Source organism: Ictalurus furcatus, chromosome 10 (genome assembly GCF_023375685.1).
Source record: "Ictalurus furcatus strain D&B chromosome 10, Billie_1.0, whole genome shotgun sequence".
Classification (NCBI taxonomy): Eukaryota; Metazoa; Chordata; class Actinopteri; order Siluriformes; family Ictaluridae; genus Ictalurus; species Ictalurus furcatus.
The window spans coordinates 21478842-21623020 of NC_071264.1; the positions used below are offsets into that span (position 1 = coordinate 21478842).

Below are 144179 nucleotides of genomic sequence, written 5' to 3' on the forward strand. Positions count from 1 at the left end.
AGATTTGATTGGTTGGATAGGTAGGCCAGAATATGAGGAGACCCACATATTACAAAAAGTGTTCTTTAGTTATTTCAAAATCAATGACTCCACCTTCAAGTGAAAGTGATAACAAGGAGGTGGTTACTGGGCATAACCAATTGCTGAGAAGGCTGACAACCATAATGTGTGCTGGAAGGTTCTGGTCCAGGATGTCACTGACAAAGACCCATAATAATTCAGATGCATGACTCCAAGAGTCTGTAAGGGTGAAAATATCCAGGGAAAATATCCATTCTGAACAGACCAATATACTGTATATAAAGTCTGAGACTACTAGTGAAAATGGTTCTAAAATGACTCTATTTTGCATTCTTTTCTAATTTCATATAACAATTTTCATTACAAATTATATTAAAATAACTTGATATATATATATATATATATATATATATATATATATATATATATATATATATATATACCATCAGGCTCCAGATCTATATGATATCTAGTCCACAAAGATTGTTAGGTTATGCATCATGTTTCCATGCAAAACACTAGTCCTTGCCTTTAATTTTTCCATAAAATCTACAGGGAAAAAATGATGGCAGCTCTTTTTTCCCATGCAGGTTTTCTGCCTCTTCTGCAGTCCTGCTGTTTTGAGGGCCGGGCTGAAATGAGAGTAGTCATGGTCGAACAAATGCACTAATGAATCCCTGATGTTACACTGGAACCAGAAGAACATTCATTGCGTGTGCTTGTGTAGGTCATGTGCCAGTAATCGGTTACACAGAACACCACAATGTTCAACACACAAGATACAAACACTGCTATTGGCACTATCTCTACATTCCAATTTGCAGGAGGCCACCTAAGTATACAGAATTTTTAAGCAAAGTTTCTGTTACGGGTTTAACACACATCTCATTCATTGGCCTTAATTTGGACGGATTTAAAGGAGCATCTAATGTGTCCTTGTGGTAAAGGATAATCCAGTAATTCTGTCCAATGGATGAGAGCGAAAATGAGTTTAAAAAACATTGCAGACATAACTCGTGCTCCAAGTGTTACGCATATAGTAATATCTTTACATTCACATTACTACTATTAAACCATAATGAAAGGTTTGGAAATGATCTTTTTATGAAAATATGAAAAAATAGTACTATGTGTGTATGTGTTATACTGGATATCTATTCACAAAACTACTAAAGGCTAGAGACTGAATCCTCTGGCATATTAGAAATGTAGTTTCTCTACAGCATTTTTTTGTTGTTGTAGAGAAAATGAAGCAACATTTATTATAGGAATTGCAGAGAAATAACTATAAAGAAAAAGCGAGAGGAGGTCAAATAGTGAAAACAGTGAAAGTTGCTCTTCTCCAATAGTTTCCTTTTCCCCACAGTCATGTCTCATTTGTCCTTGTTAGAAAGTATATTTACAAGATGGTGATAGGTGGCAGACGATGCAACACCTGCGCCAACCCAACAAAACACAGAAAGGAAGGTGAGACTGTCAGGCTGTCTGTCCTACAACTCAGCATCATTAGCATCGCCTCCAATCTCAACACCTCTAACGACATAACATGTTAGCTAACTAAGCATGTTAAGCAAGTTTGCTAAAGGCTCTCTCTAGATGTTGTACTGGTCTAGAATTCAAATTGAATATCCCAGTTTGACCAACTGCCCCAGTATTTTTTGCTAAACTAGCATGTCTGAACATACAACGTTGTGTAATTATACGTAATAGAGGTAAGAAATGTCTAAAACACATTTACAACTTTGGCTAGGAGAAGCACAATGTTAAATCCAATTTACAGATTTCTTCTGTTAGCCCAAATCTAATCAATCAGCAAGACACGCTTTGTGTCTGCCTCACCAAAATACAGTATTTACCATAAAAAAAACCAAACCCAATGTGCCCAAATATTTATATACTGACTTTAAATAATCATTTAGCTCATTTTTCAATATTAGAAGGATTTTCTATTTTACACATTCAACGTGGAACAAACATATTTGCTATTTTTTTCCCTGCACAATTCCAATACAGTTCAGACATCGGTAGAAGTGGCCTTAGAAAAGAAATAATACTGGGGAAAAAAAGATGTTCTGGCTTTACCTATTATATTACAGGATGAGCACAGTCCCAGTGTGAGCACAGGACAGTCTTTATGATTACCGCTGCATTATGTACAAATCTAGCAAATCTGTAGTATAATCTGTAATTTTGGGGGAAAATGTTTAAAATATATTTTTTGTTAACGTATTTCTGGTTATGCTTTATTATAAGGTCCACAGATAAGCAGTATATTAATACCTAACTAATGCTTTCAAAATGATGCATAAATGAATGCATGCACTAATCCTTAGTGCGTCAGAAAATAGTAAAACCTACATATTAACAGTGTCATTTAATATTCATTAAAGATGCTAATAATTAAATATTAAACATTAATACAGTTTATTGCTCAACTGGGCACTGTGTTAGGCCTATTATTTTATTATTATGTGTTCCACCCAGGTAGCAAACTGAAAGGTTGTCTTGTCCACTGGGCCAACAGACTGGTCCAAAATCCTTTAATCGAAGCCTTTATTTGTCACATATACAGTACATTACTGTACAGTGAAATTCTGTCTTCATATATCCCTGCTTGTTAGGAAGCTGGGGTCAGAGCACATACAGGAATTGTCAAATGCCATGTGGTCAACCCAGCTCAGGATCAAACCCACAACCTTAGGGTTGTAAGCAACTCTACCACTATACCAGCTAGTGTTTTTATCTATTGGGTACTGCCTTGAGAAAGATTTCAACTGTATGGTTCTATTCGGGCTCCTAAAAGTGCTTGTTGGAAGAATAAATGTCAAATAAGTTTAAAAAATCGTTAGTACTAAAAGCTTGTGTATACAGAATTGGTCCATTTTAACAAGGAATACTGCCAGTATCAGTATGGTCTCTTCTGCAATTAATGAGGTGCAAAAAAAAAAATGGATCAGTTAGCAAGTATTGGTCGATTCTCAGATGTCTGATATCAGTGTCGTATAGAGAATATAAAAATGAGGTGGGTGCAAAACAGTAACTTTTGATGCTTATGGAGAGCATTGCATACTGGTACTATACTATATCATATACTGTACTATATACTCTACACACAAGTGGTGAAATACAGTCAAGTTCCATTTGATTAAGAACATCATTGCACAAGACACAAGAGCATGAATTCTACATTCAAGAGAGACACCTAACCAAAAGTAGTAAGTCTTATAAATATCAATGTACATACCTTTATTGGTATATACATATTGCAGTGTAATATGTACAATTCAAATAAGTATACTGCTATATAGTATACTAGTATATAGTATACTAATAAGTATACTGTTCATAACACATTATTATGAGAATAAATGTAGATCAATGTAAATATCAAGAAAAAGCCCTTGATGAAAAGGACAAGTCTTTGGTGTGATTCAGCGGATTTACAAATTGGCTACTGTTCAATTGTGGAAGTTAAAATACTTCATATTATGTATAGTATGTTAGTATGTTTACTGTATATATGTGAGTAAGAATATGTATCTGTCTGCGAGTCTCATCCTGCCTTTACACTTGGCTGCACACTTCATCCTATTGGGCCATTACTCTGTGTGTGTGGATGTATGTGTGTGTGTGTGTGTGTGTGTGTGTGTGTGTGTACTTTCTGCCTTCTCCCCACTGCTCCTACTCACTCACACACCCTTTCACACTTGCTCTCTGTCTCCCTTTCTCTCTCTCTCTCTCTCTCTCTCTCTCTCTCTCACACACACACACACACACACACACAGTCTCTGGCTGATGTACTGAAACTGAGAGCTGGATGCTGCAGCAGCGAAATCCTCCGGATCGTAGCTGGTGTGCAGCATGGACTCCCTTTCTCACCACTTTCCACTCCACAGGATGTGAGAACAGGTAGGACACTCCATTCCTCTCTGCACTATGTTAACCCAACACATGAAATATAGAGCATGGATACACACACTCTATGCATTGTAATCATGCAGGTCCCAAATGAAATTTTTTACCTTGTGTTTTTTTGGTTTGTTAGAGAATTTGTTGTGAGACGTTTCATGCTTGATCCCGATTCTGTGCTGAGCTCCATTCAAACCTCCATGACTGCTCCGAAATGACACAAGTTAAGACACAGTTGTTTGGAGGCAGTGGCAAAAGTTCAAACTGTATACACTTATACAAGGGTTTCAAAACTCAATTCAAATGTATATGTCCATAAAACATGATTATTAAACATGCTGTACATGTCGCTCCTGTCAGGTTGGTACTGATGTTCTCTGGCATTATTGTGTTATTAATAATCCATCAACCTGAACTTCCTCTGGGGATTGTATATATTTTATTTACTGTAACCTAGAGCACCTAAGGGTTGATTTATTATTAATGCATTGCATTTATGACAGAATGATAAATAATGTTGCAAATATAACAATGAGTTATTGTGTACATTATTAAGTTGAGAGAATATTCAAGACTTATGGTTCTGAAACGTGAGTAGCATGCTGCTCCAGAGATCAAGTGTTAATGTATGGGTGAATAAATTTGACTAATTGATGAGATTCCATGTCTCTTTTTTTTTTAACTAGCCAAAGTTGTTGGTCTTTGTCTATGGATTGCTTAAATTGCTCAATCTTGTACATCAGAGAACACAATAATCTAAGGTGCTACAGATTTGCACTGACGAATACATTTTCAACAATTTCAGTATAAATCCGCCTGTACATGAATTAATTAATTAATTTAGTTATTTATTCAACCAGCGTAAGCACATAACATCATTCAAACACAGGACATGACAGCTCTGCAAAACAATTCAAATAGTGTGGAAACAATTCCCTTTCAAAACAAAGAGCTTAAACTCTGCTAATGAGATTAAGTTTGAGATGTTTCTGTAAGTCCTTCCATGCTACTGAATCAAAGCATCTTACTGCCTAGCCACTGTGACACTGCTGACATATGCTATCATTTACGTTGCAGTAAACATTTATAGGATGGCTCAGATGGATCAGCAACCTGTCACGTTTCAGCCTGAAAAACAAACAAACAAACAACTTGTCGGGTATGCATATATATATATATATATATATATATATATATATATATATATATATATATATATATATATTAGAAGTAATGTTTCTATTAGTTTTTTCCAGAGTTGTTTCTGAATAACTGTCTGATAAGAACAGTGTCGCAGAGTAGCAACATAAAAAAAAACTACGGCTTAGTAATGCAATTGATAAAAGCGTATACTCACCAGCTACTTTAGCAGGAACACCTGTACACCTGTTGATTCTTTAACTGCAATTATCCAATCGTCAAATCATGTGGCAGCAGTGCAGTGCATAATATCATGCAGATACAGGTCTGAGAGCTTCAGTTGATGTTCACATCAAACATCAGTATTGGGTAAAAATGTGATCTCAGTGACTTTAACCGAGGCATGGTTTTTGGTGTCAGACGGGCTGATTAGAGTATTTCAGAAGCGTCTGGGATTTTCACACATCACAGTCTGTAAAGTTTACACACGAAGGCTACAGTAACTCAAATAACCACTTTTTACAACCACGGTGAGCAGAAAAGCATCTCAAAACAGACAGGCCTTGAGGCAAATGGGCTACAACAGCAGAAGACCATGTCAGATTCAAACCTTTTTAGCCAAGAACAGGAATCTGAGGCCACAGTGGACACGGGCTCATCAAAACATATGGTCTCTTATCTTTTTTCACGTGTTTACAGCTATGAAACTGATGCACTGGACCTGCACTGCAACAAAATGACATCTTAGCAAGTGGAAACAGCTTGAATATAGTCAAATCTATCTAGTACTTCCTATTATAAAATTACAATAAACCAAATATAAGATTATTAAAGCTATTTCAAGCCATTTGAACTCATTTCAAGCTTGAAATGTTCTATTGGCAGATAATGTTGCTCCTGTTAAGCATTTATTTCTAGAAGGAAGCTAAATGATCTGCCAACAGAATAAGAAAAATAGGCCTACAAGCTTGAAATGAGGAAAAATGTCTAGAAATATGTTAAATGATCTTATATTTATTGTGATCTTATAATAATAAATACTGGATACATTGGACTATATTCAAGATATTTTCACTTGCTAAGGAGCTACATGATTTTATGCGTTGTGTTGCTGCCAGGTGTTACTATTAAAGTGGCTATATTTACTAGTTCATGTCTGATTAACATCCAAATGCAGCATTATTTTTTTATTTTTTATTTTTTTAAAAACAACAACTAGAGCTAAATATGTCATTAAACGCTATGCAAGGGCTGCACAATTAGTTGCATTTTAATAATGACCACAATATTGGGCTCCTTCAGGAATCAAAACATAATCAACTGCAATATTGGTGAGCTTAGCAAATAGTGAATATAGCTAGCTAAAGTTAGCTAATTGGATAACATTTACTGTGCTGCTTTAAATCACGTGCTCCCCCTTAACTGGTGTTTATTTAAAAAGATATAATGCAATAAATAAGTCTAATAAAATGTTTTTGTTCCTAAATTACATGAATTGTGATAATTGTGATTATGAGGTTTTTCTGTAGATACAGTGCCCTCCAATAATATTGGTACCCTTGGTAAAGAAGGCTGTGAAAAATAGTCATTGTTGTTGAAACTTTTGATGTTTTGTTTACAAAATTGACAAAAATACTCTGCTCTCAGACAATTGCAAACACAACACAGGTTTATAATGGTTTTTAATCTTTGTTAAATATAGGTGTGCAACAATTATTGGTAGCCTTCAGTCAATACTTTGTGCTACCTCCTTTTGCCAAGATAACAACTCTGAGTCTTCTCCTTTAATGCCTGATGAGGTTGGAGAATACATGGCAAGGGATCTGAGACCATTCCTCCATACAGAATCTCTCCAGATCCTTCAAATTTCGAGGTCTATGCAGGTGGACTTTCCTCTTCAGTTCACCAATCAGCTTTTCTATTGGGTTCAAGTCAGGGGACTGGGATGGCCATGGCAGGACCTTGATTTTATGGTCAGTAAACCATTTTTGTATTGATGTATGTTTTGTATGTTTTGGATCATTGTCCCGGTGGAAGATCCAACCACGGCCCATTTTAAGTTTTCTGGCAGAGGCAGTCAGGTTTTCATTCAATATCTGTTGATATTTTCAAGAGTCCATGATGCCATGTATCCTAACAAAATGTCCAGGTCCTCTGGCAGAAAAACAGCCCCAAAACATTAAAGAACCACCACCATATTTAACTGTGGGCATGAGGTACTTTTCCATATGGCTACCTCTCTGTGTGCACCAAAACCACCTCCCGATCCCATTTGAAGTTGCAGTAGTGTCTGGCAAACTGACGACGCTTGAGTTTGTTCTCGGATGAGGGTAGAGGCTTTTTTCTTGAAACCCTTCCAAACAACTTGTGGTGATGTAGGTGACTTCGGATTGTAGTTTTGGAGACTTTCTGACCCCAAGACACAACTAACTTCTGCAGTTCTCCAGCTGTGATCCTTGGAAATTTTTTGGCCTCTCGAACCATCCTCTTCACAGTGCATTGAGACAAACAAACACGCGTTCAATTCCAGGTTGATTCAGAACATTTCCAGTTGACTAGAGCTTCTTAATTATTGCCCTGATGATGGAAATTGGCATTTTCAATGCTTGGGCTATTTTCTTATTACCACTTCCCAGTGAAGCTCAACAACCACATCACAGCTATATTCCTTGGTCTTGCATATTGTTATGAATGACTAAATGAATTTGGCCTATGTGTTACCTCATATTTATACCCCTGTGAAACAGGAAGTCATGGTTGAACAATTTACTGTTTCTAGTCACCCAGGTGTACTAACACTTCAAATATCAATGGGAATATACTTCAAATATATTTTTCTCATATGAATTCATAGGGGTGCCAATAACTGTGGAACACCAATATTTAACAAAGATTTTTTTTATTAACCTCTGTTTTGTTTGCAATTGTTTGATACCCATGAGAGCAGAGTATTTTTTTTTTTTTTTTTAATAAAAGATCAAAAGGTTAAACAATAAAGACAAATGTTCACAGCCTTCTTTGCTCATATTTACCAAAGGTGCCAATATTAGTGGAAGGCACTGTAAAATAACTCTTAATTTCTTGGTATTACTATGCAGTATACAGAGCTACATTTCTTATTAAGCTACAAATCTTAAAAAGAGTCTTTAAAGAAAGTCTGTTGTATAAATTACTTTATATAAGTGATATCAGCCTCTTCAAGACCCAGACTGTCGGGACAAACTAATTTAAGTGATTTAATCCAGCATTTCCCCCATCAGTCTGACTCTGACAAGTTAATACGGTCATTTGTATTCTGGATGACGTCTCCTCTCTGACAAATGTCTTGTTTTGGCAGTTGATAGGACTGAGGTACCACCAGTGTGAGAATGAATTACACAAAAAAAAGATTTAATCGGATTTTGTTGATACAGCCAGCTTTTTATGAATAACAAAGTGTTTAATGCTTTTTAAAAGCTTGATCTTCTACATTTTTATTTATTTATTTTTTAAATAGGGAAATCTATTTTCCAATTGCTTCCGAGCAATTTAGCGAATAGAATCCAGAATCTTCTCTCCTTTCCTTTCGCATCTCTAAGTCTCTAACATTGTTCTTCCTTGCTGAGATCATGATGTCCACCTGCCTTTCAGCACTAGCACTTAAAGAGATAAATAGACAGCAGAGGAAAGCTCAACTTTGCTGTGAAACGTTAGATGAATCTTAAAAATCAGTCATTCTAGGGTTGGGGGGGGGGGGCAGAAATGGACAGAACAGAGAGAGAGAGAGAGAGAGAGAGAGAGAGAGGTAAAGGAAAGCACTGGCATTAACTGACATTAGGGAAAAATCCACCCTGATAGAGTTTATATTAATCTTTATAATTAACATGTGATCTTTAATGACATCCAAGATTTGACTACGTGCTGATCGTGGCTCTATTTATGCTGCATTCGTGGTGCCTTCTGAGTGGGGATTTGCAATTTGTAATACGTGCAATTCCATGACGTGCGAAGTGGAGAAAAAACCCCATCAAAAGCGCGTCTTTTGTTTCTTTGTCACAGCGTGTAAAGCTCATAAAAAGCTACTTTAACCACACTTTTACATTTACAGGTCAGAGTGGCTACTGGTACGGTTCTACTATAGTGAGTTTCAAACATTCATGCAATATTTTGGACTGAAATTGCAGAACAGGACAACAGCAGGTAATAGCGAGTAGTGTTAGCAACAAGTTAGCTGGCTAACGTTACTGATAAATATAATGTTGGTGATCAGCTTCTCAAAACTATCATTAGTATGGTCGGTATTATACATTTAACCAAGTAATACTGCCAATACTGCTATAAACTCATTTAAAAATAAGGGGAACTTCACAGTGGTCAAAGTGTGAGCGGCCATGTTGATTTGATATCACTCTTTAAACAGGGAAGGAATTGGTAGTTGACAAATCTACCCCAAGTTGACGAGCTGAAATTTCAAGTTGACTTCACCTTGAACGCAGTATTACCTCTTGTTTTATCTCTATCTAAAGAGGCTGATGCAGCAGCGCTTTAGTTCTTTACTCTGTCTAGCTCTCTCACCTCCTCTGCTGCCTGAGAACCAATTTCTTCTTCTTCTTCTTCTTTACATACAATTAGCAAATCTAATTGTGAGCTGCCCTACGTACTGATTTTCAATAACCACTTTGGAGCTTTCACTACTATCCTTACTCCATAAGAAACGCACATTGTGTTGATTTACAATCAGCACTGAAAGAGATAAGTGGCAACACATGCTTTTCTTGAGTCCCTCCTTCCTTGCTTGAATCCAGTCTCCGCCCTGTGTGAGCGGAGTTTGCATGTTCTCCCTGTGCTACGGGGGTTTCCTCCTGGTACTCCAGTTTCCTCCCCCAGTCCATAGACGTGCACTGCATGCTGATCGGCATTTCCAAATTGTCCGTAGTGTGTGAATTTGAGTGCGATTGTGCCCTGTAATGGGCTGGCCCCCCGTCCAATATGTCCCCTCCATTGTTCCCCGAGTTCCCTGGGATAGGTTCCAGGTTCCCCATGACCCTGTATAGTACAAGTGGTATGGAAAATGAATGGATCTGTCTTTGACTCCTTCCCCCTCATATGATAGTAGAAGTAAATTGGGTGAGCTGGACTCGGTGATGAAGAGCCAGCTAAATTTGACCTGGCCGGACAATGACACTCATTTGTTTAATTTAATTTCTCAGAGTCAAGAAAATAAAATTTGCCAGCCTTGTTTTCTGTGTCAGAGAGAGTGGATTTATTAGCAGTCAGAAGCCTTGAGTCAATCGTCTTCCATTTGAAGACACATAAGAGAATGAAAACATAGTATATATACTTTACTTATGGAAAGTTAAACAATGTAGCATTTATCACCATTAAACCACCACAACACTCAAAGTATGTACATACAAGATTCCTGGTATATGCTTGTATGGTTATCATACCATGACTTTTTCAAATCGGTCCAAATATATTCTGACTGGTTAAATGATGACTATGATGATGAAGCGCAGTATCATTACTCACTCGACTGTCAGATCACTACTTGGTGGAGAATATGACACTAAATGCAATTTAGATGAGGGCCCGGTTCGGTCTGGTCTGGCCATTAACTCTGACCTCTACCTTTGGCTACTGTTCTAAAGCTCAAATTAAATATTGCTCTGCCGATAAAAAGAATAACAGTCTGGTAATTGACTTTGGGTGCATCGTGATAAAGTGCCAAATGGATTTGTTTCCTCTCGCTGTGACAGCACCTCTCTAGAGTTCCAAGTGCCTTATCACTGAGGTATTGAAGGCTGTCCTGCTTTTCTGAAGATAGAAAGAGACAGAGAGAAAGAGAGAGAGAGAGAGAGAGAGAGAGAGAGAGAGAGAGAGAGAGAACGAGCACAGTATGCAATAAAAGCATTTATGATTTCAGTCCCTACAGCTCTGTCCCAAATCCCAGAGGAGAAAAAGGTAGCAAAGCAGCCCTGAATCACAAACACTGAATTCGAAGTGGGTAGTCTGAACTTGGAATTACATCATTTTCAAGCTCAGTGGGTTTGAGCTACAAAATGAAAAAGAAAAAAAAACATCGTCACCTCCATTAAAGCATGTCTTTTGATAGCAACAAGGTAGCCAGCTAGCATTAGTGATGCATTTACTTTCTTAAACCAAAGAAATGGTATGGTCAGTGATTTATGTGTCTATGTTGATTGAGCTAAAGTAACTACTACTATAAACTCATTTAAAGTAATGAAATTATATTTTATTTGCTTTATTGATGTTGTGAGTGGCCATGTTGACATGACATCATATGCGGAACTCTATGGTCACAGGCTAAGGCATGAAACTAACATACTAACTTCATATGTTCCTTTTTCAAATAACCAAAATGTTTAATAGAAAAAATGGTTAACCACCATGCCACAATGTCCCCCCATGTTAGATCATGTGGCATAATAATAATAACAATAATAATAATAATAATAATAATAATAATAATAATATAGCAGACGGCCTCATGCTCTACAAGCAAGTGGTTATAATAAAGTTGCAACACAAAATAGTGTTATCCTATTGTCCAAAGCTCAGGAGTGTGAATCCTAATGATGCCAAAGCTATCTGTGGCTGGGAGTCCAAGAAAGTAAAATTGTTTGTGCTTACTTGGCTGGGAGGGATGGCTCTTTCCACAGTCAATCAGAGTAACTCTAGCCAATCTAGCCTGTGAGCTCAAGTATGTGGAAGAAGGCAGATAGAGCTGTACAATGCAGCATGAGCAACAGTTAGAAAAAAAATTAAAATAAAATGCAGTAGGCTGCCTTCACATTTCTCCAGTTGTGACCCTGACCTATTTGGCACCAAACCAAAATTTTACTTGCTTTTCCTGACAGCATCCATACAGCCCAACTTTAACTACCCTTGCAACAGCATTACTGTGCATTACTATGCAATATCATTTGACGAGTGGACACCAAGCAGTTAGGAGGCGGAACAACAAGTACACAGAAACACTGCAAAATTTCAGCAGTGCTTTTATAAAACACAGTGTTCCAAGGCCATCTCTGGTGAGTTGCTTGCCCTCGCAATCACCTATGATGTCTGTACCAGGAAATGCTACAGCTCACAACCCTCTGGCCATGAGCATAGAACCGTATCTGCTGAGCTACCATCTGATGTTTAAATTAACTGCTGATTTTTAAAACACCTCAAGTGTGAGGCAACCGGTTTAAGAACCACTTAGGGAGAATTATGAGCCTGTTCTGTAGGTATAGGCTGATATAAAGAAGCCGATAAGAGACAGGAAGACCTTCTCTTATCTAAATGTCCTGCAAAAAAAAAGATGGAACAATACCAGTAAGAAGAATTCAGAATGATGAACCACAAGAATGACCAATGAAAGTACTGGAAGATTTCCTGGCAGTTTGGCCTGCTAGTTAGCGTAGATGGTCAGGTTAGATGTTACAACACAAGATGAAATAAAGTAGAGCAACCACATTGATTCAAAGTGTGAATAATGCCTTCCTCCACTTTTCTGCCCCAACAGCTAATGAGGCTAATAGTCTACTGTGATGAGTTGCAGCAGATCAGCTAGTAAAAGTCAGATATATAGGCATATATAGTATATAGTAGAAAAAAAAAGAAGTAATTAATATGCATTTGATTGAATTCTGTAGTAAGAGCATGACCACAATATCTGGTCTCCCCAGGTTTGAAGTAGCTAATAAGCTAGTAGCAAGTAGTTTACGTTCATTTATTTGTTCATTCATTCATTCATTCATCTTCAGTTAATGGTCAGAGTCACAGTGGATCTGGAGCCTATACCAGGAACACTTGGTGCAAACTGCGAATACACCTTAGATAACACACCAGTCCATCAAAAGGATGAACCATGCACACACACATTCACAAACTCATTCCATCCATCCATCCATTCATTTTCTGTACCGCTTATCCTACACAAGGTTGCGGGGAGCCTGGAGCCTATCCCAGGGGATTCAGGGCACAAGGTGGGGGATACCCTGGATGGGGTACCAACGCATCGCAGGGAACAATCGGACACATATTCACACACCACAGACAATTTAGAGATGCTAACCAGCCTGCAACAGCCTCCAATGTCTTTGGACTGTGGGAGGAAACCGGAGTACCCAGAGGAAACCCCTGAAGCATGGGAGAACATGCAAACTGCACACACACAGCGCGGAAGCGAGAATCGAACCCCCAACCCTTGAGGTGCTGACGTGGCAAATGTGCTAACCACTAAGCCTCCGTGCCCTCATTCCACCTATGGGAAATTTAGAGTTGCCAATCCCTCCACTGGCATGTTTTTGGGAGGTGGGAGGAAACTTCAGGAAACCCACAGGGGCATGGAGAGAACATGCGACACAGAAAGAGAACACAAGCTCTGGATTGAACCAGGGACCCTGGAGCTGTGAGGCGAGAATGATATCTATTGCCTCAACAAACCACCCCAGTACATAAATCTGATATTATGAAATAAATTATTTAACCCAGCCCCCCCCCCCCCCCCCCCCCCCAAAAAAAAAAAAAAAACACCAACGGCAGCATTTCATATGTTGGCAGGGTCCCACATGCTTACATCAGAGCTTGGTGGTGAGCACTACTTGTTCATCATGCATAAAACTGGACTTTCTTAATTTGTCCAGCTTGTTCATTATTAGTAAGAATAGTCAATTAGGATTGTAGGGAACGTGGACATTTCTGTCGAATGGCCGCTGTAAGTGAAATTTAGAATCAGAAGCCACGTACGAGTGTCTGTATGAGATACTGAACAACTCATCTAAACGGTCTGTGGAAATGCAGTGAAATATTTATGACGTCACAAAATTTGAGTATCAGCCTGAATCACATAACAATAAACACATCTATACAAATTCAAAAGCAAGCTATTATGAGAAACCAACTCAAAGTGGAAGCATCAATTTTATCAATTTATTTATTAAAAAGATTCACAAAACAAACAAACACAGCTCAGGATTATGGATTAAAACAAATCACTGGAAATAAGTTTAATGCTGCCCTAAATTTCAAGTCTGCATGTTCAGCACTCTTGCTCATGGTGAGAATGAGATTAAGTCCATGGATTTAGATCATAAAGAAAAGAAGGAGGAGCTGACAGAGATTCTTCAATCTTTTTCATGGCCTCTGCATTCAGGGATCCAAGAAATTTCCTATGAGTTATCCAGGACCACCGGGAGATTTCCTATTGGCCTGGGCTGTCAATTGGCATGGATGGTAAGACTAACTTTTACAATGCACAAAACAAGATTTAAGTCACTAAAAGATGTTTTTTCAAAACCCTCCAATGTGCAGAAATTTAAAAACTCCTTGTTCGGTGTTTTTACGTGGATAGGAAAAACGCATGTATTTGAAATTGCTGATGTCAGATCATGAACCAGCACATGCCTATTGCAGTGTTATGAATGTGCTGGAACTCCATTTGTCATGGCTGCAGACCATTGCTGCAGTTATATTGTTGTCTGAAATTTCTAATTTAACATGTTTGTAATTTAATTTTGCTTTGTTTCATTATTACACCCTCATGTTACTACTAGTCCAAGCTCTTGTTATTTCAAAACTGGACTACTGCAATGCATTACTCCTGGGCCTCTTAGCCAACTCCATCAATCCCCTTCAGATTATTCAGAATGCAGCAGCACACCTTGTTTTCAACCAGCCCAAAAGGACCCATGTCACACTCCTCTTCTTCTCCATCCACTGGCTTCCTGAACCACCCGCATCAAATTCAAGGGCTTGATGTTCACGTACAAGACCTTGTCTCTAACTGCACCTCCCTACCTCAAGACTCATTGAGGTTTATGTTCCCTCCTGCAACCTGCGATCAATTAACGACCATCTCATCTTCATGCCACAAATATGAGTACTTGTATTTGTCTTGTATTTTTCATTTTAGATCATTTGGCCAAACACAAACCTGTCCAGGATAAAGATTGATGAATGAGCTTTTGACCATGTTGTTTTTGCATTGGCATGTGGACAGAGATATTTTTTAAATGCTGTTCATGTGGATGAGATTCTTTTTGAAAAACAAAGGGCTCGAAACTACATTTTCCAAAATATCCATATACGTGTGAACGATCCATATTCGAAGTGTCCACTGTACACCCAGGACCTAATTAAAGCTAATGAAATAGGTACTGCTGTAGACTGTTCCCGTCTGTAGGAAAATCAAATAAAACCAGGCACGCTTCCAAACAGACCACAGGAGAGCTGGCTGCTTTAATATCATGATAGATTTGGAGTCAGATTTGGAGATGTGTTTTGGCAGACTCATCTATCTCATCAAGCTAGCATGCAAAATTGTTGAATGTTTTGGTGAAAGAACACTGTATTCCACAGCATGTGTCTTCCTGGACGTTTTCATGTTGGGTAGGCCACAAAAGATTTGTGTGCCATTAGCAAGGCACAGATTCAAACTTTCATTAAAAAGACAGTCATGACGTGGCACTCCCACGATGCAGCTGTAATGCTCATGTGACAGATCCAGTGTAATTTCCCTCTAGTGTAACCTAACCCCCAAACACAAACTGCCATACAGCTCTTCTGAATTACTTTGCGTTGCATCAATGTATTCTTGTTGTCTGGGATTTGTGAGCTGGTTGTTGGGATGTGTGTTCCTTTTTAGCTAGGACAAAGAATGGAGAAAGAGCCAGAAAGAAAGAAAGAAAAAGCAGAAAGGGAGGATTTGTGGAAGGGGTGCGAGAGATAAAGACCCCTGGAGTGAAGCGCAAATACACAAACAAATGGATCTGGATTTGAGGCGCCACTTGTAGATCTCTGAATTCCATCTGGACGTAGTGTGTGTGTGTGTGTGTGTGTGTGTGTGTGTGTGTGTGTGTGTGTGTGTGTGGATGTAAGACGTCCGACCTGAAGTGACTTAAGCCTGTCTGCTCTCTTCAGACTCCATCACTGACAGATGGGCCGTGATGAACCCCCCCCCCCCCACACACACACACACACATACACACTTGTTATAGTATCCCTTTGAGAACTTGACATAATTATTAATGCAACTAATTACAGCTTACACCTAAATCTAATTTCATTCCTTAACCTCAGTAACCAAAAGAATCTCCACTAAGATATGAAACGTGTTCTGCCTCACACACAGTCTGATATCGGTTGAATTAGAGTTGGGTTTATGGTCATTTGCCTCACACACTCATTAAGGTTTGTCTGCATTGTGAACTGGAGAACGCAAAAAGTGTGTTATTCCACCTCACATTCAAAACAACTGATCTAAACAGGAAACAGCAGAACATTGCACTTTGGTTCTTGTTGTTATGGTGGCAAAGACAGCCAACAGAACCTGACTATTAACACTCAATCATATACTTTCTTTCTTACTTTCTCTCTCACACATGCACTTTTACCCCTCTCCCTCTTTTTATCTCTCCTCTTTTTATCTTTTTCACTTTCTTAACGCAGAAAGCTTCTCACACCCACCCACACACACACACACACACACACACACACACACACACACACACACACACACACACACACACACACTCTCGCTCTCTCTTCCCCAAGTACACATACGGCAGCACACCATTATCTTTTGAGCCAGTCCTGACCGTTCCAGAACACCGTCTGATTGGCCCGTTAATCACCAGAGGCAATTATGAAAACAGCGAAGGTGTCACGCAGTAAGACAGCTTAGATGATAAGAGGAAGGAGAAACATAAATCTCCTTCAGCAGCAAAAGCAGACCTTTTGACTCTTTTCTTTACTGGTGTCAAAAGGTGGTGATTAAAACACTTTTTTAAAAAAACTTTTATGCTTCAGGTATGTGGAATGTTATCATCAATTAGAAATAATAATAAATATAAATAAATCCGGTTAAATAAATCCATCTATCCATCCATTCATCCATCCATTTTCTGTACAGTTTATCCTACACAGGTTACAGGGAGCCTGGAGTCTATCTCAGGGAATTCGGGGCACGAGGTGGGGGCCAACCCATTGCAGGGCACAATCGCACACACACTACAGACAATTTGGAATTGCCAATCATCCTACAATGCATGTCTTTGGAAACCTGTTGGAAACTGCATGTCTCGACTGGGGGAGAAAACCGGAGTACCCGGAGGAAACCCCTGAGGCATGGGGAGAACTTGCAAATGGGGCAGAGGTGGGACTCGAACCCCCCAAACCTGGAGGTGTGAGGCAAACTTGCTAAATCCATTGAATTTCATTTGCACTCATTTCAATCACGAAAATTTTGCAGTAACAGAACAAAAATGAACAGAATAGCAAGTATGCACCGAATGTCAAGAATTGTACTGAGAAATTATACTTAAGAGAAAGTACAGATAATGTGTCAAAATCTTAAAAGTGGATGTATCCTGCTAAAAATGTACTCAAGTGAAAGTAAAAAAAAAATTTAAATACTTAAGTATTTAAAAAGTAAGCCTTTTTTAACTGATGAAATTAAGTTAGTCATGTGTCTATGTGAAAATGAATTTTTATTACTTATTTAAAACTGTTAAAAGATGATTTTCATGTTAAAGCAATTGTCACCTGATAAACTGAGCCAGAGATGTTCACCTGTCTCCTCTGTTTCAGACATTCCTGCTGCTGACTAAGCATTTGGTTCCTGAAGTGTTGACTTTTGCATTATTCTGATTAGGTCTTGAAACTGAATTATTTCACATTTGCACATACTGGCTTGCACTCTTCCTGAATTAAATGCATTATGAATATAAATATTTTATTAGTAAAAAACATTTTTTTTCATCATCGTCATCATTGCCGTTATTATTATTATTATTATTATTATTATTATTATTATTGTTGTTGTTGTTTTGATATTTTTTTTTATTCTTAAAAAAATTATTATTATTTGCCATATATGCTGATGTAAATCTTTTCTGGATGATTACAATGCTTCAGCTTCAACAGAAGTAAGATGTTTAGAGAATCAGGAGACCAAGAGCCAGGGTACAGTTAAAGAGATGGGTTATTATGCACGCAGTGACACCCTGGGCACTACAGCGTTTCGTAGTCTCAATCTTAGTCTAAACATAAGTTGGATACAGTTGGCTTTTATACTCAGCTGTAATTGCAAGCAGCATAACCAAGGCTAGTTAAAGAAAACATAAGAGAAAAACACAAGACAAAAGACAAAACACCTTGACAAAAACATAATCAAGGACAGAAACCCAAAAATGTAATAAGACCATGAGTAAGCAAAAATCATATTGAACTGATCTTAAATGACTGAATCATAATCATGGAAAATAAGGAATAATATTTCACAATACATACAGTATGTCAGATTTGATTTTTGTACGGAAGAACGATTTCCTTAATCCGTTTCTAAGTATGAGTATGATGTTAGCCCGTCAAGTCCGTCTTTAAGTGAACAGGGCTCTGGGCTCAAGTTTGTTCAGAGAATAACGGTTTCCTGCTTCATGTTTTTTTGCTCAACTCTTAAATTGCTAATGGCGTCACCAAGGCTACTGTTGCCATGAGCACCTAGGTTTATGACCTTTTTCAAAAGACAAAGCTCTATATGTGTGAGGAAAATCCCCAAATATGCTGACACAAGAGTGTTCTGTTCCCTGAGGAGACTTTGAAAAGACAAGAAGTGGCACCTTATTGAAGCTGAATGATTTGTTACTAGCCCTGAGGGCCAGGTTTAAACAGTTCAGCTGTGACAGTATGCCTAGTGGAGGAGAAATAAGTGCCAATGGCAGTGTCTGTTCAAGAGGAGAAGGTTGCTAGGTTCCCCAAGGTGTAAAAAGAGAGGCAGACCCAGTAAATAAGGAAAAGTGTGCTGGTAAGTGGAGTAAAGCAGGATTGAGGATTGGGGGGAAATAAAATCAGCCATTTTATCTGAAGCTAAAGAAGTAATCTTATTTCAAACTATATTTGGCCTCATGTAGATTATTTTAATTCATGCACAAACCAATCAAAAGTTGTTGTTGGTTGTTTTTTAAGAACAATCTTAAAGCAATTTTTGTTTTTGTATGATCTTTTGACAATCTGTACTGTACATTTGTAACATTTGATTACATCAGCATTCGATTTCCCCTAATAAGAAATGGTGAGAGGAAATTTGTCTTGCTGTGCTTTGTTTATTCATATGGAAATAATTTTTAGACATCATATTAATATAAATATGAATATTTTAGACATCATATTTATATTACAAATATTATTTATAGTTTCACCAGATAATAACAAGTGGAAATACAAAGATCCTCACACAGAATATGAAGGGCATTTATATGATGATTTCTAGAAATATTTTTATATTGGTAATAATCCAGATGAAATAAAATACATTCCCAGACTTTATGACTCTAAGCTATTATATAGCTGCATTGCATTCTGGAACTAGAATTCAGCATTTGCTGTCCAGTACGTCTACGTTGGATTTATCATTAATATGACATGCAATGCTGCTGGAAAATGGTGAGTGAAGATCTCACTCTTTTACTTTTAGGAGCTAACAGGAAAACCTGATCGTTATCCTTTAAATTTGAGATTGGTGAAATTTCCTTTCCTATTAAATGCCATTGTAACAGCGCAAACCATTGTTGCGTCTTAATCAGCTCCCTAACTCCATAGGTCATGAATCAGTATATCATTTACACAAGTTCGGGCATTGGTAAGGACCCTGGCTCATTGCACACTGGGTCACTGATGACTCATTTTCTGGGTAACATGACTACATACTCGTGCTGTACTGTAAAACGTCACCACTGGCATTTTTCAACAACAGGCAGGACTGATATCTTTCTGACATTATATGTCATATACATTTGTTAGCTTAATCACATGTTTCTGTCATGGTATATCAAACAGGATTGTAGGCTAGCTAGTGGATCACTTAAAAGTCGTTAGACTCAAACAAACCATATACAGAATGTCAAATAAAGTTAAAAATCGCTCACGTACGTAATCATTTGAGAACTACAATAACAAGCTACTTAGATTTGTAGACTGAGCTGGCTGATACTTTGTCTGCCATTTTTTTCAAGCTGGAAGGCTTCAGAAAATATGATGTCATTTACAGTAAGGGAACATAAGTGAGCATCAGTGCTCCCTGGTTTTTGTAGTGCATTGTGTTTTTAGGGAGTGGGAACGTTCACTCCCTCAAAACACAATGCACCACAAAAACCAGGGAGCACTGATGCTTACTTATATTCCCTTAGTGTACTGGAAGGATTTTAAGACAGCCCTTAAAATGGTCAAATCCCAGATCAGTGCCCTGATTATGGAGCTAATTGAGACACACCCAAAGTCATCCTGTGACAGAAATAAGGCAGACCACCACAATAAAAGTACAGCGTCAACCACCACCAACCACCTGTGTCCAGAACCAACAAAGGACCAATATGGACCGAACAGTATTAAACAATATCGAAGTCAATAAAATAATTTCTGACAGCTTTCAAACATGATCGACTAAGTGTAGCGCTCTGCTCTTGCTCTCTATCAGTGAAGAAACTGTGTTCGATCGTGTGAGTTTATGCAAATTGTTCTCGCGAAGAGTTCCGCATCTCATCCAATCACAAATATATGCAAATATCTTCGCACGTGAAAGACGATGTTGCAACTGTTAGCAAGCAGCAGACAGACACACAGAAACCGAACGTCCATCGATATCAGACATGTGAGCATGGCTTGTTCAAAGAAAAGAAAAGTTGATAGCGAATATCGCATTTTCAAAGACGAGTGGACAGAAAAGTATGCATTCATTCTCCCCATGACAAGTTCAAAAACAATGTGCCTTACATGTTCCGAGTCTGTAGCGCTCGTCAAAAGTGCCAACATGAAGCGCCACTATGACACAAAACACAGTCATTTTGACCAAACTCAAAACACTGAGCTGAGAACGAGAAAAATAAATCAGATCAAAGCCCAATATGAGAAGTCCACCAAAGTTTTTGTCATTCCCTGACAGCCCAAGAACATGCAATGGAGTGCTCACTGAGGATAGCTTGGATTTGGTGAAAACATAAAAAGCTATTTACAGATGCAGAGATGGTAAAAGAATGCATGAGTGAAGTTGCTAAGACCTTGCTTGATGGTAAACAAAAAGATCAAACAGATCCCATTGTCAGACTCCACAGCAATTAGAAGAACTGAAATATTAGCTGAAGATGTGATTTCACAACTTGATGAGGCCATTCAGAATGCACCATGCATTTCTCTAGCTGTGGATGAATCAACAGATACCACTGATAATGCCAAGCTTCTGGTATTTGTGAGATCCTATGATGAAACAAAGAAGGAATTCTGTCAAAACCTGTTGGGTTTAACAACTATTGAAGCACACACACGAGAAGAGGACATTCATGAGGCCATCAAAGGGATGCTGATAAAAAGAGGGATAGATCTGAAGTCGGTGGTCTCCATCACCACAGATGGTGCTCTATCCATGATGGGAAGAAGGAGGGGACTGGTTGCACGTTTGAAAGAGGACCACATTGACCTGATATCTTACCACAGCATCATATTCCAGTCTGTTCCTTGTGTCAGTCTGTGATCAAAGTATGCTGAGGTCATGACAACAGTGATGAACCTGATAAACTTTTTGAGAGCATTGTCATCATCACTGTCAGCTTTTTTTCTCATTTGTAAGTCACTTTGGATAAAAGCGTCTGCTAAACGAATAAATGTACATGTAATGTCAGCTAAGAGGCTTTCTGACAGAGGTTAATGCCAGCTATGATGACTTACTACTACACAACAATGTCAGATGACTCAGTAAAGGCAGGGTTTTACAGCACTTTTAGGCCATTTGGGAGATCAAAGGTTTCCTATCAGAGCAAAAGAGTAATAAGTTTACAGAGTTTTTGGAAGATGTGGAGAAGATGCAAACAGCTGCATTTTTTTTTGTTGTTGTTGCAGATATTACATCGCATCTTTATAAGCTCAATGTTAAGCTGCAGGGACAATAACAGCAGTCCGGGCTTTCCAGAGGAAATAAGAGATTTTCAAGACTGATCTCCAAGGTGAACTTATCCACTTCCCAGAGACTTGTGGAGCAAACCCAGGGAGTGAAATATATCACCTACTTTCCTAATTTCATACAGAAACTGATGGACAACTTCAAGGCTCACTTTGATGATTTTGTTCTTGGAGAACAACTTCTGCTGATCATACAGAACCAGTTCTTGGTCACAAATGTCACTGAGTTTTCAGAGGAAGCTAAACAGATCATCAGATGGACAACTGTTGCATCACTACAAATGGAGTTGATTGAACTGCAGGAAAATGTGGCTTTGAAGGGACAGGTTAGTAATTGTGACCCTCCCACTTTCTGGGGAAAGATGGCGCCTGCAGCTTTACCCGTTCTAAATAAAATGGCACTACACATCCTGACCAAGTTTGGTTCCACATACTGCTGTGAGTCAGCCTTCTCCACAATGAACAGTATTAAAACCAAATACCGCACCAGGCTTAGCAGTGAACACCTGCACCACTGTCTTAGAATTGCACTCACACTATTTTTTCCAAAGTTAAAAATTTGGCAGGAGAAAAAAAGTGTCATTTTTCTTATTAGTCATTGATGCAAGGTACAGAGTGACTGGTGCGTGCATGGAACCAAGTCTTTGCAGTCAGATTTTCTCCTCTATGGGACTTTCCTTTGTTCTCCATAAAATGTGCACTTTAGTTATTATTATTATTATTATTATTATTATTATTATTATTATTATTATTTATTCAGTTAAAAGGCTGGCTCGCAGTGACATTTTGTTTTGCATACAGATTACTATGTAACCACTTTTGCTCAGATATCTTGTCACAAATGTGCCGTTTCATTTATTTTTGTAAAACGTGAAACCATTTGTTAAATACAAGCAAAGACAAGACAAATAGTAATAGCCTACTGACTACACATACAGCCTGTACAATGCACATTTTCCCAGTCAAAATAAAGAAGTTGCTTGTAGTTCATTAAAATGTATCTGAATGGTCTCATTGAATATATTTAATAATAGCCCTGAAAACATCTGATCCCAAATCATAGTATGGACAAGTATGTTTGTTACTGCACTGTACTAGAGCACCAATGAATGGCAATGTCTATCCGGACCTTTCCCACTTAGGAAATTTGTGCAACTGGACCTTCTCAAATTGTATTTGAATACCTCTGGTGTAGACAGCACAGCTGTGAGTCACTCCAGAATAAGCATTACCAAAAATTGCACTTGAATCGAGTCAGACTGATGGTTGCAAAAAGGCCATCTGTCCAATGTCTGTCTTCTTTTCCTTTCATCAGTATGAATGAATGGATCTAAAGTGATAAACGAATTCTCTATTAGCTAAGTGGAGTAGCCATATGGAATTCTAACGCGCTGAAGGCGCAGAGTTTAATAGGATGAAGTTGAGCTATGTCCTGAGAGGATAAGATTCTGGCTGCGTGGTAAAGTATAAAATATGAATACAAATTGAAACAGTGGCAATTTCAAGCACTGCTGCATGTAGAGTGGTTTCAGAAAGCAGCCAGGATTTACTGGGCCATTTTGTATTTTGCTCACGATCCCTCTGTTGACTGATCACTTGCCATTTAGGAAGAAGCACACAGGACTCCGTATTCAGAAAGAGATTCTGATGGTAAATGGATAGTGTTTATGTACTTATCATCTGTCTCAGAATTAGGTCTGTAACTTAACAAATACACACACTCTTACACATACAAGCAGCCTAATAACAGGCGTCTACAGGTTTGCAAAAGGTTTTACATCTTCATTGGTCTATTAGGGTGTTTTCACATTGGTCCATTTCAGTGCTCTGAGTAGTCTCAGATCTATGACTCAGCATTTTTGTGCATATCTGAACATGACAAATGAACTCAGACCCCTCTAAAGTGACCCACAAGTAAGCTGTATTAAGACCAGCTTCAGAGGTGGTATGAGTAAATTTGGTTTGTGGTTCATTTTGTGGTCCTCTTGATTTGTGCTTTGTGAAAACAAAGTGGTCTTCACATTTTGCTTTATAGATAAAGAACTTGAGAGTTGCTGTACACACATAGCTCCAGTTATCTGTCACCTAACAGAAAAACAACTCAAATGGCTTTCCATGGGGTCATGTGGTCCCACGACAAGGTCAGCAATGTTAGGTAGCAACATGAAAGATAAGTTAACAGAGCCACTGTGGCACTGTATGCTATACAACTTAAGGTGTTGGGCAGCAGTAATAATAGTATTGAACCACTGAGAGGACAAAAAGTTACTGTATAATACTATTAGTATATAGTATGTGTGTTATATATGTAGTGTATGCATGTGTTTTGTCTATCCCAACCACTCACATCAGCCAGTACTACAGTCAGTAACTTTATAGAATAAAGAATGAGTTGATTTTAATGGATCAGCATCAAAAATGCTTCTGTTATTTCACTTCAAATCTGTTTTGCCTGCTCTGTTTTTCAGCCAAATCCTAGCATTTCAGCCAAATGAATGTATCATGCAAAGCAATCATTTGGAATGACACTATTCAGTGTTAAATATATTCATTATTTTCTTTCTACAGAATATTGGGCTGTTTAGGTTTTTATAGGCCATTGACAAGCCATCATTTGAACTGGTCCTGATGCATTACTGACGCTTTCGGGTAACAATGAATGAATACCAGTGATCCTGGCCTTCAACTTAGGTCAACATTCTCGTTACTTGACTTCATCTTGACTTAGACATGCATATGTACAGTTGCTTGCATAAGTATTCACTCCCTTGAAGATTTCCACATTTTTTATTGTTACATCCTGGAACTGATGATATGAACCATCATAAATCTACACAAAATAACCTTCACAAAATAATATTGAATTGGGGGTGGGGGATGGGTATGGGGGATCAATAAAGTTTGCATCATACATACATCTGGCTCAGGAAATATACATTTACTATCAATTTCAACGTTGGCATATTGGCACAATATAAATGTATGCCATTATTCTTACATGAAAAAAAGGATTTCCACTACAGAACACTAACTCAGCTTCACTGTGTTTTCTTCTCTTCATTTACTACTTTCCTCGAATCTTGAAGAGCTGTAGCCTGCTGAATGCTTTCCTTTTATTGGCACCAGCGTAGACCTCAAAATTTGAAGGATTTGGAGAGATTCCGTATGGACGAATGATCTCAGATCCCTTGCCATGTATTCTCCAACCTCATCAGGCATTATAGGAGAAGACTCAGAGCTGTTATCTTGGCAAAGGGAGGTAGCACAAAGTATTGACTAAAAGGGTGCCAATAATTGTTGCACACCTATATTTAACAAAGATATTTGTTGTGATAAACCTGTGTTGTGTTTGCAATTGTTTGATATCCATGAGAGCAAAGTATTTTTGTGAATTTTTTTGAACAAAAGATCGAAAGGTTAAACAATAAAGACAATTTTTCACAGCCTTCTTTGCTCTTTTGCCCTTTCCCAAGGGTGCCAATATTAGTGGAGGGCACTGTATATGAATATAAAGTGTGGCATCTCTTACGCATATGACATGCAAATAAGGCAACAGTGTACAGGAACTTTTGTTCACACAGCTAAAGCAGGTTTCCGAACTGCATTCAGATCACCTCTTTGTTTTAATGTTATACAACAGTTTCGTGAACAAGACACAGATTCAATTGCATGCCATTCTGTGTACTAAATCTTTAATAAGCTTTAGTCATTTCAGTAAAAGCCAATGACTACATTCACCATTCACAGACTACAACAGGTTTCACTACCATAGGTTTCAAGGTTGCACAGCATCTTTTCAAATTTACTGACTGTTTATGGCTTGAGGCGTGCCACACCGACTCTGTACCCTTTAAAGTGTTGACCCTGAATTACTGTCACGACAAGAGAACTGTGCTCCTTTAGTGCTTTTTTTATTAGTATTCAGGGAGCATTCTGGGTAATATTTCCCGACTCCTGTGTTTCCCTGCCAAAAAAAAAAACCCTACATCCAGTTCCAGAACTCTGCTAGGAGCTGCTGCTGTTTGAGCCAAAGTAATCCTTTGGTACTGTTGGAGTATAAATACACCTTTCAATTTGTTATTTAAATTGGAACAATATTAAGTGGGGGTTTTTTCAACAGTAAATGTAATGTACTTGGCTAAATTTTGTGTGGAACATTGAAAATAATTGAATTCATTTTACAGTGATTTAATGTTTATAAATCTGAACTCATAAGGTGTTATTAGTGATGTCTTACATCCATCTCTATAAAGCCGGAGTTATGTCACGACACAGGATCCCCGATCATATTGCTATAAAATTTTAAGATTTGGCCTGGGTCAAAAGGGAATTCATTTTTAATAGTGAACAGAGCATTTTAAAGGCTAAATAGCATTGGGGTAATATCACAGTGCATGCAAGTATGCTAACAAGTAAAAGCACACTGATCTGCACTTGATCGTAATTAGTTCATTGTTGCTATTATAATAAAATAATCTGGGAAAATATACTAAAAGACCAGCGTATTTTTTAGTATTGCTGGCAATTTGGATACTATACACTGTGAGACAGATGTGCGTGTCATGTTAACTGTTTTCTCTTTCCTCTCTATTGCTCTCTCAGATAAACGAGCAGGATGGTAGCACTGGTCCAGCTCGATGTGGACAGACCGAAGCAGAAGCGATGGAGGAAACAACGCCAGACCCCGCGTTCGTGGATGTGGACCAGGGCTTGACTCTGGCATGCATTGCTTTCCTCTGCCTGCTGCTGGTGGCCATGATCATCCGCTGTGCCAAAGTCATCATGGACCCATACAGCGCCATCCCCACGTCCACCTGGGAGGAGCAGCATCTAGACGACTAGCATGACTTGCAGGTCTGCACACACAGACGTTCAAATTACGGATGCAATTCCTCAACCTCATGCAGATCCAGGACTTTTGTTTCTAAACACATACAGTATCTCACAAAAGTGAGTACACCCCTCACATTTTTGTAAATATTTGATTATATCTTTTAATGTGACAGCACTGAAGAAACGACACTTTGCTACAATGTAAAGTAATGAGTGTACAGCTTGTGTAACAGTGTAAATTTACTGTCCCCTCAAAATAACTCAACACACAGCCATTAATGTCTAAACCAATGGCAACAAAAGTGAGTACACCCCTAAGTGAAAATGTCCAAATTGGGCCCAAACTGTCAATATTTTGTGTGGCCACCATTATTTTCCAGCACTGCCTTAACCCTCTTGGGCATGGAGTTCACCAGAGCTTAACAGGTTGCCACTGGAGTCCTCTTCCACTCCTCCATGATGACATCACGGAGCTGGTGGATGTTAGAGACCTTGTACTCCTCCACCATCCATTTGAGGATGCCCCACAGATGCTCAATAGGGTTTAGGCCTTTAGACATGCTTGGCCAGTCCATCACCTTCACCCTCATCTTCTTTAGCAAGGCAGTGGTCATCTTGGAGGTGTGTTTGGGGTCGTTATCATGCTGGAATACTGCATACTGATCATGCTCTGCTTCAGTATGTCACAGTACATGTTGGGATTCATGGTTCCCTCAATGAATAGCCGTATGAGTGCCGCCAGTATTGCTGCAGAGGTTGAAGGGGTGGGGGGTCAGCCTGTCAGTGCTCAGACCACACGCCGCACACTGCATCAAATTGGTCTGCATGGCTGTCGTCCCAGAAGGAAGCCTCTTCTAAAGATGATGCACAAGAAAGCTGGCATACAGTTTGCTGAAGACAAGTAGACTAAGGACATGGATTATGAGACCAAGATAATCTTATTTGGTTCAGATGGTGTCAAGCGTGTTTGGCGGCAACCAGGTGAGGAGTACAAAGACAAGTGTGTCTTGCCTACAGTCAAGCATGGTGGTGGGAGTGTCATGGTCTGGGGCTGCATGAGTGCTGCCGGCACTGGGGAGCTACAGTTCATTGAGGGAACCATGAATGCCAACATGTACTGTGACATAATGAAGCAGAGCATGATCCCCTCCCTTCGGTGACTTGGCCGCAGGCCAGTATTCCAGCATGATAACAACCCCAAACGCACCTCCAAGACGACCACTGCCTTGCTAAAGAAGCTGAGGGTGAAGGTGATGGTTTAAACCCTATTGAGCATCTGTGGGGCATCCTCAAATGGAAGGTGGAGGAGCACAAGGTCTCTAACATCCACCAACTCCGTGATGTCGTCATGGAGGAGTGGAAGAGGACTCCAGTGGCAACCTGTGAAGCTCTGGTGAACTCCATGCCCAAGAGGGTTAAGGCAGTGCTGGAAAATAATGGTGGCCACACAAAATATTGACAGTTTGGGCCCAATTTGGACATTTTCACTTAGGGGTGTACTCACTTTTGTTGCCAGTGGTTTAGACATTAATGGCTGTGTGTTGAGTTATTTTGAGGAGACAGTAAATTTACACTGTTACACAAGCTGTACACTCACTACTTTACATTGTAGCAAAGTGTCGTTTCTTCAGTGTTGTCACATTAAAAGATATAATCAAATATTTACAAAAATGTGAGGGGTGTACTCACTTTTGTGAGATACTGTATATATGGTGCTTGAAGTGCATGGAACTCATGTAAGGTTATTATAGGTTATAATACAAGATTAGTAATCTAAAGTAAAGCACAAAGACTTACAGAGACTTACAAAAACACAACAGAACTAGCTTACTTTGCTTCGAGGCTTAGCTTACTGTACCTAAAAGCAAAATAGACCCAAAATACTCAAAAACTAGAAGTGCAACTCAGACTTAAGCAAAAATAAATAAATAAATAAATAATAAAAAAAATTCTTCTTAAGAATGAAAAACTCAAAGCATTTTTGTCATAAATGAAATGACAGCATCTAGTCAACATCACTCTTGGGCACCTGAATGGTGCAATTATTCTAGGTTTTACCCTATTTGTTTGTTGTTAAGCATGTTGGTTTGTTTGGAGATTGTGAGTTGTAATCCAAAGCATAATTGGTTGTTCTGTCTGAGTGGGATGTATAGAGCAACAATAGCAAATTATAGCAAAAAATTTTGTTCTCATGGTCAAGCAGGTCTGTATGAGAGGGCGGGGTTGGTCAAATTTTGTGCCGGAGCAGGGACAGTTGGAAAAACTTTCTGCAGGAGTGGCTGGGATTAATCGAGTGTCTGCAGGAGAAGGCGGGATTAGTCAAGAGCAGGGGTGTCCAATCTTATCCAGAAAGGGCTGGTGTGAGTGCAGGTTTTCATTCCACCCAAGCAGGATCCACACCTGATTCCACCTGTTTAATCAGTTGATCTTGGCTTTCAATAGACTCAAGTGTGGCTTCTGCTTGGTTGGAATGAAAACCTGAAACCATACCGGCCCTTTCCGGATAAGATTGGACACCCCTGGTCTAAAGGAACGGGCAGGAGCCGTCAAACTTTCTGTGTGAGTTGGCAGGATTAGTAAAAAGTTCTGTATGGGCGGCTGGGATTGGTTGAGAGTGTCTGCTGAAGTGCCGAATGAGTGCAAAAAGACACAGACACAGATTTTATCTGTCTTTGAGGAAGTATGTTTTAGAATGCCTTGAAATGTTTCTTCTCTTGTCTTTCAGACAAACCTGTGTCCAGGATGCAAGGTCAAGTTACATGGACTTACTCCAATACTGAAGCACACCAACTAGAGTCTCTACAAGCTTTGAAACTACCTACAACACTGGGACCGGGCAGAACAACCCAACACTGCACAGAACTGTTCCCAGAGCAACATATCAAATACACTAAGATAATAATCACTGAATGAATTTGAGAATGGTGAGTTATATTTTTGGGGGAACCTTTTAGGTTTTGTACATTTTTCTAATAATCATGATGGATGGGGTGTGTGAATGTAATATATAATAATGTATAATATAATGTTCGGTGAAATGAAGCCTGGCTTGGAGGCATGTTTACAAAGCTGCGCATAAGGACCATTCAACATTGAAATGAGTGTTATTCATATCCGTTTACAGTTAAGTGACAAAAATAAGTATGCTAGCTTGAATACAATTCAGGATGAGGATGAGGTTTGTGCCGATAATAAGTTATACAACATATCATAATAATCAACATGCACAACATCATTACTCTTCCATTTAGGAGGAGGCCGCCTGGGCAGACAGTACTTTTAGGTTGTTTGTCTGTCGCACTGGGAAAGAAGCCTTTGAAGGTAGCACCATATCTTTCTTCTTGAAGGCATTACAATTTAAAAAAAAACAACAATCAGTAGCTCTGAAGTGGCTTTTTGATTCAAATGCTACTCAATGAGAAAAAGTACTGGTAAACATTAAGTCATTTTTAATATACTGTGTTAATGTCATAAACGGTGAGAAAATTTTGAAAATGTATTATCGGCACATGCCTGTTTAGGATACTCAACTCCAGATCAAGCCATTTAGCTGAGGTTTAGTGGAATTCCCTTTATTCTTAAATGTGACTGCCTTTGGCTGCTACTTAAAGTCCACTTCCTTTGCTCCTCTGTTGTCTTGAGCCATATCAATTACCGCATTTATCTGCAGAGAATTATAACCATAACTGCATGTTATCAAGTGCCTCAGCCAAAATCACAAAGACTGTCTTGAAGCAGCACACAATCAAAAATAATCTGTAGCAGATCAAACAATAATGTCTTGACTGATTGAAACTGCAACTGTGCTATGTTTATTTAGCCTGCATCTTCTTATGCATAATAAAGTTAATGAGGATTTTAAGGCTCTTTGGTGTGTTTATGATGTGTCATGTCCACAGGGTGTGCGGTGCCTTAGATAAAGTATTTTCGCTTTAATGACAGTGTGCACTCGAGCTTCAACAGAACATCAAGCTCATGCACACATGCACAGTCATGAGGAGAATCTGATCGTTTGTCCAAATCAGTTAACATGGTCAATATCACAAATTTGCTTATAATTAAACAGGGACCTAGAAAGAGTACAGAATCTTGAATATTGAATATATTGCATGCTACTTTCTTTCTTTGAAATATTTCAAAATTCTAAAACCTTCTGTTTATTTCCCAGATTTTCAATGCAGTCTTATGCTTTTGGACATCACTGTATTTTATTGTGACAGAAAGGCCAATTAAATTAAACACAAACGCAGAAGTTTCGTTGCTTTTCGTTGGCTATGTACTTGTACTCTGCTCATAAACAATAAAGTTGAATCTAATCTAATTTGTTGATTGTATAAGTATTTACCCCCTGGGTCAATAATTTTAATGATGGATTTAAAGGTGGTCCATTGTATGCCCAAAATAACTTTAAAAAAAAACAACAAAAAAAACAAAAAAACAAACCAAACCCTGATTGATACTTTCCCAGAACCTTGTCCGAACTTGCTTTGATAGGCCCTTGGTTTTCATGACGCTGTTTGTTTAGGTATGTTCTCTAACAAATAATTATGTGACTTCTGATGGCAACTGGGTTACACCAGAACTACTGAACTAGTTTATTGGTTTCACAAGAATAGGGGTGAATACTTACCCAATAATAATTTTCCCAACTATATGGGTTATTCCACCTCCACCCCCACCCCCACTTCAATATTATGGGATATTTTGTGTAGATTCATGAAAATAAAATCCCAAATTAAGTCCATTTCATTTCCAGGTTGCAACACTACAAAATGTGGTGAAGTACAAGAGTGGTGTATTCATAGTTTTCACGTGACGTCACATTCTTCCAGGAACGCCCAACTGGAGGGCAAAACACGGCTTTTTTCTGCTGACCACCAGTTATTTTGACCAGATTTGTTTAGTCAAAATGCTCTATAGTTATTGTTCAGTCAGATGTACGACCAAACAGTAGGAATGGATTGCCTAACATTGAAAATAAAGTTTTGATTGGATTTATGTCGTTAGATATTGTGTTAACCTAACCAAAATATTACTGCCCTAAAACGCGGACTACAGTGAACTTGAAACTAACATTAGCTAATCAGCACTCATCTTTTCTCTGACAATGAAGCATTTCTTGTCCTTCACGTTCCAAACAGCAGCATTATTGATCCAGAGCCAGATTGAAAATGCAGATAACTGTCTGTACTTTTGTACACAGTGTAAGGGGATGGATTCTCCACAAGATATATGTAAACATCGCCAAAGTGGAGCTCTGGCAGGAACTTCACTGGTTTCAGTGGTTGAAATACTGCAGTGGGTTTGATCCAATACCTTTGTTTTTCTTCTTTTAAGATGCGATCAAAATATTCGTGGCTTGAAACACATTGAAAATTGACAGGCCTGTGCTGCACTTCTATGGAGTGTCCAGTGTTGGCTGCCATTGTGGAATGATGTTTTGCCCTCCATGTCTCCACGCCAGTCACATGACTGAAAACTATGACTGAAAACTATACTTACTGTATGCAAGGCACTGTACAGCTGGAGTCAAGCACTGAATGAATTTTTTTTTAGCATCATTTACATTGCTACATGACTAATGGGATGCACACAGTACCATTTAAGAAGCTGTGTTTTTCACCATCTCTGCTTGGTGCAGTTTTCACTTCGTCATTCACTTTCTCTCTGTCTTTCACCTCATTTCTCAAATCATCCCTTTGCACGCATTTAGATCTCTGTGGAGGGCGCAGACTTCAAAGGCAACTCTCTTCAACAGGATATAGCACTCGATTTCCATTTCCATCACACTCAGGAATCCTCATTCCCATGACAAAAAGAGGAAGGTTAATTTGCACAGCTCCACAGGGGCTCTGATATTTCACACTCTATCCAGGATATCTGAGCACAGGTTTAAATAAAGCTTCTGGCCAGCGGCATGATATGCGACTAAGGACGGTGTCGACGAACCTCGCTTCCTAATCTAATCAAGACTCTCACCTCATGTAGCATTTGAACCCAGAGCTCCAGTGAGAATTTACTTGCTGAAATTAACTGAGGCCTGTTTTCTGTTTCAGTCCGACAGCACCAGAAAGCAGGTAAAAGGGTCTCTAGTGAAATTAGGGGAAATATGACTAGCCTGACATTGCAGCAATTATCTATTGGCTGAAAAAGTGGGTGATTATTTGTAATTGTAGGTGGTCCTGTCACAATATGGAGTCATAAAATGAAGGAAAAAAACAGCTGGCAATTTCTGAGAAACTCCCTCTTTCTCTCTGTGAGCAGGGAACTATAAAATTCCCTTTTAAAAAAACGTATTTGAACGGCAAGATCATTTTTTGTTTTTGCTATACTCTGAAGACATTTGGGTTTGAGATCAGAATTTTAACTTTCACTTCCTGATATTTACATATTGATGTGTTAAACTATTTAAAACATGGCACCTTTGGTGTCAGACCACCCGATTTTTAGGTGAGCAAAAGTATTGGAACAGTTTTAATGTAAATAAAAAGTAAGTAACACTTAATATTTGGTTGTATATCCTTTGCTTGTAATACCTGCATCAAGCAGATGACCCACTGACATCACCACATTGTTGGTTTCTTCTCTTCTTATGCTTTTCCAGGCTTGTACTGCAGCTTCTTTCAGTTGCTGTTTGTTTTTTTGGGGTTTCTCCCTTCAGTCTCCTTTTCAGGAGGTGAAATACATGCTCAATTGTGTTATGGTCTGGTGATTGACTTGGCCAGTCTAAAACCTTCCACTTTCCCCCCCCAGATAAAGTCCTTTGATGAGTTGGCAGTGTGTTTTGGGTCATTGTCTTGCTGCTTGATGAATTTCTCTGTAAATTGGCTGACAAAATGTTTCTCTCGACATCTGAATTAATTCTGCTGCTACCGTCATGAGTTACATCACCAATAAAGATTAGTGAGTCTGTTCCAGAGCAGCCAAGCAAGCCCAAACCATGACACTACCTCCACCATGCTTGACTGATGAGCTTGTATATTTTGGATCATGAGTCGACCCTTTCTATCTCCACACTTTGGCCTTTCCATCACTTCAGTAGAGGCTAATCTTGGTTCCAGAACTCTCTTGGCTCATCTCTGTATTTCTTTGCAAATTCCAATCTGGTATTCAGATTCTTACTGTTCATGAGTGGTTTGCATCCTGTGGTATGACCTCTATATTTCTGCACTTGAAATCTTCTTCGAATGGTGGATTTTGATACTTTCACTCCTGTCCTGTAGAGGTTGTTGCTGATTTTGTTTTTTTATTCATTGCTCTTATAGTGTTTTTTCATCAGCTGCTTTTGTTTTCCTTAGCTGACCTATTGTTAATACACCAGTGCTTTCTTTCTTCTCAGAACACACCAAATTGTTGTATTGGCTATGCCCAATGCTTGTACAATGGCTCTGACAGATTTTTCCTCTTTTCTCAGCTTCAAAATGGCTTGCTTTTCTCCCATAGACAGCAACAAATGCAGTGTTCAGAGGTAAAACACAGGGCTCAAACAAAGGGTAGACATTCAGTGTTTCAAAAAACAAAAAATTCTAGGAAAAGTTTTTTTTTTTTTTTTTGCAAGTGAATGACAAGTGGCTTTAAGAAAAATAGTGAGGCAAGTCACTATTTAAAAAGTTATCAGTTTTTATCAATGGTATACCAGTGTTACCACTTTTTGTATTTGAAACAGCACACTCTCTTGTTTACAAGAATGCCAAATTTCCAGGGTGAAAGTTTACCTAGGTGATGTTGGTACAGAGTTAAATAATCAGCTATCGGAAATGCATTTCTCTTTCTTATTCAAGTGACTTGACTAAGTGGTCCTTAAAGGCTACTCACGATGTGATCCCAATGAGATCATCTTGAAAGTACAATGTACCAATTCAATTTAAACCAATTTAATTCATTATTTGCATAGCACTTTTAATAATATACACCGTCACAAAGCAGCTTTAGAGAAAAACAGATGAAGATTTCGATTTCTCATGAACAAGCCAGAAGCAATGGTGGGAAGGAAAAACTCCGATACAACAGGAGAACGAAACATTGAGAGGAACCAGACTCAAAAGGGAATCCACACCAGTCACCATGTGGGATTACATATTATTACACTACTACAACTGTATGCTTTAAATCAAATCAGTACTAAGTATATTGAAAGAATGTTCAGTATGAGCACATTCTGAATAACATAATAGTTCCCACAATAAACACCTAATATTGCCACTGCAGTGTCATAATGGAAGTTCTCCATGTCAAACCAACATGTTACAATCAGTGAAAAGCAACCTGCTCCATCCAGCAGCTGAAATCCTGCCACCTTCCTTAGATTTTTTCCCCCTACCAAATACCTACCATAAGATACCTTCCAAATGCATGGACCCTCTATCTTTTTGTCTTTCATTAAAAATCCCATTAACACTCCTATAAACCTCCTGAACTCAGACTGCCTTTTCTGAAATTGCAGTATTACTCAAGGCTTCTCCTCTGCTGATAAAATGAAGTTCTTTTTGTGGTTTATGTCATCAGGCACATGTACACATTTTAATTTTTGCCAGCTGCTGCTCTATCAATGAGTGTTAATCAAGTTAAGAGGGCATCAGTTTTTCAATCCCTGTTAAATTCATTTAGGTACCGCATCATTTTCTTGGCAGATGGTTTGTTTGGACTATAAATTGAGTTTGAGAGTCTTGCTGGAAAACATATGCCTTTTTGCCTTCATTTTTAAAATAACTGCCTCAATGATAAGATGTATGGCTTTTTATGCTTCAAGAAGTAATATTCCCAATGGGTCTAAAAATGACCAATGGGCAATTGTAGCAGAAATGTGCACCAGAGGGGGAAAAAAACATGAAGAAAGACTTGTTTAGGGCTGTAATGGAGAATCATAATTATTTCTTCAAAAACTGGTTACTCATAAAAGACTGAAATATCAGCGGTGCAATGATTCACATCAATATCAGTAAATATTTCACCATAAGTCTTCTTTTTAATAGAATTTTTTATCAAGCATATCCAATAAAATCTTGCTTTCTGAAGATAATATTTCATTTCCTGTAAGTATATGCAGCTTTATGAAGAAAGTACAGATGGATGACAGATTAAATGGGGGGGGGGGGGGGGGGCATTGTGGTGTCTTCCAGGATGACCCCACTCCAATCCACAGGGCATGAGGTCTCACTGAACACTTTGCTAAAGATGAAAATGATGTAAATCATATGCTATGGCCTTCACAGTCCCCAAATCTCAAATGCATTTAACTTGTTCTGGAGGCTTATGGTGACCCAACACATTTCTAAGACATTCTGTTGTTTGTTTCCCTTTAATTTGTCTGTAGCTCTGCTTATATTAGTAAGGATAGATTCTTTATTAACTTACATTCACAGTAAGCCCACATCAGCAATTCCTCATGTATTCTCAGAGCTGTGAAGAGCTATGGATTTCTTTCATGCCTCTTCGTATAAAACTAATGAAATATGTCATCTGTGCCACATAATTCATTAGCAGGGTTTCAGAAAGCGCACTGGCTTCAATTTTGCACTCTGTGTGCGCCACAATGCACAGCTCGAGGTTTTCAATCAATATCTCTAAACAAGGCAGTTCATTTTATTTATAGTCAAACATCACGCAAGCATTTGAATGATTGTGCCAGCATTTTTACACCAAAGTGGCATTAAAAAAATAAATAATAAATACCTTTGTAAGTCTAGAAATACGCCCTTATCCTTGAACATGGCAAACAGAAGGTAAAATCTAGTGTGAACGATTCAACATGATTACATTTTAATGCTGTTTGGCCCAAGGGAATACAATTCTGTCATTTTTGTTCATTTAAAAGTGTTTATGTTTTACTATATTGTCAACTCTAACATTATTGGCACACTTCAGTATTTAAATTTTATACACAATGACTCCACAGATTTTCTTAGATTTTCCACAGTGTCTAAAAATGATGAATGTTGTTTAACAATGCTCTCCTTGACAGAGCTTGAACAATTTTGCCAAGAGGCATGGGCAAATAATCAGGATCCAGATGTGCAAAGCTGATTTAGATATATCATAGAAGACTTGCAGCTGTAAGTGCAATCAAATGCAGTAATGGAGGTCACTGACAATGAATGAATAAATAAACCTTTCCTGTCACAATGTTCAATATTACATCGGCTTATTCAGTGACATTTCTTAGCACAGGAATTACAATTCTGCCCTTTGACCAGTCTGCACTTTTGAATTAATGTTATGTTTCCTTACCACAATAAACCAGCATAACCTTATTGGAAATGCACTGCTGAGGACAGCATGACATTTCCAGTAGACTATCAGACATATTGTATGTTGCATGAATGCATATCATTGTGCATATTCCAGTGTGCATAATGTATGTGTTGCACTATTGGTTGTAGTTCATCCTTCTCCTTGCCTTTCTCTGTTGTGCGAGTTTAAGGTTAAACCCACTGTGAGCTCTCCACATGTGTTGGCTCTCAGATAGAGAGAGAGCAATAGAGCAAGAGAGAGAGAGAGAGAGAGAGAGAGAGAGAGAGAAACCACTCTGCCCCCCATGACCTTAGATCAGCACCGCCTCAAGTTAAGTACCATCTGTTGCCCAGATTAAAGGCCGAGCCCCTACCAAGACCTCACAGTCATCAATGACATGCACAACTATACAATATAAATGTACGCAGCTTTACAAGCTATATCCTTTATTTCTTTAACTTAGACCTGAAATAATGTTAAAAAAAAGTGACAAATCAAATGCCTATTAGGCCTTCGTGTTTTCTTTTTATTCTTTTGGGAGGTTTTTTGCATTAAAACCAGAAAATGTCTCTCGTAAACATCTGAATTATTGTGCCAGCATTATGACACCATGCCTCCACAAAAGGCCTTCAGTTGAAGCTAAATGAGAGCTGTAGCCAAAAAAAAAAAGGTAAACTGTTATATTCCAGACAACACATGCTTTTCGAAAAGCTCAGTTTAAAGCCACTGGATGTTGACGCTCCAACACGTAAACAGCAGAATTCAATAACCATGACTTCAAATTCATATGGTGACATTATGTCACTCAAATATGGCTGCATGCCAAGAGAAGCAGATTTATCTAATGGTAAACACTTTTAGACTGTTTAAATACATGAGCCAAATTTCCATATTTGTCTAGAAGGTTCTTAAGTTTAGCCATTTTATTTGGTGTACTACATTTTAGGAGCTCTGCCCACTGGACAGTTTGTGGATGGCAGAGGTGGGAAGTAACAAAATACATCACTTAGTTACTGTACTTAAGTCTGGTTTTTAAGTATCTTTTGTTTTTAGTGTACCTAATAGCTTTGATTTTACATTTAAAAAGAAAAATGTCTACTTTCTCCTCGCTGCATTTCCAAACACTGCATCACTATTTCTCTTTGATTTGTAAAATCATAAGGTGACTTTTTACCATCAGACAGCTTCAAGGATTTGATCTAGATCAGAATGAGACTTTATGCCCATCAGTGACTATGTTTACATGCGCATCAATATGCCGATATTAATCAGAATTTGGCAATATTCTAATCAGTAAGGAGTCATGTAAACACTACAAACCAATTGCCCAATTCAGATTAAGGCAATATTCTGATTCTCTAAATTCTGATCACCGTCCATGGAATACGCCTGTTTTAACTGGAAATTTGTTGCATGTAAACACCTTATTGTAAAAGCCATTGAAAGGAAATATATGTGCATGCTCAGTCCACAAGGAATTGTGGGTGTGAACAGATGCTTAGCTGTAGGCTAGGTATTTAGGAATGGCAACTCAGGCAAACTTACAACAACCATGTGTACAGGAATATTCTGATGCCTGTACGCATATAAACATTGTGTATGGAATATGGCTGCAACTCGAGTAAAGACCTTTGATGTGAATGTAAATGTAGTCAGTGTAATCTGTATGTTACTATGTACACTTTGTATTTATGTAAGTTATTATCAGAGTTATTATCATGCTAGCTACCATTTGAGAGAGAAAAAATAAAGCTGTTTTAGTTGCCTTTAGCTCATTTTTATCAACGTTCCTTGGATCCATGGTGAAAGAGAGGCATTAATTTACCAATAACAATGAAAAACACATCAGTGTGTGATCTGAAGCAAACTTCTTTTCATTTTGTGAATCTTTCTTTCTTGGACTCTTACTTTAATATGTTGAAGTAAATTTAAGTGATTATATTTTTCTACTTGAACTTGAATCAAGAATTTGAAGCTGTATTTATTTATTCATTTATTTAGATGAATAATTGGACTTCAACTTGAGTAAAGAATTTGGGTACCTTTACCACTTCTGGTCATTGGAGGTTTAATTAGGAACTTTCCAAATCTGATTTTATTATTATTATTATTATTTTTTTGGAAAAAAGCAAAACACTGACTAAAGTAGCATGAGTTTAATATCTTTGGGTGAAGTACAAGCCTATTAGTATATACTAGCAAATAGCAATGCGACTGGTAAAGAGAAAAAATAAAATAAAATTTGCTTTGCTAATCTGACAACGAAGTTACTGTGAAGGCTGGCAAGTAATGTAAAATTACTTTCACAATAATGTATGCATTTATGTAACTAGTTCACTTTAGAAGCTATATACAGTATACTAGCTACTACCGTGTGTCAACGTAACAGGACGTGAATGTAAGATTAATCCTTAATCCTAAAGTAGAGAAAAGAAACTGAAAAAGTAAATCCTTTGTTGATACCTATGATTTGATTTATGCCAAAAACAATCCTTCTCCACCTTCAGGTGATCGAGTAATTTTGCCAAGTCATTTTGATTAATCAGCATTGATGACTGATTGCTGGAACTGTCGGTCATCGGCAAAAATCCACACTGATAGTTTGTCCTGGTTGCGTCCGTTGCGGGAGCAGCTGAGAAAGGCCCACTGTCATTATACGAGCGTGGCCTCTAGAGGTGAAATAAAAACATTTTATTTAACATCACTGACAAATTTTGCTGTGCTATTTGAAGTGTTTTTTAAATATTCATTTTGGACGTCTCTATTTTTATTTGTTATCAGAAGTTTTACTTTTTCCATTCAGTTTGCATGTATATCTTTTATTTACTTTAATATATATTAATAGTTAATATATATATATATATATATATATATATATATATATATATATATATATATATATATATATATATTCATATTTACATATTTATTTCATTTAAAACAGTATAGTGCATTTTCCTGGTACAGTCAGTACTGTTTATTTTTGTAGTGACGTTCAGCAGTATTTGATTCTGAGTGTTATGTTGTCAGTCAATATCAATTTTAAAAACTATCGGTTGATTAATCGGTTATCGACAAGTACTCCCCAACTTAGTTATTGGTATCAGTAAAATCCACTAGTAGTCGACCTCTAATTGGTAACACTGTTAAAAAAATAAAAATAAAAAAATTAATTAAAAAAAGAATACAAAAAAAGGACGATGGAATAAAATGATGCATAGCCAAGGTGTCAAACTATGGGGATCTACAATGATATGTATGTCTAACATGCTCATACTATCCAGCACCACTCTCTTTAATTCCTTTTTAAGGAAAGATTTCTAACCTGAATGCCCTGTGGGCATTAAGAGCAGAAAGTGAATCACAGTAATTGATTGTTGTAATGAGAGGAATGAGATTATAGTGTGTTTAAATGCAGCTCAGCACTGAGATGAAACAGCGATTGCTAGATCATTACGAGTCATTAAACCACAGCAGGTGAATTTAGAATGCAGACAGGGTAATTAATCAAATGACACAGCTTTTTTACGCTGTGCGGGCTGATGGATTAAACACACGCAAGCGGAGTTAACAGACATCAGTAACTTTAATTACCAATTTGTGGGTAACAAACAGCAATAAACATAACACTGCCTTTGATAATTCGACTTCATGTTGAGAAATAAGTAGTGCCTTGGCAAAATTGAATCTTTAAAGAACGTATGCACCAGAGGCTATTTTGAAAAGCTTAGGAGTTTCACTTGATAAAACTTTTTCTAAAGGCAGAAAAGGTATGACCAGTTAGGACAAGGTGGAAGTTGGAATGTTTATTCAGTTGCTGATTGTATTCAGTCATGTGATACTGCCATGCTTAAAAAAAAAAAAAAAAAAAAAAAAAAATCCAGCTTACTCCAGGTTCATACTGTATGATTTTGGCCATGATTTGGTCATGTGACAAGTTTTGAGAATCCTAAAAGATTTGTATAATCCTAGACCAAAATCTGTAGTCTTTAATTGCTAGCTTGACGTGTTCCCCGACAGCCGATTAATGGCCATTGCGATCAGATTTTTCCTTCAATTAAATTCTGCCAGTGTCAAAAGATTTGAGGCACAGTCCTATAGTGCGGCTTCTCCTACTGCATGAGTCTAGAGTAACAGACTCTAGCGGTGCTCTCAGATATGATCCCACAAAAACAACAACAAAAAAAAACAAAACAAAACAAAAAAAAAACACTTTACCTTTTAGTTTCTACTTCAACCTGCTGAAATGTACACACTGTTTTTGCTCTCAGCAAATACAACTATCGTTAGCTCCTGCAGAATGGTATTTAGCTACAGAGCCAGCTGGCATGTACTGTTTTTTCCCCTTTACAGTTCAATATTTGAATGTTTAGATAGCTGGCTTGTTCTGCATTCCTATCTTCCATAGCTAACTCCTTGACCTTTTATTTTAGTCACTAATTAACTACTTACAGGACTGATTAAAGCAAAAGTCCACCCTGAAATACATTAACTATGTCTATATAAAATGTGCTTAGGGATTCTAGTGCTAATTTGTTGGTAGCAAGTGACTGTCAACAACATGACTTTGGTAGTGGTGTTAACACTCAACCTGACTCAAACCTGAATTCATTTTGACACTGGTTCATGGATATGAACCTTCCTGAATTTGCCTTCCTGTAATCAACAAAAATACAGGGTGTCCCAAAAGTCTCCATACACAGGGAAAGTATGTATACATTTTTCATACTTAGCTTATATATATATATATATATATATATATATATATATATATATATATATATATATATATATATATATACTTCAAGGCTATCCATCTCCCTTTCACGCTCCCTTTCTCATATATAAATACATATAGTCTTTAATAATGCCTTTGACAAAAGAACATATTGAAATTATTCTCATGACTGAATCTGGAAGCTGGATGGACTTTAACGGGAAACATGGCAAGCACGACACTGTTTCCAACCTTATTAACAAATTCAAAAAGACTGGAAGTGTTGTGGACCAACCGAGAAGTGGACCTCCACCAAGGCACAACAAACGTGGTGCTGGCAAATATAGTCCTCTATGTATGGAGATATTTGGGACACCCTGTATAATTAACATGCATCATTTTAAAAAGCTATACATCAAACATTCATATCCTATAATGCTTACATTTTTGGATTATAAAAAAAAAAGCCAGTGGGATGATTCAGGACACGTATTATTAAACAAAACCTCAATATCTTAAAAGTCTTAACCCAATCTCCATTCAATTTCCCTGGCTGTCACAAATAATCAATCATAATCATTTCTGCCCAGAGAAAAGCACTGGCTAAGTGAAACTCCAATGAGCTAATAAAAACAGTTCGCCGTGTACTCCATTAGCTGTCACTGAAAAGGTCATGAATGATTAAACATGACTGATAAGGCATTATTTGGTGCGTGAAGAATCCAGCTGGTTTTGGGAGGGATGGATAGATGGAGGGTGAAGAATGGGGAACATCACTTCTGTAAGGCAGGAATGATCTTCCCCTGGCATGATCCGAAACCAACACGGTATCCCTGACCCTCACAGTAACCTGGAGAAAAGAAAAAGTTGGGAAGAAGAAAACAGAAAAATAGAGTGTTAGCTGGAAAAAAAATTGGTCATTAGTGCCTTCATGGCATTGTCATGCTGGAACAGGTTTAGGCCCCTTAATGCTACAGCATACAAAGACATTCTAGACAATCTTTGCTTCCAAATTCGTGGGAACAGTTTAGGTAAGGTCCACATATGGGTGTGATGGTCAGGTGTCCACATACTTTTGGCCACACAGTATAGGTTACACATTCCTATTATGATGTCGCTATGGACTCACACACACTCTTCAGTCCCACCTGTGAGGGTGACTTCGTCTCCATCCTTAAGGAACGTCCTAGTCTCTCCTCCAGCCAGCTCAATGATCTTTGACCCTCTCCATGAAAGCTCCAACAGTGAGCCAAAACTTTCCGGATCCTAGAAACACAACAAGTCCTGTCAAGTGGGTCATATTCAGAGTTAAGCAGGTGTGTAGCGTATCTCACCGAGTGCCCGGTCTGAAAAATGGATTAATGTTACTACACAGATGCATCCAAAACACATGAATTCCCCAGCATTACCTTAATGTGCCGTGAGTATTATTGCAAATACAAGCCCCGGATCTAAACGTTCCACATACACAATTTGATACACAATTTTCTTCTTTACCGCTAGTTGAATTATTTACAACATACTACAAAGTGTCCAAATATTACACCACATACTCTAATATGCCGTGTTAGCTAGCTAGGCTTCATGTTACTAAACAAAAGAGGCAGATTATTCTGTTGGAAGCATGGTAGTACTGTGTATGGTTTTGGATGCAGCCTTTCACAGTACTTGTTTAACTCCTCAGTCTTTTAATGATGTCCTCTTGTTACTCGTTTCCAGAATCTTCTATCGAACAGGAAACAACGGAATGGCACATTTCATTTTTATGAAGAATATCTAATACACACACACACACACACACACACACTGACCGGTCCACTGATGGTCCCTGATGCTAGCAGGTCTCCTGGTCTGCTGTTACAGCCATTCACTGTGTGATGTGCTAACTGCTGTTTCATGGTCCAGTACATGTACTGAGGGGATAAACAATACATAGTGACATTAAACATATGCAGATGCTATAGCATTTTATTTTAACACAATGTTTTTTTCAAACAATAAAATGCAATGATTATCACAACGAAAAAGAATGGCACTTTTTCAGTCTGTTCTCTCTTACTGTCTCTCTTACTTTTACGACTTACTGAGAATTTACTTATATTAAATAATTACTCGAGGAGTAATTATTTCTTCTGAATAACCTTCGGTTCTTTAGTTTTTCTTTTTTTTCCTGATTAACCTTCTGAATAACGTGTCTTCCTTTAGGCAGGTTTGTAGCGTTCTCATACTCATTAATGCTGTGCAAAGTTGACAGCAAATCTATAATATCATATGAATGCCCTTGTTAAATTTTTTTAAAAAAATAGCACAGATAAAAGCATGGGTAGATTCACTGAACACTCATATATCCTCTTAAACATCTCTCAGTCTGACGCGCAATGCATCAGCAACGAGGACGTGATGTTCAATAAGGACCTAACCTTTCTATTTTTAGTCAATATTGATGTGTTTTTTTTGTTGTTTTATTTTGCTGTTGTGTTTTTTTTTGTTTGTTTGTTCATGCGTTTTGAACATACATGCCACCACAGATGTTGAACAGTTGACTTTGAAACAGCAGAAATGAAATTTTGAGGCCCAGATTGTGAATCGCACAGAATAACAAATCAACTGTATTTGTTGTTTACATGTGTACAACCTAATATTTATAAAACAGTGAAAATATTGTAAAAAATCTCTATCCTTCAAGACACACCTCAATATTGTCATACTGTATATGAAGAATACTTTTGAAACAGCCAGTAATTAAACATCATGCCATTTGAAGCTGCATTACAATGTACGGCATGGTTTAGTATCGTGCGAACAGTTTGATTTAGCATAGAGCAGTAGGTCAACAGGGTATTTCTCGCCTACTGTTTTACGAATACTGAGAATTTGGACATACTACTCCTTTGGCATACTACTTGTTGCCTACTGTAAAGTAGGGCTATTCGAACGCAGCCCATGCCACGATTACTGGACCTGACACAGACGCCATGCCTCCTTCTCTATAACTGACAGACACAGAGGCCACACCTCCTTCACCAGGGCTGACAGACACAGAGAAGTAAGCAGGATGAGGCAGGAAAAGAGAAATAAAGACAATGATACAAGTTCTCATTAGTAATACACTAGTACACTAAAAAAGCTGTGCATTTGACACCAAGATCTATTCACTCACCAACATATCCAAACTTTTGCCAGACACATGCTAGTATATTGAATATTCATATCCTTGGATATAATAGTATTTACAGTGCATTTTCCAACAGGAAAAGAAAAAAAAACAAGGGCTGTAAGTAAACTACATTTTGCTTGGTAGCCCTTTGACTAGACAACATCTCTGGTGGCAGTCACACCATTTTATTTAGCTAAATAACAGAAGCTAATGGACACGGAACCTAATTTCACTCTATCCTCGGCTCCATTAAATGAAGTCTTTTACAGAGAATGAGATGGCTCTCACCACGGAAAACAGATAACAACAAACTCAGCTAACAGCACACACTTCAAGGTCAGACTGAGCTGCAATGCACACACTGTTATTTCAGCAAAAAGGCTAGAGTAATAAAAAGGATGATGCACATGGCCTTCACAAAATTACAGATACCGCTTTTTCACCCAACAAACTTTTTAAGATCCCGCCCATATAGTTTGAAAGCTAAGCCATTCCGTAATCACATGTGGGAGATTGATCAGGTAGAACAACCATAGTGGATATTACAAGCTGTACTTCTGGCTTTGAGGACATATTTTACCATCCAAAGTCCAATCCAAAGTCCAAACACAGCACTGATATCTTCACAAACGACAAAAGAGACTTATAAATGAGGCCCAATGTTCTTAATCAGACAAAACCGAACATTACACAGACATTTGAGTTTAACTTCATTATCAAGTGAAGGAAAGTTTAAAAGTGTTACATAAACTTATTCTCTGAACACTGGGAAAACTTGATTACTAAAACCAAAAAAATTTTCAACAATGTTTTACTGACCTAAAATGATTTGTTGGGAACTTTTTGGTGCCAGAATGGAAATAGGTCTGGTTCTGATGAGATTATAATTGTGTGCTTGGACCGTGTTGCGTGCTGGGACATACGGGTGCATGCACTGTACAGTGTCTGAATGTTTTTCCTTTTTTCTTCCTTTAAGGTTACATTATTGCCAAAGCAAACAGCACAGGCATGTTGAAGGTAAATAATAGGTTAATATTGTATAACCTATTATAGGTCCCTCTGAAACTATTGGAACGGCAAGGCCAATTCATTTGTTTGTGCTATAAACAAAAGACATTTGGGGTTGAGATCAAATGATAGATATGAAACAAGACTTTAGGATTTCAGCTCTATTTACCAGTATTTACATATGCAGAATATGATGGAAAAGCAAAGAATTTGTAGGACCTGGAGGATTTTGCTGAAGAACAGTGGACAGTTTAACTGCTCAGGACAAACAAGGGACTCATGAACAACTCTCACAAAACAAAAAAACAGTCATGGATCATCCAGGTAACAACACAGTATTAAGAATCAAGGGTATGTAACTTTTGAACGGAGTAATTTTTATAAATTCGGCTATGATCTTGTCTTGTGGACTATTTGTACACATCTGCTATGTGAAATAGTTTATTCAGGACAGTACTAAATAAACAACAACATGGGATTTTTATGATCCCTCTTATTTTGTTAACAGTATTAAGATTTAGCAGATTCTGCAAGGGGTATGCAAACTTTTGGGCACAACTGTACGTCTAGATGTGTTAAACCACATAAAACATAGAACCTTTTGTATCAGAACTCCCAATTTTTATGTGAACAAAAGTATAGGTACAGATAAGTCTTGAAGTAAATTAAAGTAAATAACACTTAATATTTGGTTGCATATCCCTTGCTTGCAATAACTGCATAAAGCCTGTGACACACTGACATCACCAAACTGTTGGCTTCTGCTTTTGTGATGCTTTTTCAGGCTTTTACCACAACCTCTTTCAGCTGTTGTTTGTTTAGGGATGTTTCTCCCTTCAGGAGGTGAAATGCATGCTCAATTGGGTGACTGACATGTCCTTTGTTGACTTGGCAATGTGTTTTGATAAAGTTCCTCCCGATTAATTTGGATGCATTTCTCTGTAAACTGTCAGATACAAATGTTCCTGTAGACTTCTGAATTAATTCTGCTGCTACCATCATGAGATACATCATCATTAGAGATTAGTGAGCCTGTTCCAGAAGCAGCCATTCAAGCCCAAGCCATGACACTACCTCCACCATGTTTCACAGATGAGCTTGTATGTTTTGGATCATGAGCAGATCCTTTTTCCTCCACACTTTGGCCTTTCCAGCACTTTGGAAGAGGTTAATCTTGGTTTCTGAACTTTGGTGGTTCATCTCTGTATTTATTTGTGAATTCCAATCTGGCTTTTCCATACTTACTGCTGATGAGTGGTTTGCATCTTGTAGTATGGACTCTATATTTCTGCTCTTCGAATGGTGAATTGTTGGTGAGGTCACTGACTGTTGTTTTGGGGTTTTTCTTCACAACTCTCACAATGTTTCTGTCATCATCTGTTGTTTTCCTTGGCTGACCCATTTGGTGTTTGTTGTTCAGTACACCAGTGGTTTCTTTCTTTTTCAAGACATTCTAAATTGTTTTATTGGCTATGCCCAATGTCAATGTACAATTCCTCTGATTGATTTTCTCTCTTTTCTGAGCTTCAAAATGGCTTGATTTTCTCCCATAGACAGCTCCCTGTTCTTCATGTTGGCTTACCCATTTTATCAAATGCAGTCTTCAGAAGTGAAACTGAATGCTACAACCAAGAGTAGATGTTTAGAGCTATTTATTATTTAAACAACCAATCTAACAGGACAAACCTGGGCAACAAGGACCACCTGTCAGTCACATGTTCCAATATTTCTGGTTGCCTACAAATTGGGTGGTCTGATACAAAATGTGCAATGTTCTATGTCGTTTAACAAATCTACATATAAATACCAGGAAATAAAAGCTGAAATTCTAAACTCTCTTCTCATGTTCATCTTTTGATCTGAAACCCAAATGTCTTCAATCTACAGCAAAAACAAATGAATTGGCCTTGCCGTTGCAATAGTTTCAAAGGGAACTGTATATAATATAAATATACAGAAATTGATCATAAATGGCCAATAGAAAAAGATAAAGAATAACAGATGAAAAGGGGGAATAACCTGCTAACAAATAATTTGTAAAACTTGCCTTATTGGTGGTCTGTAAAACATTGCAGGATGCTACAAATTTGGATGTTTGTAGAATTATTTCATGTTTCTTCCCCAATATATATGGAGGTTTATCAGTGTCAGTGAATTACTAAAATTCAGGCATGACAGAGTATATTATCTGGTAGAATGTATTTCTAATTGAAGTGTATTTGAGGCAGTGTGTTAGGAAGTGAGGCCCAAATTTCCACCACTCACAGCTCACTCTTGCACGCTCGCTCTCTCGCGCTCTCTCTCTCTCTCTCTCTGGTAGAGAGAAGAGTGATTGTGCAGTGGTGAGAGTATGTAGTTGGACAATAGGCATTTCCACAAAATTAAACCTTTTCTGTCCTTTTTTGCTCTTATTATTTGGTTTGTTCACGATTTAATACAGTGCATAGTGCTGAAATTGATTTTTAGTCAGTTTAAATTGCAGGAAGACTTCAGACAAACAAGAAATTAAATCACATGCACTGTCTTTATAAAAGCCTTTATACAGCAGAACACCCTGACAAGGCCACAACAGACCAAGATCTACCATGCCTATCAGGACTGAACTGGAGCGTTTTGTATCCTTTAATGAACTCACTACCCCAGCTCAAGAGCAGTCTCTTGGTAAATCTCCAGGAGTGAAAGGACTGAAAGCAGAGTTTTACAAAGGTCTCTGGCCCTTAATCAGACCTGACCTATACTTTGTCTTTTTTCAGCTTAACTGCAGGAAGGCAGTGGTGACTCTGGGGCGATCTGGCATGTTTTAGAAACTGGCACTCAGTTTCAGTTTTAACAAACTGCTTGAAAATGGTCTTGGCAAATGTTATCGATTGCTGATCAGTTCTACTGCATTCCAGACTGCTCCATTTTAATTTTATTTTTTTGTAGGATTTTGTGTAGTTAGGAAATTGCTTTCATTTCATATGCGATTGCACAAGATCTTAATTTAGCATTTGTTCAAGAAAAAGCATTTGAGACAGTTGATATACCAATATATCATTAAAATTAAATTATTTTTCCTTGGCCCAAAAGTTTGTCTTGTACATAAAACCAACATTTCCACTCAGTGCTCAACCTTGCTACATCACGGTGGTCAATTCTCAGCCTGTAAAGTCTGGTAAATCACCTAGGCACAATAACTTCTCTGGCCTCTCTGGCTAACTTTTGAGCCCCTAAGCTCTCAGTGCAAAAAGTCCAAGGGTCCAAATGTCTGAGAACCACATTCATTCAGTTTTAGAATTGTGAAATTTTTAAAACAAAGTAAATAAAATGTTCAATATCTTGAATATTTAATATTCAAGATTCTGCACTATTTCTAGGTACCTAGTTAAATAGAAGTAAATTTGTGATAACGACCCTGTTAATTGCATTAGACAAAAGGTCAGATTTTCTGACGCCTAAACGCTTCTATTGAAGCAAGTGATCAGACAACATTCTGATGGATTTGATCTTAAATGGATCGTAAGGTTTTGCACAAACTCATGGAGTCCATGCCAGCTCGAGTGCACACGGTCATTAAAGCATAAAAGGGGATGTACCAAATATTAAGAAACTCTGAAATTCATGTAACTATTTCAAAGATTCTACTTTTCACTCAAGTTATTGTCAGTAATATAATTTATAATGAAAACTGTTGTATAAAATGAGAAAAGAATGGAAAATAGAAGCATTTTCACTAGTGCTCTCAGACTTTTGGACCCCACTGTCTGTGCAGTGGGGACTGTATAACCCTAGCTGTGCAAAGCATGGGTAAAAACTGTGCATTGTGGAGCTCTGAATGGGACACGTGACACCAGATGGAGGACTCATTTCACCATCTCTCCTGGTTTATCAACCACTTGGAGGCTAATGTACAAAAAACACCTAGAGAGAGAGACAGAAGCTCAAAAGTGGTGTGTGATGCAAATCAGGGTCTTACCTTAAAGTTAGACTTGCAGATGGTGGTTGCCTCTTTCATGCCTTCACCTGATGGTAAAACAGTTCAGTAAAAGTTAGTTACTGAACATTAAAACATTATGGTACCTGACCACCTTTATTTATCTTAAATGGTTTATTGTACTGAATGACCTTGTATTGCCCACCTTTAATGGACGCAAAGAGGTTGATGTTGAATGTGTATGGGTCCTGGTGGCGAAGGTATGGTAGTGGCTCTGGGTCCTAAAACAAGAGTATGTTTCAGAGTGAGATACAGCGCATTCATACCAAATCACAAATGATTTAGAAAAAAAATAGTATGATGCAAGGAAACTTCTCAACACTTTTGAGAGTTACAGCATCAGGTACGTTTCAATACAAGGCCATGTTTTTGAAAAGCAAACATATTGGCTTGTTCAAATGTAAACATAATGGGTCAGCTCTACAACTGAGAACTGTATTTCATAATTTGCTATATTGAATAGCCAAGAATGTTTTTATTAAAATCTAGATACAATGGGGGAAATAAGTATTGAATGAGTCAAGATTTTTTCTCAGTAAATATATTTCCAGTGAGACTATTCACGTGAAATTTTCACCAGAAATCAGTATTAAATCAAGAAATTCACAAATATAAAGAAATCCAAACATTAAAGTCCATAAATGAAGTTGTGTGTAATAAAGAGGAATGACACAGGAAAAAAAGTATTGAACACGTTAACTGAAATTTATTTAATACTTAGTGGAGATTGTAATGACAGCTTCAAGATGCTTCCTGTATGAAGAAATTAATCGGCCGCAGTATTCAGGTGTGATTTTGGCCCATTCTTCTAAATATATTGTCTTTAAAACTTGTTCAGTTGGATTCAAGTCAGGTGACTGACTGGGATATTCTAACGCCTTGATTTTTTTTATCTGAAACCAATTGAGAGTTTCCTTTGCTGTATGCTTTAGATCGTTGTCCTGCTGGAAGCTCCACCCACGTCTCATCATCATCCTGGTGGATGGCAGCAGATTCTTCTCAAGAATCTTTCGCTAAAGGGCTCCATTCATCGTTCCTTAAATTATATGAAGTCTGCCAGTACCATGTGATGAAAAACAGCCCTACACCATGATGCTTCCACCTCCACACTTCACTGTTGGTATAGTGTTTTAAGGGTGATGTGCAGTGCCATTTCTTCTCCAAACATGGTGTGTAGTATGACAGCCAAAAAGTTAAATTTTGCTCTCGTCTGACCAGACCACACTCTCCCAGTATTTCATAGGCTTGTCCAAATGAGTTGTAGCAAACTTTAAACGAGCTTTTACATGCCTTTTCTTTAGTAATGGAGTCTTGTAGGGTGAGCGTGAGCAGTGGAGTGCATTGTCTATTGTTTTCTCTGTGACGATGGTACCTACTGCCTCCAAGTGTTTCTGGAGCTCTTTCCGAGTGGTCCTTGGCTCTTGGGCTACTCTTCTCTCTATTCTTCTGACTCCCTGGTCAGAAATCTTAGGAGGAGCTCCTGTGTGTGGCCGGTTGATGAAATAAATTTCAGTTAGCGTGTTCAATCCTTTTTTTTTTTTTTTTTTAACACCTGTGTCATTCCTCTTTATTACACAGAACTTCATTTATGGACTTTAATGTTTGGATTTCTTTATATGTGTGGCTTTCTTGAGTTAATAACAAGGACTTGTTTCCCAATAGCACTTCAACTCAATCCCACTTACCTGCACTGTGTTAGGCTCCACAAAAGGCATCAGAGCCTCCATGGGAACGACCCAGGGTGAGATGGTGGTCCCAAAATTTTTCCCAAGAAACGGACCTAACGGCACATACTCCCATGCCTGGATATCCCTTGCTGTGGAGAGGGAGAGGGGGGGAGAGAGAGAAAAAGTGAGTGTGTCAGTCTATATGTGATCCACTAGGAGGAAATTAAGGAGTCAATTATACATGCAAGGACAAAAAAGCAAATAAAACGGAAGGCACTAAGGCGGCAAGGAAAAAAGTAAGCATGAAATGGAGGGGTGAAAAAAGGGAGAGAGATGGACACATGAATGGACAAAATCATGGATGGAAGGAAATGGAAAATGAACTAGACGAAAGAAGAAAGGAGCAGGAAAAGAATGCTGGGCGATTAACATGGACAGAACACACTAAAAGGAATGACAGTTTACAATGAAAGAAAGTTCAGAAGAAATTAAGTAAGGAAGCATGGAGCCTGTGAGAGGGAGGGGTGAGCAGATGGATAGATGGAAGGAATGAAATACAGGTGGAAAATAAATAAGACAAGGGGGAAGAGTGAAGTAGAGACGGATGGCTGATTGGAAGGGTTAAAGCAGCAAGAAAGGAAGGGAAGAATGAATGTAAGAATGGGAATGAGTGTGGGTGGGCAAGAGACAGATGGATAGAAAGAATTAAGCAAGAAGAAAGAGGGAGGGACAGAGAAAGGGAGATAGGGATGGATGGATAAATGATTGGCAGAATGAAGAAAGGAAGGAAACATACAGAAAAGCAACAATAGAGGGCTGGCTGAAGAGTGGAAGCATGGAAAGTGGATGGGAGAGAAGGATAGGGAGACAGAAGGAAGGAAGGGATACAGAGAGATGAATGGACACCAGGAAACAAAGAAGGAAGGACATAAGGAGGGAACAAGTCAAAAATGGAGAGAGGCAGAGATGGATGAATAAACAGAAGAAAGCAACAAGATAAGGAAATAGAAAGTGAACAAAGTGAAGGAAGTACAATCCTGAATTACATTTATGAATAAAAAGATGTACTTCTCAGCTTTGCTAACTTTATAATGTAAATCCTTGCTATTCCAGCACAATTTGCCAATGTTAACAATTCTTTATTTATTAAACAACAAGGAGTCATACTTTTAATTCATTTATAGTTACATTTAATGTTGTGCTGTGTTCATGAAACAAGTTCGTTCCTATTATCCCTTATGATATCAAAGTTATTAAGAGTCGCACAAGTTATGCCATCCATTTTCCACTCATCCCAAGGCAGGGTACATCCTGGACAGAGTGTCAACCCATCACAGGGTGCAATCGCATACACATTCACACACCCATTCACACACTACAGACAATTTGGAAATGCCATTCAGCCTACAACACATGTCTTTTGGACTGGGGGAGGAAACCGGTGAACCCGGAGGAATCCCTGAAGCACAGGGAGAACATGCAAACTCCGCAAACACAAGGTGGAGGCGGGATTAGAACTCCCAACCCTGGAGGTGTGAGGCAAACGTGCTAAACATCCCCCCGCCCCAGCCATTTAAATTAATAAGACAAAAAAAATAAGCTTGTCATGTCACTGAGAAACTGCAAAGCCCTTCATCCTGAAGACTTTCTCGTGTGGGAAAACTTCAAGGAACTGAGTCTTGTAGTCATTAAACACTGGATGTCCTGTAACACTTAAAAAAGGACAAAGAAGAAGTTGGTCCGGATGAAATTCCTAGAAAACTCTTAGGCCACTAGTATGTAATGTTGGCCTAGAATTACATTAATTGAATCAGTTGTGTTAAAGCAGGAAATATGCTACAATGTGCAGTGCACAGAGACTAATGGAGCACGAGTGTAAGTAATCTCCTAAATGGAATTCAAATTAAAAAAAAAACCCAAAGTTTCCACACATCTATATGAACTAACATTGTGTGAATGTTTGAACTCAACATTATTCAATCCGCTATGGACAGAAGCCAAGCAATCAGGAATGTGATGCTCCACAGAGCCTGGTGTAGGTCTCATAAAAAAAGTAATAAGGTTTGCAGCATGCTGTGGAAGGGGCTATTGTCGACTCAGGGGCTAGCAGTGTGACAGAATAATAAAGGAAATTGATAGCAGTGTTTACTCTAGATGGCCATTTTGCCATGACCGGGAAACACAGATAAATCAAGTCCACATCAGTGCCACCTCAGACGGACTCTCTAAACTTTTATAAGAGAAGGAAGTCGTGTCTATATTTCAGACGCCATCATGAGGCGACATTCAGTTTCCCCTTCTGTGTGGTTCACTTGAAGATAAGCAGATTGATGAAGGCACAAAAATACTACTCTGGCATGAACAAACATACATTACATTTACTTCAACTACACAGTGTATACACTCACTAGCCACTTTAATAGGAACACTTGTACACCACATCAGGTTCCACTCCTGCTTTTCTGCTCAGCACCGTTGTAAAGAGTGGTTATTTGAGTTACCGTAGCTTTCCTGTCAGTCTGACCATTCTCCTCTGACCTCTCTAGTATACAAGGTGTATACTGCCTTGTAGCTACACTTATTAGTCATTTAACCAGGTAAAGTTACAATGTAGGTTACTGTGTATTGTATGTGTAATGACAATGACACTGTAATGGACAGTGTAATGTACAATGACACTGTGTAATGACTGATTGTTGCCCACCTGTTACTAATCCAGTGTTACAATTCAGTGGAAAGGGATTTCATGACCACGTGTGACCAGATTTTACTTGGATGATTTGGTGGGCACCTACAGGGTTGGAGGACCGAATAACCTGGCCATGCCTTCATGGTAAGGAAGAAGAGGAAAACGCTACTCACCGCTCCAGTCGTTCATCAGCACCATACCGAAGATATGTTCATGTGCTTTCTCTATGGGAATCGGTTCTCCAAGCCTGTTCCCAGGACCCACAAAGAAAGCCTACAAAACACACACACATACATACAGTGCACAATGACTTAAATACAGTGTGATGTCAGAATGTCCTCATATCTTAAAACACTGAAGACAAGTCTGTTGTTAAACTGTATATTATCTCCCTCTTATACCATTTTTAAATATGATTGGTCTGAAGGTGTTGATTCATTTATTGAACAAAAAGGCTCCGATTCTAGTCCTGGCTGCACGTCAAATCACAGGTATTTTAATGTAGTCGTTCTAACATGTTATGGTTTCTATAGTAACGACTCATTTATGGGGACTTCACGCATGATGAATCCTTATAATGTAAGCCTTACAATAAACAGATTTTTATTTAACAATGAAACATGTATACTGATTGCTCTGGTGAAGCTTCTGTAAGGATACATTTATTTAATATTTATGAAAGAAGGCTTCAGTCAGTATTAGCTTTTTGATTTAAAGTTGGTCCTTTACGGTTTACGCTGCAGGGAATTTCATCAAGAAGGAAGGCTTTGCTCTCGGTAGATTCACAGTTCTTTGACGAGCTACATTTTCAATCTTATTAGCTTTAAGAACTTTAAGACAGAGAAAAGATAGGCTGGTAAGGAATGACTGTTAATAGCTGTTATAATAAAAGTGATAATTTGCTTTGCGGACGTTCCATAAAATTAAATGTGACTGTAAATGAAGGAAAAGTATGACGCTCTTTAATAAATAAAACTATTTAATCATTAGCAACGTGTTGAGCTATAAAACATGGGGCATGGGGTTATTGGAAAATAATCAACTACAGGGCAGATTATTCTCCTATAACGAATGTCCATTCATATTTCTTAAACAGCTTGCCTAGCATTACAAAAGGTGGAGGGTTGTCAATTCGGTTTCATTTTGCTAGAAATTACTTGTATCTAAATTCCTATTCCCCATCTCTGAATTGGCTACATCACTCTCTCGTCTCCACTAATAGCTGGTGTGTGGTAGGCATTCTAGCACACTATGGCTGCCGTCGCATCATCCATGTGGATGCTACACACTAATGGTGGTTGAGGACATTTTCCCCCTATACTATGTAAAGCACTTTGAGTGCCTAGATAAGCAATATATAAATATGACTATAACTATTCCTTTCATTAAAAGGAAGCGTTTCATATTCAAGTACATAATTGTAATGATGTTATTTACCATAAACAATTAATTTGATAGTAGGAAGCCTTTTTAGCTTCCATTAAAATTACAAATAAGCAAAAAATAATGGATTGCTGTTGCATTAAAAAAGCATTGATGCTTAGTCTTTTTAATTATTAAAGTTGTAAGGGCAAAAATTATTTTTACACTACATTAGCTGTCCTAGTGTAAGAGCATCCTTGTGACAGCCAAGAATTAGTATCAGACAAGTAATTTTCACTAAATACCCAAGTCAAACTCTAAAATAGCACTCTCACCATTTCCAGCTCAATGTCCAGCTGCTTTGATGGCCCAAACACAGGAGGCTTGACTGACAAACAGACAAGAACCATAGAAAGCAAGAGGAAAAATGACAACATTTTTGTCATTTACGTTAGCTTGAGTGAGTAGACAGTAGATCTCCTGTATATTAACCTTCATCACTGAAACACGGTGCTCCTTTCAATCATCCTGATGTGTCAGGACTCCTCTAATGGTCAGCACAATGAACCACATAAAGTTGATCAATGGCAAGCATTATAGTGTGTAATGAGTAGAATACCCCCAGAAATCTCCTCAGTGTAAGTGATCTGGGTGAATAGCCTTTTGATTTTTGTGATGAGTCAGTGTCTCAGGGCTGCAGAGTGACAATACTGTGATAACTGCAATGAAAGCCTATTGATGCGGCTGCTTGCTCGAACACGCTGCGTTGGAGAAGCTAAAATCAGATAGACGAGCCATAACCTTTTATCATTACTATAGTCACCTGCACCTCGTTTTATCCAGATGCTGTTTAAGAGCCACTCTAACAAGTGACTGGACATCAACTAACCAAAATAACTGGCAAACACATGCAAATGCTGTTTATGCACCTTTTTACACAGTATATGTGAGCCATTTTTGGTATAAAAAAAAAAAAATATATATTGTTGTAGGATAAAGAAAGAAAAAATAGGTAGTCACAATACTACTTCATTTGTGTTCAACTTGTTAACCAAGCTAAACTCTGCTGAGCTTTGCTCTGCCCACTTAAAAAAAAATGATAAAGAAATAGGTTTTGTTTTTGTAGGTTTACCCTAAAGTTTATAGTTTATTCAGCCTATACTACTATTTCCCTGAGTGTGACATGTTATTACATGAAAATAGAATTACTGCATGGGTTCTTTTGCTAAAATGTAATCTAGACAAGACAATGGTTTGTGATGGTTATTAATAGAATTAATTTAGGAACCTGAAAAACACCCCTAATATTTCCAAGTGAATGAGTGTGTGTTAATCCTATACGACCTGGATGAAACTGCGTTATTGCAATTATGTATATTGTGATACACACTGTGATTCTCTTTATGTTCATGAAAAAAGATCTGCAAGGTTGTTTGGACTATTTTCAGGAGACTGAGATGTTTCTGTACATCTCAATCACCTGAAAGGTTTTGTTAAAATGGCACAGCGAAACCAGTGAAATCACTCGGGTCTGTGGAGAAGACTACAACCTTTCTGCAATTTTATAGCATTACCAAATTCTATTAATATCATGAGCAAAATACTAAAAGATATACAGGGCAGCACATAGTGTGTGTGTGCGTGTGAGTGCGAGTGATTACCTGGGTCTGGCCTCATCTGGCCTTGAGGTCTTCTGATTGGAGTTCCTGAGATGACCACAGATGAAGCGCGGCCGTGATAGCCAACCGGAAGCCTCAGCCTTAAAAGCAGAAACAGAATCAATCCATCCATCCATCACATCCTGCTATTTTAAGCCACATATTTATCATCCATCCATTTGTCCTTCTATCTTCCACTCTCAGTACTTCAAACAAGAGGGCCATGCACTCCAATAACCTTTCTCCCTCCAGCATCTTTCTCTTAAAGTTAGTAAACAGTAAATATTGTGCCTGTCTTACAGAGCCTAGGTTTTGCCTGAGGCTGTAGGGGTTTGTTAGATTTTGTAAGAACACAATCAACAGTGAAAGAAAGACTGCAACGTGACTTGACTTCCAGAGATTTTTAGAAGACAAAATGGATTACGGGTGCCATCAGTGATTGCAGATCCGCAGCAGTTTATTTGCCACAGCAGGTTATTCCTACCGCTTCACAGCTATCTAACTTAATATAGAATACGAATAGGAGAATAAATGTCAATTAGGCACTGCTTGTACCAAATGTGCAAATAAAAATTTGAGATAGAAACAGCTCCCAAACAATGTTTTTCATACAGAGCCCCAAAAGTTGTGAAAAAAGTAAATATTTTGACTTATTTCATTGTTTAAACTTAATAAAGGTAATGCTAATTCTTATTCTTATTCTGCATGCTCTTATTCAGATAGCAAGTAAGCAAGTCTTTGCTTCAGTGGAATTCAGTTGATACTGTAACATGTGGTGATGAGAGGCAGGACGTAAGTGTGTAAGATCAGTGTGCTATTAATTAAGAGCAATCCATAAATCATCATCAAAGTCCATAGCAGGAGTCAAACACATGCAGACAACAACAAACGAGAGTAATCCATGATCAGAGACGCAAAGACGAGTACGGATCAAAACCAGGAAGTAACTAGGAAACAGGGGAAGCAGAAACCACCAGAAACAAAGGCTTAGAAATGCACATATACGACGACAAGTCTTTATAATGAAACAGACACTGGAGAGTATAAATAGACAAATTATTCCCAAAGTAAACAGGGAATTGCTGGACACAATCATGACACAATAGGGAGATAAACCAATGGCAGGACAGGGGCGGAGACAAGGACAGAATGAAAGCAAAGAACACATAGCAAAATGAAAAAGTACATTGACAGGGGCTGAAAACAAAGCATAAACTGCTGTGCTCAGGAGCATGCCACATGCAGAGAGGGGGAATTTGTGATCATTACATTTACTGCTTATGATTAGTAATTCACACAATGTGTTCAGGTATGGTCATGGTTTTAATTCCTAACACTTAAAATGGAACGATGGGAAGAAAAAATCGCTGCACACTGTGTTGATAGATGTGGGGTGTTAAATGTTAAAGCAAAAAAAAAAAAAGAAAAAAAAAAGAGATAATCCATCACAATAATGAGAATATAAATTAAAATAAAATGTTAACTAGAAATTATGAGAAGTCAAAATAATAAACAAAGTAACATAATATCTTGCTATTTCAAGATAATAACTCGAAATGACATGATATCTTAAAATAATGGGTTAGTAAGTTAAAATAACAAGTTATTAAGAAAAAAAATAATAATTCACTCACTTGATATACCAAGATTTTAAATAGAAATAATGACAGAATAAAAAAAAGTGTCTGAAAAAAAAGAGAAAAAGATCTAGCAGTTAAAATTTAGACACTGACAATTTTTAAATCCAGGTTAAAAACATAATTTTTAAAAAAATATTTAGATACTGCCTTGTGCATATATTTGAAATTATTTCTATGATTCATATATTTAATATTTTTACTGCTTAACTTGATTGCTTTCTCATATTTATTATCCTTAATACATTTTCCTTATTTTAATTTGACATTTTACACTTTTAGTCCCGTCAGTGAGTGTGTGTGTGTGTGTGTGTGTGTGTGTGTGTGTGTGTGTGAGAGAGAGATGGACCACATTACAGCAGTTGAAAACCTAAAATGTCTCTGATCCCATCTAGAGGCTGGCTGCAGTAGCACTATCAATTCCATCCGTAGCAACATAAGTGAAGGGAGCACAAAGCAATGTGCATCCACTTAATTCTCCAGCAGTTTGAGATTTATTCACCAAACTGGACAGTTGAAGACTGGAAAAAGTGATTTTTTTCCCCCTCCTACTCTTCAACTGTCCAGTTTGGGTGAGTCTGTGCCCATGATAGCCTCAGATTTCTGTTATTGGCTGACAGGAGTGGAAGCTGATGTGGTCTTTTGCTGTTGTTGCCCATCCACCTCAAGGTTCGATGTTTAGCTCATGTAATCTCTAGAGACTATTGGATTAAGATCCAGTGACTGGGAAGGCCACAGAAGAACAGTGAACTCATGGTCATGTTCATGAAACCAGTTTGAGACGACTTTTGCTTTGTGACTTGGTGCTGGAATTAGCCATTAGGAGATGGTAAATTGTGGCCATGAAGGGATGCACATAGTCAGCAACAATACTCAAATAGGCTGTGGAATTCAAATTTTGATTGATTGGTATTAACACGCACTAAATTTGCCAAAAAAACATTCCCAACACCATTACACCACCTCCACCAGCCTGGACTGTTGATAAAAGGCAGGTTGTGTCGATGGATTCATGCTGTTTGAGTCAAATTCTGACCCTACCATCTGTGTGCCTCAGCAGAACTGCCACTCACTGCATATTTTTTGCTCTTTTTTTGCACTATTCTGAGTAAACTCTAAAGACTGTTGTGTGTGAAAATACCAGGAGATCAGCAGCTTCTGAAATACTCAAACCAGCCCATCTGGTACCAACAACCATGCCATGGTTAAAGGCACAGAGATCACACTTTTTCCCCATTCTAATGTTTGATGCGAACATTAACTGAGGCTCTTCAATGTGTACCTGCATGATTTTATGCACATGATTGGTTGATTAGACACCTGTATAAATGAGCAGGTGTACAGATGTTCCTCTTAAAGTATATCATATTATATTTAAAAATCCTCCTATCTGAGGAGCAGCATGTATCAGAAAAGATTAAATGGATTGGCAATACTGTATTGAGTGCATCAAAGTGCAGGATTTCAAATTAAAGAACATATTTGATGGCATAGCTGAAAGAAAAGCTCATCAAATAAGAAAGTAATTTATAATCGGCTTTGCTGTTATTTGGTCATGGCTGCTGTAGTAGTATTTGCATATAGAGCAGTGATTGTTAAAGAACATATTGCAGTGAGTACAAATCCCTTTGTTTGCATCTATTTTAATGGCTTAGTAGCCAGTGTTGCTTGCTTGGTAGTCATGCTTGTTTCACATTGCTATCATAGTGCTGGATGTTATGCAGGTATAGATAGTACTACTGGATGTAACAGGGCCACCAGGATACTAACTGTTTACAAAGTATTAAGGATTTGGGAGTATACATGTACAAATACGTTACAGGTAATGTGAGTAGGTCCCAGATGTAATGCTGCAGTTCAGTCACTGAATGCATTAAACCATCTTTTGGTTTCATAATGGAACAAATGAGAAATAGTGAATCCAGACTCTACACCTCATCAACGTATTCTTTTGCTTATTGAGGGTCCCCCCCCCACCCCCATTTGCTGTCTTTCCTGTTTTTAAAGGCCAAAATAAATAAATAAACATATCAAGTTGAGCAGAGCATGCCTCTAAAGTTTGCTGGTGGTTCCCAGCATGTTACACACCAGTTTGGCATCAGTGCGTTGTCTTTGCCCCGGAACATGATCCCAACATTAGTGGCATGGTCTCTGGATGAGTAGAAGTCAGTGTAATCGCCTGAGGAAAGAAAAAGAAATGAACAAAATAGGAGGAAAAGACTGCTGACTTAACTACTCAACTTTAAACAAAATACATCACATAATTGACTTGGTTTACACAGATGGATAAAGATGAGCTGTCAAAATGTCAGTCTGGTGTCATAAAATTGACCAGTCAATAAGATTAGGAAACATCACATCCAGAAACTAAAGGCTGCAAGTAGGGTACAGCGCCCTCGTGTGGTGAACAGATGGATGGGACGTTTAAGAGGATATTTACATTTATACATCATATACCCGCCAGTCTTGTATTTAACATTTGAATATCAATGTTTTATTATTCTTACTGATATTATCAGAATATTGCACTCAGTGTTGGGTAAGTTACTTAAAAAAGTCATTAATTACTAAATGCCAATTACATTGTCGACACTGTATTTAAATTACTGACGAATTAACCTGTCTGAAAAGGAATTACATTACTCATGACTTCTTAAACTGTGCATCAACCTTGACCACATGTACAATAGAAATTAAACTCTTCTTTTAATTCTTTAAAATCTGAGTCAAACATGGAATAGTTTATCCTGTTAAGTAGAGCTTTATTAAACCATTTTTAATACAAAAATGCAAACAAATCATATAACCTGGCTTAACAATAAGAGTTAAGAGCTTAACAATAAGAGATACTACTTTGGAGAGAGGCCGATAGTGCTTTTTTCCCCCCTAAGGGCATAACTTACATTTATATTTATTCATTTAGCAGACGTGTTTATCCAAAGCAACTTATAAAATGAGGAAATACAAGCAAAGCGATATATCAAGCAGAGAACAATACAAGTAGTGCTACTGTACAAAATCTTTTGAGTTCTAGAAATTCAAAGTGTGCAGAGTAGAGGTGTACGTGCCAGAGTAAGTTTTTTTTATTTATTTTTTTTAAATGATAATTTGGGGTTGGCATTTTAGCGGTTGGTTATGTGTTCACGGAAGAGGTGGGTCTTTAGCTGTTTTTTGAAGATAGTGACAGATTCTGCGGTCCGGATTGAGGTTGGAAGTTCATTCCACCACTGAGGAACAATTAGTGTGAAACGTACATTTTACCATGATGTTCTTGTCTACATGTGTCAAAAAATGAAGTAATGGGAATATTTCCATTTAGCAAAACAGCCACTCATTTCTGCTGACATCCTTGAGCGACTCCACAGCCACCCGGAGCGAACTCACGTGCATGCACGCTAGCCTACAGCTAATGAATTTAAAGGGGCCGAGTTAGATTAATTTCATCTTTCGGTTTTAAATTCAATATACATTTATACAGAATTGTTGAAAGTCCATAAAGTATGTAAGTACATCATAAATAACTGTAATTAAATTACTTAAAAATGAAGAGTAATCTCTTCTTTTTTTTTTTTTTTTCCAGAGGAACAGTAATTTAATTGCAGTAATGTGTTACTTAGGAACATGTGACACCCAACACTGACAGCATAATGTTGTGGTGAATTTACCATCAGCTGCAAAAGAAAGTAAGTTGGTGGGTTCTGTTGTTGTTGTATTTTTCCCCCAGTTAAGAGATTTCTGAATTCCTTTTTTTCTGAAATTTCCTTCTGGCCAATTAAAGGTAGGCAGGACTATATTTAGACGTGACATCAAGGCTACAAATCAGATTAAGCTCCCCATTTACCCCAACCACCGAAACTAAAGTGGCTTCTCGCCTGCTCATTTAGACTCCGTGTCTGACAGTTATTGGGAATTAAGTAACATCATCGATGACCTTTAGGTGTTTTATATGGTTACAAAAAAGGAAAGACTTCTTTCCTGCTCTCTTAGCCTCCTTGTGCTTGAGAGGGAGCAAAACTTCATATAGTTACAAATCCTTCCATTATCCATCCATCCATCCATTTTCTGTACTGCTTATACTATCAAGGGTCACGGGGAGCCTGTAGCCTGTCCAAGGGAACTCAGGGCACGAGGCAGGGGACACCCTGGATGGGGAGCCATCCCATAACAGGGTACAATCGCACACACATTCACACACTACGGCCAATTTGGAAATGCCAACCAGCCTACAACACGTGTCTTTGGACTGGGGGAGGAAACCAGAGTACCCAGAGAAAACCCCCAAAGCATGGGGAGAACATGCAAACTCCATGCACACAGAGTGAAGGCAGGAATCGAACCCCCAACCCTGGAGGTGTGAGGCAAACATGCTTATCACTAAGCCACCATTCCCCCTGCTTTCCATTATATAGACATTTACTTTATGCTACAACTTTGTGTGGGAACAAAATGAAGGAGATTAAGATAAGCACAATCTATACCTAGCACTGAATAAAGGGTAGGCAAGCTGTATTTTTATATAATTAACACACTTTATAATAATAATTACAGTGCTGTCAGTATAGTACTGTATATTGTAATTACAGTATGGGCAGTATTGTCTGAGGCACAGAGAAAGAGAAAAAGGGCACAGAGAAAGAGGAAAAGGGCATAATATACGGTTTACGAGGGCAGAGGAGGCACAGAGATTTTGCTTAGCACTCACCGATCTCAGCTGGGAGATGCATCACTGCAGCGCTCTGATCAACAAAAGCTCTGGAGAGGAGAAACACAGAATTAAATGAAGAATTTAGAATTAAGATCTATGGTCATTTACATAAAAGCAGGTTAACACTAATACACTGCTGTGAAAAAAGTATTTGCCCCTTTAGTTACTGGACTAGACGCAACCAGGCCTGATTACTGCAAACCCTGTTCAATCACATCAACACTTAAATAGAACTTTTTCAACAGCATGAAGTTGGTTAAAAGTTCTTCAGAAATGATGAAGAAGAAGGTGATTGAAATACATCAGTCTGGGAAGGGTTACACAACTAGTTCAAAGGCTCCATGACTCCAAAGAACCACAGTGAGAACCATTTTTCCATTTGGAGATAACTCTGCACAGTAGTGAACCTTCCCAGAAGTGACCGACCTTCCAAAATTCCTCCAAGAGGACAGCAACTACACATCCAGGAAGTTACAAAAGAGCCAAGGACAACATCAAAGGAACTACAGGCCTCTCTTGCATCAATAAAGGCCACTGTTCATGACTCCACTATCAGAAAGACACTGGGCAAAAATGGCATCCATGGAAGAGTGGCGAGGTGAAAACCACTGCTCACCCAGAAGAACATTAAGGCTTGTCTGAATTTTGCCAAAACACACCTTGATGACCCTCAAACCTTTTGGGAGAATGTTCTGTGGATTGATGAGTCGAAAGTGGAACTGTTCAGAAGACAGGGATCCTGTTACATCTGGTGTAAACCAAACACAGAATTCCACAAAAAGTACACCATACCTACGGTCAAGCATGGTGGTGGAAGTGTGATGGTGTGAGGATGCTTTGCTAGCTCAGGACCTGGGTAACTTGCAGTAATTGAGGGAAACAATAATACTGCTCTCTACCAGAAAATCCTAAAGGAGAATGTCCGGTCTTCAGTCCGTAAGTTGAAACTCAAGCACAACTGGATTATGCAGCAAGAAAATGATCCTAAGCATAAGAGTAAATCCTAGTCCTAGAAGTAAGTGAAAGACTGATCTCCAGTTATTGGAAGTGTTATTGGAAGACAAAACAAACAAACAAACAAACAAAAAAAAACACAACAACAACAACAACAACAAAAATAACATTTCACTGAGGTTAAGGTTAGATTTAGGTGTAGGCATAGGATTAATATTTAGGCACATGGAAGGTCCTCACAAGGATAGTAAGACAAAAATGTGTGTTTACCTGCCCCTGAGCTCGTGATTGTCCCTCAGTGTCGGCTCGTCCGCGCGCAGCAGTGTCTGTAGGAGCGCGCGAGTCTCTCTCCACGCGCTCGAACCCAGAGCCATGAACGCGTTCAGAGTAGGCTAACACACACACACACACACACACACACAGGCTTTAATACACTCTGACACTACAACACGCATGCACGGTCAAAACTGTGCAGTAAAACCGACCTGATCAAACACGTGCCGGTGCTGGGAGACTTCCGGCCCGGTCAAGAGGTGTTTAATGGCACTCAGGTCCACGATCTGATCCCCGATGGCCACTCCGATCCTCCGCCGAGCCTCAACATCAAACATTCATCATCAGTTAATACTGTTTAAATGTACAAAATGCAAACAAACAAAAAATATTGCATTTCTTACTTACATTGGCCGGAGTGGAGAAAACTCCATAGGGAAGGTTGTGGAAAGAGAAGTCAGAGTTTTCATCTACTTTTATAAAAGACATTTCAGATTTGCAGTTCAGCTCGCGAGCACTTTTCAAAGTAAGCAGCAGTGTGAATAAAGCTTTCCAGATGTTGCCAGCAGCCATATGAGGTCCATCCTCCTCAAACAAAGTTGCCAGGTCGGATTTTAACAATTTTTCAGACCAACCCCAGTTGAAAACCCGTACACAATTCAGCTTCAAGCATGAAATAAACCTAGAATAAACAAATATCTATACACACCAGACCACATATTTTCCCATCTTAGTGTGCATAACAATAATTGACATGTATAAAATTTACTAAACTGGCAACCCAGAGCGCAATGAAGGTGCCGAGCCAATCACAGACTCCCTCGTGCATCCTCCCTACTCCAGCTGCGCTCATTGATTGGCTGAAACCAAACGACTCCCGACGTCCTACACTTGTGCACTCCATAGGGTATGAAAGAATGGCTTCTGCACTCTTGTGTAACGCAGCATGTACACACACTAGTGAGCAGTTTGGGATTCAGCCTCTAATTTAAAACAGATTGCAAATGACTCAGCACAAATGAGCCCCAAACTTTTTTTTTTTGGCTTTATTCAGATCAAAGCTGAAGAAAGTAAAAATAAAATAAACACGCATCATCATCATCATCATCATCATCTGTGGTCACATTACACTAATTTTGAATAAAAAATGAATTAGTTATAGTCTTTAAGGGAAAACAATCAGTCACTAATAAAGCAAATAAAGATTAACATCTCCAGCTCCATAATAACAAAAATCACACACTCACACCCAATAGGCTGCTATTTTATCTATCATATAGGTCAGACTGTACCCAATCTGTTACTACGCACATGCATACAGCCTCCCTCTACCTCGTCCAGCAGAGGAAACACACCACCACAGGACCACAACTGATCAGATCTGTGTTCGTATATGCGAGTTATGATAAGAGTGTATCAGGTGCAGCAACGTCATTCAATATTCCTGCTGGATTGAGAACAGACAACCAACCAACAGTGAAAGTGTGGTCATGATGATGGGTATAAAACTGTTAATACACAGAAGATTAGCTTCAGTCTCTCTGTAAGCTGGACTGACAAGGCCAGTGTACACAGCATTCAAAACCCCCGACAACGGAGCTGATCTGATACAGTCATACCAGTATGACTTTAAAATGCTACCACACCAGGGTCTGTATTGTGCTCAGAATGATCCACCATCAATCGTATCTGATCAATTGTGGTCCTGAGATGCTCCTTTACCATCAACGAACCGATAAATTGTGCATGACAGATGTGCTACAGTCTCGAACTGTACATCTGCAAAAGCAACTCAGTATACATATACACATGCTTACACACTCACGCCACTTTCTATATTATTGATTATAAACTCTTAGTCATTGAACAAAATTTAGAGGGCAAAGCCAGCTGATATAACGTCCGTCACATGCTTTAAGCCGTTAACGTGAAACTAAAGCTGCCACTCGTGTTTATACTCTTTATTTAAAGAAAAATATCCTTGCTTGTTTAACATGCAATCTTTGTTTAAAGACTTGAGAAAAGACCCGCCCCTCAAGTAGTCTCACCATAGCCCTGTTAGTCATGGAAATTAAAATATAATACAATTGTATAAATCTATAGATTTCTGTAACATTTTTCACACAAAACAATAGATAATGATAAATTCAAAAGGGAAAACATATTTGCTTAAAAAAAAAAAAAAAAAACACCCCCAAAAAAACATACTCCTGCATGGTGTGCATGATTCATGGTCTGTGCTGGTATTGTTCAGAGGTCCACTGTGCAATGTGGGATGGAGGGGAAAATGGGGGGAAATGGTGGGAGGGGGAAAAAGACTAGGGATTGTCCATGAGCCCTGGCTCAGATCTTTGCAATTTTTTCACCGACGATGACCGGGTTTTCTCTCCTGATTTTCTCAGCGGCGTCAGCTTTATAGTCAAAGGTGCAATTATGGACGTCGGAGTATCGGTGAACACCACAGAACACGTTTCCACAGCGGCAGTCGAAACCTGCAATATACAGAGACAGAGGAATGAGTAGATGCTTTGAGTAAGAGACTTGTGAGACTGAATACAACCAGAGTATATATATATTTGAGTGTTAAGGCCCTCGCTGAAGGACCCAACAGTGGCTCTCTGGCAACCATGGGATTTACCAGTCCCTCCAGGATTAGTCGATTTTGCGATCTCAGAAATTAACGCAAAATCAAGGAAATTACACAATACTCATAGGAGCTTGCAATTTTTAAAAAATGACCGCATATGTGGGCCAAGACGCATCATGTGATGTCAGCACAACGCGTACTGTGTGTCGAACATGAGTACAGCTAAAAGGTTTCATTTACCAACAAATGCGATACCACTGCAAAACAATTTTGTGGAATTGCAGTCTCGCCAATTCAAGTAATTTTCAGTTTTTGAAAAAAGTAGCAGCAAAATCTATCATTTTTGCCCGCAACAACCACAAAAAACCGCCGCAAAATCCTGTACAGCCTGATTTATCATTCATTGCCATTCTAAGGGTTGTGATTATGAAATTTGGAACCGTTTAACACTAATGCTATACTATTAAGCAACAGTGCACAAATAAGAGCGTGGTTGTACTGAATATTGACATGGCTGTGATTTGGCCGTAGGTGCCGATATTCAGTATAACAGCATGATTGCGAGCACAACATTGCTTTTATACGACCGTTTTATAAATAAGAAATTAATATCGAGACATTTCGGACACAATACGGCCAAAAAATTTGTTTGTTTTTGCTCTGCAAAATCGGAGACAGATCCCGAAGAATCCATACTCACTCAAAACCCACCGGCTAGCTAGCTAGTTAGCTCACAATGATTTGTACATACCCGTTAAAGGTGCGGCTAGAGAAATTGGTGTCCCTCTTCCTTTTCATCCTCATCTGACGAGTGTTCATATTTTAAGAATTTTTAAATCACGAAAAATGTTTTTCATTTGCCGCTGATGAAGTCGCTAACACTACTATGGTAATGGAGTCAATGGGACTGTTACTAGAAGTGGAAAACAGGCAAGCGGTGCGATACAAACGGTGAAATGTCCCAGTGCGGATATACTAAATATAAGCCCTCTTGGAAAGCCGCTCGTCCAATCGAATTAGTGGCCCTTAACTAACTGTTGTGTAAGTCTGTTTTATACAACAGCAATTCTGATCAGTCAGAGATGTTCATCAATTTTCTATTACAGCTCTGACAGTAGTTCTGCCTGCAAGACAAAGCACAGGTTTATATTATATTAATGTACACGTTTGAATATTGTGGTGTTTCTATAACAACAATTAACACAGGGAATTGTATGTCAGATGCTCCACATAAAGACGTGTTCAAGTTGTCTGTCTAGAGATGTTTATTTGGCATTCATGGAAGGAGTCTCAAGTGTCAGAGCTTTGTAACACTCAGGGGAAAAGTTTATGTTTTCGAACGCAAAAAGACTTCAGGAGCATGGACTTTGGTTCAATAGAGAGAACAATTAGAGACGCTGGTGAAGGAACGACTGTGAGAAATGACTATAGGTATGTATATAGTTATGTACACATTGGTGAACTGCTGTGAAACAAAAGGGGGAAAAAACACTTCGGGACATGGTATTATTGGAAAATAATCAACGTGAGGGTCATAACTGTAATGTACCTTCAACCAATAATTGATTATTTTCCTATACCAGCACACCCAATCATGTTTTTTTCCTTATGGCAATAATTAAAATAGAAGCTGTTGTATTGTTTGTGTTATTTTTGTTTAACATGCATGTTGGTCTTAGAAAAATCCAAGAAAAGATGAGATCACAGTTCTAGGTTTTTCCTCCATTTTTATGAGACAAACAGTGTAAATGAACACGCAAAGCAGAATGCAGCAAATGTTGTGAGGAGAGAACTCGGGGGCATGGGGGTTCAGGGGTGGGGTGGGGGGTTTCAGGGAGATTGTAGGTAACTGTGCAGTGGCGTACACAGTATATGAATTCTAAATTTTGATTTAGAAACAAGGAGCACTTTGTCACTCCAGTTTATCACTTCAACAAGTTGCTACGTGTAAATGTCTCGTACCCGTCAGGCCCACTTTCTTGCGGCAGGTGAAACAGCGGTTCTTTTTGGGTTTGGATTTGTCTGGCTCGGGGGTGGCTGGCTGTGTGGATGCGTCTGATCCTGAGGGTGAGGACAAGAATAAAAGAGTCAGTATTGAGTGAGAGACATTTTATCTACATACACTTTATCTTCCTGGTTAACGAATAGGGCAACTGATACAAAATAGCATATAGAAAAATGTGACACAGGAGGAGAATGAGGTCAGACATTAAACAGAGATGTGTTAAAATTAAATTTAGCACGTCAATTGTTAAAGTGATAAAGAGCAATTTTCTTCACAATCTGATTAACTGATAAATAACAAGGACTTTAATACTGAGCCAAACAGTTCAGATTTTTAATCCATTACTGTGCAGCCCTGGAATATCACAGCCGTCATAACTAATATTAATAAGAGATAGAAAGCTGACCCTCTACTTGAGCGTCTGAGAAACTGAATATCTTCAATAATGAGGCTAAACCTATTCAGTGTTAACATCAACTCTTCAAAACTGTGCTCATATTTCAGGGAGGGTGAGTCATGGCAAAGTGAAATGTAGAGTTGATATAAGCTTATTTCTAATTCTGATTGTGAAGTCCTAATGTTCAATCGATACTGAATTTACCACAGAAGCTCCAGTTAATGGTAAGAAACTTATTTAAAGTGCACCTATTAAGGTTTTGAAACCTGCCTAATTTTGTTTTAAAGGTCTCATTCAATAGATTTTCATGCATTCAAGATTAAAAAAAAAAAAACACACACTTTAATGTGCTCATAATTTAAATTGCAGCATTACCTTTTCCCCCCCAGTGTCACAAACGGCTCGTTAAATGATCCGTTTTAAAGGATTCATTCTAAACTCCTCCTTTCAGAGAGCATACTCTGCTGTGATTGGTCAGATGTCCCAGTCTGTTGTAATTGGTCTACCGCGGTCAACGTGTTTCCAAAAGGAAATGCCCACTACCATAACTAGTTTCAGCGCCATCTGTTTGCAAGCAGCCGATGAAGACCAGAGGCAGGGCTTTTTGTTACAAACCTACGTAGGTTAGTACAGGAAATAAGTCTGGAATTACTAATGACTCGTTTCAGCATCTGTTCCTTCTTTTGGGAGTCAATAACTCCTTTTGTCGTGCACTTCGATTTTTGAAACTTTGCAGACGTTTTTACATTCACAAACAGCTGTATAACACACCACATGAAAGGTAATATCTGAAAAAACCATAATACGTGCACCTTAAAAATTCGTAGTAAGACCCCTCTTATACTGGGATTGACAGAAAAAGTAGTGTCCGAGTGTGTGACACTGGATTTCAGCAATACAGCGATGGCAGAATCTATTCGGTCACAATCACCTCCTAACTTTTGGCTGATATATACTGATTGGAATTGTTGCAGGCCTACTGTGACTAGGTCCAATAATTCTAGGAAACTTTATCAGAAAGGTAAAATGGGGATTCTGAGGCTTGCCAGTGGACTTTGTGCATGTGTTGATCTGACCTCAACACAAACAAAGGCAAACAAACAGAAGAGAAGATTGCTAGTGAGAGAGATTGCAGGAAACACAGTGAGGCATTTTATGGCTATTGGTGGAATCGTTTCCTTTCTGTGTGTGTGTGTGTGTGTGTGTGTGCGCGTGTACAACAACCTGTATGATTAAGAGAGTGTCATGAACTGCTGTAAACACTGTTCCATTCTTGGAACAAGTTATGTCAGTACAAAGTAAATGAAAAGAGAAAGGGAGGTATACCTGTTACGTCTTGTGTTTTCGGCTCTGCTTGGACTGAAGCTCCCGAAACTTCCTCCTCGTGTGGGACTCCTGTGGGAGTAACTGTGGAGGACGACGCAGACAGAGATTCGTCTAAACTGCTCAGGCTGGATGACACAGCAGGCACTGACACTACAGAAAGGCAAAATATATATATATCAGACGACATACAGTGTTAACACTTTGGAGTTAGCTAGTTAGATGATCTGTTCATCTTACATTTCTGGGACCTAAAGCTGGAAGATGATAAGTTTTGGTGTGGCACTAATTAAAATCTACTGACCAAGTATGGCTGGTAAAACAGGGGGGGCTAGATGGGCTAAGCACCACCTCTCCTTTAAGGAAACAACTACAGAAAAAAAAGGTTCATTGTTTGGCACCCACTTCATTTTACCTGCTGTTAGGAAATGGCTTAAATTGGGTTATTATTTATTTTTTTAAGAACCAAGAATAGCACCACCAACTATTGAAAGTGAAAATATGTACTCATGGGACAATGAAAGTACACCCTGCTTCAATTCTAGGTTTTTATTTATCAGGGTTTAACAAAAATTGTGGTCCTCACCAACTTCTATAAACAAACAAATAATCTCAGGTGACAACCAAAAAAACAGCAGATTTCACCATGTAGTCTTTATATTTATTTAGTTTTAACGCCATTTCAGCAACCAGGCTATTCACATGGCAAACAAAAGGTACATCAATAAATATTTACAATATTAAATAAGACACTTAGAATTCATACAAGATAAAAAAAACTGCCAAATCTGTTCAGATGGTACTTTAAAAAAAAAATCTATTAAACAGGTCTCTGAATAAAAGCATTGTCTCGTAGTTCCAAAAGATTTACAGTTCAGTAAAATGTGACTTGATGGTCATAGGGGTTTGGCAAGGTAAACATATGGGAGGATCTTCACCAGTCAGTGTTAGTCTTGAATGGCCCAGTCGGCATCTAGTAAACACTATTTGGTCATGTCTAGATTTAAAACTTGAGAGTAATTTCTTTGGATCCTGGGGTTTTTCAACCATGGAGTCATTTTCCCCAAAAAAGTAAACCAATATACAGAAAACAAGTGGGGAAAAAGATAAGTACACCCTTTCTACTGCCATCAATAAGAGAGTAATTAGCAGCTAGGTGTTACTAATGAAATGCACACGATTAGTTAATTATCAGGAAGTGTGACTACCTCTATAAAGGCAGTTTGGTGTTCTGGAGCACTCAGGTGTGTGTCTATATCATGCCAAGAAGAAAGAACATCCACGACCTCAGAGAAGTAACTGCTGCTGCTCATCAATCTGGGAAGGGTTATAAGGCCATCTCCAAAAAAGTTGAAATTCCCCATTCTACAGCGAGAAGGATTGTTTACAAATGGAGAGGCTTCAAGACGGTTGCCAATCTTCCCAGGAGTGGGCGTCCCAGCAAATTCAGTCCAAGGTCAGACCGTTTAATGCATAGAGATATAAAGAAAAACCCAAGAGCTACATCATGTGACCTATATAAGCACAATAAAACTGCAGTACAGAACTTTTTTTGGTTACAAAAATGAACAAAAATATAATATTACAACACTGATATTACTGTGAGGTTGTGAGAAGACAGTGTCAATGCATTGGGGAAAATAGAAACCATAATTAAAAAAAAAAAATTAAGTCACTTCTCAGATTTTCCTAACAAGTAACCATAAAACAAGCCCAAAAAACCGCAACCCATGACCTGTGATTTTTTTCAACTTCAGAAAAAAAGAAGCGGAGTATATGATAAGTATACTTCAAACCACCAGAGCACTGGCAAAGCACAACCCACATTTAAAAAAACAAAAACAAAAAACCATCTCAACAAGTAACGTGTACTTTTATGTTTCAAACAGAGATGGCGATAGAGAGGCAAAAGTTCAGTACTGCAGCTTTAAATGTTTATGTTCATGACAGCACAATCAGAAAAAGACTGAATAAATATGGCTTTTAAGGAAGGCTGTCTAAGAAAAAGCCCTGTCTCTCCTAAAAGAATATGGCAGCATTACCAAGTTTTGCAAAACTGAATCTGAACAAACCACGAAAGTTCTGGAACAGTATCCTTTGGACAGATAAGACCAGTGGGTGGAGATGTTTGTTCATCATGCACCGTGTCATGTTTCGCAAAACCAAACACAGCATATCACCACAAACGCCTCATCCCAACTGACAAGTACGTTGTTGGAGGGATGATGATGTGGGGTTGTTTTGCAGCCACAGGGCCTGGGAAACCTGCAGTCATTGAGCCAAAGATGAACTCCACTTTATACCAGAATATTCTTAACACAAATGTGAGGCCATCTGTCCAGCAGCTTAAGCTGCGGCAAAATTACAACAGGACAACCAAGCACACCAGCAAATCGACATCTGAATGGCTATACATAAATAAATAAATAAATACATACATACATACATACATACATACATACATAAATAAGGGGGCTGGAATAGCCAAGTCAAAGTCCAGATTTCAACCCCATTGAGATGCTGTGCTGGGATCTTAGGTGAGCTGTGCATAAACGACTGCCTTCAAACATCAATGAACTGAAGCAATGTTGTAAAGAAGAGTGGGACAAAATTTCTCCAAAGCTATGGAAGAGACTCTTAAACTCCTACAGAAAAAGTTATTATCGCTAAAGAAGATTTTGTATATTACTGAATTATAGGGTGTACTTACTTTTTCCCCCACCTGGTTTCTGAACATTGGTTTACTTTTTGGATTAAAAAAAAAAAAAGTCTACATACTGAAATCATACTGTAGCATATTGAAGGCATGTTGTGTTTTTTGTGGTGTGGCAGCACCACACGGGTTTCACCTGTCTCAGTGACCCTGCCGTTGGTGTTTTTCCTCTGCAGGAAGTCTTTGTAGCAGATGGAGCACATGCCATTGGTGCGTGGGTTTCCATAGAAACCACAGCCAGTGGAGCACAGCAGGGGCACCTGGGTCTGATTTGTCTCCTGAGCCATTGTCTCTCCTGAAGGACCAAAAATAGTCAGAACATTAGTCTAGTTGGTCTCGAAGTTGTTGTAAGATAAGCAACAGAATTCCACGAACTAAAACGTAATAAATTATAAATTAATAACAATACAGACTCTATTTACCAGATGTGGAAATCAAATGAAACAACTATTAAAGTCTGTTACATCAGATACTATTATTCTTTCTTTTTAATAATAATAATAAAGCAGATGCTGGAGCTTAAGTTATACTATAATTTATTGATCAGGTTATATTACTATTGATTGATCTCTCTTTAAGTAACTTAAAGTAGATCCCAACAGTCCAGAGTTTTTCTCTAGCACTGAATTCAGTATTGGCCAAGTATCATCAATAAATAAATAAAAAAAAGTGTTGTCAAACATACCCACCCACTCTGTGTCTGAAAACATCGGTCAAGACAAGAATGATAAATTAAAAGTAAAGCTAGCTCACGTTTCATTTGTGTCTGTGCTAGCTACAACTGCCAGTAAAACGTTACCTCTGGAAAAGTGACAAGATGCTGCGGATAAGGAGAAGAGTATTAAAAAGCAACTGTGGCACATTTAATGAAAAACGTGACCTTAAACTGAATTTTCTTTTACTTTGATCATTTCAAAATGCAAACAAAATTAATCTTGCATTACTAGTGTAAAAAAAAAAGGAAGTTGGCCTTAAACACAAGTGACAAATCTAAGCATGACTTGTACTGGAGGGCGAGGCGAGGCTTGCCAAACTGTCAAAATGCACCTTACTGCATGCTAGTCATTTCCAGAAAAAAAGCATATATATTAAAGCAACCCTCAAGCTCATTTACCAAATGGCCAAGGATGCCTCTAATGGAGCTGGAGAGATCCACAGGAGGGGCTGTTCACAGTACAACCAAAGCCCAACATTCCACAGATTTGGGCTTTATGGAAGATTATACAGCAGTTAGCTCCAGCTGTGATTTGGCCATAGGCACAAGGCTACAGGCTTTGATTATGTACAACAACACTCTTGCTCGAGTGATACTGCTAAAATGGTAAAGCATCTGAAAGCCCATGCTGGAAACTTAATGAACATGTGGAAAAACTTTCTGTCCTCGATACAAAGCTCTATATTTCACAGAAACCCAACAGTGCTCAACAGCATTACACCAGTGAAGCATGGTGGTGGTAGAATCACGATAAGCATTACCCATGGCTTTTTTGTCACTCCACACTGTGTTGGATCCAGAACCTTCCCCAGGAGCACTAGTAGCAAGGCAGTTACACACCATGCATGGGCTATAACACAGAATGTGCACAAAAACTCGATCCAGACAACAACCTGAGCTCAGGATTAAAGGAGCTAAGGGACCCTTGAGCTGTAAGATTACTGCCATAATCAAACATAACGAGAGAAAACAAATGTGCTAGCCAGACGCAAATAATATTTTTTCCATGAAATGTGAGAACATCACTGCTCACTGATAAAAGGTTGATAAATAACAAGATTGATTAATGCAAAGAATTTATTCTGATAACATTTTTGGTCACATCACCCAGTTCTCTTGTAGAGAGATAGATTAGTACAGGATAGCACAACCTAGATTGTGTATTTTAGTCATTTAAATGTATTAATTTGCTATAATTATTGCTTTATAAAACAGAAAAAGTAGCTTGCGTTTATGTTCAGCATTTATAAATAGCAATTATGTGTAAGACAATTAATCATCAGCCAAAATTTCACCATCATGATAGTGAGAGACATATCACAAGTATATTAACACAAGTATATTACCCACACACACAAGTATATTAATAATGAACAGTATTGTTCTAGTGATTCTAAATACAGTCAGGATTTTCCACAACATTCTTCTCAAACATGTCAAAATGGACTGAATCTAAAATTAAGGAATGAAGGGAAAGCCTTCCCTGTGTTATTATCTGCTATAGCATATATATGCACGGTCCTTTGAGATAAATTAGGATCCAAAGGCTATATCAGAGCAAAATCATTAACACAAGGCAGAACCTATAGCCCAAAACTTTTGTTAATGATAAAACACTGCAATTTGTAATAGAGATAATCGGGCAGGCTGCTTAGAGAGCTATTTTCACTCAGACATGTTCAGCATGGTCTGGGAATTAAAGCTACACTGGAAAGGGCAAACACTTTCACCACTGGAAACTACGGAAGCCCTAAGCGGCCATGCATTATTCATTTTTTTCTTTCTTGCTTTCTCGACTGCATTTTTCGGTGTACTCGACATCCATTGAAGTCAGTGGGGTTTTTGAATGGGAGAAATGTCTGTGGTTAACACAAGCTGAAGATATGTTCACATTTTATACTACGACATAAAATACATCAGTAATACCTCACTCAGGATTTTTAAAAAGCTTTTATGTGTCTTGAAAAAGCCGGTCGCTAACAAGTGTCTAAATGGGACTACAGAGGTAGACAGGGACGTTAAATGTCATCACGCGGAACAGGAAAACTCATCTACTATAGCCTCGTTGTGTTTATACTCGCGCTCTTGCAAACTATTCCAACTCAAACTTTCCGACTTGTAGATTTATCAATTTATAGTATTTTCCAATTGTATTGTTTTTTTTTTAAAATAAGAGTGAAAGAGTTATCGGAAGCGTAGCGGTGGTGACATTGAAGTCATGCAACCGTGGTGTAGTTCATTTATAGCCTAATATTAGCTTTTTTACTTTTGGCGATTTGTATTTAGGCTTCAAAATTCATAAAAATTGTGTTCATTTGTGAAGATTATCTTGATGAACGAAACATGTAAGAATCAAAGTTTTGTCGGTCACAGAGTTTATTTTCTGCAATAATCCAAAAGTCAATGGAAAAAATCCTATTGGCTTTTTGTCGAGGGAACCAGGGTGATGCTAACTTCTGGGGTGGCCAACAAAAGTACGTCGTCCCTGCAGGATTGACGACTTCCACATTAGTGTCCAACACTTGAGAAGTTGACACCCCTCTCTCTTAATGTATCCATCTCTACAGTGGGGAATTATTACATTTATGATGGTGAAGATGCCAACGTGCATGTAACACCAGTCCCATTCACAAAGCATGAGATTTTCTCTGGATAAAATTACGTTGCGAAAAAACAACTTCTTGTTGTGTCGAGATCATGAAAAAACAACTTATGTTGAGAGCACTAGAAAATTAAGTCGTAATCACATTAAAAAGAGACAACAACAAAGAAAAAAAAATAATAACGCATGGCCGTTTAGGGCTTCCGTAGAAAACAGCAAGCAAATTGTGTGTTTTTATCTCCATGTTGAAAGCATGAGTTCAAAAGACTCTTCACAAGACACTTCACTTGATTGTTGGAAGCGTTTCAGCAGTAGGACTACAACTACAACAAAGATGCAAAGATTTTGCCCATCGTTTATAAGTATGGTTCTTGCGAATCTCTTCTCTTATGGTATGTTTACATGACAACGATGTACTAAAAACGGAAAAGTTTTTCCTTTGAGTCTTTGAAAAGTTTCACGTACAAACGACAACGTTATCAAATGATCCCCGTTCACACGTTCGTTCTGCTGAAACGATTAAAATAAACGCTGTATTATACATGCCAGGCCAGTAGTTGGCGATGTCACTTTGTAAAGAAACACTACGCGCCTGCAGACATAAACATTCACATCAACGTGTCCACCATATTGATCCGGGCAAGAGTGCCCTATTAACAAATACAAGTAATCGCGTGAACTGCAGTTTTTCTGGATAAAAAGCACAATAACGTTTACATTTATCAAATGATTTCAATGGTTTATGATCTACGTGGAGTAGAAAAGAGTTATGTCTCCAGTTACTTAGATTCTCAATAGTTAGACTTAAATTATTCCTTGTCATAAAGTATTGTGAAAAGTCACGCTTGTCAAGCATAGATGTGGCTTATTTTTCTTAGTTAATAAAAGCTGAGACGTCCCTAACGTAATATAATTTAATGTACATGAAATGTGCATAAAGATTTTTTCATTATGGAAATGAATTTTTCTGTCTTCAACCCCATCTTTTAGCTTTTCTTGTGCTCCAGGTCAGAATTCTGTTAACAAAGCTCATTCATTTTAAATACTGAAAAAAATTGAAATAGTGCAAATAGTGAGACACTGACAGTCAGTCTGCTTTCTATATTTTATTAGCAATAAAAGGACACAGATATACTCCAAAACAGACAATTACAAAGATAATTATAAGGTTTTGAATACCCTTCATCAGCGTAAATGTGGGTTAATAATAAAGTTTGCGTTTTCAGGCCCCAATACGCTGCAACAAAAGTTTTCTGTTTTTAGTTGAAAACATTGTCGCGTAAACGGCTCCTCAGTTAACACATCAACTCCAAAGCACAAAGGCATGTGTTTAGATCTCATTCACACTCTGGTTAATGTGCTAATGTACCCTAGTTTACAAACACAGACAGGGCTGCTTGTAAAGTAGGAAAGTTATGGCTACAGCACAAAGACACGTGTTCCAGATACAGATACACTCTGGTTATATGGTGATGTATTAACACTATAAATGATCTCACATCAGAACTGGACTGCTGGTATAAACAGGTTAACACATTAGCAAACAACTTCTAGTCTCAACAAAATTTTGTTTGGAACAGAAGGGGTTAGGGTTAGAAGTGTTACACACAGAAAACTTAACATTTCCAATACATAAGCTAGGAATTTCACACAAAGTATTGGGTTTAATACAGATGAGCTGTAGAATGTGAGAGCTGACTAACAAAAATGATTAAAGTCATTTTTACAAACAAGAAATATACTCACATCTACATACCTTGGGGGTTAAAGACAGCATATAGCTCATCCGTATAACCTCAACTTGAAAGTAAGTCTTATCAGTGCAGTTTGGTCAATGTTGAAGCCAAACTACAGCCTTAACACAAGCTACACTGATGGCTAATGGACCTGTATCGCTATTGATCAAAAACACAATCACAAAAAATGATTAAAAAAAAAAATCTTTGAGATACCCAGCAAGCTTCAAAGCCCTTTATACAATCACCAGACTGGCCCAATGCATCATTACTGTTTGGAGGTCATTTACAAATTCTCACATGGTCAGTCCTGTGACTGGCTTAGGAAAGACCCATGTCTTGGCACACACACACAAGCAAGCACGCACGCACGCACACACACACACACACACACACACACACACACACACACACACACACACACACACACACACACACACTGGATGGGAATGAAGTGTTTAAGAAGGATTAAAGACCAACACAACAAGCTCTTGGACCCCAGGTTCAGTAACGGATGACCAGGTGCATGAAAATAACTGTAACTCACATGCAAAAGTACTAGGGAAACAAAATAAAGGCTTAGGAAAACTGGTATTTGTTAGATTACTGTTTTAGATGGACTGAGTGTTAGATGGGTGGACGGGTGGCTCAGTGGGTGGTCGGATGCACAGATGGAATTCCGGATGCTCAGATGGATTGATGAATAAATGGATGGTCAAATGAATAGTTGGATGTTCAGATGGAGGGAAGGATGGCTGGTCTGGTGGGTGGATGGATGGCCAGATGGATGGATAGATGGTCAGGTGGATGGATGAACTGTCAGATATGGATAGAAGGATTGTTGGATGGATGGATAGGTCAGATTAATAGATGGGTGCTTGGATGGATGGAGTGAATAGATAGCTGGACTTCAGCTGGTCAGTTGGAGGGATGGATAGATGATCAGTTGGGAGGATGATCGGATGGATGGTTAGATGATCAGTAGGATGGATAGATTATCAGTTGGGAGGATGATCGGATGGATGGTTAGATGATCAATAGGATGGATAGATGATCAGTTGGGAGGATGATCGGATGGATGGTTAGGTGGTTAGGTGATCAGTAGGATGGGTGGATGATCAGATGGCTGATTATTATTTGATTACTTGCACATCTGTAACTATTCTAAATCCTAAGTATTGTATGTTCTCTGCAAGTTCCAATGTTTTGATAGTGTTGGACAATCCCAACCCTGTGGTCCCATGTCCTACACATTTTACTGGTTTCCTTACCTAATTCAGCTGACCAGACCATTGCACCGGGTGTGTTTAGTGCGGGAAAAACAGTGTTCTAATAGACATAGGTGATTTGCACTAAATAAGACCCTATGCAACGTGAACCATGACTGACAGCTGATTATATTAGTTTAAACTCTAGGATAACTAATTTCATTAACTTTTTTACTACCACTATTTTTTTCTTTCTATAAAATATTGATTTTTTTTTTGGCGTTTTCTACAATAGTTCTGCACCAAACAAGAAAGTAACAGCAAATTTAATTTCCTGATGTAGCCACGTATTACTCCTACTCCATATTACAGAAACATCAATGCAAAGTAAATACCTTTCCATTGGTAATTAAGATTCATTTATCTAACTTAAAATTGCAAAAACGTCTCCGTGCAAACACTTCAAATCATCCCCTTCTCTTCTGTAAGACCTAAAATTACACAATAACAACAACAACAACAACAACGATAATAATAATAAAATAAATAGGAAATACAAATCAAAGTCTCATTCTTGAGTCATTTCGCATACATTTATGTCCAAATGTGGACATATTCCAGAACAATTAAGGTTAAATGAGAAAAGTATCAAATACATTGGAGGAGTTTGAACGCAGATTATACTGGAGAATGTTTCTTTCTCTTTCTCTCGTTTGCTAGATTAAACGATACCGTTTTAAAAAGTTTGTCATTGTTTACAACCCTATCCTGATGAGTTAGAAAAGCATACATGGAGTAGTAAGCTGTCGAAATGCATACGAAAGCATACGAAAATGACTGTAAATATAAAAACAACGAGCTAGCAAGCTAACTGTTAGTTCAATAACTCGTTGTTTTCCTGTTGACTGCAAGCAGGCAGCTCGTCTCTAGTTGATTTCGCCGTCAAATCATCACCAATTGGAGGACTTTAAACCGAGACAAGAAGCTTTTTTTTCGGTTTTTTCGCCCCCGAGATAACTTGGTTAGCTTAGCATAGCACGGCTAGTCTGCTGTTAACTCTAAGGAAAAGGAAAAACTTACCTTCCCCTGACTTCACAGCTCTGTTACTCGAAATTACACGACAACTTTCTTCTCCAGCGTCAACAGGCACGAAATAATAACTTGACGCCAGAAAATAACAGGACCCAAATTAAATAAATTTAGTAAAAGTCGAAGCTCGTCCTTCAGCTCTTCACCCCCACACCCAGAAACAGCCTGTTTGTTATTTTCGTCACTCTCCATCCCCCCCATGTGACGTCACCCTTCCCCATCCACTGTCATCTGTACAGTGACGTAATACTCGCCATGACTCTCAGTGATGTTTATTAACGACTTTCTTCTGTTTAATTAATCGCCTTTGCATTATTAATGTGACGTTTCTGCAACAAGATCTCACACTAATAATTGCAAATTAACAAAACTATATTGTTAGTAACATTCTTATTTTATTGTTTTAAATTAATCACAAGCAACAACAAGAAAACTGATAAATGTCCCAACGCTCCAGTGTTTAAAGTCCTAACAGTCCGTTAATAGTTTTCGATATACTCAAACAGCGGAAATTATTTCGACTAAACCACGCCCACTGACTCCTAATTGGCGGAGCGCGAACAGGAAACGCCCACTCCCGGATGTATTGCTTTCATTCATTACCCCATAAGACATTAAAATCACTTTTGTAAAGAGTTTAAAGTGTCTACACCAACCAGCGACAAAATGACTCATGAAAAAAACAAACAAAAAAACAAACAAACAATAAATTGTAAATAATATAACCAAACCAGTTTCACAATGAAGTGAAATGCGCTCTGGACTATATATTTACTTCAGTTAAGATTCGTTTTATGGGCATGAAAGTTTATGTAATTTCCGGTCGTATTTACATATCTGGGCACCAAAACGCTTTATTATTATTATTATTATTATTATTTTAAACACCAAAAAACTAATTCCTGACAGAATTTAGATACCAACATCTCATCCAGACATTTTTGTCATGCTATATACGGCCATAATGATTGTTTTTTTTTATGCCAGAAATTTACAAAAACTCGTTAAAAAAATTGACTTTTTTATCGATTTTAAGTATACTATATCTGATCGGCGCCTAAACACCGGAAGTGTTTTTGTTCAGCTGCGCACGCCGGTAAATGTAGTCCTTATAAGTTCGTCTCGGCTCATGCAGTTTGACAAGTCTGTACTCGCTAGTGTGTCGGTACGAGAAAGTGCACTTCAGTTAATGATTAACGACATAGCATTTTAAACCTTGACACTCTTTCTAATCTGTTACTGAAGCCATAACAGTGTATTCAAATCGACGGGTGTGTTACACGAGACAGTTGAGCGCTATGGCGGCCCTGCGAGCAGCCAAACAGGCGCTCAGGAAAGAGATAAAGAAGCGCGTGGCTGCTTTGAGTGACGAGGAGAAACTTCGCCAGTCCCAGGTCGTTTCACAGAAGGTAAATACAGCTGTGGACTAGTTTGGGGTTCAGAGTGTTTACACCGCTGGGTTTACACGATGTGCTGAAGCCTATCTGCTCTAGTACACTCTATAATAAGGGCAATGTTTACATAGAAACACACACACACACACACACACACTACTGACACAAAAGCTCCATAGAGTGGCTGTAACTATACTTTGAATAGCTTACATACTATATCCATGTATACATGTTGATAATTATAGATCAGTGACCCTTTAAATGTGTAAAGCATTGAAGCTAGAGATGTACCGATACTAAATTTCTCAGCCGATACCGATAACCGATTATTCAGAGTGATATTGGCCGATACCGATAGTTCTGCCTTTTATATCTTCTTTTAAATTAATAATAATTAATTCCACAATTCTGAAAGAAATGAAAATAAAAACTTTTATTCTCTCCATTTCAGCAACTTGTTTCACAGTAACTGGTCTCATAAACAGAAAACACATTACTCTAATTAACATTAACACATGAACTACATTCTGAAGATTTAAGTAAGATTTCTTAACTTGGTGAATGTTATTACTTCATATTAACATTGACTGAATTGTAAAAAAAAAAAAAAAACCCTCCTGTTAGGCTCACATTCACTCTCCACAAACAAAAGCATTTCTACTTCATCACCGACATCAAACTGGTAATATATAATATCAACTTTTTTTATATATTAACATTAACTGGATATGAAATACAATACACAAAAAAATTATGTGCTACATATACTTATGAAACTCCTCTTCATTTAAATCAACTCTCTCTTGAAGGCTTATGTTCCCTCACGCAATCTGCTATCGATTAGCGACCGATGCGTAGTAGTTCCCTCTCAGCGTGGCTCCAGGTCCCTTTCCAGAACCTTCAAACTAACTGTTCCTCAGTGGTGGAATGAACTTCCAACCTCAATCCGGACCGCAGAATCTCTCACCATCTTCAAAAAACAGCTAAAGACCCACCTCTTCCGTGAACACCGTACTAACCCATATAAAATAAAAAATAAAAAATTGCACTTGCACCTCTACTCTGTGCACTTTGCTTCTTCTGGAACTCAATTAACGGATCTTGTATGGTAGCACTACTTGTATTGTTCTCTGCTTGATATATCGCTTTGCTTGTATTTTCTCAATTGTAAGTCGCTTTGGATAAAAGCGTCTGCTAAATGAATAAATGGAATGGAATGTAAATCTTTCATCAGTGTACTGGCCCTTTAATTCAGCGTGAGCAGTGTGGCAAAAAAAAAAAAAATTAGACTTGATGCCGAAATTGCTTCACTGCTGCAGCGTCCGGTGTAAAATTTTATCAGTGCAGAGATTACAAACTGCAGTTTTGTCGTTATTCCACACAAGAGACATAATCTTTACACACAGCACGAAATCAATGTGTTTACATAAGATACATAAGAGTTAATGTTTCACCGTGATGCAGTTCATTCCAGACTTTATGACTGCAACTCTACACGGCCGCATGCCAACTCAGGCCTTCAGCTTCTTTGACATGTCCTTCTCGGAGTTTTAAGTTTGCTTGTAATGTGAGACCTTACACTGTAGATTCAGTGTTTGGCCTTGCTTAGTGATTGAATGAGCTCCTCTTTCCAGGTCACATGGTCCTGCATTCTCATTAATCAGGCAAAGGTCTAAAGATCTTCAGACTCTTTGTTTTGAAAAGGGACAGTGATGGGGGAGCATTGTGGAATCATTTTAGAGACCAGGCTGATGTGCACTTTTGAAGTGTTTCTACTCATCTGTGTTAGGGTTGTCTTACAGTAAAAAAGGCTTCCCTTTTAACTAGCCTTTAAACCCACACCAGCTTTTTAATCTCTCCAATATTCACAAAATGGTTGCTGTTTTGGAAGGCTTTTAATGTGCAGTTGTTGTTGTATCGTTAACATCAACATTGTGGCTTTACTGAAAGCGTGCTAGAACAAAAAGGTGTAAAAAAAAAAAAAAATTGTCACAGTACCATGATGGTAGTTTTCTGTAAATAATACCTTGATACAACAATGTGAGCATTTTGGCTCGTGTGTGATGGTAACATGAAACACAGGAAAAGAAACGTGATGAAAACTCACTCATGCTGTGTTCATTTTTAGCCGTCCTTGATGTAAGAGTTTGATCATAGATAAGACAATTTATTGCAGCTATTACCAACACAGTGAACAGGGTTTAAGTGATCTTTTAATAAGCACTTTGACCAGTTTTTGCTGCAAGCTATTTTCTAAACATTTAATGAACTGCAGACAAAAAAGTAAGTTACACCAAGAGTACTGTGCAGAAGTCTTAGGCACATGCAAAGAAATGCTGTAGAGCAAAGATGCCTTCAAAAATAGTGAAATGAAATGTTTCTCCTTATTAAAAATACTATAAAGAACATTAAACAGTAATAAATGAAACAAAGGCATTATTTGGTGTGATGACCCTTTTGTTTAAAAAAAAAAAAAAAAAAAAAAAAAAGTCTCAGGTAGAATTAGTGCAGTTTTATAAGGAAATAAGCTGTAAGTTTTATTGAGCATCTTGTAGAACCAGACACGGTTCTTCTGGAGACTTTGACTGTCGCACTTGTTGCAATTTTGCAACAAAACTCAGCAGCCTTCATTATGTTTTTTTGTCTGAAAAGTGGTTTCTTACCATTTAATATGCTGCTTTCTTTACGGACATAGAAGCATTTTTCTGTAACTTTTAATTTTGTGCTGGAAAACTAATGTTTGAAAATCAAAAATGTTTTTGTACTGACTTGATGATAATGTAGAAGTCATAAAATAAATCTCTGTGTAACAAAGTTTGTACTAAAAAAAAATAGGGTGCCCAAGACTTTTGCACAGTACTGTATGTCTTCAGTCAATAACACTTCAGTGAACTGCCCTGGCATTTATTGTATGGGCAAATGCAAAGGTCTCTGCTTGCATTCTGAATTTGGCCTCTTTAGCTGCCATGTAGACAAATCTAGACAAGCATTTGTCTCTAGTGTTTCAGGTCATGAATCCTTACAGATCTGCCAAGTACTTTTTGCTGCATCTTCAGCTTTTTTCCTATGTGGAAAGAAGTAGGAGTACCACATCTCCTTCACCAGGATTGACTGGCACAAAGGAGATGCACATCTCCTTCACTGGGACTGACAGGTGCAGAAGCCTTATGTTCTTTTTTAGGACTGACAGGCAGACAAGCCACATCTCCTTTACTAGGATTGAAAGGTGAAGAGGCCACACCTCTTTCTCTAGGACCGACGGAAAGGCCATGTATGCTCTGAAAGTTAAAATGTTGCTGATTAGAAGAGGGATGAAATGAGGAACTAATTGTATAAAGAATAAAATGACGATGATTCAGCACTGTTTCTAAAACTAGCACACCCTTTTCTGCATTTCTGCAGCTGTTCAAACATCACAACTACAGAAGCAGCCATCGTGTCGCTGTGTTTCTGAGCATGCACGATGAAGTTCGCACCGAGGCCATCCTTCAGCACATGTTCAGCAGCGGCAAGGTCTGTTTCATCCCCAGGTACCAGAGCGACAGCAACCACATGGACATGCTACAGCTGAACAGCATGGAGGACTTGAACTTGCTGCCCATCACCAGCTGGAATATCCGGCAGCCCGCTGACAATGACACGCAGAGAGAGGAAGCTCTCGCTACAGGTAGTTTCCCATAAAGTGCATCACATCGGGTGTGAACCTTTTTTTTTTTAAATTATTTTTTTAAGCCCATTTCATTTTTAGCAAATTGTTTATTATTTAATTATAGTTACTCTGGTGGACCTATGTTAAAAAGTATCAAGTTTAATTCAAGTAAATCAAGTTTACTTTCAAGAGAAGGACATTTTAAAGCATACACTAGTTCCTTATTCGTTTGTGAATCGGAAAGGAATTTTATTATGCCTTTTCATTTGATTAGGAAACGAGATTGAATAAAACATTATATGCTAAATGACTGTTCAACAATTGTGAACTCCGCAGCCATGGTGGTGGAGCTCCTACTGGACTTTTGAGGATAAAATTATCCTATCCTATATGCCCATTTCAAATGTATTTAAAAGCTTTAGATTCTCTAGTATCAGTGTAATGGAAGCCCAAATAACGAATATCTGAATATTCCCCCCATTTTCCCTATGTACTGGCCTAGACCACCAGATGGTGCCGTCTTGTTATTTTCCATTCAAGCCAACTTCAAAAAAATGGTGTGGTGCAGACCTGATTATGTAACACTGTTTAAAATGTTGCAAGGATAAGAAGTAGTAGTAATAATCATAATAATCCAGCTGAAAGTGATTTTCAGTATGTGCATAAATCGAAATGACAAAACAGGATTCTTAATAACTTCATACCCTTTGTTAAATGGTCACAGCCCCTACAGTCTCTAGGTGCTGCACTCTGACATTTCAAGTTGTTTAATGTGAGAACGCTCAACTTGAAGATAACCCTTGTTTCAACTCAAAAGTAGTCAAGGAAATGGATTACTTTAAGTTGAAATTTCTAAAAACATGACAAATGGAATTAAAGAGAAGAAATAAGTTCATATACAGTGCTGTGAAAAAAGTATTTGTCCCCATCCTGATTTCTTCTGTTTGTGTGAATATCTCTTACTAAATAGTTTCAGAAATTGAAACAAAATCTAAGATAAAACAAAGTCAACCTGAGTAAACACAAAATACAGTTTTTAAATGATAATGTTATTTATTAAGGCAAAAAAAGTTATCGAATGTCAACTGGGCCTGTGTGAAAATTTATTTTCCCCCATAGTTACTAATTCCCCAAATCTATGAAACTGCATTCATAATGGGGTTCAGCTGGACTAGACACAACCAGGCCTGATTATTGCAAAACCTGTTCAATCAAATCTATACTTAAATAGAACTTTTTCAACAGCATGAAGTTGGTTAAAAGATTTTATCCAGTAAAACTAAAGTTGAAAGAAATTCCAGAAATGATTAAGAAGGTGATTGAAATACATCAGGGGAACGGTTACAAAGCTATTTCAAAAGCTCTGGGATGCCAAAGAACCATAGTGAGAGCCATTATCTCCAAATGGAAAAACTGCACAGTAGTGAACCTTCCCAGAAGTGTCTGACCTTCCAAAATTCCTCCAAGAGCACAGCAACTGCACATCCAGGAAGTTACAAAAAAGCCAAGGGACAACACCAAAGGAACTACAGGCCTCTCTTACATCAACAAAGGTCACTGTTCATGACTCCACTATCAGAAAGACACTGGGCAAAAATGGCATTCATGGAAGTGTGGCGAGGTGAAAACCACTGCTCACCCAGAAGAACATTAAGGCTCGTCTGAATTTTGCCGAAATACATACTGATGATCCTCAAAACTTTTGGGAGAATGTTCTGTGGATTGATGAGTTGAAAGTGGAACTGTTTGGAAGACAGGGGTCCTGTTACATCTGGCATAAACCAAACACAGAATTCCACAAAAAGAGCATCATGCCTACAGTCAAGCATGGTGGTGGTCGTGTGATGATGTGGGCATGCTTTGCTAGTTCAGGGACTGGGTAACTTGCAATAATTGAGGGAAACATGAATTCTGCTCTCTAGCAGAAAATCCTAAAGGAGATCCTAAAGTCTTCAGTCCGTCAGTTGAAACTCAAACGCAACTGGATTATGCAGCAATATAATGATCCAAAGCATAAGAGTAAACCCTAGTCCTAGAAGTAAGTGATAGACTGATCTCCAGCTAATGGAAGCATCTGGTTGAAGTTATTGCTGCTAAAGGTGGCACAACCAGATTTTCTATTTAAGGGGGCAATTAGTTTTTCACATTGGTGATAGGTGTTGGATAACTTCTTTTTTGCTTCAGTAAAAAAAGAATAATAAAAACTGTATTGTGTGTTTACTCATGTTGCTTTTGTTTTATGTTTTATTTTAAGATCTAAAACTATTCAGCATGAGGAGATATGCACAAAAACAGAAGAAATCAGGATGGGGCAAATACTTTTTCACAGCACTGTAACTTAAATGGGTTATCATGTTTTACAGTGTAGCAGCTGTTCCTTTTTTCGGTTCTCACTTGGTGCTTGCAGATCCTCCCATCTCTCTGTGTTATTTTGTGCTATCGGAGCCCCTTCAATCTTTCTCAGTGATTGCAACCCTGTCTCTTGGAGCTTGCAGCCTTGCCCATCTCGGAAGGATTTCAGACATCCTCTCACTCACTCTCTGAAGGACCGCAGATGTGTTCTCTCTCTCTCTCTGAAGGATCGCAGGCGTACTTTCTCGTCCTTTCTTTGAAGGATCACAGATGCGCTGTCTTGCTCAACAATGTGATTAAACACATGTTTAAAAGCACCCTTCTCAAAAACAGTGCACACCAGCCTTAAAGTGAAGTTCCACCTGATGGGTGCTATTTATGGAATTTTTTGCATATTCATATTTTTCCAGCACATTGAGACACACTAAAATTACAAGTGTGGTCATAACAATGTAAGAATAGAGCCTGTGGAACTTTTTCCTTTCTCATACACACTCCTTCCAGCTTTGCCCCCCCCCATCTCAAGTTGTTATTCTCGTGTCAATCATTCCAATCACGTCCCCATTCATTCCAGCCCCCTCCCTCTTTCACCAAACCCCTCCCTCATATGTCCCAGGTTACCATCCCTCTTCACTCATCCCAATATTCTCCTCCTATTCATTTAACCTCATCCTCGTAGAAGGATGCCCGTCCGTCTTGACTCTTCTCTGTCCTGACACAGCCCATCCCTTTTCATTCATCCAAGTCCTCTCCCCATTCATCCTAATCCCCTCCCTCATTCATTCCTCCCCTCCTTCACACATCCCTTCCTGTTTCACTCATCCCAACCCTACCCCTGTTTATCCAAACTCCCTCCCCCATTCACCCCAACCTTTCCCCATGTACATCCAAATCACTCACTACGTGCAGCACTGGCTCTCTACTTCCTACATTACGAGCTACTCACTCTTGCAGGTCTCACTACATATGAACTGGCATACAGTATTCATGTTGTTTACACCCTGATTCTGCTACATAATCTCTAGGTTACAGACTCATGATCCAATACAGGAACTAGTTCTGCCATCCCACATGCCACCAAGAGTAGGAAGCTAGCACTTGATTTTCATCAATTAATCACCTACCATGTTAAACCTTGATTTTAGACCCACACTTAAAGGAGTTAGCTACAGCTGAAATTTACATCCTTGCTAATCACTTATTCCTATTTAATTAACTGCTACACAGTTTCCAGTGAAAGTAGGGGGAGATCATCATCCTTCTTGCTGAATTTCAGTCCCCCGATAAAGTTTCCTCCTGTTCTATTCAATGGAGTTTTTGCTTGCCTGTATCACCCCAGGTTTACTCACCAGTTCTTAAGGCACCATCATCTCTTGGACCTTCTTGGAACAACTGCATAACAAATGCACTAAAAAAAAGAAAAGTTTTCTTCCTCCAGTAGCCAAGGTCACTCACCATCTCATCACCTCATCAGCCCCTTTCACTAGAGACTACAATCATGTGAAAAAATAAGTAACCCCTATGGGATTTAAAAAAAAAAAAAAAATTTATTTAATTTTTTAACATATTTGGACAAGCAAACATTTTAATCCTTCTTGAAACAGTGTCTATTAATAAAGTTGATTCATTCTATCAAATGAATGGTGGTGAGAAAGAGACACTCGGTTCGTTTACATGGACAACAATAATCCAATATTAACCCGATTAAGACAATACTCTGTCGCATTTTGCGACAGGACAAATACACACATGGCAGTGCTCAACCATTTGCCGTCAAACAAGAGAACTTGACTGCGTCCAAAATCGAGTACTTGCCTACTATATAGTAGGAGAAATACATGTATCTCAGCTACTTTATAATATGTAAGTACGCGGTTTTGGACGCAGCCCACGGCTTCAAGAAGTCGTCTATTTGCATGTATAGCATGACAAATAATTAACTGCACTTGAAGCTTTCGTAAAATAAAAAAATGAAACACTTAAAACTCTATACGGTACCATAACGAAGACCAACTGTATGTCGATACGTGAAATTCTGGAGGGAACGTCGGACGGCGTGGCGTGGGGACGTAATGACGTGTGCTGTTAATTGATCTATGTTCTATAACATGTAAAACCTGAACATGAAAAGAATATTCTAAAAGCGACTCATGTAAACACCTTAATCACAATATTGTCTTATTCAAAATAAGCTCAATAATTAGATTACTGCTGTCCATGTAAACGTGGTCAGTTAAGAATTAAAGGACCAACACAGTGACCCATGAGCTAGTTTTATTCTACCATACTCCACAGGATGTAAGGAAAGTGAGTGTAACTGTGAAGAAATTTGTTAAGAGCGTGCATCTGTGGTGTTCACATTGAACTCGTTGAGTGTGACATTCACACTGAGCTTGACATGTCTGTCTGCTTCAATGCCACTAAAGCTGTTTTCTTTTTAATACTCCTGTTAAAGAGCAGACCTTGACTAGTTGGTGAAAGTAAAAGGTTGGGTGTGTTTGTGTGGGTTTGCCTAAGTGCGTGTATGAGAGTGAATGTGTATTTGCTTGTTTTTCTTTTTATGTGTTATTTTTATATGTAATCGCATATTCTAAGGGATACACCGATGCAGCAATCCTACATTCTCATTTTCAATATTTGAACTTGGCCTGTACCAAATATCACTGGCACACAGTAGCTGAGCCTGCTGACTGATTCCAGTGGTATTTGGGTCATATTTGTTAATGTGGTGTTAGTCAAATTTTCTCAAAGACTTTCTTCATACTTGTGTATAAAAGTGATCCAAGAGACAGTTCATAGAAGCATACTTTTTCATTTTGTTAAATTGGCCTGTGTGGCTAGCTTTGTAGCAAGCTGTGAACGAGGAAAGCTGTTATACACACACACGCACGCGTACACACACACCAAACACTCTGAAAATAAAGAACTCTAATTACCTTTTCAGGGCTGTAATCCAATGACAAGACTCTCTTCTGTACTAAAACAAATCACAAGACAGGACTCTCAGCAGGGTGCTTATATGACTCATCACATACAAACATCTGCTCTGCACGTGGAAGAGTTTCAACAAAACTTTTTTTTTTTCCTAGTTAAAACATTTCCTAGTTTCAGCACATATTCTGTGCACGTCAGTCCAATCAGAGGAGACATGGCCTATGTGCTTATCGCTTTAATTAATGGAAGGATTGCTTATGTGCCTATCCATTCACCAGCGGAAGCATTGACTTTGTGCCTACTAAAGGAGGTGTGACTTTTATGCTCGTCAGTCCAACCAAAGGAGACATGCCCACTGAAAGTTGGTTATCAGTCCAATGAAAGTTGGTGTGACCTACAGTATGTGTCTCTTAGTCCAACCAAAGGAGGCATGACATACTTGATGAAGAGTCCAAATAAAGGTGGTGTGACCTATTTGCCTAATTAGTCCAACCAAAGGAGGCGTGGCTTATGTGCTTTCAGTCCAACCAAAGGTGTTGTGACCTATATACTTATCAGTCTACCAAAGGAGCTGTCTTTCTTTCATATATCTAGTCTGAAAAGTGTCCAGTGATCTCATTGAAAGGATTTTATATAATCATTGTGGGGAAAAAAAACTGATGAAGTGGTAAGCAGAGAAATGCCTACTCAACCTCTGTAAAAAGTATTCATTTTTATTGTGAATATTGGAACCAAAGCTTTAATAATGTACCAACAATTTGAAGAATAGTTCAGTAGTCTGACAGTTTGTGGAGAAATGCTGCATACTCGGTTGTCTCTTGTGGCAACACTTACGGGAGATGCTGTGCCGTGGGACTTAGTAAATTAAAGAGGTGAAAATTCAGAGCCTTATTTAAAAATAGCATAAACAGAAGAGAGGTGGCACAGTGTCACTGTGGGATAGCTTCACAGCTGCAGGGTTCATGTTTCTGGTTCCGGGTTCTGTAACCTGAGCTCAGGTTACACAATATGAGTTTCACATGTCCTGCCACCTCCCAAAAACATGCAGCTAGTTAGATTGGCTACTCTAAATTGTCTAAATGAGTATATGAATGTGGGGGCCCTGTGTTGTATGCTGGTTTCTTCTTCTTATGCCCAGTGTTTCTGGAATAGACTCCAGTTCCACCCTTAACCAGGATAATGCAGTTACTATGAATTGATGAATGGGAAAGACGTATAACTGAACATTCTGTTGGAAGTGTTCACTAACAATGAAATGTACACAATTTCCTACCAAGATACACTATATGGCCAAAAATTTGTGGACACCTTACCATCACACCCATGTTTTTTTTTTTTTTTTCATCCCATTCCAGATTTAGTCCCCACTTGCTGTTGTAATAACATCCACATGTCTGTGAAGGTCTTCTTCTAGATTTTGGAGTGTGGCTGTGGGGACATGTGCCCATCCATTTTTGTAGATCAGGCACTGATGTTGTGCTAGAAGGCCTCGGCATGTCTACGTGTCCAGTTCCTCCCAAAGGTGTTCAGTGGGGTTGAGCTCAGGGCTCTGTGCAGACCACTCGATTTCTTCCACTCCAGTCTTGGCATATCGTGTCTTCGTGGACCTCTCTTTATGCACAGAGGCATTGTCATGCTGAAAAAGGTTTGGTCCTCTTAGTTTCAGTGAATGGAAATTGTAATGCTACAGCATACAAACACATTCTATTCAATTCTGTGCTTCTGACTTTGTGGCAGCAGTTTGGGGATGAACCACATACGGGTGTTATGGTCAGCTGAGCACAAACCTTTGACCATGTAGTGTATATTGTTTGGTGGTGCTGTTTATTTCTTTACTTTATTGTTGTCTGACATTGTCTTCAAAAGTTTCATCACACACTCACCTCAGGACATTGTTTGCTGCTGTCGCATTCAAATGAAGTATAGAGGAAAATAAAGTTGGAGTGACGCAAACACTGTGAAACACTCCCTTTTATCTTTTGGTATATTTCATTACAAGTACATGCAGAAAGTTTTGTACAGATATTTCTTAAAACATGTTTCCTGTATTTTCCCCACTGATTAGGTTGTTGTTAAGAGCTCAATTAATACTGAAACAGTGATCTTTGTAGACCAAGTTATTATAGCGTGTAACATCTCTATACAGTGGAAGCAAGAAGTCTCTCTCTCACACACAGAGGGCTGGTGAGATGTTTTTAAAAAGTGAATGCATCCAATCAGGAATTGATGATTATGATATCTGCGTCATCTCCAGGCTATAAAACTTGCCTTTTTTTTTTTTTTTTTTTTAAAAGCTCTTAACCACATTAGAAAATGCTGCAGAATATCCAGGATGCATCAGATTTAATACCCATGGCGAGCAGCGCTGCATGACACCAGTGCTTCGTTTCTCATACTGCGCAGTACAGCATAGAGATTCAGTTAGCAGTGAAAGCGCTCACCTGTCCTACTGCGTCTACGATTTTGCCCACTGATCCTGGATCAGCAATCTGCTGTGAGCCTCTTCAAGTGGCTTCTGGCTGCCTTCCGTTCTTCTTCATCACCTTACAAAAGCAAGCAGGAAAACCGCCTCCATAGAAAGAGGAGTTGATGTTCGGGGAGGATGGATTAGATTTTTGATTGAAGCAGACTTAAAGAAAATCTGCATAGATATTTTGTGAGACTAAATAGTTCTGGGGAGATGCTTTTGCTAAGATGAAGAAAGATAGGATTGAGAATGCTCTAAATGCAGTGGTTTTGTTAACTGAACAGTTCTGCAGAAATTATAAAAAATGTAGCGTTCCCATACCCTAAATATAATCAGTCAGCCACCACATGTTAAGTATCTGGTGTGTTTGCTTCTTTTCTTTTGCATTTAAGCCTTGAGTGTAATATAACTAACAAGCAATAGAAGACTTTCACCATAAATCTTATTTATAAATACATTCCCAAATCTTCATATACTTATTTTAATCATTATGGTAAGTAATTTCGTAATTTGTAAATAAACAGTTTTCTAAATTAGCAGAGTTAGTCCAGATTAAAAAAATAATGTCCAACTTTCTGCAATGTAACCTTTTGAAACTTAAATGAGCTCATGCTAAAATGTGGTAAAAACAGAGTCCTTCTGTATCCTTAACCACAACAGCAAGTCTGTGTGACATTTAAGATCTAGATGCAGTGTGAGGCAAATATTTACAGAAAATATTTTTTAAGAGACAGACCTCAATTGCTAGTTAGTGCCTGTGCAAAACAAAATGAGCAGCAGCATGTCAGGGGTCATCAGTTACCCTATGATCACACTAGTAAGTGACAAAGGCATAGGAGACCATTATGTTTCTATGTACATGTGCAACACCGAGCCGCAATTTCACTGACAATGCAAGGAACAGCACATCAAATGACCTTTTGAATTGAGATTTTTTTTGCAAGTAAGATACGATGCGGTAAAGCACCAAATCCACACCACTGGCTTTAATACTGTATATCCTCAGACCAATCCTACCATGCATGTGGTTTGAGTTTCTTCAGTTGCCCACTCACAATTACCAGTAGTTAGTTCACATTTACTGTTTGATGTGCAAAAATGGGGGGAGGGAAAAAAGGCTTCACCTTCCTGTCATATACGACCTTTCATTAAATGAAGCAATGTAAGGAAGTAGTAGAGATTGTTGCTGAGGATCTCTACTACTTCCTGAGTGTACATGAGTATGTAGCTAGTACAGGTAACTTTCTTTGCTACAAACTAGTATGAGGCCGATCATATAATGTGACTCAAACAACCAATTTTCAAACTGATTGGTGCTTCATTTTATTTATATTTAACTAGTTAGCCTTGGAAGCCACATACATAGTTCAAGTAAAGATAGTCCAAATGAAAGTGAGACCAAGTCATGATTGAGACCATCAAATCATTGAGGCTTAAGTATTGAGACCAGAAAACCGTCAAATCCATTTGAGGCAAAGTCTTTGTTTCAATTAGTTGGCTTCATTCATGCATTGTGCCAAAGATTGTGCTGTTTTCTAGAAGAAGGAAGGACTTTTTTTGTCAAACTTTGTTCACGTGAAAAAAAAGGATAATACAAATATTATTTTTACAAATTCTCAGTCGAGATCGAGACCATATTTAACGAAAAAATGCCCAAGGCAATAAGTCAGAGAAACATCTCAAGACCAGACTCAATCCAAGAGCGGAAATAGGTCCTACAGCCCTAACTACAACCTCGCATCATTTTGTAGACAGTACAGGCCCATAAGTGACGACCGTAGCTATTACTACATGCCCACAAGAGACAAACTACAAGTGACACAAAGACACTTGGTTGTGTAGAGTTATATTTGGATTAAAACATTGTGTGAATTTAAGTTGGTTAGTGACCAAGCTATTCATTTAGACTGTGAACATAATGGCAAATACTAGTGAACAGGGTTTCATTGTAAATCCCTTTTTACTATCTCTGATTTCTCCCATTTCTCCAATAGCCCATATTAAACTCAGAATATTTGATCGCTTGCCTTCTAAGTAATTTCTTTGCTCAGTCTATGTTTAGGAAGGAACTTTCTGCAGTCCCCTGATAGTATATACTTATTCATGTTGTTTGGGGGAAAATGTATACGTATTGCTTCCGCCACCACTGTTTTATACGTTATAAATGAATGTTACAGAGGGGAGTATTATTAAACTGAAGGGCCAGTGATGGTGTCTGCTGATCATTATTGCACTGCTTTTATGATGTTCTTGTGTTTATCAATGTTTAATGAGGTTGTATTGCTTTGAAAACTTGACTCGTATTTATATATCAATCTCCAGTTCAATGATGACTGATGAATTAGTCTGACTGCAAGGCGAATTATGTTGCCTAGCATTTTTCATTGTCAGGGTATGGGAACATTTAGTGACTCTATGCCATGTGAGTACAAATGAATGCCTGTAGTCATGGGCTCATATGTATGCACAATATATGCATTTCAGAAAACACAGATGTTTTACAGTTACATTTACTGTATATAGCGCTTTTCTAGACACTCAAAGTGCTTTACATTGTATGGGAGGAAATCTCCTCAACCACCACTACATTTACATTTATTCATTTAGCAGACGCTTTTATCCAAAGCGACTTACAAATGAGAAAATACAAGCAAAGCGATATATCAAGCAGAGAACAATACAAGTAGTGCTACCATACAAGATTCGTTAGTTGAGAGTAAACCTTCAGGAGAGTGTTGACGTAGGGCGGTGCTGTTCCAGACAAGGTCTGGTAGGTGAGCATCAAGGCCTTGAATTTGATGCGGGCGGCTACAGGAAGCCAGTGGAGGGAGATGAAGAGGGGTTTGACATGGGTTCTCTTGGGCTGGTTGAAGATGAGGTGTGCTGCTGCATTCTGAATCATTTGGAGGGGTTTGATGGAGCTGGCCGGGAGGCCTGAGAGTAGTGAGTTGCAGTAGTCCAGTTTTGAGATAACAAGACCCTGAACTAATATCTGTGTAGCCTGTTCGGTGAGGTAGGTCTACCACTAGTGTGTAGCATCCACCTGGATGATGTGATGGCAGCCATAGTGTGCCAGAATTCCCACCACACACCAGCTATTAGTGGAGAGGAGAGCGTGATGTAGCCAATTGAGAGATGGGGATTATTAGGGGGCCATGATAGAGAAGGGCCAATGGGGGAATTTCGATTTTTAATGACCACAGAGAGTCAGGACCTCGTTTTAATGTCTCATCCGAAAGACGGTGCTGTTTTTACAATATAGTGTCCCCGTCATAGACCACAGGGTGAGCACCGTTTGCTGACCTCCCTAATACGACAGCCAGCAGCAACCTTAGTTTTCCCCAGTTGGTCTCCCATCCAGCTACGGGCCAGGCTCAACCCTGTTTAGCTTCAGTGGGAGCTGCAGGGAGACATGGCTCTGGTGCAGATATTAAACTGTCATTATATTGCCAGACATTAAATTGCCTAACTTTTTATCATTTATTTTGTTAGCACAACATTTAAAATATTATTTCAGAATACATTGCTTAAACAGAAACAATACGCACTGCACCACGGCATGCAATCCACCCCCCCATCTTTATTGAATTACCAGTGAACAAAACGGTGAGATTGTCTTCTCTGAGAAGGACACAGAGCAGTGCTCCTGTAAATGATTCCAAAACAAGGAGCTTTAGATGACATCTGTCCTCATACATCTTCCTTATGTTCCCTTTTAGAATACCCTTCATTTTGGGAGCACAAATGTTTCCCAAAAATGCTACTACATAGGAATGAAGGATATAGAATTTGTGTTTATTTACAAAGTTTAATTTAAACTCAGCATAATATGTATTAATAAGGTGTTGGGCCACCACAAGCCACCAGAACAGCTTCTATACACCTTGGCATAGATTAAAAAAAATCTCTGGAACTGTACTAGTGGGATGAACACCATTCTTCCAAAGTATATTCTATCAGTCGATGTTTATTGATGGTGCTGGAGAGAGCTATCTTAAGCCTTTGGTCCAGAATCTCCCATAGGTATTCAATTTGGTTGAGATCTGGTGATTGTGAAGGCTATAGCATATGATTTTTATATAATTTTCAACCTCATCAAACCATTCATTGAACCCTTGTGCCCTGTGGATGAGGACATTATCTGAGGGTGCACTATCATCAGAATAGAAATGTTTCATTGTAGGATAAGGGTGATCAATCAGAAGAACATTGTATTGATGTGTAGTAACTTCCATCTAATAGGATCAGTAGATTAAAACCATTGCAGTAACCATTCCTCCCTCAGCATACAGAACTGTTTTTTTTGTTTGTTTGTTTGTTTTTTTGGTTTTTTTGCTTTTTACTTTAGTTTGTCACTCATTTGTATATGTCTGTATGAACATATCGCAAAACAGTGTTGGTCAATATCGGGCTCACACCTATCATACATTACCAAAAAGCAAATGGTTAGCAATGTGAATTTTTCTGCTTGTAAAGGCTGGTTTTAAAGCTCTCCTTCATATTTGCTTGCTTATTGTATGCCAGTATCATAGGAATCCACGAGGTGCCTCCCTGACTTTTAGATTTAGATTTTTTCGAATATTTTGTGCAGTTATAGTCATCCATTACACAGTAGTAATAAACTGTCCTCTAAACACTGCCTGTACAGCTTGAAATGCAATTAGACACGAAATGTAATGACTTGATCCATTATGAGCAGATTATTACAAAACAGGTTTGTTATACATCCCCAAAATGTGATGACGTGCTCCTGAACAGGCTGATGTACAGAATGCATCACATTATAATCAAGTTATTATATAATGGTGTGGTCACAAAGGGCCAAAATGTAATAACTTGCATTACTGGCAGATTTATAAGTTTGGTATAACAGCCTAAAGTATAATAATTATATTATGGGCAGGTTATTACATAATGTGTTTCTAATAGAGGCCCAAATGTAATAAAGCCCATAGTATCATAACTTCTTATGACTTTCACCAAGCTTACTGGTGTACTTCTCCTAATATTGTGCTCATGATGTGCAAACATTGGCAGACTCCGAACAGAACAGAACTCCTTGGTTGCATGGGAGGGAATCTGTCTGAAATGTTACCCAATCAGACTGAAAGCAAACAGTGAAAATTAAAGTGCTATTTAAAATGAAATTAGATTTCTCAAGTGGAATAGAAATTTAAATATTGTATGAACGACTACTGGCAAGCCAGTTGATGAGTTTTAAATGAGAGTTGTTATATTATGTGTAAATTATTGTTCTTCATATTTCATACTAGAAAACTGATCAATGGCTTTATAACATTTATTGTCCAGGTTTTTTTTTTTTTTTGTCTGTTTTAGTATGTTTTTAGACATTTTCTCTTGACATTTGGAATTATGCTACAATAATAAGTAGTGTCCTTTTATTTCATTCATCTTTCAGCTTTTTAGATGCTTATGATAGCATGTTTATTTCATTGACTAGACCATACATGAAGCCATTTACTTACCAGTAATATAATAAAGCTACATTTTACTGCTACAGAAAATTAATGCTAAAGCTTTTTCCCCTCTCTCCAACTCTCATATAGGTGGCTTAGACCTGATCCTGATGCCTGGACTGGGCTTTGATAAAAATGGCAATCGTTTAGGGCGAGGTAAAGGCTTCTACGACTTGTACCTTCAACGCTGTATGAGACATTCTAAAGGCAAACCCTACACCATTGCACTAGCTTTTAAAGAGCAGCTGTGTGAGCAGATTCCTGTCGACGACACCGACATACTTATTGATGAAGTTCTCTATGAGGATGTTTGAGCAGGGGGAAAAAAGATCCATCTCAAAATTCATCAATCCATCCATTTTTCTATACCACTTATCCTACATTGGAGCATATCCCAGGGAACTTGGGGCACAACCCAGGGAGCAGGGTGCCAACCCATCACAGGGGACAATCGCACACGCATTCACAAACCCATTGACTCACTACAGACAATTTGAAAATGCCAATCAGCCTACAACGCATGTCTTTGGACTGGGGGAGGAAACTGGAGTACCTGGAGGAAACCCCCGAAGCACAGGGAGAACTTGCAAGCTCCTGGCACGCAGGGCGGAGGCAGATTTCGAACCCCCAACCCCTGGAGGTGTGAGGCAGATGTGCTAATGTCAAAATCAAAAGAGTTTACTCAATATGATTCACAGAAAGTTATAAAGTTCTAAAAATAAGTGGGTGAAGAAATTCCAGCTTTTTCCACCACTTAAGTCAAATGAAAGTGAAACTCCTCTTGATTAAGATGGAATTATTAACTGATGAAATGTTTTATATGTTGTGAAGTGTAAAAATCTACCTCTCAATCTGAATCTCAATAAAATAAACAATCCCTTGCATAAAAGCTACATTTAAATCTGACAGTATATTCTGATTTAGTGCTGTTTCAATGTTTCACTGATACTGATCAACTGTAGAGGGACAGAGAGACGGGAGTAGATAAACACACACTGCAAAAAGAAACTAATTTGCTAACATTTTTAAATTCCAGTATTCCATTTGGTTGGAATGAAAACCTGCACCCACACCGGCTCTTTCCAGATAAGATTGCCCACCCTTGATATAGTGGGAGATTTGATAATACACAAATCACGTAACCATAAGCAAATGCCGTATATGGTGGTGTCTCTTAGTTTGGCGTGGGTTTGTTTGAGCGTGGCAAAATCTATTCAGGCAAATTCTTCAATTTCACTTCGGGCTCTGCTGCTGCGATGGATCTTGTTGGGAAACCAAATGTTACATTGGCGATCTGGGAACATTTTTGATTCGTGCCTAACGAGAGAGAAATGTGCGACTGTGTCCATGTCCTCATTCCACCACTTCTCCTTCTCCCCAGGTCAATCACAATACCGTATCCCACGCCGGCCTCAAGCTGTTTCTCATTGCAACAACACGACACAGCAAGGCTTTATTGAGTTTTTCCACTGACAGAAGTGCTAATATAAAGCCTCATTTATTTTTTTTATATTTAGGTTTTTATTTAATTTAAGCCTATAAAATGATATTATAGTGTATGACATTACATTATATTATAGTATATTATATAGTGATATAAATTTTACCTCCAATTTGTTTGATTTCATGTTAATTTATTCGATCACAAAATCCTGGAGGGAATGTCTTGTCAGGTAATTGGCAGTTATTCCATATTGTTGGTGTCTCCTTGATACCCTGTCGATCCTTTCTTCTTAACCTTATATTCATTCATTAGCAGCGTTATGTCCCATTGGCCCACGGCATCACTTTAGAATGTTTATAAATATGGTATGTCGTCCCCCCCGTTGGAGTTGACCAAATGTCCCCTCAAGGAATAGCTGACAGTGGTGACCTTGGGGGGACATTTTTCTGATCTCCACAAAGAAAACTGTTTTTTTATTTATATATTTTTTAACGTCTTTATTTATAAGAAACTAAAAGAGCCCACAGGTTTCCATTTGGTTTCTGCAGTTATGGTTCAGGGTTAGATTTAAGTGTAGACACAGCATTAATTAGCTGTGTTAATAATTATGTCAGTAGAAGGTCCTCTCAACAAGTTATTAAACAAACGTGTGTGTGTGTGTGTGTGTGTGTGTGTGTGTGTGTGTGTACAGGTGGGGGTAGAAATAACAAGTAGTGGAGGAATATGGGAAATATGGTGACATTAACTTTATGGTTCACATTTACAAAGATTACACTTTACTATACTCCAGGGGAAATGTAACTCTGAATATCATTGTAGTAATCCAAATATGAAATGTGCTTGTTAGAGACAGTGAGTTAAGCACATAAAGTAGGGAAATTATTTTAGCATTGGTCCTAACAAAACATATGGGTTAAAGGAAGATTATTCTTGCTTTGTGTTTAAACAGTCCTGTTCGGAGTATCAGATAATTCTTTGTTTAAATGGACTAGAGAACAACACATTTTATGTCTCTTTTTAATCAGATGTTGTGTTCTAGTGACAGACAGGCTGTGACTTGCCAAACAAATGACAGCTTTGACAAAACGAGAGCCACAAGAGCTGAGTGTATGATTAGTGGGGTGTCACCAGAGCTGCTGTAAAAACCAAGCCAATGGCTTTGTCCCAAATATCACTAAGCCCTCCACCACTACATCGCTCCCTCGCTGCTTAAGGCTGATTTATACTTTTGTGTTGAAGCACATTTGCATGTCTGCGTTTCACAGTACTACAGTATCTCTGTTGTGTAAAGAATAACATTTTCCCTTATTCCATACAGCACTTTGTATTTTCCACAAGCTAGGTATGTGCTTGTGCTTCCCAACCCCTTTTTGAAAGCTTTGAAAATATTATACATATCATCACACAACAGAAACTAGTGAAAAACACGTTCTACAATGAGTTTAGCCCGAGTCACTCTGCTTGGTTCTTAGGCTGGTGTATTTTTAATAAATTGTCTCCTTTATGATAAAACTCGTGTATCAGAGCTTCATAAATCTAGCAGTGTTTGTGCCCATGTCAAACTGAACCTGCCCAGAAGAGGAAAAGGACATAAGTGTATTTTGCCCCAGTGCACAGAGAGGAGGATGCTGCAAAATTTCTCCAAGCATCAGGTTTAGAGATAAGGGGTGTACTCTGCGACTGTTCCATTTAACAGAATATTGGAGTTTATAATGGGTCCGGTTCTCAGGGTGAGGCAAATTCATACCTCAACATCAGCTGCCTCTGTAAAAAGCTCTGATACGTGCAACACGATTAAGTGAAAATCGCTGCGCTGCGTAAGTGATCAATCTGTTAGGCATGTGAATGGGCTGTGTGTCACCATGCCCCGAATGACTCAAAATAAGCCACAAAGGAAGTAAAGTTACAATGATGGACTCCATCGTGCTGTGTAAGAGCGCTTTTCTTCAAAACATAAAGTACCATCGTAATGGCGTAAACATGCTCAGGCTCATAACATTAGGTGCAATGTGAGTGCAGACCAGTGAGGTGGGAGGACAATCATGCTTCGTCACGGTACGAGCCAACTGGGCCTACTGTGAGTAAATGGTAAATGGTCTGCACTTATATAGTGCTTTTTTCCAAAGTACTTTACACTATGTCTCATTCACCCATTCACACACACACTCACACCAATGGTAGCAGAGCTGCCATGCAAGGTGCTCACTTGCCATCGGGAGCAACTTGGGGTTCAGTGTCTTGCACAAGGACACTTCGGCATGTGGCGTCACGTGGGCCGGGAATCAAACCGCCACCCCTATGATTAGTGGACAACCCGCTCTACCACCTGAGCCACAGCTGCCCAGTACGCACTAGCAGAAGATGGTAGCATTTTGGGGTTCACCAAGTCTCCAAATCTATAATTTGTCAACACCTCCATGCCACCAAACTATTTAGAAGGCATGCCAGAAGAAAGTCTTTACTTTTATCTAACCACAAACTTAAGCACCTGAGGTTCGCTAGATAATACTGGAACTTTGCCTAGAACAAGATTTTATGGTCAGAAGAAACAACAATAAAGCATTACAGAATAGAAGCTAATCCCCACTGTTAAGCATGGAGCTGTGATGTTTTCCCCTTTAAAGGCCTTAGGAACCTTCCATGAAACCCCAGGAGTTTACATAAACTATACTATACTACATATAATATTGTATTGTTTATTGCAAATAGGTGTCACAAAAGTGAATCGGGTTTAAGGTAGCAGTAGAAGGGGCTACTGAGAACAGTGGGCCAGTGGTACAGTTGTACTTTTTCAACTACAAATTTAATGTACTGTACTGTAATGTACTGTTCAGCCCCCGAGCAGCAGTCTTGCGAGGAGCAAGACGTGTACTCTAAGTTTCTCTAATTTATGTTGCACTTTTAAGTTTTTCATTTGACTCGTGAAGGAAAATCTCCCTGCCTCTACCAAGAAGCTACAACTAGGTCATGGTTGTATCTTCCAGCAGTACATGAATCCAAATCCAAACAAAACTGGTACAGTGACCACAGACTCAGGCTTTTCATGTAGTCATCTCCTGGCCTAACCTAAAATAGAAAACCTGTGGGGTGTGCTGAAGAGGATGTAGGATCCTGGAGGATATGGAGAGATTTTGCTTGTATTTTCTCATTTGTAAGTTGGATAAAAGCGTCTGCTCAATGAATAAATGTAAATGTAATTATGTATTGAGGAGATTTTCTGATTCTTTGCTCTCTTTAATCATTACAAGAGAATACTCTGTGCTGATATGTTGGTAAAGGGAGGTTGCACAACGTGAACAACGTGACGTGATTTTTGTTCTTAACTTCTTACAATAATTTAACTTCAATTAAAGGTTATATAGGATAAAGTGGTTACTGAAGATGAATGAATAAAGGTTAGATTTCTCCCATATTAGCCACAGACAAAACATTTTTACCCATCTTTACCAATGGTACAAATAATTCTAGAGCTGACTGTATTCAGATAAGGAAATAAAGGATGAGAGGGTGATTTAAACACTGTGCTAAATGAAGGGAGAGGGTTGGTTCTGCTTATAATTGCACTCTGAGCCATGTTTCCAGTGGCGCCAGACGAGCAATTAAAATAAGACTGTACAGGGAAAATAGGACAAAAGACTGGACAGGCACACTGCCAGATAGGAGCTTCAGACCTCAGTTTTCAGGCCTTGTGTTTAATTTTGTCTTTTGAAAGGAATGAGGAAGAAATTGCTGCATTGCCTCTCTCTCCCTGCTTTCACTGTTCTTGTTCTTGACTGGGATGCTTAATGCTGCATTGTGATTGCGCTTTGTAACATGTTATTATTATCTGCATTTATTGAGCATTGACTGCTTTTCTTAAGAGTCTGATTTTTATCACCAGGTTTGTGGATTGTGTTTTGGAACCCAGCAGTTGGGGCGTGACCAGTAAAAATGAGCAAGAGAGAAGTGTTGCTCAGACACATAGCAATGAAATATAATACCGTCATAGTTTACAGACTGTGAGATATATTTTTAAGTCTTATACAAAGTAACCAATTTTAGTGTATTCACAGTAGGAGTGCTAGTCCAACAATTATAGTGATCTGCTGGCCCATGTGGTAAACTATCACTACTATTAGTTGGCACTAGAAAAATCTTATAGTTATTCTGGTGGAAATTAATACTATTGTAGATTGGTCATTGGACAACAAATGCTAATTATTATTTCAGCTTAGAAAAAATACAGTGAAACACAAATGGGACTAGGTTTCTTTACAGTGCAGCATACATATTTTGTACAATAAAAATGCCTGCTATATTACATGTAGCTTCATTTTATATGGTGCATTATATTGATTTTTTTCTTTTTTTTATGTGGACATACTTTACTGTAAGGAGTGGATTAGTTTTACATTGTGTTGGTGAGGTAATGTAATTATTACTGGTGTATCTCTAGGATTTTAGTTCTGTATGAATGTCATGTCGCTAGTTTTTACAGACAATGTGGTCCTTTGTCTAAGAAATATGCTTTTTTGTGTTTTACCTAATACAAAAAAGGAGCTGAAATAAATTATACACAGAAATACACAGTTTTTGGCATTTTAATAGGAACACCTGTATTCGTGCCCATTCACGCATGTATCCACCAATCATTTGGCAGTAGTGCAATGCATACATTTATGCAGATACTGCTTAAAAACTTCAGTTATTCTTCATATCAGACATAAAAATGAGTTCAAATCCTAAACTGCTCAGTTGTAAAAATGAGATAAATGTCAGTCACTCTGGGTAAAGGCGTCGGCCAAATACCATAACTGTAATGTATATGACTGGTCCATACGTAGATGTTATGGGCATATAGCCTACTAATGAGCTAAGGGTAACTTGCACAGCCACAAGCCCTACAACAAGCGGTCACAGTATAATAAAGGTCAAAATAATAAGTTTACATTAAAAACATGAGGTGAGGATTACACTTTTAACGTTCGGTGTGACGACTGTCTCTGTGATTTAAACAGATGTTGCAAATCCCATGTAAATAAATCCTAATTATTACAGATGTCCTCCTCCGGCAATGCCACTTAACAGACATACTCTATACCCGGAAATCTTGTCTTATCTAAATAGTCCTTTACACTCCAGAAAACACAAAAATGAGGAAAAATGGAGACGGTGCATTTTTGCATCATACTTGTTAAAATGTAGACTATTTTTAGGCCTGTTATTTAAAAAAAAAAAAAAAAAGAGTAAACAAATCATTAAGACTCAAATTAAGTTTCCTCCCACACGATGTTGATACAGCACAGCAGACAGTTTCCTCCACTCGGCCCTCCGCTGATCATTTCAGCTGCTTTTTTGCTTCATCAGAAACCGGTAGGAACCAAGAAATGATTAATTAGGAAAAAACGCTTGGGGTGCCAACTCCCAGCACGGGCGCTCATTATAAGGCATTAATAAGGAGAGGCGCTGCCGCATGCTGGATGTGACAGGTGGAGCCAGATGACGCAGGCTTTGCATGAGCAACCATAAGGCGAGTTCTCTCCTATAATAACACCCTTATTTATCACTTCCCCAAGCCTTTATTGAGAATTAGGCTGGTATTTTTCTCCCAGAGGTCCTCGAGACATGCTTTCTAGTAATTGTCTCAGTTTAGATTACCCATGGAGTCAACATGGTCAGACTTCATTTTTACTGCTATTTGTGAGTTAATTGTTGGCTACATTATTGGCTGCACCTTGTAATCGCATGACCTTGGTGTTATGCTCACGTCCTGCACTCTTGCCTGCCAAAATGAACTTCTGAGAAGTGATTTTTCCAATATGAAGAGATGGCAGATGCCATTCAGCACTTGTGTTTGTGTAGAAGAGGAAAGCTCTCGGGTGCTTTGCTTACATTTTTAACAGCAGAGAAAAGTAATCTGACATTTCTGAATGCCAAAAATTGGCGCCACCAATGAACATGTATGAACAGGTGTCAGAAATAAATGTATAACAAAAATCAAGGCATTGTATATAGGAAGGCAATACAGCCGAGTTTGAAGTGAAGTTTGGAGCACATATCAGTTTTCGACTCTGGCAGTTGCAAGAAGGTCTTATGATAATCTTGTCCACAGGATAAATGGTCATTTTTACTCTATGTGTTAGCAGCTGTACAGCAAAAATAACGTGAAGCTGCATTTGCTTCAGAAAAAAAAATCAACCCTTGAAGGGAGTAAGGGAACTTGGTCCATTAATTGTTTTGGGTTTTTTTCTTCCCCTCTACATTCCCCTGCAGGACTAAATCCTGATCCATCACACTAAAGAAAGACGCAAACTGATAGTGTGACTGGATAGAACCATGAGTAATAGTGTAATAACTGGAGTTTAAAGTGGCATCGTGCTTGTAAAGGTGACTAATGAAGGATTCAGGACAGTGCTCTGCACGGCATTGTGGACCACGCTGGCAATGGCCTCTTACTTGACATAACCATTTGTTTTGTCGCTTGTAAACAGGCTCCCTTATTCCACTGACGATGAGAAGTAAAATAAAGCACCGACCCAGCTTTCAAATGGCATTGTGCTTTGCCATCCATCTACCTCAGGCCAAAGGACATCACCATGCTGTATATTTTGAAACACATCAACCATGTCCTTGTTAATGACTCTGTATGCCACCAGGTTGCGATTAAGCACAGGTTCTGGATTGAATCATAGACAGGGGTATAGACCTTTTACAATGGGGTGGCAATCTAGGGCAGGGCAAAAATACTAATCCACATCCATAGAAAATGACAATGTGGCTACACCTATCTGTGTATGGCTTGAGTAAGATTACCTTTGGACATAAAATGCACACATTTGTTTGCCATTTAGCAAGCTACAAAAAAACCATAGCTAACATAACATTAGGCTATATTTTATGAAGTATGCTAGCATTAAGAATTCAATATCTTTAGGAAAAAATAGCTAATAACAAGCTGAAGAGATCCATTGTTATTGTTTGTTGTCATCAGCGAGGCCAGGGAATAGGTTGCTCATTTGTTAGATAGCTAAACCTGCTTGTTTCTGCATGACATTACACTTGTTGACAATCTTCACCATTAGACAATGATGAAATAAACTTTTAAACTATTCAGAGTTCTTGAGTGTAGTGAGTGTTATGTTACTACTCCAACTAGCCTACCACAACAATTTACCAAGTTGTTCATCCATCCATCCAACCATCCATCAATTTTCTGTACCACTTATCCTACGCAGGATCACGTGGAGCCTGGAGCCTATCCCTTCGAATCGATGCACAATCCATCACATTGCACAATTTCACACACATTCACACACCCATTCATACACTATGGACATTTTAGAGCTGTCAATCAGCCTACAACGGATGTCTTTGGACTGTGGGAGGAAACCAGAGTACCTGGAGGAAACCTCAGAAGCAGAGGGAGAAAATGCAAAGTCTGCACACACAGGGCAGAGGTGAGAATCGAACCCCCAACCCTGGAAATGTGAGATAAACATGCTAAGCACTAAGCCACCATGCTCCCCAGCAGTTTCTCATTTTCTCATAATGTTATATTGTTAACTACATTTACTACTACAACTACTGCTACTAATAACAATAATGCTTCATACTAGGGTTGTACTGGCCACTCCTTAGTTCCCATGCTCATAGATCTTTTTTTTTTTTTGAGCAGACATTAATCTACAAACGTTCCATTTACAGCTCAGTTCCAATTAGCATTACAGCTATCATATCCTTTTACATGAATCTGGGCTCTTGTGCAGTCACTTTGAGGATTACAGGCGATTGTTGAGCTAGGATTTGAAAACATTGCAGGCATGAAGCTAACAAGCTAAAGCCACATAGAAAAAGGAACCATTGCACTGTGCCACTGTGGATGCCCAGAAGGTAAGAGTTCAGTGCCAGGTGATGAGAGAAGCCCAGCGTGGGTTTTGTGGCACTTAGCATGGGGCTTTCATGGGCTGACTTCACACTGGCATGTAGCAGATTCCCCCCTGCCAACAGAGCAAAATGGTGGTCCAGCTTTTCCACCAGAACAGACCCACACAAAGAGACACAGGATGCAGCCTGCAGATGGTGTATTGTCAAAACTGAAGTGGAAAAAAAAGATGAAATTCTGAGATTGCAAAGTGAACACTTGCAGAGCCTAGTTATGTACAGTTATCTAAAATTACAGGAGTTTTCATTTTGGTTTTCTTGTCTGTTTTTTTATTTTCCATCCTAGGATTGCCACTGCAGTGAAACATGTCATCTTGTTCACTTTTTCCTCACCGTTTGTTCACAATATACAAAATTAGCACACATTCTAAGTGCATAGTTTGAAAACAACAAGTGTAGTCTAGCAAGAAATTCTCAAAATGGTGTAAAACCACCGAGAACCAAAGTTGCAGGAAGTTTGTACAAGGCTTCTGGTATGGACTAGATAGATGTTTATTCAAGGCTAATGCACTAATGCTAGCTTTATGTAATTTTTAATAGTTTAGATGGTTGGTTTTTAGCTATATTTTAATTGCAATGGATTCAACCTGGTCCGTTAGCATGCCATTGGCCACGGTGGCGACATATTAATTCAAAAAAGCAAGTCTAGCTGACTTTACTGTACTGTGCCACGTGTTTCTTCCATTTTGGATGCCATATTCACTTCTCATTTGCGTAAAGTTTACAAACCTCATCTTTTTTCATTCTTCTCACCTGGTCTTGCTCCACCAATCATCTGTGCAGGATTTGCACCTGTTTCCATTGAAGAGAAGAAAAATACATTGCAACAATATAATGTGAAGTGAAAATCAAGATAGTGCCTTTGTGTCCTAAATGTCAAGATATTGCCCCTCTGGCCATTATCATAATTGTTCATTCAATATTAGCAAAGAACAAATAGGTCACGATCTTTCATAACATACTTCTACAATGGACAAATACGAGTGTATTATTCCTAGTCATTAGCTGCCCTTAATTAGCGATCCAGCTTAGACAAGATTGCCAAGACTTTGTAAAATACAGGCTCGTAAGACTATTTTTAATCACAAAATGCTGCTTGCTGGGAAGAGATAACACACACACACACACACACACACACACACACACACACACATCAGTATATATACGTCACAGGATAAATCTGTATTTCTTTACTGTCTCCCAGAATGATGTGAGAGAGAAAGCGCAAGTATAGAAGGCCTATGACAGATGCAGGCAGTTCCCTTGGGATTGGAGTGTAAATCACAACAAGTACAGGAGGGGAGGAGTGTAAACTGAGTGGGTTTAGTGCGCGAGACAGCAAGAGCATGGTGGGTCTCAGAGGGGCAGAGTGAGAGAAACAATGCACTCTTCAGCTAATCTAACAACTAAACCCCTGGGGCTGGAGTAGAGGAGTGCGTAGAATTATGAGCTGGTGTCCTCAACTGCACAAAGATTAGACTTGTACGGAACTCAATTTTTAAAGCATGTGCCATGTTTGGAATGGGCTTTGATCGAATGTGATGTGAAATTATGCAAAAACATATTCACAGTACAAGTCTATAAGGTCTGGTTATAGTAGGTTTCCTGGGTTTATTATGCACCTGTATCTCTCTCTCTCCCTCTTTCTTGCTCTCTCTCGCTCTCTCTCTCTCTCTCTCTCTCTCTCACACACACACACACACTCTGCCTCTGAGAACAGACTGCTGAATGTCAAATAGAGTGCTGTCATTCTTCTCTTCTGCTTGTTCTTATGCAACTTCAAGTGGGTTTATTGTCATTTCAACCATATACAGCTGGTACAGTACACAGTGAAATGAAACAACGTTCCTTCATGACCATGGTGCTACATAAACAATGTAGAGCTACTCAAGACTACACAGAACTAAAAAAGACTACAATTACATACACTCCATGAAGTGCACATGTGTAAATGTTGAACAGTACAAGACAGAACAACAATGACTAAACAGGTCAATAGGGACAGTATAGGACAGTGCAGTACCGACCAGTGCCACAATCTTGGATTAACTTACAGACTCCAGGGGCCTGTACTATGAAGATAGTTGAACAAACTCAGGGTTACGGGATTAGTTTCGAGTTCAAAAAACCAAAGCAATCCAATCAGGCTTTATTGGTACCATGACGCTGGTTGTCAACATACTCTGTCAAATCAGGCTTTGATCCTTAAGCTATGATTAGTTCACGAGCGCGTGCACATAAACGCGTGACGTCAGCACCGAACAGCCAATAGCGTTCAACGTGGGAAAAAAGCAGGTGTGCATACTTCCAGTTGAAAAGTAAGAAATTAGTTTGTGGAAATATGAGGAATTTACACCTACACTAACCACAAAAAGCAACACTGTTGCGGCTGCCAAAGCTCAGGAACATTACTGATAGTGAAAATGCGTAAGTTTACTTTCACTCACAATGAGAATAAGTGGATTAAAAACTTATAACCCCAACATCTTCCATGTAATTTCATTGAATATACATGTAAATTGTTTTAATGAAATGTTTCTCTGCAAAGTGCTCTTCTTACAGTTTGCGCTGGGGAGTTGAATTAGTTACGACACTTTTCTCACAGCTGATTGGTCCAAGTTGGGTTTGAGTTCTCTTACCCAGAACATAATCTGCAGGTTAGCCGTGGAGCGTAAGTTACTATGGTGATAAACAACGGTAAAAGCTGAACCACTTTCATAGTACCTAAAACCCAGGGTTGGCACAAACTAAACTGAAGCTTACCTGGCTAGCCACCTAAACTAGCTTCATGGTACAGGCCCCAGAAGAACACAATTTTATCTTATCTTGTATCTTGCTGATCTCCTGAAGCAGTATAGCCTTTTGATATTGGCAGTGCTAAAATTTCTGGTACGCTTGGTAATGATGAGTAAAAACGGCTATGAAATATGTGACAGGAATGAAAAACAACAACAAAAACAAATTGAAAATATGAGTCAAATCTAATATTTCAAAATATATGTTTTTCAAAGGAAAAAAAAAAGTCAGATATTTGTGAATAAATATGTTAAAATCACAGTATTGTCAGTTAGAGCTTTATAATTCCACAGCCTTGTCATACTGAATATATACTGAAACAAGCTTAAAGGAGAGAAGTTATATTCTTCTCTTTAATGCTCTACATGTAAGAGCCATCTTGTATTCACCACAGATGTTTTTTTTTTTTGTTTTTTTTTACCTTAAAAAGCTTTCGAGATTCAGACAAGGTCAGATCACTGTTTTCCTGGGTGTAGGAGTACACACCTGGGGTGCATGTCATTTCCGAACAGCATGTCTCATTAGCACCTACACTCCAACCCTTTCCGCCTGAAACCCTCCCCCTTTCTCTTTCTCACTCTTTTTGTCTTTGCCTGAATGAGTACATTACACAAAATGAGCACAAAATATTGTCTTACACTCTCCCAGAAATTGAGCATCATTTAAATTCAACGTATTTTTTTCATAACCATATACACAGTCTTTGTAATTACTGAACTAGAGAACAAACATACACACACACACTCACACGTACACATGCACACACACACTCACACATACACACACACACTCACACATACACACCTTTATATTCATTCCTTCAGCAAAAAAAAACCCAACAAAAAACATCAGAGCTGGTGGATAATTGGGATGGGGGAATAGAGAGTGGATCTTCCCCACTTTTGATTAAGTAAAAGGCATGTAAACCACAGCATGGCATTATTGTGATAATAACAATGATGTAATATGGTTTCACAATGCTTCATAGAGAAATTATTTAATTTAATTTAATTATTTCATTTGCTGTGTATATGCATTTAACCATTCAAGCAAAATATACTACTTTTATACTACTAGTTTAAAGGCTTTACTGCACAATTTATTTTTGACAGAAAGCCAGCATATAAAAGCTCCCCACTGCAGCACATTCAACCTCTTTCCCATTCTCATTTTGCCGAGAGTTGAATTCAATGATCCTAAAAATATACTGCTTTCTTTCTAGCCAATAACGCTATTTTTGTTACTATTAAATCTGCTTTATGAAATGAGTGTGTCAATGCCAAAGGATGTTCACATAAGTGTGGAACACCACACTTTAGTTTTGGATAAATAGAGAAGTTACCATTAACATTAACAAACTGATAATGTCAGATAAAACCAGGGAAAAAATCTGTTCCCTTAAACAGTCCCTCCAGGATTTTGTGATCAAAGAAATGAACATAAAATCAGGCAAACTCTGCAATATTCGGAGGAGTTTGCAATTTTTCAAAATTGCAGCAGATTTTCCGCAGATTTAGGCCAAAACATGTCATGTGACATCCTCACAACACACATTCAGCCAAAGTCCTCTTCGATTCATGTGCATCGAACATGAATACAGCAAAAAAATTTAACTTACCAACAAACATCACTGTGAAAATACAAGTAGCTTGTAGGCACAAAAATGTCGCTTGTTGCAAAAAGAAAAAAAAAGCCGCAGCAAAATCAAGCATTTTTGGCCGCAACGATCACAAAAAACCTCTGTGAAATCCTGTATGGACTGCTTAACTTCCATGGGTTTAGCTGTACAGGACTGGTTCATGTAGGGGAAGGTTTGCCTTCCAAGAATGATCAAAAGAAAACTAGCCAACAGCATTTTAAATACATTTAAATTTTTTAATGCCAGCCAGATCATAGTGTGCATTCAATTTGTAACGCTAGCCAGATCATAGCGTGTTATACTGAATACCTCACGATTGCCTAGTATAACTGTATAACTGTATAGCTGTAATGGTCAGGACTCAGAAGAATGTTCAGGATCCAGGTGCATGAGGTTTATTAACAATTTCAGAATGCAATCAAACTTAACGTCAAAACACAGTCAAGGGTTGAAACAGAAATCTTTATCCAACACAGCAAGGCCAAAACAATAATCCAAAACACTCGCAAAGGTCAAGCAATAAGAAAAATAACAATGGTGAAATATTGTTGGCAAGACCATGCACACAATGAATGTTTGGGAACCAAGTGTATGTGTGTGTGTGTATATGTATATATATATATATATATATATATATATATATATATATATGCTAGATTAGGAAGCTAACAGGAAGTTGTGAGTATTCAGGGGAGGGGGACCTCTGCTGGGTTGGAGGTGTAATCCCCTGGTTGTGTGTTACAATAAACTAGTAAATATGAAATCATTCATATTTGCCCTATCATCCAGAGATCACAAGTTTGAATCCCAATGATGCTACAGCCATCTGTGTCTGGGAGTCCATTCCAAGAGAGCAAAAACTGGCTGTGGTCTCACGGAGGGAGAGGTGGCATTCTCTCTCCCCCCATCAATCACAGCGACACTAGCCAATCATGGGAGTCAATCTGTGAGCTCATGCATGCAGAAGGGGTGGATAGCGCTGTCCTCTGAGTGTGCTAAAACTGAAATCTTATTTTGGCATCTTTTTTTTTCTTTGAAAGAGAGGTAAGCCCTCATCGCCCATTTATATGTGCCTGCCCAATGAATTCTGTCTTCAATTGACTTTCGTCATTCTGGGAATGCTTACAAACCCACAACACAAAAATTGTCAATAAACAAGTGAGTTATGTACTTTTATAGCCTCTCACTCAAGGGTTTCTGTGTCATTTTGACTGAAGTCCCATCAGACTGTGCTGAAAGTCTGTTCCATGGGCTGTGAAGGGCAGGGGCGTGGAAAGATGATGACAGAGTTGTTATAAAATGGTGGATGGCTTTGTGTGTGTGTGCTTTCATGTCCCCACAAGAAACACAAGAAATACGTAACTTTCTTGGGACATTTAGATGATCCGTAAGTAAAACTGCCTTTTTTTCTTTCTTTTTTTTCTTCAAAAACTGCAACATATAAAAATTTTTTTAAAAGAACTAAAAGTTAAGGTTAAGGTTAGTGTTAGATTTAGGAGTAGTGTAGCATTAATTAGCTGCATTAATAATTATATTAAAGGATAGTAAGATATATGTATGTGCGTATGTGTATGTATACCTGGTGGAGATCATCTTGACTGCCTCATTCATGTTTGTTTATTTTCCACTGTGTGTGTTTGTCTAGTCCAGCACATATTGCACCTGGTCGTCTCAGACTGAACGTGTCTAGACACTGCATCCTACGAGTGCCTGCCCCTGAATGTAATCATCTATTTTTTCTTTGGCTAAAGCTATTAGATCAGTAACATGAGCAGCTTGTTAGAGGGGAATGGATGGTGCACAGGTAACACATTCCAAACACAAAAACAGTCCACTTTAAATCAAATTCATATTGTGTTTGTTTTGATCTGCTGTTTCAATCTTGTGACATGATCTCATATAGAATAAAATTGGTAATCCACATGGCATTGTAATATTTTATGCTAAAATAGCACTGGTAGTTTACAAATACACTTGCCATCCAGAAATATTGGATTGTGTTACGGTTTCACATACACTATAAAAAAAAGAAAAGTTGACTTAACTTAAAATTTCAAGGCAACTTGCTACCCAACTTTTTTGAGTTTACTCAACTCAAGGTTAAAAATTGAGAAGTTGAGTAAACTCAAAAAAGCTATGCAGCAAGTTGCCTTGAAATTTTAAGTTAAGTCAACTTTTCTATTCTTTTTTACAGCGTACTACACTAAATATATAAAAATCAAAATATAAGTGTTCTAGTGACTGCAGTGCTGAGGAAGATATATTCCATTTCATCCATTTTTTTGTGAATGTGTACCTCAAAAGAAAGTAATGCACACTGCATGGCATTACTTCCTCTATGAATATAAGCTCTCACAGCAACCATTACAGACACACACAATACATGGCAAACCAGTTTTAAATGCAACCCAGTTTTGAATGCAACCCCCCCCCCCCAAACACACACACACACACACACACACACCATTTCACCCCCGGTTTGGTCGCCTTCCAATTCCCACCCACCATCTAGCTCTTTCCTATCATAAGATAGCTACCAACCAAAATGTGTGAAAGGTAACACTTACTTCCTCCAGCCAACCACATCTTTTTGAACTGCTGTTTATGCAGCATCACAGGGCAAGGAAGCACTAACTGACATCTCCATACATGAGCTCACAGACTCTCTTGGTTGGCTAGTGTTGCTGTGATTCACAGAGAAAAGAGAGTATGCCACCCCTCCCACCCAGAGAACATGGTCAATTTTACTCTCTTGGCTTGTCGATACTGTGACATTGAATGGAACTCACGACCTTTCGATGACAGGGAGATGATGCTTTTCTGTTGCACCACTCCACTCAGGAGCTAACCATGTCTTTTAAACAGGCTGTATAGCACAGCTATAGAAAGACAACAAAGCCTCTTTACATACTACCTTAGTATAATGTGAGTAGAGCGGTTGTATTACTGATACCATGTGCTGGCCATTTATACATTTAACTACATACACTGCACTGTGAAATGGAAAAGTGGGGCAAAACAGCAACCAGTGATGATGCCGCATTAAAAAAAAATATTTCCAACCAAATTATAACTTGCATAAATTGGTCTATGGTTTATTTTTAGTAACCTATTTGTTTTTTATTACTTTCAATGTGCAGAAAAATTGGGGAGGCACTAAAGATGACCAATCAGATGCCTCTAACTCCGTGTCTTGCTCAATGTGACTTGAAGAGACATGCAGAGTCTCTTCATTTAATTAGTTCCTATCATCAACATCATGATCCATCACTAAGGTCAGGTCAACAGGACCGGCAAAAGTCAACCGTTAAAAGAATTAATTCATTAATTCATCCATCCAGCCATTCATCAGTTTTCAGTAACCGCATTATGCTGATCAGGGTCACAGTGGATCCAGACCCTATCCCTGGAACACTGGGTAGGAGGCAGGGACTTAGTCTGGATGGGACAACAGTCCATCGCAGCCCATCACTTACGCTTGTTTACACCTAGGGGCAATCTACATGAAGTCTAACTTCATATAGACAGGAACCCGAGCTCAGGATCAAATCTAGGACCTTGGAACTGTGAGTCAATAATGCAACTCACGCTGCCACTGTGCATCCATTAAAACGTGCAAACAATAAATATTAGCTTGTGTTACTAGACATCAAAATCCTAACTACTAAGACAAATATATAATGTCATAATGATTCAGAGTGTCACGTATCAGGAAGCTCTGGACTCCACTTCCCATCAGCCACTGCACTGCACTACATGTCACATGACCACCTGCACCTGATTCACGTTTTGGTTAATGAGCACTCATGTGTATATATAGCCATTGTCTGCACTGATTCACGGTCTTTCGTTGTCTAAGACTCATGTTGTTTATGTCTCGGTGTTTGTTTCTTGCCACAGTGTGTTTCTAAGTTGTCATAGTGTATTCGTTTCTTAGTACGTTTCCTTCAATAAATGTCATTATCTGCACCTGCTTCTGGCTCAACCTCGAATTGTGACACAGAGGTTGTTACGTGGAGTACACACAAGGCATTATTATGCTATTTTAATAAGTATTATGATTATTATATTCTATCCAATTATTTTAGGGTCACAATTTATTTTGTCAAAACTCGTTTTATTGAGGCAACACACTGAATCACTAGGCTTGTAAATGCAAGTTCTTTAAAAAAAAAAATGAGATAATTGCCTGGTAATAGAGAACAGTGAGATAACAGCTGTTAAAGAATTTGACACAGTTATTGTGGAATAAACCATACATAACAAATGTCAGATAGCTAATATTAACATTGTAACTACGTATTTGACCTGACCTAAAGTACACACTGTACATGACACATCTCCAGACCACACTACTTGTGACTCAGTTTCTTTCAGGCAGAAATACAGCAACAACATGCACTGTTTTATCTGAGAAAGGACACTATAATTACAACACAATTCACTTAGAAACGTGACACGAAACAGTAGCACACTGATCAAACACTGTATTTATGCTCACGCTCATGTTTCCCCATATTATTGTATTGAGTATTATTACTTGGCTCTTGTTGTATAATATAATTTTAAATAAAGTCATGACTCATTAAAAGTGGGAGTGTATGATCTGAATTTAATTTACATGTTCACAAGTGAAGAACTAGACACAGAAAGAAACAGAAAGAACCGCAGAATGAATGGGATTGTGTTTTGATGGGCAGGAGTTCCAATGGGTTAAAATGTCAAATGTGTAGTCTGTACTGCTAAGAAAAGCGACTTGTTATCGTTATTACAAGTCATGAATTTAATATGAATAATACTAAGCATCTCTCCGTAAGTAGTTTGTATGTAGTACTGTATCTAGACGGGGCATTTGTTCCAATTTGTAACATCCCTTGAACACTAGAGACTGAACAATCTCACCTAAATTCTTTTCAGTTTGGCTCATGTTTACTTTCTGCAAGTCAGAATGATCAGGCTGCTCTGAGTGCAGGTATTCAGCAACACTCAAGGGAGGGCTGATTATCTAATGCTCTCTTTGAGTGATAACTCATCACTCAAGATTGTCTTTCTCTTCACATAGTCCTTGTGAAAAATCTAATCCTCGCCCTTCAAATGTACTTATCCCATTTTGACACTGCATGAAATAGACAAATGCTCAGTGGGGCACGCTATTGCTCCAATGCCTGACGAATTTAATTAAACGCGTACATCTTGCCCTTCGGTGGAGAATTTTAAATTAGACTTGGCAGAGAGGCTCATTTAGGAGGGTACAGAAGCGTTGTGAGTGCACAGGGCTGAAAGCCATTGCTGGGGTGAGTATAACTTCATTCCGGCAAGCTATCAGTCACCATCACAAGACATTTGCCATTTCATCAGCTCTAGGTAAGACATCGATTGACAGGTGGGGCATAGAAACCTTGATTCAAATGGTTTCAAATATTCTCTGCCTCCTCGTGTCAACATGTCACAGGTATGTCGAAGTAGTTATTTTTGGGACATCAAATATTTCAATCATTGAGATCTATAGATCCATTACAGTTATTGAATTGGCTTTTATATGTGATACTTGCAAGTGAGACCTTCCAAGGACAAGTATGATGAATAATATTAGAACTTTCCAGACTGACTCACATTTCCAGTTTACACTGCTGGCACCAATTAAATGCTGGTCTAGAGAAATAAATTGTTTTATCATTCCGCCTCTCCCTCGGTCTGTCCTCCTCTCATTTTTGTGGTCTGTTTGGTGCTTGCTGAACTGGGAAGACCCCTCGTGATAACTTCATCTAAAAATATCAATGACGTTTTCTGGTGGAGTGTGCAGTTTGATGACCAATTACCTTACAGCATCCGTTTTTCTTTCCCTCATATTCTCTGCAAAGGACATTTTTTGTCTTTGATGGTATTGAACTGTGTCCCTATATATATATATATATATATATATATATATATATATATATATATATATATATATATATATATTAGGGATGTCACGATACCAAAAATCTAGTAGTTGGTACCGATACCACCAAAAGTACACAATACTTGATACCAAAGTCGATACCACGGTGTGGTATAAAAATAAAATAAAAAAATTTAATTAAAAACTCTCCTGGAGTACATCCTCCTCTGGCTGATACTGGAAAAGAGAGAGAGAGAGAGAGAGAGAGAGAGAGAGAGATAGAGGGAAGGGGGGTATTTTAGTTATCAAACACTGTCTGACAATGAGTGGAGGTGCACTCCTAAACACGTGCGTACGCACACACACACACAGACGCACACGCGCACACATCTATGCACACACCTTATACTCTGAATGCATGCATTAGTTTAAATTCACTGATATGGTGGCAGGACAGAAAGATTTATTAAAAGCATGAACATTTGAATAATTGGCACCCTGTCCAGGGTTTACCACGCCTTGTGCCCGATGCTCCCTGGGATAGGCTCCAGGTTTCCCCTTGACCCTGAAGGAAGGATAAGCGGTATAGAAGATGGCTGGATGGATGGAACATTTGAATAATTATTAGTGACATTAGGCTACATTTTGCTGACCAGACACGGGCTGAATGGCGATGCATGGTGGCCCATTAGGAGGTAGTTTATAACACTGCAATGTGTTAGCATCGTTAATAAATAACAGGCTAACATTACATGGAGCATAACGTTATCTGGTTTCATGGCAACAATCCCAGCTGCCTCAAACATCCATAATATAGGACCTGTCTTTCAGGTGCTTCACCAAATTCCAGGTGTTTCCTCGCTTTGTTTGAAATGAACGATAGCAACGGTTGCACACCGGAAACCAATACTAGGTTTCCTCTCTTTTCCTCTCAACGAGTCGGGGCGGAGCTACACTTGTTAAATTAAGCTAATCTTCTGTAGTTTTTCCCGTGTGCTTGTAGGCGTTCTTCTTCTTCTTCACCACTTGTGGACCGACTAAAACACTTGCGCGTATTTGCTGCCCCCATCAGGTCCGGAAGAATTGCAACCTCGATACCTCCATTAGATTCGGTTCCAACAATAGTGCAGAAAAACAAGTACCGTCACGTTTTAAGAATGTTGGTACCGACTTGGTACCAAAGTACCGGTTCTCGTGACATCCCTAATATATATATATATATATATATATATATATATATATATATATATATACACACACACACACACACACACACACATATATATATATATATATATATATATATATGTGTGTATATATACATATATATATATATATATGTATATATACATATATATATATATATATATATATATACATATATATATATATATGTATATATATATATATATATATATATATATATATATATATATATATATATATGCACTTTATATTGATATCTAAACCACTAACCTATGTATTTTACAACAAAATAGTGTTGTATTATTTTACAGGATTGGACTGTAAATGATTGAGCAATTATAGCACTGGTTTATAGTAAAATACCAGAAAATGCAATGCATATTGGGATATCTAACATTAAAGGTGGGAGTGAGAATAGTAAAAAAAATTATTGTGTCAGCATCTTCAAATTAGCGGATCCTTTTGTTCATTTTAGCTTTAGACTATTTTAACTGAATGCAAACCCCCTTTGATGTAAGTTTATATGCTAGTAAAAACTTCGGTTTCAGTGGAGCACTGCAATTTGTCTGCTAGTGCATGTTTAATTCAACAATAGAGTGAGTGAATCAGTACAAGCTAGCTGAGGGAAGCGGTAACTCAGTGGTTAAGCCTTTGACCTACAGATCATGAGCTCAAATCCCAGTGCTGGCAAGCTGCCATGGATGGGTCCTTGGACAAGACACATAACCCTCAAATGTTCAGTCGTATCCTGCCTCAATTGTAAGTCTGTTTTGATAAAAGTATCAACCCAGTGAGCAAATGTACTGGATTATACATATTCCATTTTATACTGTAATTACATTTACAAATATTTACTGTAATTGGCAGTAAATTACTGGAAAATCATCTAGAAAATGTACAATATATTATTGTAAACATACAGTGACATAATGTAAGTAGTACAGTAATTAATTACAAATACATGACATTACTTTGTTATATGGTTTATAAATATTTATTGTAAATTTACTGTACTGTACAATTGGAGTACTTTACTGCTGCCAGTAAATTATTGTAAGCGCTATAAGTGCTATATCAATTAGCCCAGTTAGGAGCATAATCACCCATTTTAAGCACATCATGAGCTTAAAAACATTATAATGGCAGAAAATAATACGGTGTCCTCACACCATCACCTCTAAAACCACTTTTGTAATTGCAAGAATAAAAAGAGTTATTATGAGATCAGTATACACAGTTCAGCTCATTTCATAATATGGGTTGTGGTGCATTCTTCCTCCACTGTATGCATACATTTCATAGCTGTGAATACACACATTTAGAAGGTCAATGTTGTGTCCAAAATTGCACAATGCACTCACTGTAAATAGTAATCAAACCAAAGGTATAGTTAGGTATACTTATATGCTGCCCAAGTATTCTTTACTTGCAATTATTCAGCATTACATAAGTGTTATGAGGATTAACTTTATAACTTTATTGTTATAGGTACTGAGTACCACACATAAGAGTAAACTTCTCAACAAAAGTTTTTCTTGTAGCTACGATCAGCCGGCTGGCTCTTACTGTGACTGCCTGGTCAAGCAGCACTGCCTGTGCATCGCTGGCCTGCTGTGGTGTAACTGTGCTCATTCTACTGTATCATAAGCAGCATATAACCTACTGAATGAAATAATTACCTAATGTGAGCTAGCTAGATTCAATATAAACTCTGGTTGAAGGGAAAAGAGTTGCTTAGCTGTAATCTCACAGAGACTAGACCACTAGATGGTGGATGTAATCAACATGGCCTATGGATGGGCTGGATGCCTGGCCACTACCATGACATGCTAAGCACTTATCTAGGGTTCTTAGAACCCCAGTAACATATGGTGAGTCCAATTTTCTTTATTTCTAGAATGAACTGTTTTGTTTCCAAAAAGCCTTCTTCCAAATGTTAGCTAGTGATGAGAAGCATTTGCATCAAGTGATGTGGTGTGATCTGATCTGGAAGGTCTATGCCTCTTGTGCTGCTTTGACACCATGAAGCTGTGACAACAGATGGTTTAATTATCATCGCTGCAAACTTCTTGCTTTCAAAATGTTCATTATCATTAGAGACAAACCACTGGTATTAGACTAACGATTCTATTTTCATTGAAAATGTGGATTTATTAAAATTAAGAGCAAATCAATTGTCACATTATTAACATACTGTACGTATATTGATGGTTACTGTTAAATAAGGTGTTGTTTTTTTTATACTGTGAAGGTTTGAATGTATGAAGTTCAGTGTGATGTCACTAAATACAAAGTCACCTGTTATTTGTTTCAGCTTTTTACTGTAATAAAGTCTGTAAAAAATGAATTGTGAAATTGCTTACACTGAGAAGGATACTTTCTATACTTCTGTCAAATTGGGCCAAAATGAGGAACTTCTAAATGGCATTTTGTCTTCTGAAGGGGACAGACTGTCTCAGAATTGTGCAAATGCTGTCTATCTGGTTAGCTGTCCTCTGATTGGAATGCAGGGCAAGACGTTCATGCCCTGTTCGCTGTATATATTGTATGCTTTATTCATTACATAGTTTTGGGACATAAGCGCACTGCAGCATGACTCAGTTCATCAAGTTCACTGTTGTGCAGCAGTAATGATAAAGTAGTACCCAACAGGCAAACAACGTCTGTTGACAGCAGCATTTTAATATGCTGTGAATGTTGACATATCATAGACCAGCAAGGAAATACTCATCTCAAAAAGAAAGACAGAGATGAACAATCACTGTTTTGATTACCTTGCAACACTGCATAGGATGTCATTTATTATTTACTCATTACACCACAGTGCTTTTGAATTCTTTAATCCAAAGGTGTTGATTAATGCTCAATAACAGCTTTCCTTTGACAGAAGTTTGGGCTGCAATTCATAAGATTTCTTTCATAAGGTTGATATTTTTGTGCTCATTCTAATACATCCTCACTATGGTAATTACTCATTCACTCATTCACAGGGATGCTCCACATATTGTAAATTTAATAATAAATTGATCAAGAAAACATGTCATTTAACAAGTAAAAAGATATAATCATTGATATGGTGAAACTTTCTGTTAGCAGACATTTATATAGCATTTAATGAAGGAGTCTCAGGTTGTAATATGACAAGCTGCAAGGTGAGGGAACAGCTTTTTATAGCGGGTATAATGTAAGTGATAACGGGAACTAACTTGTCTTGTGGAAGTTCAACAACATTAAATGTAACTATAAACAGTAAAAGTGTTTACTGTAAAAGTGTCACTTAATTTGCAGTGGTATATGGGGAACAATACACTCTGGGACACATTGCTGTAAGAAAATAATCAACAACAGTAACTTTGCTTCACTGTGCACCAAGCCATCACAGATTATTTTCCAATAACAGCATGCCCGGTTTTTTATTCTTTACATTCTGTAAATTCCAAAATCTTGGTAAAATGATTAGCACTTTTGATTATTCTTTGCTTAAACTTTGCAAGTTTAGCTTTCACCTCGAGCCACCTCAGCATTCCAAGTCCTGACACCAAGGTCAGGTTGTAACTACACTGCAATAAATTACAGAAAGCTACAAATTTGGCAAATTTTTAGTTTTTAGTGTTTGTTGGGTGTCTGACTCCCAACATAAAGTGATAGAGAGGCCAAAAATGAAATTTTTATTTATTTATTTATTTATTTTCAAACCACATGATGAGTGATCAACCAAATCATCTCAACACACTCGCAACAAGCTGTATTAAGTTCCTGAATATCTCAACATGCTTGCGTATGTGGTCTGGACACAGTACATAAGGACATCACAGTCCTAAAAGTAGCAGCAGTCATATTCAACCCAGAATCCCTTTCTTCATCAGCATACATATTCATCAGCATCAAATTCAGGTAGGTTTATCCCAAAGGCAAAACTATACAGTAGTTTAAGTACTATTTGTGTATTACATTTTTATTCGACTATTTTATGAAATTGTAAGTATTTTTTTTCTTTTTGCTTGGATGCATATTTGTAGCAGATGGGTGTAAAGTGTACTGGGAGTCTGCAGTGGGATGGTGGTAATTGGGGGATGAGCTATGGATGATTGGCATGGCACATCTGAGTATAGTTCTCTCCATATATATTAGTATGATCTCTTTCTTTCTGTCATTCCCTGAGCAGTGAGCTAAGCATGTGTGTAAGTGGCCATGTGCAGAGTGAAGCCAAAAGTAACAAACAATCTGAAAAGCTGCCAAATTATTTGTATGGAAAAGTTTTATATTATTGATTAGCTACGATAACACAGTCACAAGCCTAAGGAAAAGTTCATCTGTGATCTTACCTTGGGTATCTTGTGTGTGAGTGGTGTATATACTACTAACATTATTAGAGTATTGCTGAGCCAAATAGTGCTTTTTTAAGATGAGTGTGTGATTGCTCAAGCACAAAGTTAACTAGTTCATAATTTTTTTCCAGTGCCAAAATAAAGAAGCAAACTTCATGGTAGATCGACTATATTTGGGGTAAAGAATAGGACTAAAGTTATTTTTGGCAAAACTATTATGTCTTGTGTATATATCAAAGTTTCTACTAAGAAATTTTCATCCGGGAATGGTAAAGGTTATCGGACAACCTGCAAAAATTCCATTCATCTCATTCCGTTGTTTATTTTGCATTGTGATGTTTTGGACTAAGCATAGTAGGCCTATATGCGATTGTGGTGGCAGGGGCATAGTCGAGCATCAACTGTTAGCCTGGGTTTACTTGCATGTGTATGTTTTCAGTGCCTCCCGTAATGAGAGAGAGAGAGAAAGGTTCCCTCCACTATATTGGCACCCTTGGTAAATATATAATATTGGCACCCTTGGTAAATATATAATATTGGCACCCTTGGTAAATATGAGCAAATAAAGCTGTGAAAATTTGTCTTTATTGTTTAACCTTTTGATCTTTTGTTAAAAAAAAAATTCACAAAAATACTCTGCTCTCATGGATATCAAACAATTGCAAACAAAACACAGGTTTATCAAAAATATTTTTGTTATATAGGTGTGCAACAATTATTGGCACCCCTATGAGTTCATATGAGAAAAATGTTTTTGAAGTATATTCCCACTGATATTTTTTTAGTACACCTGGGTGACTAGGAACAGGAAATTGTTCAACCATGACTTCCTGTTTCACAGGGGTATAAATATGAGGTAACACATCCGCCAAATTCCCTTAGTCATTCATAATAATGGGTAAGACCAAGGACTATAGCCACTATAGCAACATGGAGAGCCTGTGAGATCTGCACTTCTGAAGTCTGATAGCAACATGCATTATACATTATGCGGTTACATGACCACAATATAAGAGTTAAAAAGAGCTTTTCAGTAGCTTTCAAACAACACCAAAATTAGTGGAAATCGGTCATTTTAGCTGACTTTGGAGCTCTGTTTTTTCCACCGAACTCATTACGTTTCAGTTGAGCTCAGTTGTCAAATTGAATCAAAATCATGAAGCCAGTATTATGAAACGAAACCAAAAAAAATCACCAGAGTTTATCGTTACACCCCTACTTATTATATATGCACTCTCTGCTGAAAGGTGTCTCCACCCAGCTCCTGTCTATCACTATCAAGTGTCTCAAGCAACTGTCAGCCACTGTGACACCAATGACACCACCACTTTTTGTGAGATAAAGTGTGTGTCTGTGTGTGTGGGACAGAGATATGTAATACATAAAAAACAGCGAAGAGAAGCTTCAGATAAAAGTATCATATGACAGCCATTTTTGTTCTTTCTGCCCATCACATAGCAAAGATAAAGTGAGGATGAAAATTTAACAGATAAATTAGGAGAGAGCCTGCTTACATTAATCACAGTTCTAAAGTAATGTGCTGCCTATAAACAACTGTAACCATAGTAACATACAGTTACAGTTGCCTACAGTTGCAATCTCTCTCTCACTCTCTCTCTCTCTAATAACTATTATAATTAATTCATTTTGCACTACTTTATCTCTATGTATGATTTAGAGCAGGCAGAATTCTAGATCTAAAGATCTAATTACCCATATATATATATATATATATATATATATATATATATATATATATATATATATATATATACAATTAAAAATTGAAATGTTTGCCCTGCAAACATCAATGACAGCTTTAACTTGATAATCCATGGCTAGTTGTGCATTACACATTATTAATGCACTCCATGGGGGTTCTGCATGGCATTTTTTTTTTGCCTCCATGTCATGCATGAAAATTTTCATACCACAGTGCCGTTGAATTCTCGATTCTGATTGGCTGACAGACGTTCTGAGAGGTGCAATTATTTTTCAGTAAATGCACAGCTAAAGTAGTTCCAGTTAGGTCTTGACCGCATTACAGTTCCATACCACTTTGACAAGTTAGATGAAATAATGGAAAAGTTAGCCTTCTGTCCACCACAGCACACACATTTAACAACAAACAAAATGACAGAAAATTTAGATTTTACAAAATAAGCAAGGAATAATTGACAACAGGCTGTTGAATTATTAGAAAAATAATGTGCACCCAAGGGGGTAATGCGGCCATGAGGCAAAGGGGGGGGGGGGGAGCAAGAAAGCATGTGTGATTGAAGTAATGAGACAGAAAAGCCAGTGAACAAGTATCAATATTTATTTATTTGTTGTATTTTCTGCAGTAATAAAAAAGTAAAAACTGAACAACTAGGCCTATCGATATTTATTTATTTATTTGTTCTATTTTTCCATTATCAGCATGAAATGGAAAAAAAACTGATCTCTCTCTCTCTCTCTCACTCTCTCTTTTCTCTCTCACTTTATTTTATTTTATTTTTATCAATGAGTATTTGATGTTGTTGTGACAAATGTTTTTATTTTGTACATAATAAAGTTTTTGCTAAACCTCTCTCTCTCTCTCTCTCTCTCTCTCTCTCTTTCTCTCTCCAATATCTGCATATCAATGGCTCAAGCCTCCATTACTACCTCTGAGTCAAGATGCGTAATAAATTAGTTCCACACACAAGAGCGTTTTAAGGACAAAAACAGAACAAATGTCTTGAAATAAAACATCTGAACAATGTCCTGAGGTGTGGTAACTGTACTATAAGCGGAATAATTTACTCCGATCTGTTAAATTATTAGAAAATTCCACCACCTCGGGTTGTGCATTATTTCTAATAATTCAACCGTTGACAATTATTACTTACTTAGTAATGCACACCTAGCCATGGATTAACCCTTACTTATTCCATTTAAGCTGTATTCAAAGAATGCACAATAATCGCTGCTAACTAGCTGGCTAACATATTCTGACAGGAAGTCTGAAAATCCTAATCATAAAAACTACTTTTGAAGGTGGAGTACCTACTAAAAAACCAGAGGTCTAATGTAATGCCACTATTTGTACTTATTTGTTTATTGCTCCAAATATTCATATCTGAATTCTGATTTAAACTGAAAGTGGGCATGGTCTAGACCAGTGGTGTGGGAAAAGAACAGGTGCTCGGAACCTTTATTCACAAATTACGACAGTAGAAACACACTGTGGTACATTCTGCTGAGCTTTCAATCTTCAACCTAGTGTAACTGAGTAAGCAAGATAACCAAGTTTCAAAACAACACAGTCTTTCCCAAACGTTTGTTTGTAGTTGACAATAGCATATCTAATAATATTCTATCATATTTACTTTAGTGTTGGGGTTTGTTACATTCCAGTATGCAATCTGTCAGAATCTACTGGGACTCAGGGCTGCTGCAAGTCAAACTGAGGTCCTTTTAGCTGCATTTCATTATAATGACTGTATGGGTTTTTTTTTTAATTATATATTTTAAATTTTTAATTATATATTTTTTGAAGACCCAGCAGAGATATGCACAGCATGTAGTGCACAGCATATATTTTGTGTGAGCTATATGGAGTGGCAGCTCTATAAATAAATCAGAAATATCTTTGCTTGTTAATAAATAACCTCGTTAATAAATAAACAAACTTTTAAATAAATAATTGTAACAAACTTCCCATGCAAAGATTGAGAAACACTTTTTGGAATAGTCTTTTTGTGTGTTTTCTGAGAAGTAGTTGGGGTGAGAATTTTGCTGAAATCTGGCAACCCTACCAGCAAGTTTCCTACTCACCGCCTCTGTATGAGGGTAAAAAACTTGTGCAACTTTATTTGTTTCTGTCATATCACAGCAAACCAGTGACTACATTTCCCATCCTGCACTGCGGCCTAAAAACATGGCAGCCATGGACTGCAATTCCCAGAACACTCATTCATTCTAATCACGCACACCTGCAACAAATTCACAGCACTCACAACCACAGTATAAAGAGACTGTTTGAACACAATGACTTTGCGAAGTATTGAGTGTTATCACCATACGAAGCGTTTGTACCCTTTTCCTCATTTTGTTTCATGTTCATTGATCTTGCTTCTTGTATCTTGTTCTCGATTCTTGCCTTGCCTAGTTTATGCCTGTTTGCCAATTGCCTGACCGCTTGCCTGTTTCTTGACCTTGCAATTGTCTCATATTTTGGATTTGTCTGCCTATCTCTCTCTAAATAAACTCTTATCTGCATTTGCATCCATCCTAACCTCCATTACGTGGAAAACGTGACAGTTTCATCCTGTAGGATCCCAGTTCCCAATGCACACACCTAGTCTCAAAGTGAAGCGTTCTGGAATTTTTTCTAAAAATAAAACAAAACAAAAACAAATGCCCAAATAAGCAAATTAATAGTGCACATCCTATTTGGTTTTATATCCATTTAGAACACATTATCTGTTTTTGTGTTCAATTACAAGGTTGTGTCTTTGTGTCAAAGTTGTTCTTTGATTGATTTTTGGTCGTCTCAAAAAATGCAGTCACGAAAAATCCAATCATACACTGCCTTAGTGTACTTGGAAGAGTTGAGTTTTGTCCATTGTGACCTAGCAGAAGCCCTGAATTGACAATCCATTCATTCTGTGATGGCTGGGAAAGAGATGTCAATTGCAGTACCAAGTTTATATTCGAGCTGAACTCAGCATGAATACACTGAATCTCAGAAGCCTCACTGTGGGGGTGCTCTGATTCCAGTTTTTTGGGGCAATCAGAGAAAAGTGACATTGTCATTCAGTCATTCAGCACTACCGTGGTGCTTAGAGAACAGAGAAAGAGCATAATAACGTCTCTTGAACTCAGACCTCCCAGTACCCTCCTTATACATTTTTGAGTATGTGTGTGAGGCAGAAATAGAGTCCAGAAACACAATTTAATGAAATATAGTTAAAAAAAAATAAAATAAATAAATAAAAAGGTGTCCATTATCAACACTTGTAATGTTCAGTGAATTTCCTGCTATGAGAAAGTCTTCAGGAAAGAGGGGTTTTTTTCCAAGAGGGAGAGAAAAAGTGAGAGTGAGAAAACAACTGTCTATAGCTGCTATAATTTTAAGTGTAACAGGAACTAACTTGTCTAACAGACATTCCCCAACATTAAATGTAACTATAAACAATTATAAAGCATGACGTGTCACTTTTTTTGGTTAAAAATGAAGAAAAAAATTCACTGAGCAAGTACAAAAAAAACCCAGCCTTCAAAACTCCTTACCTTACACCGATTTGCAAAGTAAAGCTTATAATAATGATTTATATTTATATTTGAGCGGACGGGTTGGATTTCACTTGAAATGTCAGTTTGACATCATTTGCCTTTACATGATTACGTCACATCTGTAAACAGAAAGATGGTGACTACATCGCGTGTGTGCGTGCTGAGGATGGTGGAGTGTTTGTAGCTTGTTCTTACAGCAGTTGCTTAGAATTTAAACTTGTCATCTAGATGGCTGCTTTAATCTGGATAGTTCTAAATGCGATCAACGTTGACATCTGGGGAATCAGCTGTTGTCAAGACCAGCAAACCTCAAACTGTAGCGAGCTTGCAGTTAAAATGGGAAAGCCTGTGTTAAAATGAGAATAAATATCAGCCTGACTTTTGAGAGATGGCGACAACTCCAAGACCTGAAAGGATTGAAGACTGGTGCAGAGATGGTGTTTTGCTGAATAGGTAAGACATTTCAGTGGCTCAATAGATAGCTAGCTAATATTAGCGCACTTGTTCATATGATTCAGCTAGATATCGATTTTCCTATGTTGTTTTTTTTTGTTTGTTTTGCATTGGGCAGTGTGGTAAATTGCACTTATTTTCTGCTAGCTATGAGAGAGAGCAATTCACCTCTACTCCCAGAAAACCGTATTCACTACCACCACCGTTGTCAAGTATTGGAGCTAATATTATACAATCCATACGAATGTCTCAAACCATCAGATTCATCCGCGCAGAGCAGTGCCAAAGCACAACCTACGTAAAAAAAGAAAAAGAAAAAATCTGCAAGTAACTTGCAATTTTATGTTTCAAACAGAGATGGCATTAGAGAGGCAAAAGTTCAGTACTGCAGCTTTAATAAATTAAAAATGATAATTGTTGAAAAATTGCTGTGGTATAAGGTGAATAAAACTCTTTGGAATTTGCTGTTATAGGAAAATAATCAGCTTTGGGGTGATAATGCATCATACCGACTGTGAGTTATTTTCCTTTAACAGCACAAACTGTCGTGTTTTATTCTTTACTAATGAAGTCCTGAATGATGAAATGAGGTGCCAGCGATGCCTTAAGGATTTCGGACAGTCAAGAACCACTTTAATTTTAATTTGGGGACAGTGGTACAGTCTAAACACTAATATCATCACTAGCTAAGTTACATACATATATAGCTAATTGCTACTGCACCAAGTATAATTTGAGATTAAATATTAATTAAATATAGCCTATTCCGCAACTGTAAAAAACAAAAAAAACAAAAAAAAACAACAAAACAAACAAAAAAAAACGGCAATGAACTCATGCATTCATGTATATACAATGCATTAATATTTCCCATTTCACAAATATATGGATGTACTGAATGAGACCAAACAAGACTTCTATTGCCTTTCTGACTTCATTCTAACACATGACTAGCAGCATCAGTGGGGGCAAATTCAAACCAAAGCCCCTAAGGAGTTCAAAGAACAGTACTTTCGCGGTACTTTAAAGCTTTTGGGAAAATCGAAATGGTTACAAGTCATCTGTGAACAGACATGCTACAATTTCATTGCATTTAATGGCCTATCCATATCAAAGCATGATGTGCAGGTGCAAAATTGGTGCTGTTCCACCCACAACTAGGGTGTACGTTTATGTGTATATATTAGGGCTGGCCCAAATAAAACTTGAGTATTTGTGTGTAACATTGGTACTCATGTTTCTATTTACTGTTCAGAAATGTTGTCTTTACCTTCTTACTTTCTATATATGTGCACCACATAGACAATGAAATAATGGTTCCTTCACCCTATTTCTTGCACTATATTTTCAAATGGCAAGCCATTTGGGATTGACCAACGCAGATAACTTCCAGGAAAGCTGTAATGTCACCTTAATCCTGTGCTACTTTATAACAACTACTGATCAAAGAACGTCAGAAATGAGTCTGTCAATATATATCCCTGAAACATAGTTATTATAATGTCTCAAAGGTATATTGCTTGGGCATGGTGGTGGATGCATAAGGTTAACACCTACAATGCTTATTTTTTATTTTTTACTTTATTTGACATTGTTGCAAAGCTACTGAAATGGGTAGAACTCTTACATCGTAAGCTTTTTTTTTTTTTTTAAAAAGTATAACGTTTGTACACAGTTATAAACAGGATATTGTTGATATACATGTCTTTTTTAACCAAGGCTTATATTTTTAACCTAGAACACAGTATTTTGGCTAGTATATTTGTCTAGATGCAAAGTAATGTTATTAGCATTCTGTTTGTGTGATAAAAATTGTTTGTGTTATTTCATATGCAAATGACCATAACACCAAATGGGCTACAGACAGTAAATGTACACTTGCGGTATATAGTGCACTTTGACTATATGGCCAAAAAGTTGCGAACACATCACCATCACATCAATATGTGCTTTTTGAATATCCCATTCCAGATATTGTGCCCCCTTTGCTGTATTACTAATCTTCACTCTTCTGTGAAGGCTTTCCACTAGATTTTGGAGTGTGGCTATGGGGATTTTTCCAAACCCTCTCTTCATGGATCTCACTTTGTGCACAGGGGCATTGTCATGCCAGAACATGTTTGGGCCCTTAGTTCCAGTGAAGGTAAATTGTAATGCTACTGCATAGAAATACATTCTATACAATTGTATGCCTCAAACTTTGTGGCAACAGTTTGGGTAAGGCCCATATTTGGTTGTGATGGTCAGGTGTCCACAAACGTTTGGCAGTGTAGTGTATATGATAGGTTAATCTGCTAATATGGCCAATGTGTGTATTTCCAAGGCACAAGTAACTAATAAGCGTGCTCTATATACTCTATATGTACTCTATCCTCTATATAAGAAAAATTATATTAAAGGATCTATGATATATAAAGTACTATTAGGTTACATGCAACACTTAGGTAAAAACATATCCCACCATAATCAAGGTATTTAGAGGTATGTATGGTCACTACCACTATTTCTTGACATTTTGTAGAAAATTGATACTAATAACAGTGATGGTGGCACAGTGAGAAGTGTGGTATAGTGTTACCAGCTCACAACTCGAGAGAGCTTGGGTTACTATCCGTGTGGAGTTTCACATGCTCTCTCATGTGTGTTTCCTATGGTTTCCTCGAAAAACATGCCAGTAGGTGAATTGGATACTCTAAATTACCCCTAAATGTTCTGTATGGTGACCTAAGATAACCTGGAGTCCCCTCCAGGATGTCTTCCCACCTCGTTCACAGTGATCTCTTGATTGATTCTGCATCCATAGCCACCATGAATCAGGATAAAATGGTTACTGAAGATGAATGAAAAACAATGCTAACAATATCACACACTGCAAGTGCCAACTGGTATAAGATATACTACATACTACACATCGATCTGTTGCTCATTAGTACCATTCATTGGAATTCAAGACTGAGTTCACACCACTCACGGTAGTGAGTTAGATGAGTTGTAAATCATAATTGCAGTCAGCAGGTATGATTTCCTATAGTGCTTCTCATTACATCATGAATCAACCTATTGCTGAAAGTACTCGTTCAGAATATAAATCACCTGTTTGGGGAAAAATGCCGATACTAGTTTATCTCTTAGATAAACAGGAGCCATGAACCTGCGACTTGAGAGTGCTGTCTAAAAACGACTGTGTATTGGAAAAGCTTTGTCCAGTCTTATAAATCTCATTGAGACAAGAGAAGAAAAATGGAGATGTGCAAGAGGCATAGAAAGTAGGTGTAGGAACAAGACAGAAGGAAAGATAGATGAAGAAAACAGTGAAAGGTACAAATGAGGGGGGAAAGGGACCACTCTGTTTAATCCATCTACTGCCACTAGGATGAACCGTTTACAGGCCAATGTGATGGATAAGAAGTGGTGCATCCATCTCTTTTATCCATCTCACACAATTCCATTCAGGTTCCCACAAAGTCCCTGAAGGAAAAGGAGAAGCCATTTTGAAACCAAGATGTCAGTTTTCAAACTTGAATGTTGACATGTTTGTATTTTACACTATTACATTATCAGCTTATTCCATATCTATCCATATAATGCTAACCTCATTATAATGTTAATCAAACATGGCGTAGTAGAGATATAACCCAAGATCTCATTAGTACATCAGATTCACACATTGCACTGAAATATTTCCCTAACCCTCTGAGAGGGAGACAAAATTTCTATCTAGGCCACCACACTGAATAATTTAGGGCATCTTTTTCCTTAAACTCTCTGGAAGGCTATTTATTCAAACTCCATACTTGATGGGAAAATATTCCTTGTATCTTCTTCATGCCTTTTTTTCCTTGATAGAAATCATGTTACTTGATTAGATACTATGTGTGCTAGTATCCAAATGCAGATACACCATTAGCATGGCAACATGTAAACCAGATCTCACCGCATTTGACTTCAAAAAATATTTGGTACAATTTAGCCAAACTTTTTTCTGAGCCCTGCTTGTGGTACTGTATATGCTCCACATAACCAAGCAAGATCTGAGCACCAAAGTCAACACAGAGAAGACGCTAAAATGTGGAGCTGTCATTTGATTAGCACCACAACAGTTGGCCTTCTAGTCCATTATTTGTATTTGATTAAAATTTGAAACACAGTCACTTAAGCAGCTGATGTTTTTTTGGGGGGCAAATGTGATTTTATTAGTTAATTGAGTCTGAATCAGTGCACTACAGACAAGAAAAGGAGGACAAGATGCACAATGCTGCCTTCTAGCCTTATCTGTTTACATTTCTATTCCAGACTAGACAAGCTCGGTTTAATGAGCCATCTCCGGTCTCACTATATTATTGCAGCTGCTTGTAGATCATTATCACCTTCTAACATAATGTTCAATTACTCTGCCTACTGACATGCTTAGAAAATAAACAATTAAATAAAGTAAATGTTTTGACACATTGTGGTTTTGGTTGTGACTTTAAGAAGAAAAATAAGCAATACAAAAAGAAATTTGATATCTACATGTACACAAATACACAAAGTTTTTACTAGTTGACCAGTAAATTAAAAATAAGTAGTTGACTAGTAATTTTTTCCATAGTTAAAGCAAAAAGTGTTTCAGGGTATCACTATTTTTAGGTAGTTTTATTTGGGCAGCAAAGAACACGTCAACCCACACTTCAATGAACAGCTATACATAGGCTACAAATTAAAATTCCAACTTCAGTACTTTTTAGACTACAGTGTTAACGATGAAAGTAAATAAATTGGTGCAAAAATGTGCAAAATATGAATTTTTCCTTATTTCTCTTGAAAGAACTGGTGTAACTCAGGCAGGTTTTTGGGCCTCCTCGCTCAGATATGCTTTTCAGTTCAGTGCACATACTTTCTATGGGATTAAGGCTTTGTGATAGCCACTCCAGTACTTTCACTTTGTTGTATTTGTTACAACATTGGAGGTATGCTTAGGATCATTGTACTACTGGAAGACCCTGTTGTGACCAAGGTCTAACTTTCTAGCTGATGTCTTCAGGGTTTGCTTCAGTATTTCTAGATAACCCACCTTCCTCATGATTCTATCTATTTTCTGAAGTGGACCAGTTCCTTTTACATCAAAACACCCCAACACCATGATGCTGCCACATAAAGTCTTCTGAATTAAAGCCTCACCTGTTTTCCTCCACATATATACACACACACACACACACACACACACACACACACACACACACACATATATATATATATATATATATATATATGTGTGTGTGTGTGTGTGTGTGTGTGTGTGTATATATATATATATATATATATATATATATATATAATATATATATATATATATATATATTATATATATATATATATATATATATATATATATATATATATATATATATATATATATATATATATATATATATATATATATATATATATGGTATCAACAGGTATGAGAACACTGCACATATACTTCATAATGAATGTGTGAACTAAGAGTCTTTAAGTAGTGTGGCTGTGATTGTATAATTGAGATCAGGTGTAGTGCAATCAGAACGAGGGTGAACATGAATATGAGACAATTTGTGATGGTTGGTTGTTGTAGTCCTCGGTGGCCATGCTTGTAGGCCGCTCTGTCATCTGGGAGTTGTAATTGTCATATATCAAGGAGGTAACTCTGGACTTCAGTTCCCATCAGCCACTGTACTACATGTCACATGAGCACCTGCACCTGAATCACGTTTCTGGTGATGAGCACATCTATATATAGCCATTGTTTGCACTGCTTCTCTGTCTTTTGTTTGTCTTAGACTACAGTGTTTCTTGTTTCTTGCCACAGTATTTTGCCAAATTGTCTTAGTTTGTTTGTTTGTTTGTTTGTTTGTTTGTTTGTTTGAATAAAATGTTGTAAATCTGCGATTGCTTCCGCCTCAACCTTGAAACGTGACAGTAATTTGATGCTGATTCTGCCTTTAACATGAGAAGATTAAGCTAAGCACATTTGACATAACCAATTTTTTTTTACCAAGGGTTACAAAAATCCTGAAGCCAACTGTACAATATTTGCCTGGTGAAAAATCACCAAGTAAAATCCCTTAATCTTCAAGATTATTTTCAGATTGCAGGAAACCTCTTCAAGTCTCTGAAAGCCTCAATGCCCTAAAATGGCTCAAGAAAATGACAAATACATTTGAGGAAGTACAGCTGTATTAGTACAGCTGTATTAGAAGCAATATATATATATATATATATATATATATATATATATATATATATATATACAGTTGTACCCAAAAGTTTGCATACCCCTTGTAGAATCTGCAACTGTTAACAAAATAAGAGCGATCATAAAAATCCCATGATGTGTTTTATTTAATTGTGTCCTGAATAAGCTATTTCACATAACAGATGTTAACATATAGTCCACAAGACAAGATCATAGCTGAATTTATAAAATTTACCCATTCAAAAGTTTACATATGCTTGATTCTTAATACTGTGTGTCTTTACCTGGATGATCCATGACGGTTTTTTGTTTTGTTTTGTGATAGTCGTTCATGAATCCTTTGTTTGTCCTGAGCAGTTAAACTGCCCACTGATCTTCAGGAAAATCCTCCAGATCCTGCACATTATTTGGTTTTCTGGCATGTTCTGCATATTTGACCACTTTCCAACACTGGCTATATGATGTTGAGATCCATCTTTTCACAGTGAGAAGAACTGTGAGACTCGTACACAACTGTTACATAAGGTGCAAACATTCAATGATGCTCAAGAAGGTAACACGATACATTAATAGCCAGGGGGATGTAAACTTTTGAACAGGATGATCAGTGTAAATTGTTATTAGTTTGTTTAAAGATCTTTTTTTTTATTATTTAGTACTGTTTTTCAGATGCTAAATAAGATATTTACATGTCACCCAGAAGATAAAATACTAAGAATTTACACCGATCATCCTGTTCAAAAGTTTACATCCCCCTGGCCCTTAATGTATTCTGTTGCCTTATTGAGAATCAGTGAATGTATATATAAATATTGGCTCTCCTCATGTTCGTCATGTTCCATAGATTTGAATGATATTTGGTTTTACTGCACAACTCAGAGCTGTTGATGATATGAAGCCTCTTCTCACTGCTAGAAGGAAAAAGGAGCAGGAGCTTTGATGTGATCATATATTTGAATCCTTACAGGCAATCAAGTCCAAGTTTCACTTTCCTCTCTTTCATCTGTCATGATTTTTGACCCACTTTCTCCAAAGACATGTGCTCTAGGATATGTCTTGCAGAATTGTTGACATACTTGTGAAACAGAAAAACACACAAAAGCTTATTTAGGATTAACAAATTCACAATGTTATTCTCTAGCTTGCATTAATTAATGGGATTTATTCAAAATAATAAGCTACCACATCTGCGTTTATGTTTAAGCCCATTATTCAAGACTGTGTAGGTTGTAATGACTGCATTATTTATGCTTCTCATTGCATCATCATCATCATCATCACTCACTCACTCATTCACTCATTTAAGCACATGGCTGCTGGATTTTTGTATTTCATTACCCCACACCATTTGACCAATGCTTGAAAGAAAAGATCATACTTCTTATCAACCACTTTTGAGCACAGCATTGTACATGAGGGAGCCGTACACTTGTCCCAGAGAAGTCAATCGTCAATAAGCCTGGATAATTGAGGGTGTCGTTTGTTTTTGCCATGACCACAGTTCATATGAATGAGCTTTCATAAGACTTTTTAAGGTGTTGTGGAATGTGTAATTTGCTACAAGTGTATTGTGCTAAAGGGAGCACTTCACATTTCACAGATATATGAAACATAGTTGATGGCAAATTTGAGAGAGAAACATAAAATACAATAACTATAGCATTTTCAGGCTCAGTATTATGTTCTGACAGGCTGTGGTTACAAGTTTCAACTAACTGAATTAAACTGGATTCTGTACAGTTCTAAAATAGTAGTTGCTGAAAGAGCAATTATTCAGCACCTGTCAGTCATTACTGTTTCTTTTAAACAACTCTTTTAGTATTTTTTGCTTATCTGTGTGTGTATTCAACTCTGTTTGTTCTGGACAAGAAATATATGTGTGGGAGTTCTAAATCAAGGACATCCACACTCAGCAGAATACTCACATCACTCTCCCTGATCTACTCTATTTTTCTCTCTAAACAGCATACTGTGCATAAGCAGACTGATGACTAACTACTGAGCTGTATTGATCTATTGTGAATGCAAAACAAAGGAAGATCTGAAGATCCAGCCGTGTCTCCAGACTCTCCTTTTGCCAGACTTCTCACAGAAGTTTCACTGAGAACCGAAAGCATATGAAACAGCAGACGCTCAAACAGATTCAAGCAAGCCTTGGGACTTCTAATCCATCATTTAATTAACTCTGCCCTACTTTGTTCAGAATTAGGCCCTGTTCCAATATTCCACTTACATACCTCCAATACTTTATCAGCTCAAATGAAGTTTAGAGGGTTGAGTCAACACCAGTGGGTAATTACAGAGCAGAATATACCCAGAAGGTATTGCGATCTGATGCATATTTTATGTGGCATTAACAAAACACTGTTTATAAATCAAATAAAAACAATAAAGTACCAAATTTAAAAAGGTAAGCAAGGGACAGGTGGTATAAATTGGCTAGCAGTGATAATCTCTCCTGTCTTAAAAAAAGCAAACAAATAAATCTCACCTACTTCCTCATCCTTTCTGGCATTTCTTTCAATTTTGGCATAGTGTGTTACTGAGTAAGACTTTTTAACCAACTTCAACTTGCTGTTAAAAAAGTTCTATTTAAGTGGATTTGATTGAACAGGGTTTGCAGTAGTCAGGCCTGGTTGCGTCTAGTCCAGCTGAACCCCATTATGAATGCAGTTTCATAGATTTGGAGAATTAGTAACTACGGGGGCAAATACATTTTCACACAGGCCCAATTTTGTGTTTAAATAGGTTGCCTATGTCTTATCTTAAATTTTGTTTTAATTTCAGAAACAATTTAGTATGAGATTTTCACAAAAACAGAGGAAGTCAAGCTGGGGTAGTTAAATTAACAAAGACCAAACCGGTTTTATCAAGGGTTGCCTTGTATCCAACAACATGCCTCGACTCCTCCATGTACTTGACTTCGCAGATTCTTACTTGTGCTGTTTCCTCACTCGACACAGAAAAAGCCTTTCATAGACTAAACTGGACTTCTATACGGGCATTTTTACAGTGTTTTGGCTTTGGCGATAATTTTATTTCAGTGGTCAAGACACTTTATCACTCACCCGTGGCATTAGTCTTGACAGGCAATATCATCTCCCCCTCATTCCCTTTGCAGCGGGGAATGAAACAATGAGTTGCTTCCCTAACCCTAACCACTCTCTCCTTTATTGTTTAGTTTATCCCTTAATCCACTGGCATAATTGATTAGGAAATCTAAAGCAGCACCAATTAAGATAAATGGCCATAGCCATATTATTTCACTGTATGCTGAGGACATTATTTTATATTTAGATCACTTTGATACCTCAGTACCCCATATAATTGAGGAAATCGGTCACTTAGTAGTCTGGTGGGCTACAAGATAAACTAGACAAAATCAGCTCTAATGCCAATTAATAATGTGGAAATCAGCTCTCCTATTCTCTCGTTTATCCATATTGAGGATTCTTTCACTTATTTGGGCATTACTATCTATTACTATTACTATTCAAAGATGGAATAATCTTAAGGTATCACTCCAAGGCAGAATTACTTCAGTTAAAATGAATTTGTTACCTTGACTCAAGTTTTTATTCTTTATGTTGCCACTTTCCCCTCCTCCAGATTATTATAAAGATAGTAAATCCATGATTTCCGGTTTTATCTGGAATGGCAGACACCCCAGAATCAAACTAGCCAGGTTGTACCAACCTATAATTTCAGAGGGTTGGCTGTGCCAAATTTTTAATTATACTACTGACCATTCCAAGTCAGGGTTCTCTGTACTTGGGTCGATCCTCATTCTAAATCTTCATGGAGAGTAATTGAATCTGACAAGGTTAAACCACATAGACTTCAAGATATCATATTTGCTGGCACAAAAAATTAGGATGGTACCACTTGAAGTACCATGGAAATGGGACCTCAATTCCACATGGACATTCTCACTGTGGTTGCTGGGACTACGTTGCTAATCAGTGGACTAGTTCAACAAACAGACTTCATGTACAAACCATAATGAACCTTCTTTTACTTTAACACTATCCGTTGTTACCCAGATGAGGATGGGTTCCCTTCAGAGTCTGGTTCCTCTTAAGGTTTTTTCCTCATATCATCTTAGAGAGTTTTTCCTTGCCACCGTCGTCACCGGCTTGCTCAATTGGGATAACTCCACACACTTAAAATATTCTGTCTCACTAATTTACAACACACATAATGATCGCATTTCAATCTGATGTCCAAGAGCAATGTCTCATTCACTTCAAAGTTATTCATAGAGCATATATAACTCCTTATAAGAGATTTAGAATGAAACTACAACTGACACATTATTGTCATATCTGTAATACCACATCATCAGGTACCCGTCTCTATATGTTCCGGGAGTGTCCAATTATCTCTGATCTATGGACTCATGTAAAATCTTCTTTGCTTCTGTATCCCTAATCCAGGTCTGTGTCTCCTTAATGATGATTCTGATCTTTGTATAAACTTAATACAGAAGAAAATGTAGTTTGCTGGTTTTACATCTGCAAATAAAATAATAATTCAAAACTGGTTTACGCCACATTTGTACAAAAGATACTGTATAAATAACATTCTTAACACAGTAAAATGTGAATGCACAACTTAGCAAGGCTAAAGCTGCTACTGTTGATGCCTTGAAATCCTTATTGTTCCATTTACTGGACTGTATACAGAAAATGCATGAGATTATTATTATTATTATTTTTTTTTTTTTGGAGATTTGACTTTGGATCTTATATCTCAGTTGCGTCCCTTTCCCCTATATGCTCTTGATGGGTGTTTCGTATATATTTGCAATATATGTTTTTTGTGTTTCCGATGTTTGAAAACAATAAAAACCTTGGTCGCAAAAAATAAATCAAATATTTTTTAACAGCAATGTATTTCTGTAAAGCTGCTCTATGTCCATTGTCAAATAAAACCTGAATTGAATTGAATTATTTGCTATTAACAAATGAAAGTGGATTATTCTAATTTTTTATTATTATTTTGAACCAAAAAAAAAATACACAGAATGGTATTTAGTAGAGTCTGGGATTAAAAGTAGATAAACTAAGCACATGTTATTCAATCGAAGTACACAAAATTTGACAGAACTACAAGTTTTATTTTAGAATATTTTTTCTTTTGGAGTGAAAAAGCTTTTCTATTTACCATATTTGGTATTTGGAGGGAACACAACATAAAACCAGTAGAGCATTACAGACTTTACACACTTTTAAACATTTCTAATAATTTAAAATGGGGTTTGCAGCTATTACATCTAAATATGACAGCTAGTGAGCAAGACAGATAAATAGCATGTCAGCTAGTTAGCTGGATAAGACTTAATTTAATTGGTACTTTCATATATTACATAATTTATTAGATAACAAAGTTATTTATCTTTTACTTACTGACTAAGGAGCATCATAAAAATCATTTAGCAATTGTTAATTATATGACACATCATATCCTGGAGCTAGAGATAGCATTGAGATGACACTATCTGATCAGATGGAAAAAAACACACCATAACCAAACTGGATTTGGAGAAGACCTTTTTGAAACTGGAGATGATTACAAATAAGACCTTATTATTATTGTTTTTTAGGATTGATTTTTATTATATGTATACTTCATACGATTTAGTATATTTGCAATGTGTATACACACAATGTGTATATAGTATACTTGCAAAGTGATGTTTGTGTGAAAAAGGGTTTGTGTGTCATGTTTTTAACTTAAACACAGAAACATTCAATATGTTGAATATTCTGGAACAAGCATACATTGTATAGCAACTTATCAAACTTTCACTTGAATGCTCTGTATGTCACATTCTTCACAAACAAATTTAGCCACACCCACTTCTACCACTACGTTATTGATATGTAATAAACAATTGTACTTTTTTTAACATATTGAACATAATCTACTCCGCGTGTCAAATTTGTCCTTTTCACAGACTATGGAACACAAGATTAACCAGACTCCTGAAACTTCTCCACTTCCTTGCAAACACAATGTTGATTTTTAAAATGATCCTTCTTTTAAAAAATCATTTTACAGTTTGTAAAGAAAAAAATGGATTGGATGGATATCAACTGATACTCAAGATTTCAGTATCATTATCATTACCAGAAAAGAAAAAGTGGTGCACACACTTTAATAATGAAAAACAAAAGTGACCATGGCTTTCCTCTGACAAATCAATGGTAGATTTCCTATTTACCTTGTTTCCTTTCCCGATTTGATCTTCTTTATCCAAGCTGGGCTTCTGTTTGTTTTCTACCCACTGTATCTGGGTGCCAAAAGGTCAGTTGGCATCAAATGGAAAGCTGCTCTGTACCAAGCAACAAATTTAAATCATTCTTACAACAGTCCATCATTCCAAGATTGACTCCGAGGCTATTAGATTTAAATTGTTATTTCAGAGCTGTGCTGAACACATTATTTATTGAATACTTTTAATGAAGCATGTGCCAAGACTTTAGGAATGAGTCTGGTAAAGCGATATAAATGGCTCATTAGGAATTTGCACTAACCTCTTTGCTTTGAAATCACTGTCTTGCCCACTTGATTTATTGTCAGTACATTTGTGCTAATTTGTATATTAGTGAAGGTTAATGGCCATTTTAAAAGCTTTTTTGATCACAACCACTTAGACTGCAATATTTAATGTGTACTTGCTGTACATGTGCTTAACTCATTTAAAATGTCCTGCAAAAAAATGATCCGAACATCGAAAAAAATGTCACAAGTAAATGAGGATAAATGTGCGCCATAAGCAAAACCCATATAAATCACACTTCAAGAACGTTATTAACCCAGAGAGTGACAAACCATTTTTTTGAGCCAGGTGACATTTTGCTGTCCCCATCCTCTACAAAAATAACTCCTTAACGTTCGGTGGATGAGTGCTTTAATCCATTTGGACACCGGGCCCAATAGGGAGCACAGCTGCAAATAAGATATAATTTCACTCTAAATGAATGCAGCCCTTTCGGGTGGCATCTGAACCGGGGATAGGCTCAGCTATTAAAGCTCAGGGAGCACTAAATTTATCCAGATAAATTACAGTGGCAGTAATTTCAATTCAGAAGGATCCAAATTAAAGTGGAAAGCAGATGAGACAGTTTAGGCTTGAGACTGAATGTAGTTATTAATAGGAGTTCACAAACTATAGTGTACACTATGAATTTTGATATGTTTCTTTGGCAAGTAATTGTACCATAGGTTTGAATAATGATAAAATAAACTAGATAATTTTGAATGCATGACTTCCTGGAGCCCTATGGAAAAATGTTTACAATTTCCTGCTTACTCAAAATGTAGTCAACAATCTTGGCGTCTGATGTATGCTTCTTATTTGCACTTGAGCTAATGGATTACTTTGAGGGTGACAGGTAATGTGTGGTCTGCACCACACAAAATCTTCTGCCTCTAAAATATCTGCCTCAAACTACTTCCAGTTTTTCAGTATTTATACAGAGTTGCTGATTTCTCTAGGAGCGCCCCAG

General features: G+C 37.9%; 4 protein-coding genes across 6 annotated transcripts; 2 read left to right on the forward strand and 2 right to left on the reverse strand.

Annotated features, from left to right (window-relative positions):
• Positions 1–26281: 26281 nt before the first annotated feature.
• On the forward strand, positions 26282–28396 carry LOC128614176 (cortexin domain-containing 1 protein). The gene has a single exon (XM_053635507.1). The coding sequence runs from the start codon at positions 26671–26673 to the stop codon at positions 26848–26850; it is 180 nt and encodes a 59-aa protein (XP_053491482.1). The 5' UTR covers positions 26282–26670; the 3' UTR covers positions 26851–28396.
• Positions 28397–41880: 13484 nt separating this feature from the next.
• Positions 41881–66978, reverse strand: fah (fumarylacetoacetate hydrolase (fumarylacetoacetase)). Its single transcript, XM_053634378.1, has 14 exons — positions 65280–66978; positions 65084–65194; positions 64869–64990; positions 63642–63691; positions 61028–61118; positions 57306–57403; positions 55980–56032; positions 54456–54555; positions 51612–51742; positions 50072–50147; positions 49909–49955; positions 43600–43701; positions 42937–43054; positions 41881–42638 (listed from the first exon to the last, which is right to left on the reverse strand). The coding sequence occupies exons 1-14, from the start codon at positions 65442–65444 to the stop codon at positions 42562–42564; spliced, it is 1341 nt and encodes a 446-aa protein (XP_053490353.1). The 5' UTR covers positions 65445–66978; the 3' UTR covers positions 41881–42561.
• Positions 66979–67043: 65 nt separating this feature from the next.
• Positions 67044–82154, reverse strand: zfand6 (zinc finger, AN1-type domain 6). 3 transcript variants are annotated; one of them, XR_008386889.1, is made up of 6 exons: positions 81238–82154; positions 74033–74191; positions 71187–71336; positions 69421–69525; positions 68210–68582; positions 67238–67363 (listed from the first exon to the last, which is right to left on the reverse strand). XR_008386889.1 is itself a non-coding variant. In XM_053634379.1 (5 exons), exons 2-5 carry the CDS (start codon positions 74181–74183, stop codon positions 67215–67217), a joined length of 555 nt encoding a protein of 184 aa, XP_053490354.1. In that variant the 5' UTR covers positions 74184–74191; positions 81238–81984; the 3' UTR covers positions 67044–67214. The 3 variants fall into 3 exon arrangements, 2 of the variants coding, with proteins under 2 accessions (XP_053490354.1, XP_053490355.1); XM_053634379.1 differs by lacking the exon at positions 68210–68582 and having other exon boundaries at positions 67044–67363; positions 81238–81984; XM_053634380.1 differs by lacking the exon at positions 68210–68582 and having other exon boundaries at positions 67044–67363; positions 69421–69519; positions 81238–81979.
• A 200-nt stretch (positions 82155–82354) lies between these two features.
• mthfs (5,10-methenyltetrahydrofolate synthetase (5-formyltetrahydrofolate cyclo-ligase)) lies at positions 82355–100408 on the forward strand. Its single transcript, XM_053635145.1, has 3 exons — positions 82355–82655; positions 86043–86307; positions 99610–100408. The coding sequence occupies exons 1-3, from the start codon at positions 82545–82547 to the stop codon at positions 99831–99833; spliced, it is 600 nt and encodes a 199-aa protein (XP_053491120.1). The 5' UTR covers positions 82355–82544; the 3' UTR covers positions 99834–100408.
• Positions 100409–144179: the final 43771 nt, after the last annotated feature.

Excerpts from the sequence above, each read along its gene's own strand:
- LOC128614176 (XM_053635507.1), top strand. The coding sequence starts at position 26,671 with ATGGAGGAAACAACGCCAGACCCCGCGTTCGTGGATGTGGACCAGGGC.
- fah (XM_053634378.1), bottom strand. The coding sequence starts at position 65,444 with ATGGCTGCTGGCAACATCTGGAAAGCTTTATTCACACTGCTGCTTACT. Across the intron at positions 63,692-64,868 it reads AATCACGAGCTCAGGGGCAG|AGCTTTTGTTGATCAGAGCG; the intron begins GTAAACACACAT and ends TCTCCTCTCCAG. Across the intron at positions 54,556-55,979 it reads TGGACATTGAGCTGGAAATG|GCTTTCTTTGTGGGTCCTGG; the intron begins GTGAGAGTGCTA and ends TGTGTTTTGTAG.
- zfand6 (XM_053634379.1), bottom strand. The coding sequence starts at position 74,183 with ATGGCTCAGGAGACAAATCAGACCCAGGTGCCCCTGCTGTGCTCCACT. Across the intron at positions 71,337-74,032 it reads CGGCAGGGTCACTGAGACAG|TGTCAGTGCCTGCTGTGTCA; the intron begins GTGAAACCCGTG and ends GCCTTTCTGTAG. Across the intron at positions 69,526-71,186 it reads GAAAACACAAGACGTAACAG|CCTCAGGATCAGACGCATCC; the intron begins GTATACCTCCCT and ends TCTTGTCCTCAC.
- mthfs (XM_053635145.1), top strand. The coding sequence starts at position 82,545 with ATGGCGGCCCTGCGAGCAGCCAAACAGGCGCTCAGGAAAGAGATAAAG. Across the intron at positions 82,656-86,042 it reads CCCAGGTCGTTTCACAGAAG|CTGTTCAAACATCACAACTA; the intron begins GTAAATACAGCT and ends GCATTTCTGCAG. Across the intron at positions 86,308-99,609 it reads AGAGGAAGCTCTCGCTACAG|GTGGCTTAGACCTGATCCTG; the intron begins GTAGTTTCCCAT and ends ACTCTCATATAG.